This window comes from Eptesicus fuscus, chromosome 4, assembly GCF_027574615.1.
Source record: "Eptesicus fuscus isolate TK198812 chromosome 4, DD_ASM_mEF_20220401, whole genome shotgun sequence".
Lineage (NCBI taxonomy): Eukaryota > Metazoa > Chordata > Mammalia > Chiroptera > Vespertilionidae > Eptesicus > Eptesicus fuscus.
Genome location: NC_072476.1, coordinates 111,305,719 through 111,446,068, shown reverse-complemented (window position 1 = coordinate 111,446,068; position 140,350 = coordinate 111,305,719). Strand labels below are relative to the sequence as shown.

Sequence of the window (140,350 nt, the reverse complement as noted above, 5' to 3'; positions counted from 1 at the left end):
CTACCCCAGCCCAGCCCCCTGCCCCAGCCCAGCCCTGACTGCCCCAGCCCAGCCCCCTGCCCCAGCCCAGCCCTGACTGCCCCAGCCCAGCCCTGCCCCAGCCCAGCTCTGACTGCCCCAGCCCAGCCCTGACTGCCCCAGCCCAGCCCCCTGCCCCAGCCCAGCCCCCTGCCCCAGCCCAGCTCTGACTGCCCCAGCCCAGCCCCCGGCCCCAGCCCAGCCCCCTGCCCTAGCCCAGCCCTGACTGCCCCAGCCCAGCCCCCTGCCCCAGCCCAGCCCTGACTGCCCCAGCCCAGCCCTGACTGCCCCAGCCCAGCTCTGACTGCCCCAGCCCAGCCCTGACTGCCCCAGCCCAGCCCCCTGCCCCAGCCCAGCTCTGACTGCCCCAGCCCAGCCCTGACTGCCCCAGCCCAGCCCCCTGCCCTAGCCCAGCCCTGACTGCCACCCTAGGAGGTCTCAGGACTGTCCCATGTGATGCTTGTGAGACAAGGCACTGGAACCTCCTTCTCTCCAGGCCGCAGGCTGCCCTGATGTGCCCCTTCACCCCCAGCAGAGCCAGAGGAGTCCTGGTGCTCACCCCCTCCCCCACCACCCCTCCCAGCCAGCGCCCCGAATCCTGTCGCTGGAGCCACTCCCTGGTGCTGGGCTCTGCTCCCCAGGGAGGTCCCGCTGCCCTGGGTCTCCGGGGACAGGCTCTGCTCCAGTGGGTGCGGGCACAGGCTCAGTGCCCTGGGCCGAACCTCGCCGCGGCCAGGCTTGGCTCCATCTCAGGCTCCGGCCTGTGGGACGCACCGGGACAACCTCACTGCCTGGGGGTTAGGGCCCAGGAGACCACATCCCAGTGGTCCACATCCCTCTGTTACCGCCCCTCCCGGGAGGGCCTGCTAGAGACAGTGACCCGGGGACCCCAAGTGACCACGTCACCAGAGTCCTCTCACGGTGACGGTCAGCCCGCCGCCCGAAAGCCAGGTGAGCCCAGCCCCGGTCGCTCTCAGAGGCGGTGCCCCAGTAAAGCACAGTGGACAGTGAGGGGATGCGGGCATCCCGTGGCCTGAGTCATGTCCCCGCCGCTGCTGCGCGCTGCCTCACTCGGCTCACACCTCTGGGGGGACCTCCTGAGGACAGGAAACCAGGCAGGGGAGCCCCAAACTTGGCTCCTGGATAGATCAGATCAGGGATGTGCGTGCCACCTGCTCAGGTGTGCCCTCGAACGTCCACAGTAAAGGCGTCTTCACAACGGCAGAGCCTGGCCATCCCCTAATGCAGAGAGCGAAGCAGCGGAGGTCAGTCTGTGCTCAGGTGCCCGGCGTGCTGGCGGTGCCACATGGATGCCCGGCGTTCTGGCGGTGCCACATGGATGCCCGGCGTGCTGGCGGTGCCACATGGATGCCCGGCGTGCTGGCAGTGTTACATGGATGCCTGGTGTGCTGGCAGTGTTACATGGATGCCCGGGCATGCTGGCGGTGCCACATGGATGCGTGGGCGTGCTGGCAGTGCCACATGGATGCACGGGCGTGCTGGCAGTGCCACATGGATGCGTGGGCGTGCTGGCGGTGCCACATGGATGCACGGGAGTGCTGGCGGTGCCACATGGATGCCCGGCATGCTGGCGGTGCCACATGGATGCCCGGGCGTGCTGGCGGTGCCACATGGATGCACGGGCGTGCTGGCGGTGCCACATGGATGCCCGGCGTGCTGGCGGTGCCACATGGATGCCCGGGCGTGCTGGCGGTGCCACATGGATGCCCGGCGTGCTGGCAGTGTTACATGGATGCCTGGTGTGCTGGCAGTGTTACATGGATGCCCGGGCATGCTGGCGGTGCCACATGGATGCACGGGAGTGATGGCAGTGCCACATGGATGCACGGGAGTGATGGCGGTGCCACATGGATGCACGGGCGTGATGGCGGTGCCACATGGATGCCCGGGCGTGCTGGCAGTGCCACATGGATGCACGGGAGTGCTGGCAGTGCCACATGGATGCACGGGCGTGCTGGCGGTGCCACATGGATGCACAGGCGTGCTGGCAGTGCCACATGGATGCACGGGCGTGCTGGCGGTGCCACATGGATGCCCGGGCGTGCTGGCAGTGCCACATGGATGCACAGGCATGCTGGCAGTGCCACATGGATGCACGGGCGTGCTGGCAGTGCCACATGGATGCACGGGCGTGCTGGCGGTGCCACATGGATGCACGGGCGTGCTGGCAGTGCCACATGGATGCGTGGGCGTGCTGGCGGTGCCACATGGCTTGGCTCGGTCTTCGGGAACCCGGATATGAAAAAGGGTCCACTAGAGACCAGTGCACAGAAAGTGTGAATATCTTTGTACCTGACGTTTAACACCCACCAGAGAGCACCGCTCACAGAAGAGGCGCTGAACCGGAAAGTCATTGAAATGAGGCGGCAGGGGACATGACCAGACTCTGTCATTGGCCCCAACGCCGCCCAATGGTCGGGGTGGCGAGGCCACGCCGGCGGGGACGGGAGCTCTGCCTCGGCCGCACAGCGTGAGTTCCCAAGGCGGGGCCTCTGTTACCAGCCAACACCAGCGCCGAGTCCCGGGGGCTGTGGGAAGTGTGGGTCTGGGATCTGGGAAAGAGGGCAGGTCGTGTGGGGGTCACCCCAAGTCGTGCCTCCATGACATGCCGATGACTTTAAGCTAAAGGCAACCACAGCCGCGGCTCAGGAGAAACGTCTGCCCGCCCTCAGCTGCTTAGCAGGAGGCGAATTAGAGGCCTTGCCCCTGAGAGGTGCCAGGTGATGACCTTCCAGCCTTTGACCTCTAGGCAGGGCCAGCGCGCTCACTAACACCTGCTCTTCTGATCACCTGCCGTGGCCCTCGCCCCAGGCGCATTAGCTCAGCCCTGGGTCCCATGTCTGACGCGCCCATGTCCCCTTCTAGCTCTGGCCCTCTCCTGCCTGTGGGGCCTCTGACCCCCTCACGTGCAGGATGCAGGGCCCCTACACATACGTATGTATTCAGCCTGGCACTTCCTCTGGCTGATCTGCCTCGTGGTGTTTGACTAGCGGCAGACGCTGGAGGGTAGAGCACAGCGGTTCCTCTCCGGCGGGCTCACTGGCTCAGGGTTGGTGTGGATGGGCTGGGAGCAGAGACGGCGGTAAAGCTTAGGGAGTGGCAGTGGTTAAAGGACAGGCAAAGGCAGAAACACTTGAAAGGGAGGCTGAGAAGGAACAGTGAGAAGAAACATAAGTCACGTGCCACGGGAGGGGAGCTTCGTAAAGAAAGAGGTACAAGCAGATTAAGTAGCAAAGAGAGCGATTAAAACCTGTGGCTGGAGCAACTTTCGGGCAGATCAGAGCCGGGAGCAGAGTGTGGCTGGTGGAGAGGGGCACCGGGCGGTGGGTGAGTCTGCAGCATCCCTGGTTGGGGAGGAACAGGTCAAGTGGTACATCAAGGGGAACGTAGCCCAGCCGGCGTGGCTCCGTGGCTGAGCATCGACCTATGAACCAGCAGGTCAGGGTTCAATTCCCAGTCAAGGGCACATGCCCAGTTTGTGGGCTCCATCCCCAGTGTGGGGCGTGCAGGAGGCAGCCGATCAATGACTCTCTCTCATCATTGATGTTTCTGTGTCTCTCCTTCTCCCTTATTCTCTGAAATCAATAAAAATATTTTTTAAATGGTAAAATGTGTTTTAAAAAGAGGAAAATAGTCAAGATGTGAAATAGCTGTCATGGGAGATGCGAAGGAAGGGCAGCCACGGGGCTAAAGATCACGCAGCTGAGCTGCCGCCAGCGGAGGTTCACGGCCACACGTGTGCACGCAGCCATCCCTGAGGCACGCGCTCCCTCCCTCATGGAGCTGGGCTTCGGGCGGGTCCAGGACGCAGGTGGGCGTGGCCTGAGAGCTGGCGTGAGGCTGAAGGCCTTCCAGTGGGTGTTGGGGAGGAAAGGCTCCTGGCAGGTGAGATTGTGGTGTGATCCTCATGGCGGGAGGGAAAGAAGGGAAACCATGACCAGGGGATGGTGTAGGCGGAAGAGGAAGGCCTGGTGTCTGAGACCAGGCGTTCTGGAATCCAGGGAGGGTAAGAGATGGGGGGGGAGCGGCTGTGGGCAGGTGTTAAACCGAGTTGATGCTTCCATGGGCCATCATTGCAGGTGACGGGAATGTCCACCGTGAGGTCACCGGCCTGGGTAACCACTGGCTGAAGGGCAACACATTTTTAAAATATATATATTCTCATTGACTGCAGAGAGGAAGGGAGAGGGTGAGAGAGAAACATCCATGATGAGAGAGGATCGTTGACCGGCTGCCTCCTGCACGCCCCACACTGGGGATCGAGCCCACAACCCGGGCATGTGCCCTGACCGGGAATCGAACTGTGACCTCCTGGTTCATAGGTCGACGCCCAACCACTGAGCCACGTCGGCCGGGCAGGGCAACACATTTGAAAACACTCTGTCACTCTCACTGTCCCCGTCTAGCTGCCCCCCAGGAAGGAACAGACTGAGGGGGCTGTGTGCTGTAGGGCAAGGGGGCTGCCCCACCTCCAGTGACCGTGGCTGCTGTCCTCAGGGCAGCGGCAGGGGCGGCTGGGCTGCCACGACTTCCTCCTTTCGGGTCTGCAACAGAAGTGGCCGCAGCAATACTCGATGCGGTTTGCAGAGCGGCGGGTGCCCCTCTGGATCGCATGAATAACATGCAAAGGATGCTGGGAGGGAGAGGAAATATGCCCACTAGCCAAGTGCATCCAACTTTCCACTCGTGTCCCGATCAGATTCGCCCCAAACTAAACATTGCTACTTTTATTAACTTACGTAGCTGGTTCCTATTTGGCAAATTATGAAACAGTTTGTTATGCTTTGTAAAAAGTCAATAACACAGCATCTGATTCTTCTTAACACGAAGTTCCTTCCGCTGGATGCGCTCATTACTCCAGTCCGCGGGTTGCAGGCAGCTGTTTCCACTGAGTAACCAGCTCCTCTAGGTCCCGGCTCCCTAACTGGGGCCGGGGGTAGGGGGCTGCATTACATGTAAAGTGACGGAGTGGAGGAGTGAGACTTTGCCTGAGCCTGAAGCCGCGAGTTTAACTGCGACTCGATATGCGTTCGCTGCCGAGTCATCCACCCAGCGGGCTGCGCGCTCACCTTGGAGAGTTCTCTGTGTTCACGTGGAAGATCGTGGAAGTGGGGCCAGCAGAATACCCAGCGGAGCCTCCAATCATTAATTTTTGGATCCGGCCTCCACTTTGGCAGCATGTGCACAAATAAACAAGCATGATGAAATTAATTTATTGCATCAGGAGACATCTGTAGTCCTGCAGTTACTCGGCAAGAAAACATTAAACAATTGTAGCTTTGACCACTTTTATTTCTCTTGATTCCAGCTAAACAAACCTTGCCTCCTAAATCGCTCAGATCCTCTCTTCCAGCTGAGACTTTGTGCATTTATGAAGTTTAATACACATGAAAACACAGGGACGGCCTTCGAGTGCCAGGAGAGGCCCGCTTAGAGGGAAGGCAAGACCAGCAACGCGCTCACTCCCAGCGGCCGGCGCTCGCACCTGGGCGAGGACTCCCGCACACGCCCCTGGAGTGAGCAGGGCCGAGCTCACCTGCAGTTCTGAACCCTGAAGCCAGGGGTTTGCAAGTCCCCTCCGAATACCTCATGGGTCCTGGGAGTTACAGTCAACAGACATTATTTCATATTTTTTTCTGTTTTAATTTCCTTTTTTAAATGGGAAACTGTGACTGTGGGAGGAGAGAGAGGCAGCCTGTGAAACCGCCCTAGCGCCCCCTATCTCCTCAGGCGCTCGCCCGCCCGCTGCCAGGATGGGTGGCCTTTCCTGAACCAGGCGCGGGGACCAAAGGCCAGGGGGATCAGAAAGTCATCAGGACAAAGGCCGGTCCTGCTCTAACCCTGGACCAACTTCATGTTCAAGGGTATTGACTTGCTGTGGACTCAGAAAGAAGAGTCTTGAGATTTCTGCCAACGTCAGCAAACTCGTTCATCCCAGGTGACCAGTTGGGTACCAGTAGGTGCCTTGGAAGGCCTACAGGAAGGAGGGAGAGGCCAGGAGGAGATCCGGCCAGGTGGCAGGATGATGGAGGAGGAGGGGAGGGAGCCACCTAACAGTAACGATGGGAGGAAACAATTAACAAAGGAAAAAGGCAGCCTAGAAACGAGAGAAAAGATCTGCAAACCACATATCCAATAAGGGGTTAATGTCCAAAATATACAAGAAACTCACACAACCCTACAGCAAAAACAACAACAACAGATCCTAACCGGATAGCTATTATCAAAACATTGAAACATACGTGTTGGTGAGGATGTGGTTAAAAGGAGCCCCTATACACTGTTTGTGGGAATATAAATTAACACAGCCGTTATAGAAAATAGTATGGATGTTCCTCAAAAGAATTAAAAATAGAGCTACCATATTATCCAGCAGTCCTACTTTTGGGTATGTATCCCAAGGGAATTAAGTCAGTATCAGAGAGAGCTGAACGGTCATATTCATTGCAGCATTATTTACAGTAGCTAAGACATGGAAACAAGCTAACTTTGACAATGGATGAGCGGATAAAGAAAATATGGTTTCTAAATATGTAATGGAGTACTATTCCATCTTAAAAAGAAGGCAGTCCTGCTATTTGCAACCACATGGGTGAGCCTGGAGGACGTCACGCTAAGTGACACAGGAAGACATATGCTGAGGATCTCACACATGGAATCTAAAAAGGTCAGCTCGTAGTACGAGGAGCAGAATGGTGGTTACCAGGGGCTGGGGAAGATGCTGGCCAAAGGGTAAGAACTTTTAGGTATGAGATGAATACATTCTGGCGATTCGCTCTACAGCACGGGGACTATAGTTAATACACTGCGTACTTGAAATTTGCTAGTATATTAGCAAATTTACTAAATCTCAAGTATCCTTACCACAAATACACAAACATAGCTATGTGAGTGGTAGATATGCTAATTAGCTTGATCATGGTAATCATTTTACAGTGTACACACATATGAGAACACACTGTGCACCTTAACTGTATGCATTTTCTCCTTGTCAATCATACCTCAGTGAAGCTGGGGAGATGATGGTGTTGGAGATAGCCGGCGGCCTCAGGAGCCTCAGATTGCTGGGGGGCTGGGGATCTGGTGTGGTGTGCATGCTGGGGTATCACTCTCATTCCCTTACTGTGGCTGAGATGGAGTACAAAGATGGAAAGATATTTTACATGCATTTTTTTTTCTTTCTATACAGGAACCTTTTTGTCACGTGGTGTTGTTTTGAGAGTTCTGTAGAAGTAGACTGAGTGGAATAAGTTCCACTTATTGAATACCTACTATGTCCTTGTTCTGGATTTTATAGGTAAAGAGACAAACCCTCCAGGAGTTCAGAGATTTGCTCAAGGCCTATGTGTAATGGAGGAGAGCTTGGCTTGGACCTGGCCCAGCTTCAAAGTCTGCGTATCTTCTACTGCCCCCTGCAAAGTACCAGCTTCCTCAACAGCAGCTTAAAATGTCTGAATCAGCGTTTATTGTTCAAGGAGCTTATCTTTCTTCAGTAAGACTTAATGTTTGGTTACATGAAAACGTCACCTTCTGTATGTGGCTTCTCTCCATAGGAGGTTACCTTCTAGATCCATGTAGGACTTGGACGACAAGAGGACATAGAAGACAGACATGGACCTGAAGACAAACACTGACGTCTCTTTAGCATTGTTTGGACAATCTCTTGGGGCGTTATTTGTGCTTTTATTCCATTTTTAGCTCATAGAGTTAAAAACATGAAGTTATAGAGACTGACAGAGTTCAGAGTAACTTATAACTCATCTTGTTCTAGAAGGAATTTCAGGTGACTTGAATCACAGTTAGCTAGGGTGGTTCTTTCTTTTTTAAAGTTAAATGTATTGGGTGGCATTGGTTAATAAAATTATAGAGATTTCAGGTGGACAGTCCTATAATACATCGTCTGTATATTGTACTGTCTGTTTACCACCCAAAGTCAAATATCCTTCCGTCACCATACACTTGACCCCCTCTACCCTTCAGTACCCCCCTAACCCTTTCTTCTACCCTTCACCACCCCTTCACCCCCTTTTCTTCTGGCAACCACCACACTGTTGTCTGTGTCTATGAGTCTGGGTTCATTTGTCGCTTTCAGTTCTAGAGCCCACGTATGAGAGAAATCATATGGTTCTTGGCTTTTTCTGTCTGCCTTACTTTGCTAGCTAAGTATTTCTTGATCTTTCACCTCTCCTTACTCGATTGTCCACCCTGTGGGGCCAGAGACTGGCCTAGCCCCTTTCCTCTATCAGCAGTCCCCAGTGGTCCTCGATGTGGGAAGTGAGCAACATTTGCTGCGCTCATTCCTGTTGGGCCAGCGTGACAGATGGAGTGTGCGAATAAGAAGGGCTGCTGTAGCCTGGCCGCTGTGGCTCCGTTGGTTGGAGCATCTGGTCCTGTGGACTGGAAGGCTGTGGGTTCGATTTTCCCTCAGGGCACATTCCTGGGTTGTGGGTTCAGTCCCTGGTCGGGGAGCCTATGGGAGGCAACTGATCCATGTATCTCTCTCACATCAATGTCTCCCTCTCTCTCTCCCTTCCTCCCTCTCTAAAGTAATAATAATAATAATAATAATAATAATAATAATAATAATAGAAGGGCTTCTATAGAGAACTGTGTTGATTGTCTTCTGGAAGAAATAGAATAATTTAAAATCAAGGCTACATGCAATTATTCAAGCTTAATACTCTTTATGGATGAGTAGATTATCCTTCTAAGTCTTTAAATACCAATAATTATGTTGAATGAAGAACATTACTTTAGACATATCGCTTCATAAATATTTTCCTGGGCCAGCAACAGTCATCATTGTGCCCTTACATTGTAATAGGTATTACTCTGCCCTTTTGTAGAGAACGAAGGAGACAGGTGTGCTGGGCAGCCCCGGGCCCCGGGTCATCAGCAGTTCTGTGGCTGCCGTAGGTTGCCTTCTGCCTGCATTCTTCTTGCTTTTTACTTGTTGGCAGCTCTTGTTTCTACTTTGAGAAAAATTTTTAAAAGTTCTTGACAGACTTTGCTTTTACTTTATTCCTGTATTATTTTCTCCTTGCGCAGTATGAGTGCTATGATTAACATGGCAATTAGAAGTCAATACTACGTTATCTGTATTTAATACCAAAAAAGTATTGTGATGATGGATTAAGAGATTGATCTTCAGAATGGCCCTTGAAGCCCTCGTCCTGCAGCTCACTGGCGGTTGACCTTGGAGGAGTTTCATCAGCCTCCGGCATTCAGCTCCAGCATCTGAACCTTCAGATGAAGAGACCTAAGCAACTGGTCTACAAGGACCGTTGAAACTATAGCGTCTGCTGAGGGACTGCCTGGTATAGATGAGCTCAGTGCCTCTTTTTTCCACCAGGCGAGTCCACTTACTTGTATTTACAGGCTGTAGGTGAGCTTAGAATACAGCTTTACCCTCTCTGTTCCTCTTAACCAGAGGCCAAATCCAGAGTAAATGATCCTGAGATTTTTTTTTTTTTTTTGTAGTACCCTAAATGCTCTTCCTTCTCCAGCCACTTAGGGCAGGCCTGGGCAAGGAAGATAGACTCTTTCTGGCATATACCTTCCCTAACTAGTTACAAGCTTTCGGAAATATCACTACTCCCACTGATATTCAAGCTTCTCTGACCATTAAAAAATTGTAGCCTCTGAAAACTGCCCAATAAAGAGAAGAAATTCCCAGCACCAACCCCACTGTAGCTGAAGTCCTATACCAACCCAAACCCGAGGGAATGTGGAGGAAATGAAACTCCTTCACAGTGAACTTGTGCTGTAAGAGTTCGGGAGTCTGTCAGTTACTCTAAAAGGGTATCTACTGGTGACATTCTTGGTGTCACAGAACAGACTCCCAGCAGGAGAATGACCAGGGTTGCTAGCTGATATCCAAGCAACTCAGACATTTTAAAAATAGAGGAGAAACCCCACTGCAAGGACCGATAAAAGGCCACCTCCCTCTTCCTCTGAATAGGACACTTCAGCCGTGACGCCGTCTTCTCTCCCGGGCTTCATTCTTCTGACTCCGGCGTGCAATGTGCTCAAAATGGAGATGCACTCCAAGGCCAGACAGGAGTGTCTTTTAATAGCTTGGCCTACCCAGAGGACCAGGAAATACATCTTGGGTTTCTAGGGATTCTGGAATAAACGCGGATTCTGCTTCCCTTCCAGCCATGGGGACCTCGCCCTTTGCCTGCCCTACTCCTAGGCCCTGCTGTTTCGGTTGAGATACAGAAAGTCCTCCAGGTGGCCTCAGGCATCGGCCTGCTCTGGAACACTCCTTCCCCTTAATGAGCAGTAAAACAGTTGCCAGTCTTTGGTAAATGGCACTAATAAACGCTGCAAATAGGTTCTAAGTCCGTTTGAGTGTTATATGTAAATACATATGTCCCGAGATGCTCCCTTCCATTGAAAGTCTGCGTGCCCACGTTTGGATTAATGTTTAAGTATGTGCTTATGTATGCGTGTGTAGATTTTTAAAGAAAAAGCCACACCTAGTTTACATAAAAATGCCTCATGAATGGACGAATGAATGGCTGTTTATACCTCATAGAAAAAGCGGGGCAGGACTCTGACCATCTGCTCCCATATGTTGTTCCGCTGTCCAAAGAGAACCCCGAATACTCGCAGCGTCGGTCTCGGCCTTCCCCAGACAGCCCGCTGGGGGAGCTGTGTGCTCTCACGGGTGAGGTACAATTCTGACTTTATCCCACGAGAAGGGCACAGCCTTTGAGCCTCTAAGAACAGAGCAAGTGGAGGCTGCTTTCTAAACTGTGGTCAGAGAGATTGGCAGCCACTCAAGTCAGAAGGGTGGCTGGAATGGACGTGCCGGTGATGGGCAGGCGTCTGGGCTCTGACTCCAGCAGACGCCCATCTGACCTTGGCTCAAAGACCGGGGGTGCCTGCATTTACGTTAGAACGTGGATGCCAGAGAGTCACGTTAGTGTGCACAACCTGGGGACGTGCGGAGAAAGGAGAGGAAGATTGGCAGAGAGGCGTACCGCTGCGTGGAGGTCAACAGAAATCATTTTTGTCGTATTACATTCACCATAACGAGAAAGAAGTACTTTTTAAAAATGCCTCTTCTGACTGCTCGATATGGCTCAGGGGTTGAGCATCAACCTCTGAACCAGGAGGTCACGCTTCGATTCCCGGTCAGGGCACATGCCTGTGTTGTGGGCTCCATCCCCATAGGGGGCGTGCAGGAGGCAGCTGATCCATGATTCTCTCTCATCACTGATGCTTCCATCTCTCTCTCCCCCTCCCTTTCTCTCTGAAATCAATAAAAATATATTTTTAAAAAAACACCCTCTCCCTCCAGTCTTTAGTTTCTAAGCATTCATAGAAACAGCAGGTGCCTGGGACTCCCACGCCCGTACTGGGGAAATGCCAGGAGAGCTGTGCGCCTGAGTGGGTCGGGGCAGGTCTGACGGGAATGTCTGTCTCTCCAGACGACGGCGCGGGTTGGTCGTGCCTGTGAGGCCGCCATCCCGTTGCCCGGGGCTTTACGCGCTAGCCAGAGGCAGGCCTGGCTCCTGCCTTTGCGGTGACCGATTGCGGCCGTAGGAAACCAGGACGGAGGGCCCGCTGCGTGCATCTGCTGTGCAGAGGTGCTTACTTCCCTCGGGAAAGGTTCGCGTGTTGGTGAGACCTCTGGCTTTGACTCTCGCAGGCAGACAAAGGATGCGCCGGAACGTGGAGACAGTGGGAGGTGTTTGATGTCCAGGGAGTGAGAGCCGTTGGTCTGTTTGCAGGAGACGCGGCGTTATCGTTGAGGGCACACGGGTTTGCCTTCGCCCTGCTTTGAGCCAACGTGCTCGCCCGCATCACTCCGGTTCCTGGCGTTTCTCCACTCCGCCTTCTGCCCGACGCCTCCAGCCTCCTTCCCGAGCTCTGGTGAGCACGCGCCTCCCGGGAGGGACAGCGCCCCCCTTCGCCTTCCTGCGGAGCTGTGCTCTGTACAGCGAAGCTCACACGCCTACCTGCCGTCTGTCTCATCTTCCAAAGCGGGGCCTTCACCTAGATGGGACTCGGGGGTCATTCTTTCTCCTCGGGGGCGGGGGGTTGCACTCAGGTGTGCACTCCCCGAAAGGAGGAGAGGAAATGGACTCGGAGTGTCCGAGCACAGAGCAGGTTGGGAGTGGCAGAGCCGAGAGGTGCTGAGAGCAGGGGCTCCATCGATCGGGCGGGGGAGCAGGAATTCTCTCACCGTGCGGAGACCAGAAGCGCCACCCATCACAGGACACCCCGGCGAGGAGCTGGCCAACTGCGAGAAATGCAGGGACTCTTTGGTCTCAATCGCGTTTTGACTGCCGAGTGCTTTGTGACGTTTAATGAGAATTGGGCTCATAATTCTATATATTCTACAAGAAAAACTGGTCCCATAAAATATTCTAATTAAAAATTGTACCCTTCGTGGCTTTAGTCACATGTTTTCTTTGTATTACAACTTAATAGGCTTGCTTAGAAAAAAACACATTTCATTGTTTTTGAGTCACTTCCCCATCTTGAGTTTATTAAACTTGAATTAAAGTAAATTATTCTAAAGGCGAAGCTCTGTTTTCTACACTGGAACTTGAAAAATGTTTGAAACTAAATAGAGTTAAAATTCAAAACATCAAGCCAACACAAGCCTTCAGAACGCGAAGGGCTTGCCGTCCCAAATACAGAAATTTAGGGCTGCAACATGGGAGTCATTCCGGGCCCTCGGTCTTGTCCAGTTGAGGCCCTTTGATTAATGCGATGTTAGATGCCTGATACTCGGTGATGAAGTAAGTTCCTCATCCTGTGCCTCGCGCCTTCCCACCCACTTCCAGCAGCAAAGGGTGGCTGAGGCTAACCAACCCCGGGAGGGGAGTAAACTTACACATGTGTACAGACAGCCATACCCACGGCCTTCGAGACCGATCAAGAGGGAAAACAATCTTGGGGAGAAAATCTCCCCGTCACATGCCTCACATCTGCTCCCCTTTGTAAATATTCATCAGCAGAAGAGAGAAAGCCACGGCCACTCCCCGCGGGCGCCGTCCCCGCGGGGTCCCGATGACAGCTCGCTTTCTGAGAAATATATCTAAATCACGGGCTTAGAAAAAGTGAAGAAATCCAGGGAAGTCCTAGGTCCTGATTAGCGTCTGGCACGGTCTCGGCGACAGTTTTTAGACAGAATGTCCTCCTCTCGGTCGTCAACCCACACATGGGCCCGTCCCTGGCCAAGTTCAGAGCCAACTTCTTCATGCGAGCTGGAACCCTGTCGACTCCCTTCTGATCTTTCAACAGTTTTCAAGGAGTCGGCCTTCCTTCTTCCCAGAAAGCAAACACCCATTCTCTGAACTTCATGGCACCATTACTCATCACAGTGGAGGAATAGACCCTGGGAATCAACGTGTTTTGTGTGTGTGTTTTTTTAATTTTGGAAGTTTCTTTCACATAAGCTGTTCCTTAGTCTATGGCTGTCAGTTTTCTCGTGGGATTGGGAGTTTCCTTACTTTGTCCACTCCTTCATTCACTTCTTCATTCAACAGATATTTGTCAAGCACCTACTCCGTGCGGGGCACTGTTCTAGACTCTGGGGATACGTCAGTGGACAGAATTATAATGGAGTTTGCAGTCCACCAGGTAATGACCAGTGACACGAGAAAAATAAGCAGAGAGGGGAGAGGACATGGGGCGGGAGGCTGCTGTTGGTGCAGGGGGGTCAGTGACTCAGGCTGCTGTGATGGTGTCGTTGAGCAGGATGGGTGTGCACGACGCAGGGACCCGGGAGAAGAGCCTCAGGCGGAGGAGAGAAGACGTGCAAAGGTCCTGGGCCCATTCAGGGATAGCAGGGGGCTGGTGGCCGGAGCGGGACGGGCGGTGCGTGGGGCTGGTGGCCGGAGCCGGACGGGCGGTGCGTGGGGCTGGAGGGAATGACAGATAAGAGCGAGGGCCGGGTCAGGGCCTTGATGTCCATGGTAAAGCTTCTGGCGTTTACTGCAGACAAGGTGGGGAGCCATGGGGCCCTCTTCAGCAGAGGAGGGATGCAGTTGCATAGAAGCCTCCAAAGGGTCACGCTGGCTGCCGTGTTGAGAGCAGGCAGTAGGGGTCAAGGTCATAAGCAAGGAGGCCAGTTGGGAGGCTAGGACAATCACTCAGATGCTAGAGGAGTTCTTGTCGTGGACGTGTCTATCTCCAGCCCTATCTGGGTTACATGTTTCACCAAGATGTTCACCTCGTGGCCAGCTTCTGGGCGTAGCGTTTTCTCAGAACTGTTCCCAACCAACTCTGACCTCATCTCTGTCCGCGGACCAACATGTCCCCAATCCACCCGCCGGCCAGCCTCTGCGATCGGTTCGGAGGGAGGAAGGTTGGCCTCTCGGCTCTCCAAGGCTCTCCCTCTGGCTCCAGATGCGTTTGCAGGAACCTGTGCTTGGATCTTTCTTCTCCTCCAAGCGTCTCGCAGGCCTGTAGGCGGGAGGCGTTCTCCCATCCCTCGGTCTTAAAGGGTTTTTAAAAATCCTCTTGGTCTCACCTGCAGCCCATTCCGCTGTGTGCTCACCGAGGCGGGTCTGGCTTCAGCGGCCCTCGCGTCCACCCGCACCCACGGAAATGAGGCTCGCCGTCCCACGTGCCCCGGGGCAGGTGACGTCATCGCAGGGGCTGGTGCCTCCTTCTTCACCGTCAGCAGGACTCGTCCTTCCTGGAACCCTCAGACCTCGGACCGAGCTCCATTCCCAGCCTCAGGCAGGCGGGCCCAAGGACTCGTTTTAGCAGCAACAGTGACTGACAGCCCCTGCGCTTCACTCCGTGTCCAGTCCGACCACCTGCCCCGTCGCCTGTGCCCGAGGCTGCTGGCGGCCCCAGCCACGGCCGCTCGCCGCTGTTCCCTTTGGCCCACCCAGGGCTAGTGGAGAACCGTGAAAAATCGCCAACACGGAAAGCGATGCGGTTTATCTAAAAACCTGAAGGTCTCATTTCTCCTGAAACACTGGCGTCTTGGCTCGCCTGGGTGTGAGGGGACAGTGAGCTGAGGAAGGAGCAGCGGTGGGGGAGGGGGGGCGGGGGAGGGGGCGGAGGCCGGACTCTGTGCTCCGTGCGGCCTGCTGCTGCCCCTGCTGGCCGCTCCTGCCAGACATTTGAGCACAAGACCCACGATTTCCCTCCCCTTCTCCTTCCTCCCCAGGGGCCTCCCCAGCATTATCCTGGAGGTCCCCACTGCCCGGGATGAGAACAATCTTATTTACAATGAGACCTTAAGATAAGAACAACACCATCTCCCGCAGACAGGGAAAGGAGACACACTTCTCACCCGGGAAAGAAGGACTGGTCTCAGGTGGTTCCAAACGAAGAATCCACGTAGATGTGGGCTGGTTGTCCGGCTCTCTGCAGTCCAGGTGGCCGCTGGACACACGCCTGGCCCTCCCCTGGCCTGGCCCTCCCCCCGCGTCTGCTCCAGCGCAGCCTCTGCCACGGGACGTGTAGGAAGTCCAGCGGTTCCTACCCCTGCGACAGGGACGCTGGTGCTGGCGCCGTCGCCACGCCTGACCTGCAGCCGGAGTGCCTGTCCTCTGGGCCATTGTCAGAGGCCTGTGGGGAGGGGCACCCACGCCCAGGGCGCTGCCGGGCAGGGGCAAACCAGCGGCTGTAAAGATGGTTTCTGCCCGGCCAGAGTGGCTCAGTGGTTGAGCATCGACCTATGAACCAGGAGGTCACCTGCCTGGGCTGTGGGCTCGATCCCCAGTAGGGGGCGTGCAGGAGGCAGCCGGTCAATGATTCTCTCTCATCTCTGATGTTTCTATCTCTCTCTCTCCCTCTCACTTCGTTTCTGAAATAAAACAAACAAACAAACAAACAGAAAAAGCCAGGTACTTCCAAGTCTCAGTCTGAAGCCAAGTCCCTCCCCTGCGCTGGGATCATTCCTGTGGCCCTGAAGTACCCATCACTGCACTGCCCGGCCGGACACCCGCCTCCTGCCACCCCTTGCACCTTGCACTGTTCGCCCCTAATCCCCCTGCCACCCCCCCTCCCCCCCCACACACACACACACAGCTTCTTGTTACTGGGCCCCTGGCCAGGAGGTCGCTCCTGCGCAGGATGGACGCCCTGGGCTCTCTGTGGTCCCGCCGGGCTCCTCCGTGCCCCTGCCCGTGTGGAGGAGTCCGCCCCCCCCACCCCCTCCCCCACCCCCTCCCCCACCCCCTCCCCCACCCCCTCTCTCTTTAGGTGCTTCCTCTCCCTCCCACTGAGATGCGGTCTCACCCCCTCCCCCTGAGCCCCTCACTCTCGGAGCCTCCTCTTCTCTCGGGGAAAGGGCGTGGGTCATCTCTTACCATAACCTGCTTCCTGGGGACAGGAGTCCCGCACCCTGTCCTCTCCCGCCCTCTGCCTGGGAATGGAGGCGGACACTGTGGGGGCTCCGTGGGCCCGAAGCCTGAGGGAGGCGGCCCCAGCTCCGGCTGCTCCCTCGGGAGGACAGAGCATCAGGATGGCACCGGCACTGAGCCCGGGCCACGCCTGGCACAGGCCTGCCCAGTGTCCTGGGCGGGAGGGCAGCCCCAGGGACGCGCAGGGAGCGGGCAGAGGGCCGGGTGGGGACGAAGGACACTGACCCTCAGAACCCAGAGGCCGAGGCGCAGGTCCGGCTGCGGGCGGTGCTGACTCCGGTGCAGGGCGCCAGGTTCCTGGCTGTCCTCGGGGTCCCTGGGGTGGGGGTGGAGGTCTCGGGGTCCCCGCAGAGGCCACGGGGCTCGCGTCGTCACGCGCCCACAGGAGCGTCGCTTTCTGGGCCACAAGCCAGAACCGTGGCACGTGCGGGCGGTTGTCGGAGACAGTGTCGTGTGTGTGGGGGTCGGACCAACGGGATGAAGGTCGTATCCGAGCCGCCTCCCGCCCAGTGTGTCCGCGCGGGTGCCCGCCTGGAGCGGCTGAGACGCGGGGAGCCCCCTGCGCCTGCGGGTCACCCTCGCTGTCGGCTGCCGGCGGTCGCTGTCCGTGTTTGAAGCCGTGTCGCCGGGGCGTGCCGGTCGGGAGTGTCTGCCTTCTCTTGCCCAGACCCTCTCTGGGCGCGATGCCATCCTTTCTCCCCCGGCGCTTCTGGCCTCAGTCTGCCCGGTTCTTTCTCTGGGGTCTGGGCTCTCAGCGTCCTCCCGTCTGCCCCGTGGGCTCTGCGGGCTGCCCGTCGCAGGGCGTGGGAGAGCCCTCACAGGAGCCGCGGGAAGGCGAGCCCGCGGGTTTCCTCCGTCGGGGACGGCGTGCTCCCAGCGGCGCCTCTGGCGGCGGCGTGGCGCGTCCCAGCCCTGCCCGCGGCTGAGAGGAAGCCCGAAGCGGCAGCTCCGTGGCTCGGGGGATCGGAGGTCATCCCGACACCCAAATGTTCCAGGTTCGGTTCTAGGTCGGGGCACGCACACACCGAGGTTTCAGGTTCGGTCCCTGGCTGGGACCCATCTGGGAGGCAACCAATCAGTGTTTCCCTCTTTCCCTGCCTCCCCGCCCCTCTCTAAAGTCAACACCCATGGCCTAGGGCGGTGATGGGCAACCTTTTGAGCTTGGTGTGTCAGACTTCGCCAAAACACTGAGCATAACTCGGGTAGTGTGTCACTTCGAGGAAAAAACTAACTCCAAGACTCTAGTCACAAATGTTTCATCCTCAGGAGCAGCAAATGTTTCATCCTCGGCATGCGGCCGCATGTCATCAGAAATGGCTACGCGTGTCAGTGCTGACACGCGTGTCATAGGTTCGCCATCACTGTCCTAGGGTGAGGGAGAAAATTCCAGAACTGAAACAACCCAGCTAGTTTCTAGTTTCCAACATTTTCTTATCACGGTCTCTCCTATTTTCCTCATCCTGTGGGTGAGGCCTTTTTTCTCCTTGGATCATCACTTTTCAGAGAGAGAAGAGGCACTTACCTGCTCCAGCCGCCACATGAACCGGGTTCTCGTCCACACTCTGCCGGAGTTTCCCCGGCAATTGCCTGTCGAGTCCCCCACTTCCTACCCCAGGCTCCGTCCTCGCTCACGTTACATGACTCCTCACTTCAGGCTGTGCCTCCAGGGCCAGGTCTGAGATAGTGCACTGCACTGTGGTAATTATATCTTGAGTTGAAATGTGTTTATCCTATATCATAAAAGGCTAATATGCAAATCAACCAAACAGTGGAAGGACCGGTCGCTATGATGCGTACTGACCACGAGGGGGCAGACGCTCAACACAGGAGCTGCCCCCTGGTGGTCAGTGCGCTCCCACAGGGGGAGCGCTGCTCAGCCAGAAGCCGGGCTCACGGCTGGCGAGCTCAGCGGCGGTGGTGGGAGCCTCTCCCGCCTCCACAGCAGCGCTAAGGATGTCCGACTGCCAGCTTAGGCCCACTCCCCACAGCAGGCCTAAGCTGTCAGTCAGACATCCCCCGAGGGTTCCCGGACTGTGAGAGGACACAGGCCGGGCTGAGGGACCCCCCCCCTCCTCCAGTGCACAAATTTCGTGCACCGGGCCTCTAGTATTCCATAGGCATCGTTTTCATGATTATTTAAACTTGGTTATCTATTCAAATGGATGCAGTGTTTTCCACCAGTGTTTTTTACTCTGGCTTCTAAGTCATTTCCGGTTGACTGGATCTTATCATGTGGAAGGTTTTGTGATGTGGTGTGTGTGTGTGTGTGTGTGTGTGTGTGTGTGGACTGTACTTCCCAGATTCTTCCGTGTTTGCCCGTGGTCTTTCGACTGAATGACAGTAGGTCAGACTGAGAAGCATTTTCGGCTCAGTTTCTCCCCTCAGCCGTTCGTAGACATTGGTCCCTACCTTCCATGCTGAGTGCTACTCTGGAGAAATAAAGAGCTAGCTCAGTTTTTAAGTCACGTTTTTTTCCTCCTGGACACCTGAAGAAATGTCATCCGTGAAACTCAGTCGAGATAGGAACTATTTCCTGCCCGTGATGACGCTCCAGGACTTTATTGGGATACACTGTGTCCTTGGCCGCTGTGGTGCGCGCTGTGTTTGGGACAACTGCCTTCTACGGCGATTTAACAGTCGTGTCCTGGGCCACGTGTTTGGAATTCTGTTCGGGAACACCGAGTCCTTTGTGCTCCGTGGTCTCTACGCCTGTTCTCTGTCGGCTGTGTTCTCTGGCCCTGCTTACCCTCTCCGCGTGCCCCTGCGGTGCTGTAACTGTCCCCCGCGTTACCTCGAGACCCGCCGTTCAATGCATAGCTACTAGCAATGTGGCTGTTCAAGTCTCAGCTAATTCAAAAAAAATGCTCACGTTCCATTCAGTTCCCTGGCTGCACGCACCACAGGTGAAGTGTCCCCCCCGCCGGCACCGAGCCTGCTCCATGCGGTCGGTCACAGATCAGCCACCGCACAGACAGCCCGGCAGCGCTCTCCGCGGGAAGTCCCGCTTCCGGCGTGGCCTTCCTTCCTTACATATCGGTTGCTTCGCTCTGTTCATGTGTTAGTCCTCAGTATTTCCTTCCAAACACCATTTCCATTTTGGAGTTTTTTTAATATATTTTTATTGATTTCAGAGAGGAAGGGAGAAGGAGAGAGAGAGAAACATCATTGATGAGGGCAAATCATGGATCGGCTGCCTCCTGCACACCCCACACTGGGGATCCAGCCCGCAACCCGGGCCTGTGCCCCGACCAGGGATCCAACCATGATCTCCTGGTTCCTAGGTGGACGCTCAGGCCCTGAGCCAGCCGCCGGCCACTGTGTGGATTTGTGGCACATTGCAGTCCGACACAGGCGTGTGTGCTGACCGGTCCCCTCCCAGGGAAGCTCTGGGCGTTCCCCGTGGCGAGGGGGTTGGCTTCCTACAGTCACGTGTTTTCCTCTGACATTTCATATCACATTTTCTTCATATTAGTTTTATTTAATTTCTGCTGGAATAGATTTTCTGCTTGTTCCTCCTGTTACTGCTACTTAACGTGGAGAGGTTTCTCCAGGCCTCTTTGCGGCTGGTTAGACGTGGCTGAACTCTTCTGTGAGAACCCCCACCTTCTTTCCCTGCGTCATGGACCACGCGGCCAGGGCGAGCAGCGTGGCCGGGGACAGAGGCCCGGCTCCCGGCTCCATCACCGACTGTGCTGACGGCCACACACCCATTCACGTGCTGGCACCCGCCGCCACGCTGCGCGGGGAGCTGCGTGGCTGGGACGAGGTCGCGCGGCTGCGTGTCTGAATGCTGACGAACTGGCCTTTTCCAGAAGAGTCTGCCCACCCCGGGGCACAGAGGAGGAGGAATGGCTGTCCCCGGAGGGAGGGCACGGGGTGGGCGGGAACAGGGGGAGAGGTGTTCCTCAGCAGGTTTGTCTGCACCCTCCCCGGCCACGAGGCTCTGTTCTCGCTCCTTCGGTGTTTCCAAGGTGTCAGCCTTGGGCCTTCGTAAAGCCCAGCATCCTCTCCGCACCGGTGACCTTGGCCTCACAGCATCCTCTCCGTGCCGGTGACCTTGGCCTCACAGCATCCTCTCGGTGCCGGTGACCTTGGCCTCACAGCATCCTCTCCGCACCGGTGACCTTGGCCTCACAGCATCCTCTCCGCACCGGTGACCTTGGCCTCACAGCATCCTCTCCGCGCCGGTGACCTTGGCCTCACAGCATCCTCTCGGTGCCGGTGACCTTGGCCTCACAGCATCCTCTCCGCACCGGTGACCTTGGCCTCACAGCATCCTCTCCGTGCCGGTGACCTTGGCCTCACAGCATCCTCTCCGCACCGGTGACCTTGGCCTCACAGCATCCTCTCCGTGCCGGTGACCTTGGCCTCACAGCATCCTCTCCGCACCGGTGACCTTGGCCTCACAGCATCCTCTCGGTGCCGGTGACCTTGGCCTCACAGCATCCTCTCCGCACCGGTGACCTTGGCCTCACAGCATCCTCTCCGCACCGGTGACCTTGGCCTCACAGCATCCTCAACATCTCCTTAGGTTGGGGCGCCGGAACTTTTGCGGTTTTAAGGAGACGCAGCCGCTGTGGTCCCGTCTGTGCGCGGGCATCGGTCGGTCATTCCCCGCCCAGCTCCCCGCCAGGTGGGAAGGGGGGCCGCGCCTCAGAGACCAGGAGGCCTTTTCCTGGGAGACCAGCCGGGCTCTGGGCGCAGCCCCGCCCTCCCTGCACCTGCTCAGGCCAGCTGTGGGTTCCCGGGGGTGGGCTTCTGCTTCCCCGCGCCCTGGGGTGAGGTTTCCAGGGTTTGTTCTCGCAGTCCCTCTGTCCAGGAGCACCGGGCCGTCGGGTGTCAGGGCAGGAACGCAGGGCTCTGTGGAGCCACTCCAGGCTCCTGAAAAGAGCTTCATGTTCACTGGGCACCGACCCCTGGGGGTGCAGTTCTCTCTTTTGTAACCTGTCTGCTGCACGCCTCTTCGATTTTGCAGAAATAAAATCGGGACGTGGCGCTCCCCTCTGCCATCTGGTGGGACGGCCTGTTTTGGTTTCAGGAAAGAGCCCCTTTGCCAAAGCTCCAGTATTTCTCTCCCGGGACGACGGGATGCGAAGGGATTGCAATTAGAATCACCAGCCACCAGGGGGAGTGTTTCTCCTGACTTTCTTTGCATAAAGTAACAAGTATATGTAGTTTATGCGGGTTTGTTCGTTTGTTTTAATCAGAGACGACCAATGAATACAATTACACAAGAAGAATGGGATATTTTGTGATTTCACTCCATCATAAAACTGAATCCACAAATCCTGAGCTAAGTGTCTTCACAAGCCACCTGCGTAGAAAAGTGCTTACATTCCAGGTGAGCTCTTAGAATGAGTCGTTCCAGAGGGCGTATGTTGACCCGGTCTTTCAAAAAACAACCCCTGCATGTGGTTTTTAACGAGAAATGCAAACGCCACAAAAATACGTTAGATACGCCCTGACCGGTGTGGCTCAGTGGATAGAGCGTCGGCCTGCGGACTGAAAGGTCCCAGGTTCGATTCCGGTCAAGGGCATGTACCTTGGTTGCGGGCACATCCCCAGTAGGGGGTGTGCAGGAGGCAGCTGATCGATGTTTCTCTCTCATCGATGTTTCTAACTCTCTATCCCTCTCCCTTCCTCTCTGTAAAAAATCAATAAACTATATTTTTTTAAAAAGAAAGAAATACGTTGGACACGAGTCCGATGTCCACGGACCCGACACCACAGTGGGACTTCCTGAGCAGGTGTTCCCTCCAACCCGCGGTGCACGAAGGGGCTCGTGGGCTGAGACGTGAGGGTCCGTGTCCTCCACTTGGGCGCACGGCGTGCCCTTAGGCTGCAGCGTGTTCGAGGAGCCCTGAAGCAGTAGCATGGCATGAAGAGACCGTGGCCGTGGGCCGCCACGCGTGACCAGAGCCCGGGACGGGTCCTCTCGCACAGCTGCAGGCCACGGCAGAAGACACTTCTCTCCCGGAACTGAAACGTCCCGGCAAAGCTCGGCTCTCTCCCTGTTTGTGCTCAGGACCCTGAAAATGGCTCAGAGGCAGAATCACATTTTTGAAAGGTGTGTGTGTCTGTGTGTGTGTGTGTGTGTGTGTCTCTCTGTGTGTGTGTGTGTGTGTCTCTGTGTGTGTGTGTGTGTGTGTGTGTGTGTGTGTGTGTGTGTGGCTTCCCAATGAAAGAAGAAAAAAGTCCAAACTGGCTTTCAGGACCACCCCTGATCTGTACGCTCAGTTCCCTTTAATCTTAACCTCTTCCTTCTTCTTGATCTCAGCCGCACTGGCCTCTCTCCCCTTCTCCTCTTCGAACACTCAGGGTGCCGTCCACCCCACAGCCAGGCTGCGGTGTCCAGAACGCCCCGCCCCGTCCTGTGCCACACGTGACCACCTCTCGCCCCGCAGGTCTCGGCTCAGCCGGGCCGGCTCCTTCCTCGGACCCTGCCGAGCGAGCGGGCACCTGCTCCTCCCCGACGCCCTGCCTCTGGAGCACCGTCCCTGCTCCTCTTCTTCCAGCAGCTACGGACCTCTCTGTCTTCCTAACCAGAAAGCAAGCAACTCGGGGCGAGGGGCCTCATTTCTATGGTTCGCGGGTGTATCCCCGGTGCTCCCAGGGCAATCATCACTCAAAGGTGTTTGTAGAATAGATCAGTTACTTGTAAAAATCAAGCGGCACAGAAATCGACTAGGAGGAGAGCACATCGTTTTTCTGTCATCCGCAATCCACTGCCCACACGCAGTGCCCGCTATCACGTGGTGAGCGCCATTCCCCTCCCGCTGGGCATTAAAGCTGCGTGATGTCATTTTACAACGTGCAATGAAACTGCACATAATTTATTATTTGTGGCTTTTAACTAACTGTACTTGAGTGTAACAACAATGAAACGGGAGGAATTAGAAATCGCCACATTTTTATTAAGGCATCATTTCCTGTGGCTCCTGGTAGGTAGATCCTTCTAAAATGAAGAAACAAGATTATGAAAATATTGAGGCCTGAATCGATGTTTTGTAAACACAGGTCCCAATTTGGGGCCGTTTCCATTATGTTTTTAAAACATTCTGATATTATATTTCACCCCATAACCATAATCCCACAGTTGATGCGCTTGTTTTATACGTCAGGGGGTTAAAATCTCGCTTCCTTCCTTTATTGACTGCCATTCGCCTCTTTCCTGCTGGTGCTCAGGGGGCCTCCTCTCTGGAGGGCGGTGCTCTGCCCGGGAGGTCTCTGAGGGCTCCTGGCTGCTGGGCGTGTTGTTGCTGTTTGCAGGTTGAGGCTGTGAGGCTCGGCCTCCCTCAGCACCGGCCTGGCTGTCACCTTCTGGCTCATGCGTCTGTTCTCAGCCGTGTTGTAGACGGTGCTCACGCCGTGGGCTGGCCTTGGACGTCCCCGACCAGTCTAAGGTCATTGTCATCGTCCCGCGGTTCTGTCTGAATGTGAGTATGGTTCTTTATGCTTGATGCTCACCACGGCCCAGCACAGATGCAGGTGTTTCTCGGTCCTTGTCCATGTCTCTTGCCCTGGGTCACTCCCTGGTACCTCCAGCCTCACCTCCACTACCCCTGGCTGGGGGCACCCGCCTGGCCAACCGTCCTCCCGCTGTGGCCTCCCTAAGCTGCGGCTGGTACCCCTCTGGCGGGGCGGGGCCTGTGAAATGCCCTCCCTCCCTGCTGCTCGCCCGCCTCCCGGTGGGTGAGCTCTTCCTGGGGCCAGCCCTCAGCTGAGCAGCCTGCCCGCCCCCCCCCCCCCGGCACCCATGGATGTGGCCCGGGTCCCTGTATGACACCTGGTACCTGAACTACCATGAACGCTGAATGACACTGGACTGTGAGCGCCAAGGGGACGGACGCCCCCTTTCCATCCACGGAACCAACCGCAATGGGCACGGAGTCCTGGTCGGTACAGGCGGGGGTGGATGGTCCCCGTGGGCAGGGGGCATGGAGTCCTGGTCGGTACAGGCGGGGGCTGGTTGGACCCCGCGGGCAGGGGGCACGGAGTCCTGGTCGGTACAGGCGGGGCTGGATGGACCCCGAGGGCAGGGGGCACGGAGTCCTGGTCGGTACAGGCGGGGACTGGATGGACCCCGCGGGCAGGGGGCACAGAGTCCTGGTCGGTACAGGCGGGGGCTGGATGGACCCCGTGGGCAGGGGGCACGGAGTCCTGGTCGGTACAGGCGGGGGCTGGATGGACCCCGTGGGCAGGGGGCACGGAGTCCTGGTCGGTACAGGCGGGGGCTGGATGGAGACTGTGGGCAGGGGGCACGGAGTCCTGGTCGGTACAGGCGGGGGCTGGATGGACCCCGTGGGCAGCGGGCACGGAGTCCTGGTCGGTACAGTCGGGGGCTGGATGGAGACTGTGGGCAGGGGGCACGGAGTCCTGGTCGGTACAGGCGGGGGCTGGATGGACACTGTGGGCAGGGGGCACGGAGTCCTGGTCGGTACAGGCGGGGGCTGGATGGACCCCGTGGGCAGGGGGCACGGAGTCCTGGTCGGTACAGGCGGGGGCTGGATGGAGACTGTGGGCAGGGGGCACGGAGTCCTGGTCGGTACAGGCGGGGGCTGGATGGACCCCGTGGGCAGGGGGCACAGAGTCCTGGTCGGTACAGGCGGGGCTGGATGGACCCTGTGGGCAGGGGGCACGGAGTCCTGGTCGGTACAGGCGGGGGCTGGATGGTCCCCGTGGGCAGGGGGCACGGAGTCCTGGTCGGTACAGACGGGGGCTGGATGGTCCCCGTGGGCAGGGGGCACGGAGTCCTGGTCGGTACAGGCGGGGCTGGTTGGACCCCGTGGGCAGGGGGCACGGAGTCCTGGTCGGTACAGACGGGGGCTGGATGGTCCCCGTGGGCAGGGGGCACGGAGTCCTGGTCGGTACAGACGGGGGCTGGATGGTCCCCGAGGGCAGGGGGCACGGAGTCCTGGTCGGTACAGGCGGGGCTGGTTGGACCCCGTGGGCAGGGGGCACGGAGTCCTGGTCGGTACAGACGGGGGCTGGATGGTCCCCGTGGGCAGGGGGCACGGAGTCCTGGTCGGTACAGGCGGGGCTGGTTGGACCCCGTGGGCAGGGGGCACGGAGTCCTGGTCGGTACAGACGGGGGCTGGATGGTCCCCGTGGGCAGGGGGCACGGAGTCCTCGTCGGTACAGGCGGGGGCTGGATGGACACTGTGGGCAGGGGGCACGGAGTCCTGGTCGGTACAGGCGGGGCTGGATGGACCCCGCGGGCAGGGGGCACGGAGTCCTGGTCGGTACAGGCGGGGCTGGATGGTCCCCGTGGGCAGGGGGCACGGAGTCCTGGTCGGTACAGGCGGGGCTGGTTGGACCCTGTGGGCAGGAGGCACGGAGTCCTGGTCGGTACAGGCGGGGGCTGGGTGGACCCCGTGGGCAGGGGGCACGGAGTCCTGGTCGGTACAGGCGGGGGCTGGATGGTCCCCGAGGGCAGGGGGCACGGAGTCCTGGTCGGTACAGGCGGGGCTGGTTGGACCCCGCGGGCAGGGGGCACGGAGTCCTGGTCGGTACAGGCGGGGCTGGTTGGACCCTGTGGGCAGGAGGCACGGAGTCCTGGTCGGTACAGGCGGGGGCTGGATGGACCCCGCGGGCAGGGGGCACGGAGTCCTGGTCGGTACAGGCGGGGGCTGGTGGACCCCGCGGGCAGGGGGCACGGAGTCCTGGTCAGTAAAGAAGGGGGGCTGGATGGACCCCGTGGGCAGGGGGCACGGAACCTGGTCGGTACAGACGGGGGCTGGTTGGACCCTGTGGGCAGGGGCACGGAGTCCTGGTCGGTACAGGCGGGGCTGGTTGGACCCCGCGGGCAGGGGGCACGGAGTCCTGGTCGGTACAGGCGGGGCTGGTTGGACCCTGTGGGCAGGAGGCACGGAGTCCTGGTCGGTACAGGCGGGGGCTGGGTGGACCCCGTGGGCAGGGGGCACGGAGTCCTGGTCGGTACAGGCGGGGGCTGGATGGACCCCGCGGGCAGGGGGCACGGAGTCCTGGTCGGTACAGACGGGGGCTGGTTGGACCCTGTGGGCAGGGGCACGGAGTCCTGGTCGGTACAGGCGGGGGGGCTGGTGGACCCCGCGGCACTAACTGCTGGGCCACGAGCAGGAAAGGTCGCTTGGGTAGCGATGCTCCGCGCCTTAAGGAGCAGCGATGGCGCCCGGGCAGCAGAGCCAAGGGTTAGTCCGGAGCCGCCTGGACGCGGCTGCGACGTGGCTCCGGGCTGGGCCTCGACCTAGGAACCAGGAGGTCCCGGTCCGGTCCGGGTCGGGCACAGGCCCGGGCTGCGGGCTCCATCCCAGTGGGGGGCGTGCAGGAGGCAGCGGTCCAGGATTCCCTCACCATCGATGCTTCTCTCCCTCCCTTCCTCTGAAAGCAATACAAATACATTTAAAACCTTTTGCACTCGCATGTCGAGATTAAAATTACTCTTTGACTGTATCAATAATTTGAAATATAAAAAAATCCAAATAAATAAGTTTGTATGAAAAGAAACTCCAGTTTTTTATTCTACTGCCGCGCTTTGTAAAATCTGGGTGTTTACAAAATTAAATCCCGAGGAGATTAAAGGAATCGAGAAAAAAGCAAATGCAAAGAAGGAAAGATCCAGAAGCTGCAGGTGAGCGGTGGGAACGCCCAGCAGGTAGCGAGTGTCCAGGGGAGCCGGGTCAGCCGTCCCCCGCGCCTCTCTGCGCAGGCGCGTGCCCGGGTGGACCAGGCTCCGGGCCAGCGGGAGGGGCGGGCGGGCGGGGCGGGCGGGTGCGCGTGCGCCGTGCGGGCCGGCTGTCAGGTGCGCCTGCGCCCTGCGTGCACCGCGTCTCCGCCTCCGGGCCGGCACCGCGGACCCGCGCGCTCGGGATGGTGCGGCGCTGCCAGGTAAGGGGCCCCTCCGGGCGCGCGCCCCGCCCGCCCCTCCCCAGCCCGGCCCCCTCCCTGCGGGCCCCGCGCCCCGCGCCCTCCCGGCCTCGGAGGCCGTGCGCAGCCCAGGGCCCCTCCCTAGGGCGCCCGCACCCTCCCTCCCAAGGGGCACCCCCCTCCCGAGGGGCGCCCTGACCTTTGCCCCGTCCTAGGTCGTTCCTTCTCTCGGAGACCAGTTTCATTTTAGAAGATCCGCACCCCCTTCCCAGAGGCCCCCCCTCGTTCTAGCGTCAAGCGCAGCGCCCCCCGGGGCGTGTGTGGGTGTCGGGTGTGAGGGTGCTGGGTGGGCGCCCCGAAGGTCAGCATTGAGAACCCTCCTAAGGCGTCCTCCGTGCGTCCTCCGCGCGTGTGCAACCGCGGGTGGCGGGGCGGGCGCCGGGCAGGGGGGCGGTGCCGGTGCTGGTGCAGGTGCTGGTTCCGGTGCAGGTGCAAGTGCGGGAACCCGCTCGGCCTGCGCGGCTGACCCGCCCGCTCCCGCCCTGTGGCGGCGGTTGCACAACCCAGCCCCGTGCCAGGCGCGGTGCCAGGCCAGGGCCCCTCACTGCCAGCTGCACCCGGACCCGCGGTCACTGTTCACCTGTTCAAGCAGGTGCCACCCGGTCAGCTGGAGGCGCCTCGGGTCACCTGTCTGAGGAGCCAGCGTCGGGGTGCGGGCGGGGGCTCTCCTGGGTGCGGGGGGGGGGCGCTCTCCTGGGTGCGGGCGGGGGCTCTCCTGGGTGCTGACGGGCGCTCTCCTGGGTGCGGGCCGGGGCTCTCCTGGGTGCGGGCGGGGGGCTCTCCTGGGTGCGGGCGGGGGCTCTCCTGGGTGCGGGCGGGGGCTCTCCTGGGTGCGGGCCGGGGCTCTCCTGGGTGCTGGCGGGCGCTCTCCTGGGTGCGGGCCGGGGCTCTCCTGGGTGCTGGCGGGCGCTCTCCTGGGTGCTGGCGGGGGCTCTCCTGGGTGCTGGCGGGGGCTCTCCTGGGTGCGGGTGGGGGCTCTTCTGGGGTGCTGGCGGGGGCTCTCCTGGGTGCTGGCCGGGGCTCTCCTGGGTGCTGGCGGGGGCTCTCCTGGGTGCGGGCCGGGGCTCTCCAGGGTGCGGGCCGGGGCTCTCCTGGGTGCTGGCGGGGGCTCTCCTGGGTGCGGGCCGGGGCTCTCCTGGGTGCTGGCGGGGGCTCTCCTGGGTGCGGGCCGGGGCTCTCCTGGGTGCGGGCCGGGGCTCTCCTGGGTGCTGGCGGGGGCTCTCCTGGGTGCGGGCCGGGGCTCTCCTGGGTGCTGGCGGGGGCTCTCCTGGGTGCGGGCCGGGGCTCTCCTGGGTGCTGGCGGGGGCTCTCCTGGGTGCGGGCCGGGGCTCTCCTGGGTGCTGGCGGGGGCTCTCCTGGGTGCGGGCCGGGGCTCTCCTGGGTGCTGGCGGGGGCTCTCCTGGGTGCGGGCCGGGGCTCTCCTGGGTGCTGGCGGGGGCTCTCCTGGGTGCGGGCCGGGGCTCTCCTGGGTGCTGGCGGGGGCTCTCCTGGGTGCGGGCCGGGGCTCTCCTGGGTGCTGGCGGGGGCTCTCCTGGGTGCGGGCCGGGGCTCTCCTGGGTGCTGGCGGGGCTCTCCTGGGTGCGGGCCGGGGCTCTCCTGGGTGCGGGCCGGGGCTCTCCTGGGTGCTGGCGGGCGCTCTCCTGGGTGCGGGCCGGGGCTCTCCTGGGTGCGGGCGGGGGGCTCTCCTGGGTGCGGGCGGGGGCTCTCCTGGGTGCGGGCGGGGGCTCTCCTGGGTGCGGGTGGGGGCTCTCCTGGGTGCGGGCGGGGGCTCTCCCGGGTGCGGGCGGGGGCTCTCCCGGGTGCTGGCAGGGGCTCTCCCGGGTGCGGGCGGGGGCTCTCCTGGGTGCGGGCGGGGGCTCTCCTGGGGTGCGGGCCGGAGGCTCTCCTGGGTGCGGGCGGGGGCTCTCCTGGGTGCGGGGGGGGGGCGCTCTCCTGGGTGCGGGCGGGGGCTCTCCTGGGGTGCGGGCCGGGGCTCTCCTGGGTGCGGGGGGGGGGGGGGGGGCGCTCTCCTGGGTGCTGACGGGGGCTCTCCTGGGTGCGGGCGGGGGCTCTCCTGGGGTGCGGGCCGGGGCTCTCCTGGGTGCGGGGGGGGGGGGGCGCTCTCCTGGGTGCGGGCGGGGGCTCTCCTGGGGTGCGGGCCGGGGCTCTCCTGGGTGCGGGGGGGGGGCTCTCCTGGGTGCGGGCGGGGGGCTCTCCTGGGTGCAGGCGGGGGCTCTCCTGGGTGCGGGCGGGGCTCTCCTGGGTGCGGGCGGGGGCTCTCCTGGGTGCGGGCCGGGGCTCTCTGGCGTTTGTAGAGCTGAACAGTACCGGTAACTGAGCGCGAATGGGCTGGACACACAGCATTGTCGAAGTGTGGGCTTGCAGAGATGCTGGGTGATTTACCGTTCCCTCACTTTCCCAATGTGTCTTTGATAAAAAGGTAACACCTGTGTCAGAAAGGGACCAGGAGTCGTTATTAAGAGCATTTTCTCTCCTTTCAGGTCCAAGTGCTGTACTTTGCAAAGAGTGCTGAAATCACAGGGATCCGTTCGGAGACCATCTCTGTGCCCCAAGAAATAAAGGCGTCGCAGCTGTGGACTGAGATAGAAACGCGGCATCCGGGGTAAACACCTGTGTTCGAACGCATACGGCGAACATTTTCTAGCATTCTAGAAACTGTGTAAATGGGTACCCGGTCAGAGTGAAAACATTGCTGTGTTTTCCGTAACGGCGGGAAGGGTCATTCGCTCTGTTTTTCTGGAACCGCACTGGAGAGGTCAGCCCTCCTTCCTCCAGGCAGGTTCACCGAGCAACGCAGTGAGCTGGGGCGCCCAAACGGACATGCTCCTATTTGCTTTTGTAATTTCAAGATATCGAACATGCAGATTCTGCATTTTTATAGCATTAAGTGAAATTGTTACAAATGCTGTTAAAATGTGTGCTTGAAGCTTTTACGTCCTGCCACGTCTTCAGAGAAGTCAAAATAGAAATTTCTAAGATTAAGAGAAAAATGAGAGATAGCAAACCCCAGGGCGGCTGAGTTTGCGTTCTGCAAGAGCCGATGCAATGTTTCTGCAGTGTCCCTGCCTCAGGTTCTTATGGGGACACATTGTCAAAGTGGCTTCTTAGAAGGTGTTCAGGGATATTAACGGTGTCACTGAGTCCATAGAGATGTTCACCGTGTAACAGACGCTCCACAACGCGTGTTCAAAAAACGACTCCTTTTTTATTTTATATCTTTTAAATTTCTCATATAGTGCCCTGATAATCTGTGACCCACGCGGGGCCTCTGCCCCACCCTGCCTTTGACCTTTCACCTGCCGGGGACACGTGTCTTGTGAGGGCTTCTGAGGTACACTTAGTAGACTGTACCCCTAGAAGGCGCCTGGAATTAGGACATTTTTCTTTTTTTGACCTGGTCTGAATGTTACCTGCAGTCTTTTATCTTTTCAGTATTTCATTCTCTAAGACACACAGAGCCAATGAGAGCTGTTGGCAGTGGGCTGTGTTCTTGGTGGTGAATGAGTCTGCTCTTCAGTGGATGCGTCCTTTCTCTGCAGAATATAAGTTACTTTCATTAGTAACTCTGCAGGCGATGCTACGAAGTCATATTTATGTCATATATTTCTTTTGTTTTCTTAATCCTCACTGGAGGGTATTTTTCTGTTGATTTTTAGAGAGAGTGGGAGGGAAGGGGAGAGACAGAGAGAGAGAAACATCGATGTGAGAGAGACACATCGACTGGTTGCCTCCCACACGGGCCCCACCCAGGGCCAGGGATCAAGCCTGCAACCGAGGTACGTTCCCTTGACCGGAATCGAACCTGCGACCCTTCAGTCTGCTGGCCGACGCTCTGTCCACTGAGCCACACCGGCCAGGGCCTATGTCACCTTTTTCATTGAAGACCTGGAGGCCCAGCATAGCACTGACACGGCTCACCCTACTTGCTTCCCTTCAGGCTGGCTGATGTCAGGAACCAGGTGATCCTGGCTGTGCGTCAGGAATATGTCGAGCTTGGAGATCAGCTCCTTCTGCTTCGAGAAGGAGACGAAGTCGCCATCATCCCCCCCATTAGTGGAGGCTAGTGCTGGGGGGCCCCTGCAGGATGTGAGGTGAGTGTTCCTGTCCGTGCTGAAGGAGCACACAGGTGGAACCTGTGCGCAGACGGCCCGGACCGCACTCTCTGCGAGTCTGTCGGCGCGAGCTCGCTGTCACAGCGCAGCCCGTGTCGGCGCAGACGGCCCTGCGACACCTCCCTGCCGTCTCTGCACCAGATCTGCTGCCAGCGGCTGCATTTCATGCCGCTCGGAGGTGTTCGTCCTCTTCACTTAATACGGTTTATCGGGGTTTTCTCGTGCGTCACGCACAGTGTGGGATGCTGTTGTGCAGGAGGGAGAGCTGCTGTCCAGAGAAGGCACAAAGCCCGTCTGTGCTCACGTAGCTAGCGGGTGGCAGAGCCCAGATCCGAGGGCCGGCGGTTGGACTCTGTGCTTTCTCACCAACGCGCTGACTCGTGCTGGGTCCCAGCTCCCCGGCACAGAGGGACGCGGAAACAGTACGTGGCCAGGAAGCGAAGGGTCACCGCCTCCGAAGGGCGCTTTCCATTTCCCAGGGACGGGGAAACGCAGCTTCATTAATTAGCTGCCGCAGGCGGGCCTCGGACCCATACCATCCCTCGTCTTTCCAAACAACACAGCGTCCCCGAGTGGAGGGCGTAGGAGACGTTTCTCAGCGTGGTCTGGACACACAGACAGAAGGAGGCTTGGTTTATTGTCAGCTGGCGAGGAAATGACGCGGAGACGAGCAGTTGTGCCACTGCAACACTTCGGTAAAGTTAGGAATGAAAGAGAGCGTCTCAGCTTGCTGGCTTTCTCTCCAGACTCAGGGGTAAATCCTTGGTTTCATTACAGAAAGGAACAAGCCACGGAGGCCTGATTATTTTTCACCCCCTTTGCCCCCCGCGCTTCTGGAGGCCAGTGCCCCCAAAGTGAAGAGTAAAGATTGCAAAGCAGACTGCCCGCCATGGCCGCAGAGCTGGGCTCTTCGTCCTGCTATTTAGGGAAAAGAGAAGGGTTCCCTGTCAGACACGTATCTCTGTTTTATTTGGAAACGGTGGTCACCTCATCACCTCCATGATTTTAGAAAAGTGCTATTTTTTGGAGTTTGTAATTTATTCAGAAATAATGGGCTGCCCTTGAAGTTAGGGGTGTGTGTGTGCGCGCGCACGTGCATATGTGTATGCGTGCATGTGTGTGTACGTACATGTGTGTGTGTGTGTGTGTGTGTGCGTGATGATTAGAACTGCTCCTTGGAAAGATGCGGCAGTGGACTCAGCGGCATGGTGACTGGTTGGTGTGTTTGACAGGGTCTGAAGCATCTGTTTTGGGGCCTTACAGAACCAGTGTGGGGAGTGGCATGGTTGGAAGTTCAGAGACGGTTTGGCTGACCTGTATCTTACCGTGTGGGGGGCTCGGGCGTGTCTGGGAGGCGGAACATCCCGGAGTCAGTGGTCCAGGGCTCATTCCTTTCAGGGGAGGAGGAGACGGGCGGGGACACTGGGCTGAGGAAGGTCCTGGGTTGGAATCACCTTGAGTGGCTCCCTAACTCCTCATCTTTCATGCGGGTGAAGTCTACCTGCCCCACCCCGCCCCGCCCCGCCCCGCCCCCTGGCCCGCGTCTGGTGCGTGGTTAGTCCCCGCCGCAGGGAGCCGGCCCCGCATGTGCTCGGCGAGGACCCAGGCTGTGCACCGGCGGGCACTTCACCCTTTTATTTCCTCGGCGCCTGTGGGGTCGTGCCCGCGGAGAAACGAACCAGTCCCCGTGGCATCACCGTCTCTGCTCCCCTGAGCCTGTGTGGCTAAAGGAAGAGGCGGTTCTAGGCGTGGTTTGGTGACCGGGTACAGGGATGTGCGTGTGGATGACGTGTCGAGATCTGGGCCATCCCGGGATGGGAGAGCCGTCAGAGGAGCAGTTCCAGCGCGGGGACGACGTGGGCGTAAGGGGCGGTTTATGCTTTAAGTGATCCTGTTTACGGTAAACTCCTTTTGGTACCAAGCTCAGTCATTCGGGGTGTTTATAAAAAACACTGCGTTTTTTTCCAATTTCACACTCACTGGTATCATCCAGATCACATCCTCCTCCCAGCTCCTCTAATGTAGGAAAACGCGCCTGGACACGCAGCCTGTGGCTGGGTGCCTGCCTCTGCACCGCCGCTCAGGTCCGCTACTGTCTCACTTCCAGGGCAGCTGTGGGCGAAGAGGAAGAGGAACCTAAAGACATCATCAAGTTCACGGCCGAGAAGCTGTCCGTGGAGGAAGTCTCGCAGCTGGTGACGTCCCCGCTCTGCGGTGCCGTGTCCCTGTTTGTGGGTGAGTGTGTCCCCAGCTCCCACTGACGGCACGAGGACGTAAGGCACGTGTTTCCGTGTTCAGTGTTGGGCGGGATGGTAGACGCTGAGCCAAGGGGCCCGGTGGGGGAGGAGTCTCCGCTTTTGCTTGTGTTAGTAATCTTCAGATGAGCATGTGAAGCTTACAGACCGGGAGCAGGACAGCCGTCCTGAGCAGAGAGAACTCTGTGTTTTCCAAACATTCAGGGACACGGTGACGGTGGTGCCTCCATGACAGCCCGGGGACGAGATGCATTCCTTCTAAGTGGCAAATGCGCCAGAAAAGAATTCTGCTGGTTTCCCACGTGAGAGTCTCCGTCCGCCGGCCTAGTCAGCGCGTCTCACTGTCTTACGTTTGGGACACTCATCTTGTTTGTCTCGTCATGTTCATCTTTAGAGTATTCCACAGTAACCGTTAGACAGGTCTGTGGGCTACTGTCTGGTCCAAAATAGCCCTTTTTCCGCCCTCACTGGTGTGGCTCAGTCGGTTGGATGTCGTCCGTGCACCAAAGCGTTGCCGGTTCGGTTCCAGGTCAGGGCACACGCCAGGGTTGCGGGCTCGATCCCCAGTAGGGGGCGTGCAGGAGGCAGCCAAGTGATGTTTTACTCTCGCATCGGTTTTTCTCTTTCTCTCCCTCTCCCTTCCTCTCTAAAAAAAAAAATCAATAAAAATATATTTAAAAAATTAGAACCCTTTTTTCCTGTGCAGTTTCTATTATAAGGAGAAACCTTATTTTAACTGCCTTTTTTCCCCCTACTTCTTAGGGACCACAAGGAATAACTTTGAAGGGAAAAAAGTCATGAGCTTAGAGTACGAAGCGTACATTCCGATGGCGGAAAACGAAGTCCGGAGAATTTGTAGCGACGTGAGGCAGAAGTGGCCGGTCAGGCACATCGCCGTGTTCCACAGACTCGGGTACGGCTCCCTTTCCCCGTGCCCGCTCACCTCCGTGCTGACGCGGACCCTGCGGTGTCAGAGGGCCCTGGCTCACGGGGAGAGACATTAGCGTGTGTCCTGGCAGGCGGTGGGGGCGCCTCCCAGCGCTGCTAAGGCTGCTTGTTCCGTTGTAGCGTGTGGGCAGTGCCAGCGGCTGTGCCAGGGCCCAGGTGGGCAAGTAACGCCGGTGTGTTTCTCGGCATCTAGAAGGGCTCAGAAATCTGGAGAAGGCGCTGTGTGTAAATTAATCAAGATCCAGAGACGAAACATAATTTTGGAAGGCATTTTGGGGAGCCAGAGCAGACTTAGCTAAAGGAACCCAGTCCTCCTCTCTCTCTGGACCCCTTGCCTTTTATTAACACAAATTGTCCTAAAGCAAGGTGGATAGTCATATCAGAGGCCAAGGTTTGGTACACAGAGGCATTGTTGGATTGGGGGAACTGCCTTCGGCTGTTCAGGTGTTTGGCCAGCAGGAGGCAATAGCATGTAGATTGAAATGCCCTCAGCTGTCTGGCAGCAAGCAATCATCTATGCAGATGTTCAGGTGTGGGGAAATGCCCTCAGCCATTTCCAGCGGGCAGTCCTCAAGGTTCCATCAACCTTTTGATGAAACTTGTTCATTTATGACATGCTGGAATTAGCTTCCGGCAGGCAAGACCCTTGAGCCCGGCCGCACGGCTTGTGCGAATGGGGGGAAGTCCTGGAGGCCGTTGGAGAATGGTCCTCTCGTCTAGACTCTGTTTATATGAAGAGAAGAAACTGGTGCACATGCCTCTGAAGGACATCAGAGTCGTGTGCCTTTTGCGTCACTAAGAAGCGTGGGTCGCAGGCTTTGAACAGAACCCAGCAGCTGGGGCTGGGCCGTCACGGCGGCTCGTTGCTGCCAGTGGCTGCACGCGGACCGCGGCGCTGTCGGTCCCGTGCGCTGCACGTTGCTGTGTGAGATTTACGTTCTGCGCTGCTTCGCCCGCCGGTGCCTGCTCGTTTGGCTGAGGCGCTTGCTGACCTGGAGTCCACGGAGACAGAAGGCGGGGTTAGTGCTGGGAGCTTCTCTGGGATTTGTCTTCGCGGGTCGTGAGCCCTGGAGCAGCAGATTCAGAGAAGGTGTCACGTGTCCTCGTTCCGTTGCAGCCTGGTCCCCGTGTCCGAAGCCAGCGTTGTCATCGCCATGTCCTCCGCCCACAGGGCTGCGTCCCTCGGAGCCGTGAGCTACGCCATCGATGCCCTGAAGGCCAGGGTGCCCGTGTGGAAGAAGGTACCGGAGAGAGCGCCGACTCTGCCTGTGGCCGGGCTTCCCTCCGGAGTTTTAGGCATGAGAGCACGTGCGGCGTCTGTACTCACGGGTCTCCCCGACTTGCTCACTCCGGTTTCCTCGGTCTGTGAAACAGGGTGTTTGTGTAAAACCAGAGGCCGACGCACGAAATTCGTGCAAGGGGCTCGGCCCCCGCCCGCCGCAGTGGCCGCCACTGCCTCAGCCCTCGCAGCCCCGGCTTCGTCCGGAAGGTTGTCCGGAAGGACGTCTGGTCTAATTAGCATATTACCCTTTTATTATATAGGATCTTTTTTCCAGGGTTTGTTAACCATGAAAAATATACGCCCCCAGAATGCACGGCACGGAGCCGGCCTCCACAGTGTAAGACGGGGGATCCCCAGGCTGCGGAGCCCTGGGTTAGGGGTCCCTGAACAGGGGTCTCCTGTGCAGGGCGGGGGGGTGTGCGGCTGCGCGCAGGTGCCAGCCCAGAACTTCCTCAGGCATTGGACGTCCCAGGGCTCCCTCCTTTTAGAGACAGGAAAGGTGGAGCACCGCCTCCTGGGAGAGAGCGCGGGGAGTGGATTTAACGGTGTAAATGGGAGACGCACGGGCTCTGTCCGTTCGCCCAGCCCCTCGGTGAGAGCCAGCGGGCCTCTGGTCAGCAGAGCCTGCCCCCCACCAGCGGCAGCGGCAGCGGCAGCGGCTGGTCTGTGCTGTCGGCAGCCAGCAGCGAGGTGGCGCTGAGCAGAGCACAGAGCGTGAGCCGGGGGCAGGGGGGCAGCAGCGAGGGCCGGGGACCAGGGCGGGGCCCTCAGTGGACCTGACCCGCCGTGGGATGTCGCGACCAGGCTTTCCGAATGGAGACTGAAGCCCTGTTAGCGGGGACACGGGTGAGAGGAGGGATGTGTACAGGGGCCTCGGTGCAGCTCCCATGTCTGGTGGTTTGCTGAGCCAGGCCAGTGTCCACGGAGCGGGGAGGCTCCTGAGGAGGGAGTGAGGGTGCCCCACCGCGAGGACACCCCACGTGAGGGCCCCCGCCGTAAGGTCACCCCACGTGAGGGCCCCCGCCGTAAGGTCACCCCACAGCGAGGGCCCCCCACCCACCGCGAGGGCCCCCCACATGAGGGCCCCCCACCGCGAGGCCCCCCCATGTGAGGACCCCCCACTGCAAGGGTCCCCCACCGTGAGGGTCCCCCATAGCGAGGGCACCCCATCATGAGGGCACCCCACCGTGAGGGCACCCCATCGTGAGGGCACCCCACCGTGAGGGCACCCCACCGTGAGGGCACCCCACCGTGAGGGCCCCCCACCGCGAGGGCCCCCCACCGTGAGTCATGAGCCTGGGCAGGGGGAGGGGACAGCCCACCACTGCAGGTGAGAGGGCGGTGGGGGCGGGTCCAGGTGTCCGGAGGACAGTGAATTTGGGTTTCTGTTGGCTAGAGAGTAAGGAGGGAAGGTTCCAGAACGTGTGGGGACATGAGTCGCCCGCAGCCTGTGCTTCGAGGTCCTCCGTGACGAGGCAGCGGTGGGCAGGCAGGCGCTGTCCGTGCGCAGAGCTTCTGCGGGGTCTCTGTCCCGGGGGAGCCTCTGCCTGGGGCCGGCGGTGAGCAGTGTGGGAGCAGCAGGTGTGTTTGGAAAGGAACCTGCTAGAACTGAAGACCCGCCCGCCCTCCTCTGCCTGCCCAGGCTGTCCCGGTCCTGGGCCCGGGGAGTCCGTCCTTCGTTCTGCCCCGTCCCCTGGTTAAGGCTTCTGTCCGGGGCTTCCCTCTGGGTTGGCGTCCTACGTGCAGGGGACGTGTTCGTTCATGTCTCTGCTCTCCGTGCCGGATACAAACGTCCGTGGGATTGTTAAGAGAGGAGCAGGTTTAACTAGTTGTGACACTGAGTCCCCGTTATGGTTCTGTTTTTTAGGAAATCTATGAAGAATCGTCATCATCTTGGAAGAGAAACAAAGAATGCTTTTGGGCAACCGGCGATTAAATCGCTCAGATTGGTGAAGTGCTCACGCGTAGATGTGGCCGCCTGACCTTGGACCACATTTTGATTTTCCTTCTCCAGAACTCAGGAGCGTTTGGGGTGAGGTCTCACACTGGAGCTAGAGAGAGGGACAGCCTTTAGGGGAAAACAGAAGATAATTTACACGTGAGGAAAGATGTCCGCGGTAGACAAATGAACCCATGACTAATGATTGTAACTGGATTCACGACTCTGTCTCAGGAACCCCCACCTCCCCCCCCCCCACCCCCACAGCCAGGGCACCACTATGGTGCTGGCAGAACTGGAGGGCACATGAAGTCATTGCCGGACAGTTGTGATATATTCTCAGAATTTATATATTTAAAAAGTGAACCAAATAAACACATGATTAAAAAAGCCTATGAGCAGCATTTTTCTGTGTGTTAAAATTCAGTACTAAGACATAAAACATGTATTTCATACTATGGCGATGTCTAGGATTTCAGAATCTATCATCTTACCATTACGTATAGGTTTTATAAGTTCTTTGGATTGTATCCGTATACAAATCAGCATAAAGTTGCTGTAAAACCAGGCTAATTGACTAGCAACAAGGTTCCTTTGGGTTATACTGTTAGTTGATACTTAAAATTTGATCCACCGCCAGCCGGTGTGGCTCAGTGGTTGAGCATCGACCAGGAGGTCACAGTTCGATTTCCAGTCAGGGCACATGCCTGGGTTGTGGGCTCGATCCACAGTAGGGGGCGTGCAGGAGGCAGCCGATCCATGATTCTCTCTCATTGTTGATGTTTCTATCTCTGTCTCCCTCTCCCTTCCTCTCTGAAATCAATAAAATAAATAAAATTTGATCCACAGCCAATGAGAAAGGAGAATTACGTGGTTATTAAAGCACCTTCAGATAGGATCCTTTTTAGCTGCTTATGCAGCATCCCCATTGGTGAGGTCATTAATGAACAACTTCTCTGCAAGGTCTTTGCCCTAAGCAAAGGCCCAGTCTCCTCGTGGTCACCTGTGTACTATCTTCATGGACAGGAGTGTCTGACCTCCTTATAGGTCTTAAAGCAATAAACCATGGACATAATTTCAGGCGACTGACACCACAGAATTCGTATTATGCATGTTGGGAATGAAGACTATACTTGCAGACACTTAGATTGATGGCATTTGGGGTAATAGTATTTGTTCCATCTAGTGAAACATTTTAACATAAGGAATTCACTTTTCCAACCAACCTTGACTGCCTGCTAGGTGCCAGGCACCCAGCTGGTGGAGCCTGTCCCCGACCCTCACACGCAGGGAGGGTCTGCCTGCCGCCTCTTCCTGGAGGTCCCCGACCCTCACATGCAGGGAGGGTCTGCCTGCCGCCTCCTACAGGAGCCACGCCGACGTCGGGGATCCCCGGTAAGCCAGGCTCTTCCCTGCCTTCGATCCAGAGAAACTGGGCTGAAGGACTCCGGAGGCAGACACACCCTCCCCAACCGCTCCCTGATGGCCTGGTCTCGGCCTTGCCCTCTCTCGAGTCATGCTTCCTTCTTCCTTCCACTCAATGCCAGCCCCTTATGAGAAGAAGACAGTTCTATTCGTTCTGAAAGCACATTAGCATGGAGGTACGGGCCCACTGTAGATATTCCGAGGGCTTGTACCCCGATTGTTCCTGTGTTTATGTACTAGAGGCCCGATGCACAAAATTCGTGCAAGAGTAGGCCTGCCTTCCCCTGCTGCTGACACCAGCTTCCCTCGCAGCCCCAACTTCATCTGGAAGGTCGTCTGGAAGGATGTCTGGTCTAATTAGCATATTACGCTTTTATTATTATTGAAGATTTCCCTAATATGTGGAATCTAAAATACAGACTCGTAGATACAGAAAACAAACTAGTGTTTACCAGCGGGGAGAGGGGGCCGGGGGTGGATGAAATAAGTGGAGGGATTAAGATGTGCAGATTTCCAGTTATGAAATAAACCACAAAAGGTGCTTGGGCAGTAATGGTTTGTGTGCTGTCATTAGGCAGTTCCCCCAGCAGGGGGCAGTAGATCCTGGGCTATAGTCAAAGCAACTTGAGTGAGATTTTATTTGATTACTTTTATTTTGCACAGAACCCAAAAGTGCAATTTGGTTAGTAGCCTTTTATTCTTTTTTATTTTTTTTAAGTAAGTTAGGTTGGAGTGGGCCTTCGATGAAAATTAGTCCCTGGTTTTGAGTTAGATGGTTTTCCATCTTTAATTGGAATCTTAGTTTAGAATATTAAAGGGTTATGGTAGAATGAGGGAGTTTTTAAAAATGCTGTTTGTAGTAACATCCTCAGGTGAGGATTAACTAACTACATTTTAAAAAATCAATAAGAACATATCCTCAGGAGAGGATCAGAAATAGTAAAAACAAACAAAACCCATAAAGCCTGAATGGCCAATGACCATCGGAAAAAGTGCTCAGTCCCACCAGGACCCGGGGGGAAATCAGTTAAAACACAAGGTGTTACCACACACCCAGCAGACGGGCAGAAATCAACAACCTGACGTCGCCACATGCAGAGGCGGGCAGGCGACTCGCACAGCTGATGGGATGACAACTGGCGCAGCAGCTTCGAAACAAAGAAAGAAAAGAATGTTCTCTCTCCTGAGTCGTGTTAATGCACAGTGCTCAACAGACACACTTGGTGTGCGTGCGTGTGTGTGTGTGTGCGTGTGTGCAGGGAGCTGCCCTCTGACTCGGTTTCCCAGAACCGGGGGGGATGGGAAGGCGTGAGAGGTCACCTGATGCGGAGCACTGGGCGTCGCTGTAAGTGGCAGCACCTGGGAGGGAACATGGCGTCCGTCTGTCTGTCCGACGGCCAGTCCGTGAGCCTGAGGCGCCTCTTGGCTTACAATTTCAGCACATTCACGTCAGCATGTTTAGTCCTTGAAAATGAAAATACGCAAACCCTCCTGCTCGCGGCCGAGTTAGGAAACAGCTGCACAGACTGTGCGGGAGCCGCAGGTGCTGGCTCTCCGCCGCTTCATTCCGGGCACGGGCCGCCTTCAGCTCGGCTGTGCGTCCTGCCTGGCGCAGGGAGTGAGCGGCATCTCACAAGCTGCCGCCCCGGGCCCAAGCGGGCGGCACCTGCGGTCTGACCGTGGGGCGGCTCGGGGCCTGCGGGCCGAGGGCCCAAAGCGGGCGGCACCTGCGGTCTGACTGTGGGGCGGCTCGGGGCCTGCGGGCCGAGGGCCCAAAGCGGGCGGCACCTGCGGTCTGACCGTGGGGCGGCTCGGGGCCTGCGGGCCGAGGGCCCAAAGCGGGCGGCACCTGCGGTCTGACCGTGGGGCGGCTCGGGGCCTGCGGGCCCCAAGCGGGCGGCACCTGCGGTCTGACTGTGGGGCGGGCTCGGGGCCTGCGGGCCCCAAGCGGGCGGCACCTGCGGTCTGACTGTGGGGCGGGCTCGGGGCCTGCGGGCCCCAAGCGGGCGGCACCCGCGGTCTGACTGTGGGGCGGCTCGGGGCCTGCGGGCCGAGGGCCCCAGCGGGCGGCACCTGCGGTCTGACTGTGGGGCGGGCTCGGGGCCTGCGGGCCCCAAGCGGGCGGCACCCGCGGTCTGACTGTGGGGCGGCTCGGGGCCTGCGGGCCGAGGGCCCCAAGCGGGCGGCACCTGCGGTCTGACTGTGGGGCGGCTCGGGGCCTGCGGGCCGAGGGCCCCAAGTGGGCGGCACCTGCGGTCTGACTGTGGGGCGGCTCGGGGCCTGCGGCCTGAGGGCGGAGTGGCCAGTCCCCGCTGTGGAGGATTTTGAGGCCCCGGGACGCTGCTCACCGGCAGTGGCGGGAGACGGGGGACGGCCCTCCTGCCGAGTCGGGAGTGAGTGCGTCAGACCCACGGTGACACAGGAGCGTAAAACCCAGAGTCCCCGGCAGGAGCACTGCGGTCCGGAGGACTGCCATTCATTCGGTCACGCGGGTGCAGGGGCTGCGGTTCCATGACCCTTGTCTGCTTCGCACTTTGGCAGGAGCAGGCCCGAGGCGGCTCCGCGGACCCCTCGCTCCTCAGCGGGACCGGTCTCTCGGACCCCGGGGGAGCTCCACAGCTTCACGTACAGACACACGCACACGCGTCCATCGTTTTGGTCGAGAGGAAAGACGAAAATGAGTTAATCAAAAGCAGGAAACGTATTACATCGCAGTGCGGATTTGTGCCTTACATATGAAAGTATCCACGACAACTTGCCTTTAAAAAATATACAATTCTGACATAACTGTGCAACATATACATTTATAGTTCGACTTTATCTGCCAAAATACATGTGGTGCAGATGGAACCATCCCTTTACATTCACACCATGGCTACCTTTTTATTCTCCAAGGTTCAAAGTTTTTATTTCAAAATTTACCCCGTGTCTGTCACCTTCGCTCTAGGCGTCGGTCTGACGTGGGTACGAATGGGCGTTGCTCTGCGGGAAGGCGGCCACAAGGCTGTGCGCGCACTGATTCCCGTGAAACTGGGATGCGAGAGACGACGGGGCGTGTGGGCTGAGGCGTTCCGGTTCTGTTGGACGATACCTTCCGAGACTTTCCTACATGAAGGTGTAGCTGTAGGTTAGAACAACTACACCATAAAAGAACGTCTGTAGTCACTTTCAGTATAATCACCTGTGTGATATGGCAAGTTGGTTCACGTTTTCTTTGCTCTTCCCGCTAATGGAGACCTATTACTGTTTCATAAAAATGACTCCGCCAGCTCTGCAGCGCCAAGTCCTCGCTTTGCTGCTCACAGCTCAGGCCCAAGTTCGCGTCTGCAGTTTCCTCACAAACGGTCCCACTCGGTTCCTACAGCAGCTGTGTCTACACCAGCCCTGCCTACAGCAGCGTGTCTCGGTTGCACGTGGCAAACCTTGTCTGGGCACCATGTATGAAATGGACACTTTAACGTGGCATCTTCTAAGCCCTACACCATATTTCGTCTCAAAAAAAAAGTGTGGCTGAACAGGAATACAAAACTTCTTCTTAAACAAGGTTTTTTCCTTTTATAAAAATGTATTTTATTGATTTCAGAGAGGGAGGAGAGATAGAAACATCAATGATGAGAGAGAATTCTGACTGGCTGTCTCCTGCACGTGCCACACTGGAGATGGAGCCCGCAACCCGGGCGTGTGCTCTGACCGGGAATGGAACCGTGACCTCCTGGTTCTGTGGTCGGCAAACTGTGGCTCGCGAGCCACATGCGGCTCTTTGGCCCCTTGAGTGTGGCTCTTCCACAAAACACCACGGCCTGGGCGAGTCTATTTTGAAGAAGTGGCGTTAGAAGAAGTTTAAGTTTAAAAAATGTGGCTCTCAAAAGAAATTTCAATCGTGGTACTGTTGATATTTGGCTCTGTGGACTAATGAGTTTGCCGACCACTGTCCTGGTTCATAGGTTGACGCTCACACCGGCCGGGTGCTTTTCATTTCTCTGATGAATAGTCACCTTGGCTAAAAGTGCGTGGGGAGTCCTCCTCTCCGGTACACACAGCCGCTGTCTGCCTCAGGCCTCTGACCTGATCGCAGCAGCTGTGTCTTCAGGCCGGTGGGCGGGTGCGGCGGTTCTCCGTCAGGGCGCCGTGGGCCCCGGAGGCCGCATAGGGGCTGCAGACAGTCCGATGATCACCCCTAGGAGCGTGCTCCCCGCCGCCGCAGCTGGCGGCCCAGGAAGCTGCGGCCCAGCCCCCCGCACAGGACGGCCCCCCGAGACCACCGGGCCCCAAGCTCCCGGCGCCCAGGCCGACACCCGCCTGTGACACACGGAGCGCAGGCCGGCGGCTGTGTTCCTGTCTCCGGGAGCCCAGCGCTTCGCGGGAAGGACGCGGGAAGGGAAGGCCGCTCCCCGGGCTCCCCAGCTCCCGCCCTGCGTGCTGACGGCAGCTCCGTGCGTGTCAGGAGGCGGGCGAGGCCGGGCACAGCACCCTTCACACAGCACCTCAAGGAACTGGTGCGGCTACATGCAGTCACGTGTCCATCACGTCCTTCATCGCCTCGGGGCCAGTCTCCTCCACGCTGTTTCTCAATAAAACTTTATTGGGCTCTGGCACGTCTCACTGGAGAACACCAGCCATTTTTGCTGTAAACCCGACACCTTATGGTTGTTTTTTCTTCTTCATTTGGTCAAATACAAAGTAAATCACTGACCTGCGTGCCCGGCCCTGGCTGCCACGGCCGGGGCCAGGCCAGGCGGCAGCCAGACGCACACGGGCGGATCCCTGTCCTCCCCGACTTCTTCTCAAAGTCAGAGCCTTGGAGGACTATTTGTTATAAAAACCCAGGCCCCAGCCTTTTAGTTATTATTATTGTTTTTATATATACATATATATTTTTTATTGATTTCAGAGATGAAGAGAGAGGGAGAGAGTGAAACATCAGTGATGGAAAGAATCATGGATCGGCCGCCTCCTGCACGCCCCCTACAGGGGATCGAGCCCGCAACCCCGGCCTGTGTCCTGACCGGGAATTGAACGGTGACCTCTTGGTTCCCAGGTCGCTGCTCACCCACTGGCCACTGGCTGGGCAGGTCCTGGACTTTTAAAGCCCAGAGCGTCACAGCTGAGCTCCAGCCCCTGCCGTCGGCGGCCGAGTGGCTCATCAGCAGCTCCCTCGCCCTCTGCCCAGCCCCGCCCTTCGAGGTCCTGTGGGCTCAGAGAGAAGAGGGTGCAGAAGGAAAGGGGGTAGGTCTTCCAGGGGGTCCGTTGCAGCACAGTGACCAGGCGCTTGTGAAAACGGGGTACGGGGCCTCAGCCCATCCGACAGGTGGCGGTCTCAGGAGCTGGGACCTGAGACTCCAGCTTGGGAGGCAGCCTCCAGGTGAGTCATTCGGGGGTCGGTCCCGGGACGGACCAGCCCCGAGGACGCCTGCTGCCTGGGGACGCCCAGGATCCCGTGCCTGCTCCCAGGTTCCTGAGACGGCGGCCTGCTTCGCCTTGTCTAACGCCCTGCAGCTCCAAGGATTAGAGATCCACTCGGCGCGGGCTCCTGCCTCCTCCCGTGGAGAGCAGGGGCTGGGACGTGGCTCATCTTTAAAAAGTCACCCACTGGCCACTGGCTGGGCAGGTTCAATTCCCGGTCAGGACACAGGCCGGGGTTGCGGGCTCGATCCCCTGTAGGGGGCGTGCAGAAGGCGGCCGATCCATGATTCTTTCCATCACAGCGGGTGACTGCGGCCACGCGGGGACGAGGCTCCGGGGCTCCAGAAGGGGGGCTCGGCTCCCTGGGGCTGGACAGGGCTCCGTGTGGTGGCGGGAAGGTGCCCAGGACGTGGCTCATCTTTAAAAAGTCACAAGGTCCCTGCCAGCAGCCAGGCGGCCCGCTGTGGCCCTAAGGGAGCGGGAACTCCCCGTCCCCGACGCGGCGGCCCGGCAGGCAGGTCGCCCCAGCAGTGCGGCCGCAGTGTCTGTGCTTCGGCCTCTAAACGCGCTCACCCACAGGACGGAACGGCTGGCAGGAGGCGCACCAGCCACTCGGCGGGTCTCCGTCGGGTCAGCGCAGGAGAGGGCGAGGGGGCTGCCGGGACAGCAGCCGGGGGCCCCTCGTCTGTAAACTCGATTCTCACAGAGAACTGGCAACTTCTGACGAGAGGGGAAGACCCGCTGTTTTTCCCGAGTCAACACCCAAGCTCGTCCTATGTCTTCACCAAACGCGTCACTTCTTTCAAATACCATCATTTCACACAATCGGATCCCCTCCCATAAGACACCCAAGGAAGGCTGTTTTGTTGAAGACACGCCATGTCTGTGAGCAGGTCCCCTCTGACACGGCACACGTCACAGCGTGCGCTGGGACCAGCCAGCGTAGACACTGTCCGTATCAAATCCGTCTTTTCCATAAACCTTTACACCCCCCCCCCCGTCCCCATTTCATTTTTCCAAACTGCCCTGCAGTTTTCTTGAAATAAAATATCAGACTAGTGCACCTAAGACACTGTAAACACGGGATCTAAAACCACATCCTCGGCCACGGCAGCCGCCGGCGGGAGGCGGCCCGGCCCACGGGTCCGGCCGGGCTCAGCTGTTGAGCTCCATGGTCTCGTCAGCCTCGTCTGGATTCTTGATCATTTTCTCGTATTTCCTCTTGAAGAAGCCGAGCTGTGGGGTGACGGTGTGAAACGTTACGTCGATGGCTTGGTTTGCGTGGGGCCTCGGACCCCCTGGGAACCGCGTCTGGGAGCCACGGGCGCGGGGAGGGGTGTGTGGACTGGGACTGACGGGTATCGGCCCGTCGGGGGTCGCTGGGGCCCAGGACGCTGGGCTCCGTTTGTTCGCAGCCGACCAGGACACGCGGGGTCGGATGAGGGGAGGTGGGGAGGGCAGGCTAGGGACAAGGCCAGGGGATAAGGTCCTTGGGCTGTTTGCCAGAACCCGACTTTGCAACGGCCTCGCAGGCCCTTTCTCGGGGAGGGGGGAGGGGCCGCCGGGTCGGAAGGCGGATGTGGGACCGGGACGTTCGCGAAGGGGCCGCGAGGCTTACCTTCCAGAGCACCGCCACCAGCGCCAGGAGCAGGAGGGCGCCGGCGATGACGCTCCCCACGATCACGCCGGTGGGCACTTCAGCTTTCTCGTGCGGCTTCGTGATGGTGACGGGAATCTGCCAACGGGAACACACGAGGGCGTGACCCCCCCTGAGCAGCCACCAGAGGACGGTCTGTCAGCCACGCTCTCTAACCCACGCGTGGCGTCCAGGGCGGGCCGGCTGGCCCAGGGCCGCGGCCTCCAGGACACGCCGGGCGGTGCCATCTCCAGAGGAGACGCTCCCGCCACGTCCACAAGGGACCCGGTGCCAGTTCCCTCCCCGCAGCCGCGTCGGCACCTAGCGGTCACCGCTGGCACCCCAGCCGCCTGGTCACCCGGACACGGCCGGTCAGTGTCCTGCTCTGTGTCCTCGCCCGGCGGACGCGTGCGGAGCTGCCCGGGAGGGGCGTCAAAGGCCAGGCCCGCAGCCCCAACCGCTTGCGATTAAACAGCAGAGACGCTGGGAAGCGGGCTCCTGAGCTGCCGGCCACGGCGCTCCCGCCGGGGCACCTGATGCGGTGGTTAAAGCAGACCCCTACCTCAGGCTCGGGTCGTCCCTCAGCAATAAAATCGTCCTGGAGGCTAACAATGGTTCTCTCTTTTTTAATTGATTTTTTTTTTTCCCCCGAGAGAGAAGCATCGATCGGTTGCCTCCTGGACATGCCCCAACCTGGGATGGAACCCGCAGCCAAAATATGTGCCCTGACTGGGAATCGAACCCGCAACCTCTAGGTGTATGGGACGATGCTTCGAGCAATAGAGCCACCGCCAGGGCCCCCTGGGGTCAGTGCGTCCACCTCCTCTGTGACCTCGGTGTTAACAGTAAGACGTCGTCACGACCGTGTCCGCCACGAGCATGTTCTCCCAGAGCCGAGGGACGAGGCCCGTTCAGCTCCGGCTGCGTGTGAGCCTGGGGCACAGCTGCTCTTCAGCCGGAACTCGCGAGCGAGCGGGGTCACCTGGGGTCTGACCTCTGGGCGACCATTTCCTTCCATTTGCACCTTCAGCGCTAGCACAGGCTCTGGACGTGCAGGGCTGCGGGGACTGTGCGCCCATCCAGTCCACGCCAGGCGGCGTCTCGGCTCCCTCGGGGCCCGAGCCTCCAATCCGGGGCCCACGGAGCGACAGGGATCAGGGTCCGACTGTCACATGGGCCCGGAACTCACATACATTCCAGGTCCCCTACTTACCTACAGGGGGACGTCCATTCATTATTTGGATTCCAAATGTTATGCAAAAAAATTACCTTATTTTTATTCGGATTCAAAAACTATTTCCATAGACACGATAGAGGGATAGCTGGCCTCTGTTCTTATCGGTATTGCTCAGAGCAAAGCAAGGGGAAAAGTCTCCTAAAGGGATCCCTGAAGCTGTTCATTTCAATTTCAATTAATGCATTCATTTCATACGGCTTTATAAACACACACACACACACACACACACTCACACACACACTCACACACACACACACACACACACACTCTCACTCACACTCACACACTCACACACACACTCACACACTCACACACACTCACACACACACTCACACACACACACACACACACACACTCACACACTCACACACACACTCACACACACACACACTCACACACACACTCACACACTCACACACACTCACACACTCACACACACTCACACACTCACATACACACACACTCACACACACACACTCTCACACACACTCACACACACTCACACACACACACACACACACACTCACACACTCACACACATTCACACACACTCTCACACACACACACACACTCACACACACACTCACACACACACACTCACATACACACACACTCACACACTCACACACACACACACACACACACACACACACACACACACACAACCAAAACTTCTGCAAAGGGCCAGGCACTGGCTGAACACTCCATGTTTCTAAAATGAACTTTAAAAACCACCTCCAATGCCCTCCACATCTTCCCCCCTCCCCACCCCCCGCACTGCCCCAACCTAGGTCCCAGCCTAGGCCCCAGGACTGTGAGGCTGAGAGGACTTTCCTGGGTTCTACTTTGGATTTCCCACGCCCTGCCTCGCAGGAGGGCACAGTCGCTGGGGGAGGGCACGGTCCCTGGGGGAGGGCACAGTCCCTGGGGGAGGGAACAGTCCCTGGGGGAGGGCACAGTCCCTGGGGGAGGGAACAGTCCCTGGGGGAGGGCACGGTCCCTGGGGGAGGGCACAGTCGCTGGGGGAGGGCACGGTCCCTGGGGGAGGGCACAGTCCCTGGGGGAGGGCACGGTCCCTGGGGGAGGGCACAGTCGCTGGGGGAGGACATGGTCCCTGGGGGAGGGCACAGTCGCTGGGGGAGGGCACAGTTGCTGGGGGAGGGAGTGGTCCCTGGGGGAGGGCACGGTCCCTGGGGGAGGGCACGGTCCCTGGGGGAGGGCACGGTCCCTGGGGGAGGACACGGTCGCTGGGGGAGGGCACGGTCCCTGGGAGAGGGCACGGTCCCTGGGGGAGGGCACGGTCCCTGGGGGAGGGCACGGTCCCTGGGGAGGGCGTGGTCCCTGGGGAGGGCGTGGTCCCTGGGGGAGGGCGTGGTTCCTGGGGGAGGGCACGGTCCCTGGGGGAGGGCACGGTCCCTGGGGGAGGGAGTGGTCCCTGGGGAAGGGCACGGTCCCTGGGGGAGGGCACGGTCCCTGGGGGAGGGAGTGGTCCCTGGGGGAGGGAGTGGTCCCTGGGGGAGGGCACAGTCCCTGGGGGAGGGCACAGTCCCTGGGGGAGGGCACGGTCCCTGGGGGAGGGCACAGTCCCTGGGGGAGGGCACAGTCCCAGGGGGAGGGCACGGTCCCTGGGGGAGGGCACGGTCCCTGGGGGAGGACACGGTCCCTGGGGGAGGACACGGTCGCTGGGGGAGGGCACGGTCCCTGGGGGAGGACACGGTCCCTGGGGGAGGGCACAGTCCCTGGGGGAGGGCGTGGTCCCTGGGGGAGGGCGTGGTCCCTGGGGGAGGGCACGATCGCTGGGGGAGGGAGTGGTCCCTGGGGGAGGGAGTGGTCCCTGGGGGAGGACACCGTCGCTGGGGGAGGGCACGGTCCCTGGGGGAGGGAGTGGTCCCTGGGGGAGGGCGTGGTCCCTGGGGGAGGGCGTGGTTCCTGGGGGAGGGCGTGGTTCCTGGGGGAGGGCACGGTCCCTGGGGGAGGGCGTGGTCCCTGGGGGAGGGCGTGGTCCCTGGGGGAGGGCGTGGTCCCTGGGGGAGGGCGTGGTTCCTGGGGGAGGGCGTGGTTCCTGGGGGAGGGCGTGGTCCCTGGGGGAGGGCATGGTCGCTGGGGGAGGGCGTGGTCCCTGGGGGAGGGCATGGTCGCTGGGGGAGGGCGTGGTTCCTGGGGGAGGGCACGGTCCCTGGGGGAGGGCACGGTCCCTGGGGAGGGCACGGTCGCTGGGGGATGGCACCATCCCTGGGGGAGGGCATGGTCCCTGGGGGAGGGCGTGGTCCCTGGGGGAGGGCGTGGTTCCTGGCTGAGGGCACAGTCGCTGGGGGAGGGCGTGGTCCCTGGGGGAGGGCGTGGTCCCTGGGGGAGGGCACGGTCCCTGGGGGAGGGCGTGGTCCCTGGGGGAGGGCACGGTCCCTGGGGGAGGGCGTGGTCCCTGGGGGAGGGCGTGGTTCCTGGGGGAGGGCACGGTCCCTGGGGGAGGGCACGGTCCCTGGGGGAGGGCGTGGTCCCTGGGGGAGGGCACAGTCGCTGGGGGAGGGTGCACAGATAGGCCAGCGTCCTGTCTGTGGACACACTTTCCCGGGACAAGCGAGGGCCGCGGGCTCTCCTCTGCGCAGTGAGAGGCCCAGAGGTCACGGCCGCAGCGCTGCCGCCCGGGCACAGGTGCAGTGAGTCTGAGGCCACGCCGGCCGTGGGGGAGAGTCTTGAACCGCCTTCTGATTTCCAACAAGAGCTTTGGGAGGAGGAAGCCCAGGGCTCCCCACCCCCCGCCCCACCTCCCCGCAGGTGGTGGGCCTGGGGTGTGCGCAGTGAGTGGGCACCTTCTCCCAGAGCTGCGCCAGGGAAGCGCCTGCCGCTCCGCCAGCGACCTGGGCTTCTCCCAAAGCAGCTGCCCTGCGGAACCCTTTCCTCCCACGGGCGCGTCTGAGTGTCTGAGCCGTGCGGCCTGAGGAACGGACGTGCACAGAGGGGCGGTGTCCGGCCATGAGGGACACCATAGAGAGGGGCAGCCCTCGGATACACGCCTGCTTCCTGCGCACGCGGCCCTTCTCTTCAAAATGCTCAAGTGGCTGAGCCAGAGAGCCTGGCGGGGTGTCCGGCTGACCCTCACTGCCCGGGCCAGCATGAGGAGGAAGGAGCTGGGCGCTGGCCTGGCCCCGAGATGGCTGAGCAGGGGGCGCCCTGGGCTGCACCCCTCGTGGGGTCACGGCCTCTGACCCCGCTTTGCCAACACCCGGGAAAGCTCACCGTACGAGACACCGGGTTTTCGGAGTCCAGTGAGCTCCTCCCGCCCCTGCTCTCCGGGCTCCGAGGGGACGCCTGCCCCACCCCGGGCCCGGGGCCGGGGGATGCTCACCGTGACCGTGTTCTCCTGGATCACGTAGACCTGCGGGTTGTAGGTGTCGATCTCCGCGGAGGCCGTGAGCTGCACCGTCTGGAAGGTCGCCTGTGAGGTGAGAAGAGGGAGATTTGCATCCCGGCAGGAGGACATGCATGGAACGCGGCGCGTGGTCATTCATCAGCTTCCGTGTGGAAAGCAACAGAGCACAGGACAGTCTGAAGACCCCAGAAACACGGTGTCCCGAACCGGGGACACGCGACTGGCCCCACATGGCACGTGCCCGGAACTCCCACGTGGGGGTGGCGGCCCTGCGGCAGCAATCCAGCATCTCTCCAGGTGACTCTCCGCAAAACAAGGTTGCAAAGCAAGGTTCAGAAGTGACGTTTGTCATCAGGAAAGGCCACAGTGCAGATTTCAAAAAACTTAAGTTTGCGGCCTGAGGGAAAATTGTAAACTCCCATTTTTAGATACCCAGGTACATAGGTTTCCAGAGGAGAGGGGGTGGAGGGGTTGGGTGAGAAGGTGAAGGGACTGAGAAGCGGATGGTAGTTGTAGAACAGTCCCAGGGTGGAACGCACAGCGTGGAGACTAGTCAGTGATACTGTGATAACTATGTTCGGGGCCAGGTGGGCACAGGTTGTAAAGTATATGATTGTCTAACCACCGTGCAGTATGCCTGAAACCAACACCAAATAACACCGAACGCAGACTGTAACAGAAAGATAAAGAAGCAAACTTGATACTTGTTATTTATTTGCCTAAGTCAGTGGTCGGCAAACTCATCAGTCCACAGAGCCAAATATCAACAGGACAACGATTGAAATTTCTTTGGAGAGCCAAATTTTTTAAACTTAAACTTCTTCTAACGCCACTTCTTCAAAATAGACTCGCCCAGGCCGGGGTATTTTGTGGAAGAGCCACACTCAAGGGGCCAAAGAGCCACATGTGGCTCGCGAGCCGCAGTTTGCCGACCACGGGCCTAAGTGCTAAATGGAATGGGAGAGCAGGTTGGAAAGGGAAGAGAATGTTTCTTTTGGGGTACACGGTAAAAGAACACTGCTTAGCGTGCACTCGAGCTCGACCATACGTGTCCACAGCGGATGCCCCGATCCTTTCCTCACGCTGTGTCACAAGACTAATCATTTCAGGTTTGCTAACGTAGGCGTTTCTATAAAAAACACTGGATTTGGGGCAGGCCCACGGAAGGCACGTGTAGTGTATGCTGGTGTTCCTAGGAACCTACATGGAATAACTTCACGTGCCTTCCTGGATCTGCCATAAAAATAAACCCATTTCCACGGACACATCAGTGATGTGCAGAGTCTGTTCTCTGTGATGCGAGCGCTGGGCCCGATGCTCACTTTGAACTAGAACACAATGCCCGGATCTGAGAGCTGCCCACAACCCCAGGCTGCCAGGACTCGGTTTTGGGGGGCCTGGGGCACAGGGATTGAGGGACCCCATGAGGGCATTCGCTGGGCTGTGTCTGGGACCCAGAAGGGGAGCAGTGAGTCTCCTGTCCGTGGCCTCCTTCCTCACTCTCTCAACGTGGATACTGCATCCGAAACTAACCCTGACCCTGGTCTCTGAAACATGCCTTCCTGGGGAAGCCCGGCTGGCGTGGCTCAGAGACTGAGCGTTGGTCTATGAACCAGGAGGTCCTGGTTTGATTCCTGGCCAGGGCACAGGCCTGTGTTATGGGCTTGATCCCGAGTAGGGGGCGTGCAGGAGGCAGCCGATAGATGATACTCTCTCATCATGGATGCTTCTATCTCTCCCTCTCCCTCTCCCTTCCTCTCTGAAATCAGTAAAAATATATTTAAAAAATAAAAAGTGGTGTGTGCACTGGGCTCTCACCAGAGAAAGGGGGGAACCGGAGGTGGAGTGGGTACCGGCTCCAGGCAGAGGAACCCTGTTAGATCCACCTGCTGGCAGGTGTGAGATCAGTGGTCAGCGGGGAGTTCCAGGAGGGGATGAGGCACGGGCATTTGGGTGTGGGCACACTGGGTGTGGGCTCGTTGGGTGTGGGCGCGCTGGGTGTGGGCGCGCTGGGTGTGGGCGCACTGGGTGTGGGCGCACTGGGTGAGGGCGCACTGGGTGAGGGCGCACTGGGTGAGGGCGCACTGGGTGTGGGCGCACTGGGTGTGGGCGTGTTGGGTGTGGGCGCACTGGGTGTGGGCGCGCTGGGTGTGGGCGCGCTGGGTGTGGGCGTGTTGGGTGTGGGCGTGTTGGGTGTGGGCGCACTGGGTGTGGGCGCGCTGGGTGTGGGCGTGTTGGGTGTGGGCGTGTTGGGTGTGGGCGCACTGGGTGTGGGCGCACTGGGTGTGGGCGTGTTGGGTGTGGGCGCACTGGGTGTGGGCGCACTGGGTGTGGGCGCACTGGGTGTGGGCGCACTGGGTGTGGGCGCGTTGGGTGTGGGCGCGCTGGGTGTGGGCGTGTTGGGTGTGGGCGCGTTGGGTGTGGGCGCACTGGGTGTGGGCGCACTGGGTGTGGGCGCACTGGGTGAGGGCGCACTGGGTGTGGGCGTGTTGGGTGTGGGCGTGTTGGGTGTGGGCGCACTGGGTGTGGGCGCGCTGGGTGTGGGCGCACTGGGTGTGGGCGCACTGGGTGTGGGCGCACTGGGTGTGGGCGCACTGGGTGTGGGCGCGCTGGGTGAGGGCGTGCTGGGTGAGGGCGCGTTGGGTGTGGGCGCGCCGGGTGTGGGCGCACTGGGTGTGGGCGCGCTGGGGGTGGGCGCACTGGGTGAGGGCGCACTGGGTGTGGGCGCGCTGGGTGTGGGCTCATTGGGTGTGGGCGCGCTGGGTGTGGGCGCACTGGGTGTGGGCGCGCTGGGTGTGGGCGCGCTGGGTGTGGGCGCGCTGGGTGTGGGCGCGTTGGGTGTGGGCGCGCTGGGTGTGGGCGCGCTGGGTGTGGGCGCGCTGGGTGTGGGCGCGCTGGGTGTGGGCGCACTGGGTGAGGGCGCGCTGGGTGTGGGCGCGCTGGGTGTGGGCGCACTGGGTGTGGGCGCACTGGGTGAGGGCGCGCTGGGTGTGGGCGTATTGGGTGTGGGCGCGCCGGGTGTGGGCGCACTGGGTGTGGGCGCGCTGGGGGTGGGCGCACTGGGTGTGGGCGCGCCGGGTGTGGGCGCACTGGGTGTGGGCGCACTGGGTGAGGGCGCACTGGGTGTGGGCGCATTGGGTGTGGGCGCGCTGGGTGAGGGCGTATTGGGTGTGGGCGCGCCGGGTGTGGGCGCACTGGGTGTGGGCGCACTGGGTGTGGGCGCACTGGGTGTGGGCGCATTGGGTGTGGGCGCGCTGGGTGAGGGCGTATTGGGTGTGGGCGCGCTGGGTGTGGGCGCGTTGGGTGAGGGCGTGCTGGGTGTGGGCGCACTGGGTGTGGGCGCACTGGGGGTGGGCGCGCTGGGTGTGGGCGCACTGGGGGGTGGGCGCGCTGGGTGTGGGCGCACTGGGTGAGGGCGCGCTGGGTGAGGGCGCGCTGGGTGTGGGCGCGCTGGGTGAGGGCGCACTGGGTGTGGGCGCACTGGGTGTGGGCGCACTGGGTGTGGGCGCGCCGGGTGTGGGCGCACTGGGGGTGGGCGCACTGGGTGTGGGCGCACTGGGTGTGGGCGCACTGGGGGTGGGCGCGCTGGGTGTGGGCGCACTGGGTGAGGGCGCGCTGGGTGTGGGCGCGCTGGGTGTGGGCGCGCTGGGTGAGGGCGCGCTGGGTGTGGGCGCACTGGGTGTGGGCGCACTGGGTGAGGGCGCGCTGGGTGTGGGCGCACTGGGTGAGGGCGCACTGGGTGTGGGCGCACTGGGTGTGGGCGCGCTGGGTGTGGGCGCACTGGGTGTGGGCGCACTGGGTGTGGGCGCACTGGGGGTGGGCGCACTGGGGGTGGGCGCATTGGGTGTGAGCCAGACAGTCAGGAGGAGGCAGAGGGTGACAGAGCAGAGGCCACCCCCAGGGCAGCAATGGGCACCGGCCCTGTGCCGACTGGGGGGTGTGGCCAGACAGGCGAGCGCTGGGAGGGGGGAGCACAGGCCCCCGGGCGACACCACTGTGACCGCCCGGCCTGACCCCTGGCAATGGCGGCTCACGACCTGGCGCTGATGGGCCCATCAGGAGCGCGATACTCACGGCTGCGAAGGTGCCGTTCCAGATGCGCGTGGACACGTTCAGGAAGTACTCGGCCCGCACCTGCGGGTCTCGCAGCCAGCAGGTGATGTTCCCGCAGCGGGTGGTCCTGCAGTTCTTCACGCCACGGGAAAGGGGAGAGGGTGAGTGCGGGCTTCCGGGGGAACGGCCCCATGCACCAGCCACAGACGTCACAGCCACAGACGTCACAGCCACAGACGTCACGGCCACAGACGTCACAGCCACAGACGTCACAGCCACAGACGTCACAGCCACAGACGTCACAGCCACAGACACTACAGCCACAGACGTCACAGCCACAGACGTCACGGCCACAGACGTCACAGCCACAGACGTCACAGCCACAGACGTCACAGCCACAGACACTACAGCCACAGACGTCACAGCCACAGACGTCACGGCCACAGACGTCACGGCCACAGACGTCACAGCCACAGACGTCACGGCCACAGACGTCACAGCCACAGATGGGAGGGGAAGGCTGAAGGGAACTGGCGGTAGTTCTAGCTCTGCACTGCGCCCCACATAGAAGGCATGCACCCTCCACCCGCTAGTGCCCACTGGGGGGGCGGGGCCCAGGGTGAAGGTGGGAAGGAGAGTACCCCACGCTGTCTAGTCACCGTTTCTGATTGTAAAACGCCAAAAACAAATCCGTGTTTATCAACCACGTACTGGCTGAGCAAGTCATTGAGTACACACACAGGAGGCATACGCCTTAGTCACTCATAAACGCAAACTGACAGAGAATTCCTTCCACTAAAGGGAAGCTGAGTAGAGCTCAGGAGCTGCCGAGGACTGGGGGGGTGGGGGAAGGGACGGGGGAGCCCTGGGGTCGGGGCAGCGGGACACAGGTCGCCGTGCACTTTCCAAACTAGTGGAGTCTGCAGCCCCGAGGGAGCCTGACGCACTGAGGGCTCCGACCGGTGTCTCAGATGCAGGCCCATCCCGCGACCAACGCAACCACTCCGATGGGGGAGGGGGAGTCGGGGGAGCTGTGCTGATGTGGGAGCCAGGGGTGCACGGGAGATTCTGCACTTTCCACGCAATTTTGCTGGGAACTTAAAGCTGCTCCAAAACATGGTCTATTTTAAGAAGCCTATGACAGTCACATGGACTATGACATGTATGTAGCAGCGTACACACATGTCCATGTGGATGAACGCTGAGGGGCGTGGAGGAGGCTGTTGGTTACACGAGTGCTCAGCTGCTCTATTTCCGAGAACTTCTGTCTCTCTGTCGTTTTTTATTTATGTTGTTCCTATGTAGCAATCGTCATTTTTACACAATCAAACCATTTTCGCGAAAGGAGGGACATGCCGAGAGGGCTCCGTGTTGGCACAGCCTGAGACGGGCTCCCGCTGGGATGTTTAGCCCTTAGACTTCACCCACATGTCGCTGTGATTGCACCGAATCACTTACACAGGGAATGACTGCACCCTCCCGCTCACCAGCTCACCACCCCATCACCCCATCGCCCCATCGCCCCATCGCCCCATCGCCCCATCGTCCCGTCACCCCATCGCCCCGTCACCCCATCGCCCCGTCACCGACCTCATCTTGGCTGGAGTGCGCCTTTCTACCCCTTGCTCCATCCCGGCTGCCAAAGGCACAGGGGAATCTATGACATTCGAGTGCCGGGCGCGGGGCGGAGGGGAGTGCTTCATTTCCGGGCGACCCTAACAGGAAATCCCCGAGGGCACTGCCCGCGAGCCTTCCTCACCAGGTCTTTGAGGTGCCGGAAGTCTTCGCTCTTGAAAGACACGGAAGCCGGCGTCTGTCCTATCTTCAGCGGGTCCACGTCGGCGTGGCAGCTGATGTCGCCGGCCTGCAGAGGGGCCGCACGTCAGGCCAGGAAGCCAAGCGGTTTGTGCTGGTCCTGCAGCCTCTTAGGCACCCTGCTGTCACATGTCGGGGCTGGGTGGGGGGCAGGCTGGCCGCACTGCCCCCCTGGGCCCACTTCTCAGCCGCACTAACGTCACCCCGAGCGCAAATGGGCCTGCGTGACTCGGCGGGGCTGCTGGGTCCCAGAGCCCACTTGCGAGGAGACAAATTCGCAACAACAACAGACTGAGTTGCCTGGCCGGTGTGGCTCAGTGGTTGAGCACCGACCCATGAACCAGGAGGTCACGGTTCGATTCCTGGTCAGGGCACATGTCCGGGTTGCGGGCTCGATCCCCAGTAGGGGGCGTGCAGGAGGCAGCTGGTCAATGATTCTGTCTCATCATTGATGTTTCTATCTCTCTCTCCCTCTCCTTCCTCTCTGAAATCAATAAAAATATATTTTAAAAAAACAAGGAATAGACTGAGTGATTTAACGCAGGGTCCTCTGCTGTGGAGCATTTTAGGGTTTTGATTTCCTGTCGTCACCTGCGCACCCCGAGTGACATCAGTGCAGCTAAGAGCTAACCGGCGCTGGCCGTGTCCGTCTGAGTCGCGCTCTCAGCCCGGCTGTGAGGACCACTGCGCCTTAAAGACCAGCAGGTGCTGCCGCCGGAGCCACAGACACTCCACTCAAGTGCCCGGGCCTGGGCATCGCCTCACTCAGGACGTGAAGCAGGGACGGCCCTGAGCAGCCCGGGCTGAGCAGGGCGGGGCCAGGAGGACAGGGTGCAGGGCAGCGGCTCACAGCGGCCTGCAGGCAACTTGTCTCCTGGGGGGGGGCTCGACCTCCCACCCCCGGCCAGCTGACCTCTGTGGACAGGGCGCTGCGGTGGGACCTCCTTCTGCCCAGGAGGGGCCTCAGGCAGAGCCTCTGCCGTCTACACTGACACTCGCTTTCTTACCACAGCACCCGCTGCTGATACGCGATGGGCTACCTTCCGCCCACACCTGTCAGACGGGGCCGCCCTCACCTGGTCCGTGTGCACGCCCGTCAGGTACAGGAGCGGGTTCTGGTCCTTGGTGAGCTGGGGGAGGCGGATGCTGACGGAGGCCATGCTCACGGGGATGCTCCCTGTGGTCACCTACGGCGGACGGAGGACACGGTTCCGCTCTGGCCTCACAGGTGCGGAGCCGGTCACGTTGCCAGTGCGCATGCCCCCGCCCCCCCAGCCCCCCCCAGAGTTAAACACGGTGAGTAAGACCCACAGGAATAACAGCCTCGATACTGCTCTGGGATTGAATGGATCAACGTGGCCCAGGCACGTGGCACGCAGGCCGACACTGACTACGCCCCCCAGGCATGTTCTTCTGTGTTACTACTACGGACTACACGTCTCATTAAGGAGGTCGTGGCCGATGCCACGCATCCTGCCTGCATTCCGGTACCTGCAGCACAAACCAAGGCTCTTAAAAACCAAGGCTCTTGGTTTTTAGGAATCACCAAGTTGCAGGGCTGCAACCATGCATTGGGCTAGGACAGTGGTCGGCAAACTCATTCGTCAGCAGAGCCAAATACCAACAGCACAACGACTGAAATTTCTTTTGAGAGCCGAAAACTGACTTCTGCGCATGGGCCATGAAGTTTCAATCGCACTGTACGTGCGTGCCCACACATGGTATTTTGTGGAAGAGCCAATCTCAAGGGGCCAAAGAGCCGCATGTGGCTCGCGAGCCGCAGTTTGCCGACCACTGGGTTAGGAAGAAATGAACCAAAGAAAACTGCATAGACGCAGGGTGGAGGGAGAGCGTTCTCACTGTCCACCGTGTCTGCACGGTCACAGCACAAACAGCTGCTTCAGCGAGTTACTTCTCTGTGTAACTGATAACAACCTGTAGTTAGTAACTGCTCGTACCAGCTGGCGACAGAACTGGACTTAATCATATCTCTAGATACTTACTGCCCAGCACGACTACAAAACATGGCTGCACACAGAGGGCGAGCTCCTCAGAGAGAAGGCCCGCGGATGCCGTCCCAGAGACTCTGCCTGCACCCATGCCCTCATCTCAACATTCTGTTGACTGATGTTGAAAACTTTCTTCCGAAATACGCCCCTTGGCCCTCACCCAGGACACGCCACCGTGCACAGTGCCCGCTGTTTACCGCCCCGTGGTCAGCTCAGTGACTCTCCGGTGTGGCGACTGGACCAGCAGCATTCCGTGACCTGGGAGGGAACTTGCTAGAAATGCAGTTTCAGACCCACCCTAGACCGGAAGCTCTGAGGACGGAGCCCGGTGACCACATTGGAACAAGTCCCCCGGGCGACCTGATGTCCACTCCAGTGTGAGAGCCCCTAGTACATCTCCACTTCTTTCCCTCCTCCTCCCCCGACTGCCCGCCTCCCGGGCAGGCTCACCGACCTTCACGGAGAAGGCGAACTTGGGGCCGATGTCATCCAGGCTGCGCACCGTGGACGGAGCACGCCCCTCCGAGACTTCGTAGAAGTGGATGCTGGTCGATCTGCCGGGTGACGTGGGCAAAGCAGGGCGGTTAGGGTTGCTGTTCTTCTCGAAGCTCCGTGCTCGAAGCTCCGTGGGGGGAGGGGGCAGGGAGGGCGTAGGAGGGAACAGAGGCGGGTCCTGGCTCGTGGGCGCCGGGGACTGAATGTGCGGGACTGGGAAGCAATATTCATTCCCACCAGGTCATCTACCCTAATTATAGGGTGCTGATTATACGTCCTAAAGAATTACAGCGGACGTTTTCTGCAATTGTTTTTGTATTTCTGTACTGAAAATACTCCTTTTCTCCTTTTTCTCATGCCTCCTTTAGAAAAACATTTTTTTTCCAAATTCTCAAAAGGAAAGTCCGTCAGAGGGAGTCTTAAATAGACGTGGCGAGTGTCCGGGTTCTGTCTGGGAGGGAGCCGGCCCTGTGGCCGCGGGGGGACAGGAGCCCGGCGCTGAGCGCGGGAACCTCCCCTGCCTCCAGGCCTGGGGAGCCGGGGCAGCAGCGTCTAAGCTGGTTAGTGCGTCCTGCTTGTGCGCTTAGAGAGCTCCAACGCTCCGTCTGTGACCGAGGTGTCCCTTAGGTCACTTAAGTGTTGGTCAGTATATGTATAATAGCAGTCAGCTGTCCCGGGGAATCTGTTTTAGAAATAATTCTACTATCATCTACTTCCACCCATCACATCTGCACAATGTGGGTGCGCATTTATACAGCATCAAAGCGGTGGCCAGGGGTCACACTCAGTAATTGGAAAGGACTTTTGCTCAAAAAGGTGTTTGTTTAGACATATTTTTCCCCCGGCATTGCTTGTGATGATTAAATAAACCAGCAAAAAAAAAAAAAAAAAAAAAGCAAAACGACCCAATATCTCATTGCTATTAAATTGGCTACGTAAGTTACAACCCAGCCAGGAACAGGACAAGTTAGAGTGTCTGTCCTAATAGGAATTTTCTAGGCTCACATAACAAGCAAGGCACCGCCAAGTGTTATCATTGCGTTTGGATAAATAGCGTGTGTGTGTGTCTCTGCGTGTGCGTGTGCGTGTGCGTATGCGTGTGCGTGTGTGTGATGCTGACATCCTGGTAGGAAAACACAGCCTGTGTCTGGAAGGGATTCTAAAACAGTCCCTCCGTCGCCGTCTATGGGATGAGTAGGGGAGGTGGGGAGGGGGGATCTCATTTTCCGTTGTGTATCTCTCTCAAACGTGTGCGTTCCTCTCCAGGTGCATTTAATGTCCTGATTTTAAGGAACAAAGCCACCCAGAGGATCTACGGGGTGGTAGGATGGAGAGCCACTCTAGCTTTACTCTTCATAATTCTTCATGTGAATTTTTTAAACCGTATGCTATTTCTTAAAGGACATCAGAATATCTTAGAGTCCATCTTCCCATCACAAAAATACAGCTAAGATGTTAGTGAAGTGCCACTCAATCTTATATTCATTTCATGGTAAAATGTCTGAAAACACTGGCCGTGGTGGGCGGGTGGAGTCATAAAAAGGCTGTATTAAGAAAAAGCATTTAGCCCTGGCCGGTTTGGCTCAGTGGATAGAGCGTCTGTCTTCGGACTGAAGGGTCCCAGGTTCAATTCCAGGCAAGGGCATGTACCTTGGCTGCAGGCACATACCCAGTGGGGAGTGTGCAGGAGGCAGCTGATCGATGTTTCTCTCTCATCGATGTTTCTAACTCTCTATCCCTCTCCCTTCCTCTCTGTAAAAAATCAATAAAATATATTTTTTTTTGAAAAAAAGAAAAGCATTTAGCTTGGCTGGCGTGGCTCAGTGTTTGAACATTCACCTATGAACCAGGAGGTCATGGTTCAACTCCCGGTCAGGGTACATGCCCGGGTTGCGGGCTCGATCCCCAGTGGGGGGCGTGCAGGAGGCAGCCGATCCACGATTCTCTCATCATTGATGTTTCTCTCTCTCTCCCTCTCCCTTCCGCTCTGGAATCAGTAAAAACATATTTTTTAAAAAGAAAAGCATCTGGGATGAGAGGAATCACTTGGGCAGGAAGGGAAACTTCAGGTGGCATGGTCCCCTCGCCAATCCCCCGGCGGCATTTGTCTTGGTGACTCAGGCGGCCGTGGCCTCTGCTCCGAAGCCCCGGTTAGTTTCAGGGACGGAGCTGGGCGGGCTCTGCTCCTGCCTTTGCTGGGTGCAGCGCGGGACAGAGCACCCTTCTCCTGCTCGCTCCTGTGCCTCGGGCGCCAGACGGACTCTCCTTTGGTTTCTGCTCCGTGACCTGTTGGGTGAGCTCCACGCCCCTGCGTCCAGGGCGGGCGCGGCGGTGGGAGCTGGAGAATGCGTTGTCCCTGGACCCTGGCCGCCTGGCTCCCTGGGGACACTCTGCTGCGTGTCGTCTAAGGGTCACTGGCCTGTGCGGGGAGGCAGCGGGCCAGGGAGAGGAGCTGGTTCCCGGCGGGAGGTGGGTGTCGCCTGTGGCCGTGTCCCTGCAGAGCTGTGCCCGTGTGTCTGTGTCCATGAAACCACTCGCTTTCGGTGGGAGCGAAGGGGTGTCAACCTGTCAGCCCTGTGGCCTATAAGGTCTCTCCTGTCTGAGACCCCTGCCTCTGAACAATGCCGGGGCACTCGGGTCCCCTGGAGCTCATGGCCACACTCTCAGGGTCGCTGCCGTGGGCCGGCAGGAGAGGGGGACAGGGCGCCTCCTCGTGCGGGGCCTGCTCTGAAAGATGCGGCATTTCCTCGGGGTCGGAAGGAACCCGCCATCTGTCGTGGCAGGACTTTTCCGCCAGAAGGGAACTTTGTGACCAGACTGAGTGCTGTGTTGGACCTGCTGTGGTGAGCACTGTGCTTGGGGCTGCAGGGTCCGGGAACGGGACATCGCCGGGATCTCGGGGGGACAGGGGAAGAGGGGCCTGGAGGAGAACGTGGGGGTGACTCTCAGGTCCCCCAGCTCTACTGTGACACCCCGGCTGGCTCGCTGCTCGTCTGAGGGCCTGCGGGACGTTCTGCTCCTCTGCCCGCGGCGGGGATTCTGTCACCACCTGAGGCGCCCAGGGCTCCCCGGGGACCAGTGTGTCCGGACCGCGTTTCAGTTGACAAGGGGAAGTGTTTGACTTCACATTCCACAGGAAAGAATGCGCAGCCGGCCCAGCAGCGTGGCTCAGGGGTTGAGCACTGACCCATGAACCAGGAGGTCATGGATTCCCCGTCAGGGCACATGCCCAGATTGGGGGATGGATCCTCAGTGTGGGGCGTGCAGGAGGCAGCCGATAGATGATTCTCTCTCATCATTGATGTGTCTATCTCTCCCTCTTCCTTCCTCTCTGAAATCAGTAAAAATATTCACACAAAAAAAGGATGAGCATTGGAGGATTTTGGAGTCAAACGTGCTATAAACCAGAATGCCGGACCTCGCCCCGGCGGCCACGGCCCCCCTACCTGGTGATGTGGATTTCCGCGTCGTACAGCAGTCGGATGGTGAAGTTGGCCGCATTATCTGCCTCGTTTGCTTCCTCGCTTTCGCTATGGAACAAGCATTAGGAAATTACTGGAAGAGAAATATTAGAAAAGCTATCCATGTGTGACTTCCATTATGTTTTACCTTGAGGCTTGGAAACTGAAAGATGCCTGATTCTGAAGGTTTTGAAGATTGAAGTCGAAGTTAATAGTAAACGTCACCTATGTACAAAATTGAAATTCATCAGTGTACGAGGCTCCGTCCTCGGGGCCAACGTGAAAAGGAAGTTCCCCAAGAGAGCGACCTCCCTCCAGTCGGATTCTGAACTGCACGGACCGTGAGCTCCCACCCGTGTAGGACGTGTGGGTCCCGGTCCGCCGAGCGCAGGACGCCCGGCCTTTGGAATCAGAAGGCCCAACTCCCAGCGGCGCAGGCCAGCCCTCCCTCCAGCACACGCCTGTCCGGGTTGGAAGCTCTGTGCTGATGGCAAACGTGCTCATCGGGCTAACAAGTGGCCACCGGGGCCCTGGAGAGCGCGCTTAGACCGACCGTTGGTCAACAAAGAACTTTCCAGGCCGTGTGTGCTGTTTGGGATGCACTGCATGGGGGAAATCATACTTTTTAAAATATATATATTTCTTGATTTCTGAGAGGAAGGGAGAGGGGGAGAGAGAGAGAGAGAGAGAGAGAGAGAGAAACATCAGCGATGAGAGGGACACATCAATTGGTTGCCTCCTGCAGGTGCCCCGACAAGGGCCAAGGATGGAGCCTGCAACCGAGGTACGTGCTTGACCGGAACCAAACCTGGGACCCTTCAGCATGGACACTGTCCCCTGAGCCAAACCAGCGAGGGCTCACTTTCATTAGTAAGTTAAGGAGGACGGCCGGACTTTAAGCACGTCCTCTATTAGTAACCAGGCAGGCGGCGGTCTGTGATGCCTGTGAAAGGTGACACCTGAGGAGGGCGGCATGTGGGTGGCTTAGACTAGCGCTGGGGGCGCTGGCGTGGGTTTCAGCTGAAACGCAGCTTGTACCTGCTGTTCTGGCTTCAGAGCGGGGTACCCCACATCGCAGGCCACGGACGTCTGAGAGGCGGCCACCTGGCACGTCACTTCCGTCCCGTCCACCTGAACGAGACCAAGGAAACATGAGCAATTAGTATGCGCCGTGTGTGTGCAGGCACGCCCGTGCTGAATGACGCACAAGCGCACGGGCACTTTAGTGCTAAGGCTGGTGCACACTAACGTGACCTCCCGTCCCCAGGACTTCACATCCCGTCTTCTCCAGGCCAACGCGCTATTTTCGTTGCTAAGCAGGACACGCAACCGCCACAGCAGTGGCCAGATACTCGAATTTCCCCCCAAAACTGATTTATTAGCTCTTATATTTCATAAGCACAAAGTAATTGCAATCCCATATGGAAATGCTGTCCTAAATACATATCTTTCTCTTGATATAGTTGAAGTTTGTAGTTTCACGAGAAGAAAACAAAATTGTATGTTGGTGTTTATTAATATTCTTAAAATAATCTCAAGACTGATTTTTTTAGTTTTCCTTTTTAGAATAAGCTGTCCTTTTGCACAGGAAAGTTAAACACCAGTCACAACGGTTTAGGACGCTACGTCTGTCAAGTTCGCATCGCCCCGAGCTGGGTGGGACCGGTTCACATTCTCTCATCACGGGCAGCTGGCCTGGAGAATCTCAGCTTTTCCCTCTCCGGTTCCCTGCGCGGTGGCCGAGGGGACGGGGGCATTCGCGGTCAAGTGCGCTCCTGGGATAGTCATCAAGTCGGCGCGATGAACTGACCTCGCCGGAATGCGTCCCCTGGCAGCCGCCCGCCCGGCCCAGCTGCGGGACTGATTTCTCCGAGCAAGTGCAGCTCGGAGCATCTGAGCTCCCGGTGGCCGAGGATCTGGCCCCGGTGGCAGGTCTCAGGGCGAAGGAAAAACTGACCCGCCCGTGAGGCCGGCCCGGCCCGGACGCAGAGCCAGGCAACGAGCTCACGGCGTTTAACTAGCTGGGAGCCACGCAGGCAGGCCGGACGGTGCCCATCATGGTTAGAGACCGTCCCTCACAACGCGGAGGACAGACAGCGGGATGGAGCCGAGGGCCGGCGTGACGGGGGGGTGAGCCCGGGGAGCCAGCACCGCTTACCGGCGTGGACCAGGAAGCAAAGAACACGTTTTCCGAGAAACCCACTCGGAGCCCAGTGTTGTACGCGCTCTCCCTTCGGTTTCTCAGAGTCACCACGAACGTTAGCCTTCTGTTTTGGTTGCTGACGATAAAGGGTTGCTCTCTGTTAAAAAAGGAGAAAAAGGGGAAAAAAAGTCATGAAGGGGGAAAGGGGGCCAGGATCTAAATCCTTCACTCATTTAAAAAAGAAACGCTTCAGATTTACTTCGAATACGGAGGAAATTGCTCAATGAGAAACTATCCTCATCGCAAAGGGATAAGTTCGTGCTACCGGGCTTTCTTCTCTGCTGCCTTTAGCACAAGTGGCTGTAGTGTGCTTACTGTCTGACCCTGTACGGACGGCAGAAAGTGAAATTTAGGTTTTAACCTTTTGCACTCGCATGTCGAGTGTGACTCGACACGGTTAGCATCGGTAGCAGCTCATAGGTCGAGCCACACTCGACACGTAGTTTCACCGCGGGGGGAAGGGAGATTTTTGTCTATTTTTCCAGTATCTTTTCTTGTTTTCATTAGCATGAAAGGACAAGTAAAATGTAAATGCCGTCTCAACTGATGCCAAAAAAGAAAAAATGAAAAACCGGTAACGCATGTGAAATTTATTAGGAAACTAGTACATGATCTTGTTGGAGAATTCAGAGATGGTACAGTAACTTCCAGGGGTAGATTATTATCCACTAACTTAGAGCGACGTTTAGATGGAAAGCTCCGTATAATCACACCTCACCCTAACAAAACACACAAAGATTGTGCTGTTTGTTCTAACAGAAAAATCAAAGGAGGAAGAAGAGAGACGATTTATATTTGCGAAACATGTGAATGTAAACCAGGTCTTCGTGTGGGTGAATGTTTCAAAAACTATCACACCATGAAAAATTACAGAGATTAAAATTACTCTTTGAATGTATCAATAATTTGAAATATAAAAAAATCCAAATAAATAAGTTTGTATGAAAAGAAACTCCAGTTTTTTTATTCTACTGCCGCGCTTTGTAAAATCTGGGGTGTTTAAAAAATTAAATCCCGAGTAGAATAAAGGAATCGAGAAAAAAGCAAGCGAGTGCAAAGGGTTAAAGGTCTTTATTCGTTACAGATATTTCTTTTGTAGACAACATCTCCACAAGCCTTCACTTGAATAACACAATTTAAGGTGTCTTTTATTTCTACATTTTACACTAGTCTTTACCTTTTTTTTTTTTAGTTTTAGAAAGAGGAAGGTAGAGCGAGAGAGAGGGTGAGAGAGAAACATCGATTGGTTGCCTCCTCTAAGTGCCCAGATCAGGGATGGAGCCCTCAGCCTAGGCGTGTGCCTGACCGGGAACCGAACCCGCCACCTTTGGGTGCACAGCACGAGGCCCCGCCCACGGAGCCACACGGAGCTTTAAAGGGACACTTACTGAGCGGCCGGCAGCTGCCGGACCTCCAGCACCAGGTCGGAGACGCACACGCTGTCGTCGCCACAGTCCTTGTGGAACGGGATCTACAGAAGGAAAGCAAGCCCAGACCCTGCACTTCGGAGCGCCCAGGCGGAAGGACACCCCAGCGTCATCCTGTCTACGATGCTCAGAACCAGACCACGCGAAGCCGCGCTCCGGGCGATATACGCGCTTAGCAACATCGGGAAGGGAAGCGGTGGAAATGCAAAGTTCAAGGGGGTGACTGGCGGGGGGGGGGGAAGGAGTGTGGGGTGGGAGTGTGCAGGGGACGTCACAGGTTTGGGTCACATTCTATTAAGTGGGCAGGAGCACACGGAGTTTGCTGTGTTGTTACTCATTTCCTCCACAAACACCCGTGGGCCCTGCGGGGGGCGGCACCGCTCACGGGCCCGGCGGGCCCAGCGCAGCGAACGGGGAAGACGAAATCTCGGGCTGCGTGGCTCTTACATGCTAGTGACCCGGGCACAGTCACTGTACTTCATTTAGAGGATGAACAGCTAAAGGCCACGTCTTAGGTGTCGTTCCCACAGCAGCCACTGTGACCCTGCTAGCCGGTCTGGATTCCAGGAGGGGAGCCCCACTTACACTGAAGACCTTGGCCGTCTCAGAGTAGGCCTCCAGGGCGGGGCTGGTGCCGGGGTGCGCCAGGCTGATGTTCACGAGGAGACTCAGGGCACTGACAACATCCGAGGGCTCCTACACACACACACACACACACACACACAGAGAGAGAGAGAGAGAGAGAGAGAGAGAGAGAGAGAGAGTCCGTGTATTAGCACGGGGAAGCGTTAAAGCAGAAACAGGCCACAGTGCTGTCTAGATTACGACTCTGGCATCTTCTCTTCTGCTCTAATCTGCTCTTTGCCTCTCCGCTGAGAAACTGAAGTCAGGGGCTCAGTAAAAACCAGAAGCAGCAATTCTTGGTTAAGCTCCCAGGAACCTCATTGTGTGTATATAAGAAATGGTAAATATTTAGGTGATATGCCCAGTTTTTTAAAAAATATATACTTTTATTGATTTCAGAGAGGAAGGGAGATGGACCCATCAATGATGAGAGAGAATCATGGATCGGCTGCCTCCTGCACACCCCCCACTGGGGATCGAGCCCTGGCCTCCTGGTTCGTAGGTCGGTGCTCAGCCACTGAATCCCCCGCTGGGCAATGTGCCCAGTGTTACTGCTCTAATGGCCCTGCGTCAGTCCCCGGCCCTGGTTGCTGGCTGTCTTTTCAGTTCCTACAGCTGAGACCTGGGAGGCACCTGGAAGGGACACTGTGACCTGGAAGGGAAGGGGCAGGCTGGCTGTCAGGTGACAGACAAGAGGTTCCTTAGTCAGAGCTTCACTCTGCTCTGGGAAGCCAGACAAAGGCACTGCCCACGTCCACATCGAAACCCAGCCTCTGACTTCCCGCTGGCCCGACTTCTGGCCTACCCCCGACTTCCAGGCCTAGCCCCGACTTCTGGCTCAGGCCCAACTTCTGACCCAGCCCCCGACTTCTGGGAGAGCCCCAACTTCCGGGCCAGCCCCGACTTCTGGGACAGCCCCGACTTCCGGGACAGCCCCCATGGACTTCCGACTTCCGGCCCAGCCCACAGCAGGAGCCGCTCCCTCCTGGCCCAGGTGAGATGACCCGCGTCTCGCTGTCAGGAGGCACCCACCACCCACCACCCTCTCCACTGGCGTGCAGGGGGAGGGGGCTGGCGGTGCCCCACATGCCACTTGGTGCTGAGACGCCCCGTCTAGTGGAAACTACCAATGCCAAGACAGGGTGCGAGTGCCACCTAGCGGTCCTCGCGCGGACGCCTCCCGGCTCTTGTCCGGAAAGAACGGGGTACAGACGGCGAGCGCTGGAAACGGGCTGTGCCTCCTCCCGAGAGGCGACTGTTACCACTTAGTCCATCCCAGGCCGGAGTCCGAACTCGCGAGTCCTTTGGGGCCTGGCTGCGGGGCGGGCCCCCGGTGGGACCCGTGAGCAGTTAACTGGACAGCGTCTCCCGGCCCCTGCGGACCCCACAGGTGCACCGCAGCACCAGCGACTTCTGTCCCATCGCAGCCTGGCTGCTCACCCCCTCGATGGACGGCTGTTCAGTCTGACCTGCCCTTTGGCTCAGGGACAGGAGAGGAGGGAAACCAGCGTTCATTCCTCAAACGGTCCGTACAGTTGCCCTTCACAACAAAAGGCCAGGCTTGGCAAACAAGTAACCTTCAACTTGAACAAACACCGATGTGCGTGCATCTGAGCATCAGTTTTATGCCTTTTCAGCTTCTACACCGAGCCTTTCCCGAGGTGGTCTCTCCACCGCCAGCTGCACCAGGAGCACCTGGGCCCCTCACCCTGCGTGTCCCCTGACCTTCAACCCCCGAGTCTGGTGGCGAGGACCCAGGAGACACATTCTGTGAAAGCTCCCTTGGCAACTCCGACGCCTCTTAAAGCCTGAGAACCACCTTTCTAGAAAAGTCCTTAGCAGCTTCCTGAGGAAAGGACGCTTTCGAATTCCATCATGTGGTTTCTACAGGGACATGGTCACATGATTAATAAAGTAAAGTTCCTGGTGGGCGTGTTCTCCGAGAAGCTCATGTCCTACTGGGGAGCCTTTCAAACGCCATCTGAACCAGTAATTGCGGCCTCAGGTTAGAGCTCATCATTTCGACCCGATGCCCGACCACCCTTCACCTCCGCGCACTTGACCCAGCCGCGAAGAGCACAGGTGAGGTGGTTCTCTCCAGTTCCTCCTAGAGGAACACACTTTCCCGGGAGGAAAACGTCCACGTGAAATCCCCTGTCCACGTCGCGTTCTCCCTGGTGACCATCGTCTCAAGCACGCTGTCCCCGGCGTCTTTAAGGGTTTTATATTTAGCCCCAATAACAGCAACCCCAAATAAACGGTAGCGCCCCTCACTGGATAACGGCCCCCGTGACCATAGCATTAGCGAGGGAGATAGGCTTCCTGTTCCCAGAAAAGGGAAGCGTTCGTTCGCGAGGCGAGCGTTTTCTGGCTCCTCATTCTCCCTTTGGATTTTCACCACTTACTAGACCTCAGGGCGGGATGGGAAGAGGGGACCCCCACCTGGATGAGGATGGCGAACGCAGAGCAGGTCTGTCCGGGACCGACGATGGCATTCTTCTGCAGGCACCGGTCACCGTTCTCCTTAAACAGCCCCCTGGAGGTCACGCGGGACGAATACAGGTCTGCGTCCATGGTGATGTTATAGGTAATGGCTGTGATGAAAATCATAGAAATGTTACGACAAAAACCTCTAAAGGACAAAGCATCCCTGTCTTACTGTGTCTTACTGGGTGAGGTCTCTGACTCTGAGAAAATGGAAAAGCGGCTTTTAAGTTGATGGGCTGTGAGCCGTGGCCGGCCCAGGGCAGTCGTGACTCTAGGTCTGGTAGGATGTGTGTGACTGTGGCCACAGAGATGCCATTCAAAGACACGTGGCTGGACGCGGGGGAAGGAAAGTGGGCGTGTCCCGGGAAATCTCTGAGTGGGATTGGCCAACTGACTCCCTCACACTTTGGTTTCCACGCATCATTCGTAACATGATGATGCAACAAGGAAAGGCACAGTTATTGAGTGCCCACAGCTGAGCATGGCTGTTCCTTTGCATTCTCTTTACCGCTTCTTTTTAGTTCATTAGATTCTCTTATATTTCATCCATCTTTGTTAACCTCCTGAAGTCACTGGAGCAAGAAAAGTTACACAATATTTCTAATAGATATTTTAAAGGTAAGCTGTATAATTGATGGCTTTGAAAGTCAACTCAACCTTTAAAATACTGAAAGTAACACGCTAAGAAGGAGTAACCCCAAATAAGGCAGTTGGTGCTATGAATAGTATCATCTCTCGATTTTGGCCAGGCGGCCAGCAGACTTGGTTGAAGGTTCCGACCTTAGCTTAGACACTGGCTCTTGGCATCAGTTTTGGCCACACTGGGTTTTCATTTCGTTTTCCCCGGGTTGGTGTTATCTGCTCTATATATGAGGAAATGGAGGTTCTAAGAGATTGAACAAGTTGCCTAAAGTCATGCCGCTATGAACAGCGGACTTCGGATTCAAACCACGCTGTCTGAGTACGTTAGTCTATTGGTTTCCACTGAACGGAACACCCACAGGAACGACCAGTTTCTAACGTCTAGGGCCAAACACTGACCCAGCAGCACAGGAAAGAAGTCACCTAACCGCGGGCGAAGCCAGCTGCTGAGCCGCTGCGGCCGGGGAGGGAGGGGAGGCGTGGTGGGTAGAAAACACGAGCGAGAGGACGTGGACCTTGGCCAGGCCCTGGAAGGCGACCCGGCCCGTCCAGGAGAGAGACGGTGACAGTTCCTGCTGGCATGTGCCCAGGGTGTAAGCCACCGTCTCCTGCTGGTAGAACACATCTCAGACGCGTACCCCTTCTCTGCATTCACTTTGCAGATTGAAAACACTGGGCACAAATGATACATTCGTGTGTCTCTCCTCATGATTCCATGCTTATTAATGCCTCGAGAGCAGGAAGCATCTTGGTTCTCGTACTGAACAGCTCTGCGTGGATCGTGGCCTGGCCGGCGTGCCGAGCCCTCAGTTCCTGCGGGAGGGCCCAGGGTGACTGCGAGCCGAGGTGATGGGGGACTCGGGCGGCACACACTCGGAGGACAGATTGGGGAGGGCCTGTGACCGTGTCGTAGAGATTACAGCCCGGTCACCTCCCGGAGATGCTGAAGGAAGCCCTACGCCACGCCTCCCGCCTCGGCACATCCCCGGCCCCTCAGCGCGTGGCAGGTGAAACGTGTGCGAGTGAAACCCCATTTCTGTGGGTCCACAAACTCGAAGCCCGAGTTACACTCAGGACTGGCACCCCGGAAGCACACCGCTCCGTCCACATGACCCCACTCCACTCACCCACGCGGCTGCTGGGCGTGGCGGGCCTGAACTTCGCCCTCAGGCAGAGTTTGAGGCGGATCTCCGCATTCTTGTTGAACAGGATGATTTTTTCTGGTGTGAACGCAGCGTCTACAGACACATCAGCAATGCTCTGCGACCTGAAAGACACAGTGAGGACAGACAGATGGACAGACCGCCAAGTACCGGAGTGCTAACTTCACAGGGGACCAGTGCCTGCAGGGTCCAATCCCCCCGCCCCCCCACATCCCGCTCCATCTGAGCACCCGGCAGCACTCAGGTGGGACGCTCTGAGCTGGCGCAGGGACGCTGTTTCCTGTTTGGGACCGTGGCCCCAGCACCGTCCCCTTTAACGGTGTGGTTTAATGAGTGCACGCGTGGGCACGGGCCGAGTCTGCGGGCTCTCCGCAGAGGGGCCGGCGGTCCTGGTCCAGCTGGACGCGGTGCCATGCATTTTTCTCGTAAAGACAGGGGAGACAGGGCGGCAGGGGGGGTGGCGGGGCTGAGGCGTGTGCTTGTGGCGGCTTCCTGCTGCCTCGGTGACTGGCGGCGGTTCCGTACAGCATGGCATGTGACCACGATGCTGGCAATTAGCCTGATGCCGGGAACTGGGGAGGAGGCCGCCCAGGCAGGGGCTGCAGACTCGGCCTGCCTCCGCCCTTTGGGCACCTGAGGGCCTTTCCCACACGCACCGCCTCGTTGCTCCTACGCCACTCCCGTGAAGGGGGTGGGACACAGGCCATGTCCGCTTATCATGAGGACGTCTGAGACACGAGGATGCCGGTAACGGGCCAGTGTGCCGAGTCACAGTTAGGAGAAACCACAGCAGGTGAGCAGTTAGAGCCCCTGGTCTCCTCGGCCCCTGGGCAGTGGGATTTGCACGCCATCATGTGACCCCCTCGGGCACACCCTGCCTACTGACAAAGCAGCCAGAAGAAATCCATAGTCTCCCTGTCCCTCAAAGCACCACGAGAAGATCCAGAAAACATTTCCTTCCCATGTCAGGACTGGAGTCCATTGAGAAGGTGTGTCAGTAACGAGTCATGCCTCTCCCCGGCCCCTGACGGGCAGTCACAGAAGCCCCGTCGCAGAGGCAGCGTGGCCACAACCCTCAGCGCCGGGCAGCCCAGGCGGAGGCTTTCGGTGAGTCCGCCTCTTGGAGAAGCTGAGCATTTCTCCCAGGAGACAGGGCACTGATTTCAGCGGTTTGGGAAACGTGTTTTTTGAAACTTATTCTCAGGAAGTCGCCCAGAAAAGCCAGTCTCAGCACTAAGGGAAAGTGGCACCAGCCTACTCTGGCCGAGTGTCAGTAATGGACTTCAGGTGTCCGGACGGCTTTGAAGAATCGATTCATCTTCCGAGGAAAAGGTCTGGCCATCACTGACCGCACTGCAGAGCGTGTCCTCGCAGAGCAGGGATATGGCCCTCCGGGGAGGCTGCCCGCCAAGACGGGCACGGTCAAGTTCACTGAGGTGTAATTGCTGACTGTTTAAAAACCAGTCATATAGTCCTAGCTGGTGTGGCTCCGTGGATAGAGTGTCAGCCTGCAGACTGAAGGGTCCTTGGTTCGATTCCGGTCAAGGACACATGCCTGGGTTGCGGGCTCCATCCCCAGTAGGGGGTGTGCAGTAATTCTCGTCATTGATGTTTCTCTCTCTCTCTCTCCCTCCCTTCCTCTCTGAAATCCATAAAAAAAATATATTGGGGGAAAAAATCAGTCCTGTAGCCCAGCCAGTGTGGCTCAGTGGTTGGGTGTTGACCTATGAACAAGGAGGTCATGGTTCAATTTCCGGTCTGGGTACATGCCCGGGTTGCAGGATCAGTCCCCAGTGGGGGGTGTGCAGGAGGCAGCCAATCGATGATTCTCTATCATCATTGATGTTTCTATCTCTCTCTCTCCCTCTCCCTTCCTCTCTGAAATCAATAAAAATATATTTTTAAAAATTAGTCATATAATTATGTTATCACCCCTTGTATTTTTCCAATGGTATGTTACTCTTAACTGGTTTTAACTGATTTTATTCAGTCGATATGTTTTCTTATTTTTAACATCTTAAATATGATCCTTCAGTCTTATTTTTCCACATAAAGATTTCATTAAGACAATTCATCTTGTTTTTCGAAAGCACGAGTGAGATACTGTACATGGTGCCATTAAACTCAGAAACAGCACAACATCAATGTGTAGCTTTTCTGTTCCTGACGTATTTGGACATTTAAAGCCAATTTCCAACAGAAACAAGTGAATGAATGGTTGAACTGTATCTTCTTGGGAACTCTTGATGAAATTCTCAATTTCTTTCTGGTTCCATTCCCTCACCAGCCCCATACATTTATTTTTGTCCTTGAACCGCATGGCGCTTGAATCTCTTATTGTCCCTGCTCTTCAGCTCCCACTGGTTCAACGAGGGGCCACTAAACAGACACAATGGCTTCCTGTTCATGACTAATACTTCTAAAAGGTGCCTCTTAACCACACGCAGAGCTGCCCTGCGGTCTGAGCGCTCAGTATGCTTAGGGCATCTCATGAAGCTTCCTCCCTGGGAGCCAGCGAGGGCTCTTTGGAGACAATCTTTCAAAGCACCCTGGAGACCATTTCCATGCCCTTCTGCTCACCACAGAGAAGAGACGCTGGATTCTAATGGGAAGCAAATGTTTTTCTCTCCCACCAGGGAAGGCAGTCCTTCTTTTACAAAACCAGGGCCCTAGATTCTTAGATAATGGACGTGGCCCCTCCGAGGACCACCAGGGAGATCTAGGTCAGCACGCGGCCCTTCTGCAGGCCCCGCGGAGCAATCTGCCCAATCTGCTGTACGCGCCAGCCCTGCTTCATTGGCTGCTCTGTGTCTGCCTCGCTCACTCACCAGAGCTGGACAACTTGTCCAAAGGCGCCAATGGACACATCGGTGATGGAATCCCCATTCAGGTCTCCAAAGCCGTCCAAGGACCTCCCGAAGTACTGGAGCCGGCTCCGGAAGGCTCCGTCGGATCCCAGGATTTTCTGAAAGGGTACGTTTGACATGCAATTATAGGGCACGGCAACTGGAATAGAAAAAGGCATCTTGTACACGGCACTGTGATAGTCTTCACACAGCCTCTTCACAGGTGGCCTTCTTCTCCCTAAAACACCATCAATTTTCAATCTCATCTTATCTGATTGCTTTTTCATTCTTGCAGCCACACTTTCATCAGAGAAACAGCATGAATCTCTTCCCATAAAACCACAAACCAGCACCAAGCAGGGAAGGATCGGTGGCCGAGGCAGGAGCTGACGCAAGTTCAGGTCCCAATTCCCACCCTCCCTCACATCCCAGCTCTCTACTCCAAGCTGCCTTCCCAGCGAGGCCTCCTGGGTCACCCTCATCCCTGAAAATTCATTCCCTATTTCATTAAAAAAATTCCTTATCATTTACTACTACCTGGAACACTTCATCGCATTATTCTTATATTCCCCTGTCCCCTCCACGAAGAGCAGAATTTTGTCTGTCCTTTCTTTGCGACATCTCGCAGTCAGGACAGCCCTGGCAGGCTGTGGCAGCTCACTCAACATTCACTGAGGGAGTGAACAGTTCCAAGAGGAGAGGGTGGCATGGATGGTCCCCAGGCTACGCTCCAGCCGGGCACGATGATGCCCTGTGAACACATCACCGTGGACGCCAGGTTACCTGGGAGAACTTGGTGCGGACGGTGCCCCCGTGGCCGTTGTAGATGTACACGGCCCCCGCGTTCTGATGCTCCAGAGGCGACCCCACGATCACGTCATTGAAGCCGTCCATGTTGACGTCCGAGAGGGCGGCGATCGCGGAGCCGAACCGCGCGTTTTCCACGCCCTCGGGGCCTTCCAGAAACTGGTGCCAGTTCAAAATGCCCTTGAGAAGGGAAGAGGGGTGAGTAACGCAGACCTTGCAGCCTCACAATTACAATTCACAGCCAGCGATGGCCACACCCACTTGCAAGCTGGTAAGTGGAGAGGGTTGGAAACCCAGAATTCAAAATCCTCCAGTTATGGTGAGAATTATAAATAAGAATTTTCATAAGCAAGGTCATAGGAATCTGCTCATAAGGCAAGGTGCGAGGAGACGATTCTCTCCAGCAACAGCCTGCATAAAGGCACCCACTCCTCCGTCTCCTCTTTTCCTTCATGTTGGTATCTTCACCTGCTTCTATACCTTTGATTTAAAAATTTTTGGTGAAAACATATTGATATTTTGAATAAAATTAAAGTGGAGACAAAATAAAATGCAAGATCTTAATTTAGACCGTTACGGAAAGATTACTGAACCGTGGCATAATTTTCATGGTACAGAAAGTGAAAAGCGAGATCATTCATATCCCAGTAAAAGAAACACTAAACAGTTCCGCCCAAAGAAAAGACCTTTCCTTGTAAAAGACGCGGTCGTTTCTTCAGATTTTGAAATCAAGAATGGGGATGTTCCATGACCTCACAAGAGAGCCACGCTCCTCACCGGAAACCAGGCCGTGCTACTTCCCCCTCGTCACACTCGTCTAGAAATCTGCATGTCACCAACTCTGCATGTCACCAACTCGTCTCCCCTGCAGCCATGCAGAAAAGCTGGCCAGCAAGAAACAGTTACGAATCTGGGATCTGCAAACCTTCAACCACGTGGCTCTGCCCTTTCCTGATTGAATGCTCAATTATGCATTTTCGTGTGCTTTAGAATTGTCTTACTTGCTCTGTTGAAGGGCTAATTTTTGCATTAATTTAAATAAATAAGGGAGGACAAAATATCACAACAGCTAAACGTAATACTATGCTAATGTCAGCGTCCCTTGCCCACCCCTCCCCCTCTGTGGTCATCTGAGTTTCTATGGCCCTGTACTTATGTACATAGCTTTAGAGAGTTCAGCCCACCAGCTGGAAAGACGGATTTTCCATGTTGGCGCGCGCTACGTTTGATGTGCAAAGACTGGAAAGTCCCAGAGTTGGACGTATACCTAAACGTTACACTAAGCAATGGAATTTCCTGACGGCTGATGTGCAAAGCATCCAGGGTTACCCGGAGGTTTCCAGGGGCCTGGGACCATTTGCCTATTTCACTGTAAAACGTCCACAAGACAGTGTTGAGCAGTTATTGTGATCTGTTTACAGCAGAGAAGAATAACTGGGTAAGACACGGTAAATACACAGGTGTTTGTGTGTGTTTAAGAACAATGTGCATTTACCACTCCCTGCGTAAGAGAACATCCATGCAAAGATCTCATGGAAAATGTCAGTGCACAGTAAGCTCTAGGTGAGGTTCTAGGTTAATGTGATTTTAAAAATGATAACTGAACGGTGACAACCTCCAAATAATGAAACAGAAACATATGTACATGAAAATCATCTACACTAATAAAAGATAAATATGCAAACTGACTGTCACTTCACAACACCCACCAGCCAATCAGGAGTGGGTATGCAAATTAACCCAACAAAGATGGCAGCGGCCCCGCCCCCCCAGCCGCTCCCGGCCTCTGGGCAGTACGCATGCAGGTGCAGAGTGGCCGGGCGGGGCAGGATGCCTGCTATGAGGGGGAGGGCGGGGGGCGGAGGGAGCTACAGAAGCAGCGCTCTGGCTGGAGCGAAGACTGAAGGCTCTGGCGGGAGCGATGGCCTGGGTCCCAGGTGCCGGAGGAAAACCAGTGCCGGCAGCCAGGGGAAGGAAGGCCTATTGCACAAATCTTCGTGCAATGGGCCTCTAGTCATTCAATAATAGACTTTCTTTCATCAAATGCAAAAAGGCAGGCTACCGTTTACTAACCAGTACTAATCCACATTAAACTAAGTCTGCGTCGCCATGTGTGTACATGTACGTCATGTGTGTACCTTCGTGATGGTGAACAGGTAGACTTTCCCCTCCTCTTTCTTCAGGTCGTTCATGAACATGGGCGCACCCACCAGGAGCACGTCTGTCACGCCGTCCTTGTCCACATCCACGGAGCAGAGCACGCTTCCAAAATAGGAGCCAATCTGGAGCAATGAAGCAGATCACCTTAGGATTCCTGGGACTCCACATGCCTCGTGTGACGCTGGACTTTTATTTACTCATTCGACAACTAAGAGTGAGTGCTTACTACCTGTGAAGTGCCAGGGACATAAAGATGGATGACACAGCCCCTTCTCTCAGCCTGTGTTATCAACTAAAGTGCAAGGTGCCCCCAAATCACCAAGAAAACACCTTTAAAAATACAGATTCCTGAGGCCCATTTCCAGAGATGCTGAGGCCATGCCTAGGAAGTGGCCCAGAAGACAGCATTTTTATAAACACGCCAGGTGTGTCTGCTGCTAGGGGTCAAAGACCACACTTAGAAGGTATAAGGGTGTGTTACGGAGAAAGGGGGAGGAGAGGAGAGAGGTGGAACAAATGCTGTGCTTCCATGGAAAATATGTTATAACGCAGGAGAGTGCCAAATATTGTGAGTGAGTGCTGGGAGCCAGGGCAGCTTAGAAAGATGAGTGTTGTATGAATTGCATCTTAGGAGCCGCCAAGGAGTTTCCAAGTGGAGAGGAGGGGAGGCCTGGGTGGTGGACGGGCCCGCGGCCTGGTCTGGGACAGAGGAGGGATGGCTGGAGAGATGGGGCCCGGAGGGTGAGGGCGAGAGAATGTGAAGTGAGAGCGGCTGGGATTTGAATGTTCATTTCATCCAACCATTGCTCAACACATGTCGCTGTGTATACCTCGGAAGGATTTGGAAATAAAAAGGAACGATTCCTTTCATTGCACTTTCATTGTTTTGTTTTTCTCAAAATAAAAGCACCTTTTAAAAAGAAGCAGAGAGGAGGGAAAGGAAGTGACCTTGGCTGGTTTGGGTCAAGGAGGTGGAAGACCCGGGGAAGCTTCTCCTGGGAAGCCGACAGTGGGATCAGACCGAGCCCTGAGAAGGGGAGTCTGTGGGGAGTCGTTTCTCCGCCTCGGGGGACTGTCGGAGCGCCGTGATCTCATCTCAACTACGTGCCTCCCCCGAGGTCAGAGATGCCCAGTGAGGACACGGGATCTCCCGGCTGACCTGGGCCCTGTGGGCACCACTGGGGCAGTCATGCCCGTTTCTGACCCGGGACTGTCCCCCGTCAGCGGAGAGCGGGAAGGAGAGCTGCTCTCCTCCCAGCGAGTCGCAGCCACAGCAGCCACTCCTTGTCACTATCTCTCCGAATCCTCGGCTCCCAGCAGGGTCGCCTCCTAGCGGCGGTTAGGTGCTGTTATCACGGCCTTACCAACCTGGGAGTCAAAAATATGGAGTGGGGTCCAGCTGGCGTGGCTCAGTGCTTGAGCATCGACCTGTGAACCAGGAGGTCCCAGTTCAATTCCGGTCAAGGGCACATGCCCAGGTGGTGGGCTCAATCCCAGTGTGGGGCGTGCAGGAGACAGCTGGTCAATGATTCTCTCTCATCACCGATGTATCTATCTCTCTCTCCCTCTCCCTTCCTCTCTGAAATCAATAAAAAATATATTTTAAAAAAATATGGAAAAAAAAATGGAGTGGGAAGAAGCCAAACAGCATGGCTCTGCAGCACCCCCAGGACTGGGTCTGAATGACAGCTCAACCCCATGAAAGCTGTGACCTAGAGAGAGAGTCAATCTCTCAGGAACCTGTCCAAGGACCGGCCAGTCTCAGGATTGTTGTGAAGATTTCAGGAATATTCAAGTAAAGGCCGATGCCAGAGCCAGCCTGGGGGTAGGCAGTCAATAAATGGTCATTTCCACTCCTCCCACCCCCCACTCCCTCCCGCCCCAGCTGTCCCTGAAATTAATTTCACCTGCTGAGCGATGGACTTTACCTGGTCGCCTCTGTGAGCCTGAATCACCGTGACGTTGCCATTCTCATTAACACTGTACAGCACTATCTGGCCCGTGTAATTCGCCCGAGGGGCGCCCGCGACGAAGTGGACTCCTTTTCCGGTAGAGATGGCGGCCACCGAGTAACCTGGGAGAGAAGGAGACGGTGGGAACCAGGGACCGGCCGGGCCCCACAGGCTTGCGGAGCTGGGGGCGTGGCGGAGCCCTGTCTCCGTCCTGAGCCTGTCCCTCAGGCCTCATCTTCCTGTTTCCACGGTGACCTGCTCCTGCCCTCCGACCAGCAGCACTGCCCTGCGTAGTGGACATCTACCCGTGAAGCTGCCCCGAGATTCCGGCTGTCCCCACCAGCCACCCATGAACCTGGCCCTCAACAACTTCCTTCAGGGGGCCACTGGATGGATTTCCACGGTACGGCTGCCGCCCCGCCGGCTGGGCTCGGTGGTAGAGCATTGGCCTGTGCACTGAAGGGTGCTGGGTGCAGGCTCAATGCCCCGCGGGGTGTGCAGGAGGCAGCCGGCCAATGCTTCTCTCTCTCCATGGATGTCTCTATCGCTTCCGCTCTGAAATCAGTAAAAACACGTGGTTTTTTTAAAGGAAATGCTGCAGAGTGGGAGGAACACGGCCTTTGGAGTCAGTCCCCACTTCGAATCCTGGATCTGCCTCTCCCTGTGCTGTTCACCTGCAGGCAAGCCATGCCCCTCACTGGCTCTAAAGGCACAGGGGGCCCTAAGCCTCGCTCGGGGGTTGTTGGAAGGGCTTCACTGTTCGCGTCGATACGGAGTCGGCAGCTCAGGGACTAGCCCGTAGTGAGTGCTCAACATCCACGGCTGTGTATTCCAGGAAAAACAGGCTAAGAGCTCCCAATTTATCAGACTCCCACTTGCTGCCCTGGCTCCTGGGAACTATTTCCACTTTGGAGAAATAACTGTCACAGGAGGAACAACCCCTGGACAGCCGGGAGACCGGCGTCCTCAGCAGGTATGGCGAAGGCCTGGTTGGCAGGAAGGGGGCATGCACCCTGTGAGGCAGACATAGCGAGTAGGCGAGAGGCCCAGGCCTGAACGGTCCCGATTCCACACGGGCCAGGGCAGGGGCAGGTCCTCCGCGTGCAGCCCCCGCGGGCGTGCCTGCCTCACCTAGGTAGGAGCTGTGGTTTCTGTCTTGCAGGATCTGGTCGAAGGCCTGTTTGGAGAAGGTCAGGTGTCCGCTGGCCGTCTGCTGAACAACGGTCCCGCTCCAGTCGTAAGCCCCGACTGCACCCAGCATGAGGACGTCCTAAACCGGGGGAACGGCGGGGTCAACGCACGTCACCTCTAACACGGGAGGGCTCAGCGTAGGCCCAGCGTGGAGAGAAGCTGTCCAGGTTTAGGGGGGACTCAGCACGGTGAAGTCAGATTGTACACACAGGTTGACATAGCTCGGAGTCGTTTGAACATACTTGTGCTGGGGGACAAGCCTCCATGGGCTAAGCTACCTCGGGCTCTCCTGAGTATGACATGATATGGATCAATCTCTCTAAGGAGCTAGAATCAGGGAGCGCGTAGCCATATTCAAATTTCCACTCAAAGGCCCCATCTGCAAACGCCGAACAGTTAGCGGGAACCTCTCACCTCAGGGTTCATGAGAGAAGCTCACGGTTGGGTATGAGGAGCTGAGAGGTGGGGGATGATGCTGACAGAGGAAGGAAGTCGGGGCCACTGGGTGCTGCTAACATCCCCCCCCCCCAACCCCATCGTGGGAGGCCCTATCCAGACCCTTCTATTTTCAGCTTTCCTCTTGACGCCTTCTCAAACGTCCCTCCATCATGTCTCTCCTGTCCCATCTACTTGGAAATAGCACAGGCACAAAAGCTGCCGTAGCTGTGACAGTGGATCCCACATAGGTTGCCACAGGTCAGCACCGGTGGGGGGAGGGCAGAGGAGACAAGCGACTCTGTAAACTGAAGGGTCCCAGGTTCGATTCCGGTCAAGGGCACGTACCTCAGTTGCAGGCTCCTCCCCGGCCCGGGCCCTGGTCCGGGCTCGTGCAGGAGGCAACCCATCCATGTGTCTCTCTCACATCGATGTCTCTCTCTGTCTTCCCCTCTCTCTCCCACTCTCTCTGAAATCAATGGGAACATGTCCGCGGGTGAGGATGGATAACAACAGCAACAAAAAACCCGGGAAGCAGGGAGGGGAGGCATGATGAGCCGGCGTGTTTAGGTGGCCAGTCAGCGACGCCAAGAAACTCAGCGCTGTGACCCGGAACAGGACCTGCTGACGCACAAGGCGCCGTGCGCGTGGGGTAAGCGCAGGGGCCGCGTGGCTGGCATCTGATATACGCACGTGTTCAGGAGAGTAATCCGCGCTGAACCCCACTTGGGACATCTGCATCTGGAAGTTATCTCCGCCTTGCACGGTGCCTGGGAAAGGACAGTGTCAGGGATTATATCACCGTCAATCATTTTCAATGAAATTTTCAATCATACATGTACACGCGTGCGCATGCGCGCGCACACACACACACACACACTCACACAATGTTCTAATGTTCAATCAAAAATATAGGGCTGGCAGAGTGGCGAAATCACTAAAAAAAGTATTCCAACAGACATGGGAATCCACACTAAATTTTTCTAATTTTAAAAGTATACATGTTTTAGTAAACACATTCAAGAATTTCAGAAACTATAACAGTGTAAAAAAGTAAAACTCTTACAATTACGAAAACTATTTACCGTGCAAAAAGGTAAAACTATTTACAATTTTATAGCTATCACTGAATTGCCCTGGAAATGTTATCCGTGTTATCAATAAGCTGAGCGTCTCCGCCTTTCCATAATCGCTCCAGGATTAAAAGTGACTAGTCTGTTATCTCCTGAACATAAAGTAACAGGGCTGCAATTCAGATTTTTAAATATTACTGACATTGGGACTATTTTCTTATGTTTACTGGCCATGTGTATTTTATCTTTTAGAAATGACTTAGTCATGTCCTTTGCGTCTTTTTCTCACTGATTTGTCAGAGTTCTCTTCCCACAAGGCATGCGCGTCCACCTTGCAGCATGCGTGGATGCGGTGATGGGATGAAGAATCAGCGAGGGCTGGGAGGAGGCTGGGGTGATGGGATGGAGAATCGGAGAGGGCTGGGAGGAGGCTGGGGTGATGGGATGGAGAATCGGAGAGGGCTGGGAGGAGGCTGGGGTGATGGGATGGAGAATCAGCGAGGGCTGGGAGGAGGCTGGGGTGATGGGATGGAGAATCAGTGAGGGCTGGGAGGAGGCTGGGGTGATGGGAAGGAGAATCGGAGAGGGCTGGGAGGAGGCTGGGGTGATGGGATGGAGAATCGGAGAGGGCTGGGAGGAGGCTGGGGTGATGGGAAGGAGAATTGGAGAGGGCTGGGAAGAGGCTGGGGTGATGGGATGGAGAATTGGAGAGGGCTGGGAAGAGGCTGGGGTGATGGATGGAGAATCGGAGAGGGCTGGGAGGAGGCTGGGGTGATGGAAGGAGAATCGGAGAGGGCTGGGAGGAGGCTGGGGTGATGGGATGGAGAATCGGAGAGGGCTGGGAGGAGGCTGGGGTGATGGATGGAGAATCGGAGAGGGCTGGGAGGAGGCTGGGGTGATGGATGGAGAATCGGAGAGGGCTGGAGGAGGCTGGGGTGATGGGAAGGAGAATCGGAGAGGGCTGGGAGGAGGCTGGGGTGATGGGATGGAGAATCGGAGAGGGCTGGGAGGAGGCTGGGGTGATGGATGGAGAATCGGAGAGGGCTGGAGGAGGCTGGGGTGATGGATGGAGAATCGGAGAGGGCTGGGAGGAGGCTGGGGTGATGGATGGAGAATCGGAGAGGGCGGGGAGGAGGCTGGGGTGATGGGATGGAGAATCGGAGAGGGCTGGGAGGAGGCTGGGGTGATGGGATGGAGAATCGGAGAGGGCTGGGAGGAGGCTGGGGTGATGGGAAGGAGAATCTGAGAGGGCTGGGAGAGGCTGGGGTGATGGATGGAGAATCGGAGAGGGCTGGAGGAGGCTGGGGTGATGGATGGAGAATCGGAGAGGGCTGGGAGGAGGCTGGGGTGATGGATGGAGAATCGGAGAGGGCTGGAGGAGGCTGGGGTGATGGATGGAGAATCGGAGAGGGCTGGAGGAGGCTGGGGTGATGGATGGAGAATCGGAGAGGGCTGGGAGGAGGCTGGGGAGGGGCGCTACCTTCGATGCTGAAGATGTGCTCTCCGATGGTGCCCGCCTTCTCCAGCAGCGCGGCTTCGTCGGACACGTTGAAGAAGTACCTCTCGGTGGGGGCACTGGCGATCGCTTTGATTTCTTTTATTAGGTTTTTCGTGTCGAGGGCATTTCTGTTTAAGTACCCGAGGACCTTGGGAGCAGAGGGAGAGGGGCAAAAGGTCGGAACTGAGGTGCTTCTGTCTCCCTATTTGCACCCCCAGGGCCAGGCGACTTCTGGCAGAGCAGGCCCCCCGGAGGAGTAACCCACACCCCACACCCACAGGACCCACAGCGGGAGCAGAAACGTGCTCAGCGGCGTGGCTCAGTGGGCGAGCATCGACCTAGGAACCAGGAGGACCCGGCTGCATTCCTGGTCAGGGCACAGGCCCGGGTTGCAGGTTCGATCCCCAGTGGGGGGGGGGGGGGGGGGCGGGAGGGGCGTGTGCAGGAGGCAGCCAATCCATGATTTTCTCATCATTGATGTTTCTCTCCCTCTCTCTTGGTCTCTGACATCAATAAAAAAATATTTTTTAAAAAAAAGCAAAAACGGTAAACATCTCTTTTTGTGTAAAGCGTCAGGAGCCATGAGGAGGTGGTCTTGGGAGGTGACGATGTAGAGGAGTATTACCCCCCTCCCCGCCCCCCGACAGGGCAGGGATGCCTCACCGCGATGCCGAACCGCAGGATGTTGTCCTCGTTACACTGCGCGATCACGTCGCTCAGCATGGAGCCGTCGTGCGACTCGCCGTCGGTGACAACCACCATGACCTTGGTGGCGCCTGGCCGTCCCCCAGCAGCCGCCGTGTAAGCTCGGTCTCTGAGGCAGAGCAAACGGAAGGCTCACTATCTGTGAGGGCGTTCCAACGGGCCCTGTCCTTAGACTTGCAACCCGTGAGCAGGACCCGGGGACTCGGCACGTCTCTCCCGTCGGGCGGACACCGGTCAGGGCGCGCGGCCCGTAGCTGGAGGGGACCCTGACCGCGGAACCCTGGCCGGGCACGGGCAGGCCTTTCCTCCGGCTTCTCCACGCGGTACGTGACGGAGCACGTCAACTGTCCCTCCCGGTGACCCCTGAGCGGCGTGGGAGAGCCGGTCACCGCCTCTGTCTTTCCTCCCTCACAGGCACGATGGGCGGCGGCTCACCTCGCGTACTGAATGGCTTTGAACGTGTTGGTGAGGTCCCCGCCCTTCTGGACCGTCCTGGATGTCGCCGCGGTCATCTCAGCTCTGGTTTTAAAGGTGGTCAGGTTGAACACAACTCTGGGGGCGTTGGCATACTGAATGAGCCCCACCTGCAGGAGGGCAGACGTTCGCAACGCGTGTCATTAAGTTAGAAGTCATTCTATGAGGCCAACAGGATAAAAAGCCAACGTGCCTTTAGATGTGGGCGGATAGCTTAACGGAGTCATTTTCATCTTTGTTTGTGAGACCGGTTATTTTTCTTCCAGTGAAATGACTCCTCAGTTGGAGGCTGTACGTCAAGCGTGTCAAACTCACGGCCGCATGCGGCCCACAACAAATATGTTTGCGGCCCAGCCAATATAATGGTATATAAGAAACATTTTAATAAAAATTTTGTAACTTAATTTTTACACTATCCTGTTATACATAATTATTAATAACGAACTACAATGTTCAATCAGTAAAGACTGATTCTATAATCGTGTTGCATTCATTTCTCGCACGTGCCTTACGTGCAGGCGCACCATTTCTCTCCACTGACACCAGCGGCAAATATTTTAGCAGCCGATGGCCACGGCATTAGTCTTGGACTGACTTGGTTGGTGTGCGCAACAGGAAATATTTCTCTTTCAGACAACAAGAAAAATAGGTTTGTTTGCGTTACTCAGTGTCTGGTAAGTTAATGTTTAAGAAAAAATATTAATTCTTATTAAAATGTTCTATTATTTTATGTTAACAATGACTCATTTATTTCAGCCCGTTGTCTTCAGCATGTCTCTATCGCAATAAACCTACGTTTCTATGGAAATGGAAGCTTTTGTGTTTTTTGCGGCCACATACACTTAAACCTTGCTTATTTGGCCCGTGGTAGCCTGTGAGTTTGACACGCTTGCTGTGCGCGTAGAGCAACAGCACTGATCGACAAGCAAGACGATGTGCTATTGTGTACAATTTGGTCCTCAGGAGGAATAGCTGTCAATGTTTAAGCACTGCCCTATAGTATTTTAATGTGGATACGTATTATAATAAAAGTTCATACCAGGAAGATATAAGTGATATAAACACTTTAATTCATGATGGACGCCAACATGTAAATAACTGTGAGCAGCGTGGGTGGGAGAGGACATCGCATCAACTCAGGATAAGTATATAATGAGCAAAGAAGAAGCGTTCGAGCCCTGGCTGGTTTGGCTCTGCGGATAGAGCGTCGGACTGCGGACTAAAGGGTCCCAGGTTCGATTCCAGTCAAGGGCACATTGAGCCTGGGTTGTGGGCTAGATCCCCAGTGGGGGGCATGTAGAAGGCAGCCAATCAATGATTCTCTCTCATCATTGATGTTTCTATCTCTCCCTCCCTCCCCCTTCCTCTCTGAAATCAATAAAAAAATACATTTAATAATAATAAGAAGAAGAAGTGTTCGAGACAAGTGGTCACTGCTCATAGTCGATGCAGTCACCCCGGGAGTGTTACTGTGCGGGGTTTCCTCTCACGGCACTTCGGGTCTGAGACCTCACCTGTGGGTGTGGCCTGGGGTCTCTGGGCTTCAGAGAAACGCCCTTGGAGAGTCTGACCTGAGAGCTGAGACAGGACAACTTCTCAGCAGACGCCACCCTCACCCTTTAGCTCCGGGGTGGGGAACGTCCGGCCCACATGCCTGCATTTGGTCTGGCCCAGCCAAGGCCTTAGGGGCGAGTTAATTAAATGTTTGACCAAATACAGCAGGCTGATTTTTAAGTTGATAATGTTGTATGGCCCCAGAACGATGTTATAAACACCCAAATGGCCCTTGGCAGAAAAAAGGTTCCCCACGCTTGCTTTAGGTCAAGAGGCTCAAACACTGCTTTTCACTTCTTTTACTGTCCTTGTTCTCAGCACCGCAATCACCCTGGATGCCTGGGGCTCCCGGGGCAGGAAGTGGGGTGAGAGGCCGCTGGCCCAGGGGCTCTGAGACACTGTCCTGTGTCAGGAAGGTGAAGGGGCGGGGCCTGGATGGCTCCGTTCCATCAGCACTTTCACGAGGTGGAGAAAATACATCACCGGCCACTGGTTTTAGGTTTTGTAAGACCTGAGAGAGCGGGAAGGACCCAGAATAACGGGGAGTCCAATCTGAGAAGACAGGACACGGCCCTGAACTTCCGGGTGAGAATGGGGAGAGCTGAAGAGGAGATGTAAGGAGATGTGGGATAACAAGACTTCCAGTTGACAGCGGTCCATGGGCTGCTACAACCAGAACGACCCCCGAGGGGCAGAGCTAACAGGGAAGGAAGAAAGAAAAATCCCCAGGACTTTAAAAGTAAATCTATTCCCTTTTACAGAGGCAGGAAGCTTTGCTCCCGAGTCCGGCTGCCTGTCCCCAGAAGATGGAAAAGCAAATCGAAGACCCTCACAGCAGCGGTCGCCAGCATTTCGGAACTCACGGCCACAAGGGTCCACAGACCTCCGGCTGGCGACCAGGGTCCGCAGACCTCCAGCTGGTGACCAGGGTCCGCAGACCACCAGCTGGCGACCGCTGCCTTAAAGCACGGAGAACTACGCCACGCTAGCGCAGAGGCCCGTCCTGTGTAGGAAGGAGGGGATACTAGATAAAAGACTAGATGAAGCATAATAAAAGACTACAAAATAATATAAAGTGGAATTATGCTGTCTACAGACTTATTTATAAAAATCCCAGAATTCAAAAATAACTGTTTAGCAACAAGGAGTAAAAAAAAAAAAAGAAAGTCATTATCAGTCCAAGTAGGTGTAAAGAAAATATACATATCTGATTTTAAAATCCTATCTAATAATAGAGTAATATGCAAATTAGGCATCACTCCATGACAAAATGGCGGCCCCCATACCCACAAGATGGCGGCGCCCAGTCCCCTCAGCCCCGCTGCTAGAGTGTCTGGCCTGTCCCACCAGCAAACAGAGCACTGAGAGCAGGGCATGGTTGCTTCCTTAGTGCTGCGGCAGCGGGAAGACGCCAGGCCCTGCACACATGGAGCCGGCGGAGGAGCAGGGCATGGAGTCTTCCTGATGGTCGCCGCGGCGATCGGGAAGACGCCAAGCTCTGCGCACACGGAGCCGGCGGAGGAGCAGGGCATGGCGTCTTCCCAATGGTCGCCGAGGCGATCGGGAAGACTCCAGTGCCAGCAGAGCAGGGCATGGCGGCTTCCTGATCTCGACAGCCAGGAAGCCGCCAGGCCCTGCAAAGCCGGGCATGGTGGCTTCCTTAGTGGGGCAGTGGCAGGGAAGTCCCCAGACGTGGCAGACAGAGCCCAGACAGCAGGGCTTGGGGGCTTCCTTAGTGGGCAGTGGCGGTGGCAACACCCCCAGGCCCCGCAGACAGAGCCTGGACAACAGGGCATGGGGGCTTCCTTAGTGGGCAGTGGCGGTGACAACACCCCCAGGCCCCGCAGACAGAGCCTGGACAACAGGGCATGGGGGCTTCCTTAGTGTGTCCGTGTCTGGGAAGCCCCCAGGCCCGGCAGACAGAGCACACTGCAGGGCACTGGGGCTTCCTTCACATGGCACATGGCGGCAGCAGGCAGAGAGTGACAGCAGGGCATGGGGGCTTCATCTCCATGGCTGCAGGGAAACCTCCAGGCCCCACAGAGAGCAGAGAACCATGGGGAGTGGGCCTAAGCCATCAGTAGGACACCCCCTGAGAGCTCCTGGATTGTAGAGGGTGCAGGTTGGGCTGAGAGACCCCCGTGCACGAATTTCGTGCACCAGGCCTCTAGTATATGAATAAATTTATGAGTTAGAGGATGGAAAAAGTAAGCAACTAAAGAGGATTAAAATGCTAGACCAGTGGTCGGCAAACTCATTCATCAACAGAGCCAAATATCAACAGTACAACAATTGAAATTTCTTTTGAGAACCACATTTTTTAAACTTAAACTTCTTCTAATGCCACTTCTTCAAAATAGACTCGCCCAGGCCGTGGCATTTTATGGAAGAGCCACACTCAAGGGGCCAAAGAGCCGCATGTGGCTTGCGAGCCGCAGTTTGCCGACCACGGTGCTAGACCCATGCCTGACGCTATGTCAGAAACAGAATCCCAGCTCCAAGACCAGCAGTGGGCGAAGTGATGCGCAGAACAACTCAACGCAGCACAAGCTGCATTTCACTCTCCAGGTCAGCACTGAATGCAGTCACCTGGGGATCTGGCAAAGGCACAGAGGAAGACTTCACACCTAACACTGTTTTCTCAAGAAGAAAGCTGTGGGTGAATGTATGTGTTATTGACGTCCATACCTGTGTCTTCGAGGGGCCTATATCCAGGCCTTGCACAAATTTTTCCAGAAAGTTCTTTACCGCCACCCAGGGGTAGATACTGTTCGATTCATCGCACACAACCACCACGTCTATGAAGGAAGTGCAGGCTACACAGGGGAAGAGGAGAAACAGATTTCTAAAGTCACTAAAAATGAGGCGGTGACCTAGAGCCGAGGGGTTGGGGTGCTGACACGTTTCCCTGCCTTTAATGGACAGCACCGCCCAGACCCGCCGCCACACTTCACTCACTCTGCACCGCCGGCGAGAAGCTGGCCAGGAGCTGAAAGTCGGGGCTGACGTCGGAACAAACCCCAGTCGTGTAATACTGACTTCCGCACTGCTGAGCCCACAGCGGGCCGCATGTCTAAAAAAAACGAGAACAGTGACAGAACATGGAACCCATCAGACCTCCACCTCTCCATCCGTGAGACCCAAGACCGTCTCTGTTCCTCTGCAAGTCCTAGGGATGCCAAGGCGTGGAATTAACAAGTCCAAATGCCTTTGATTGTCTGTGGAACCTAATGAACAAAATGAATTGACCAACAAAGTAAGACCCGATGCATGGAACAGATGGACACACCTTGAGGTGGGGTTGGGGGGATGAGAAGATATACCCCAAAGAACGTATATATAGGCACAGCCCATAGACACAGGCAATCAGATGGTGGAGACCTGGGGTTGGGGGTAGGAACTGGAAGGAGGGAGAGAAAATGGGCGATATCTGTGATACTATCAACAATAAAGAACATATTTTAGAAAATGCCTGAGTACAGGGCGAAGGGCAGACAGGAGGGAGGGAGCGGCAGGGAGGAGCTGTGCCCAAGGGCAGGCTTCGGGAGGAGGGGCGCTGGCACCCATCAAGGTCACCCACCAAACTAGAGGAAAGGGGTGCTTCCATCCCAGGGGACACCCGGGAGGAACGTGAGCGCAAAGCTTCACATGCAAAGTGAAGATGAACATGGCGCCTGTTTGAAGGTCGTTGTGAAGGTTACATGGGTCTGTAGGAATGAAACACCCAGAACAGCGCTGGGCCAGCAGCAAGGGGGGGAGCTGTCAGCAGCATCCTATCCTGGTCTTTCCCGAACGCGGGCTCCTCCTGTCCCCTCCATGTGGAGTATCAGCAGAAACCACAAACGCACGTCCCCAGGGCCCCGCAGGGAACTAGAGGAGAGCTCGGGCCAGGGGCAGAGGCCAAGGTGTGTGAGGAGGTCACCCCGCACGCAGGGGCAGGACACCCCGGCTCCGCCCAGGGACAGCCAGGCCACCCACATTCTCAAGGAGAGTCAGAGAGGACGGATTTCATGTGAAAATCCAGTTTCAAAAACCACTCTGCTAAACAACCGCAGATGAGGTTCATGGGCTGCCTCTGTTCAGTTCTCTGAGGACGTCGGGGCCCATGTCCACTCCCCCAAACCTGCAGTCACCAGGCTGGCCGGGCCTTCAGGCCCACACCCCGGGCTCCACCCTGAGTCCCCCCATCAGCCCAACCCCCAACTTCCCGCCAGCCAGCCCTGAGTGCCAGGCCCTCCCGAGTCAGTCACACGGGAAATGCTTGCTCAGACATTATGGAAATCATTAGATGGAAAACAGCGGGGAAGGGACATCCAGTCAAGATCTTAATAAAGAGGCTACAAAGCTCACCATTAAGCTGTGGACCAATCATTAAAACTGAACCGAAAAGTGTGGTCTTGCAAAAAGCCATCCTATATAATAAAGAGGTAATATGCAAATTGACCACCACTCCAACACACAAGATGGCCGCCCCATGTGGTCAAAGATGGCCGCCCCCATGTGGACACAAGATGGCCACCACAAGATGGCTGGCAGGCAGGAGAGGGCAGTTGTGGGCAATCAGGCCAGCAGGGGAGGGCAGTTGGGAGGGACCAGGCCTGTAATGGAGGGCAGTTGGGGGCAATCAGGCCTTCAGGGGAGGGCAGTTAGGGATGACCAGGCTGGCAGGGGAGGGCAGTTGGGGGTGACCAGGCATGCAGGGGAGGGCAGTTGGGGGCGACCAGGCCTGCAGGGGAGGGCAGTTGGGGGCAACCAGGCTGGCAGGGGAGGGCAGTTAGAGGCAATCGGGCTGGCAGGGGAGCAATTAGGCATCGATCAGACTGGCAGGGGAGTGGTTAGGGGGTGATTAGTTCTGGATTGTGAGAGGGATCCCAGATTGGAGAGGGTGCAGGCTCGGCTGAGGGACACACACACACACACACACACACACACACACACACATCCTCCCCTGTGCATGAATTTCATGCACCGGGCCTCTAGTTGGAAGAATAAAAGGAAATTCATTTGACCCAGTTTAATTGTTGAGAGCAGGCAGCAGCTGTGGTCATTTTTCATGCTCAGAGAACAAGGTTGATTTTCCTTATAAAACGAGTTCATTTTGCCAATTACAGGAAAAATCATAATGGATACCTTAGGTAATTTACTAAATAATAGATACCAACCATTAATTCCTAGATCCCCATCCCCAAGTTGGATTTTTCTAATCATCTTGAAAAATAATAACTCATGAAGTATCCAAAAAAAAATTTAAAGCAAAGGAAAACAGCACTAAGAAGTTGAAATTCAAATGTGCCAATTGTCAATGCCAGAACTATTCCTGCTTTAAGCCCAGAATTTAAGAAGGCTCAAAAAAAATGTGATGATTGTCTGTCTTTTCCACAGAAGTCCTGAGAGTATCTTAAATTTTTGATCTCTTAGGTATGTAAAGAAAACTGGCTTTTTTTCCTTCTTCTTTTTTTCTCTCTCCCACAGCTCTCTCTCTCTTCTTCCCTCCCTGCCTCCCTCCCTCCCTGCCTCCCTCCCTCCCTTGACACATGGCTAAATTAATCTCTCAAATTCTCTTGAAACTTCATTTTCCTCCATCTGAAGTTACAGGTTAAAAACTTTTGAAGCACATTCCATAATCCCCATGTCTCAGTATATTTCTCTTTCTGAATTTATTCAACTTTAAAAACAAAGAAGCAAAAAAAAAAAAGTGAAGGTGATCGATTATAAGGACTTTAAAATATCAGAAAGCATGGCGATCCATTGCAACATTCATCCACGCATTGATGCAACACATATAATAAGCAAAACCTGATTCCCTTAGGGCAGTGGTCGGCAAACTCATTAGTCCACAGAGCCAAATATCAACAGTACAACGATTGAAATTTCTTTTGAGAGCCAAATTTTTTAAACTTAAACTTATATAGGTAGGTACATTGTTATTAACTTAATTAGGGTCCTCCTTCAATCGCACTGTACGTGCGCACCCGCACGTGGTATTTTGTGGAACAGCTACACTCAAGGGGCCAAAGAGCCACATGTGGCTCTCGAGCCACAGTTTGCCGACCACTGCCTTAGGGGTACAAAGTCTGTCTGAATACTAACGTCTACTGGTGAAAGTAGAATGACATTGCTCAAATCGGTTCAATTTTCAGAAGAAGCCAGTTGTACACGTAGGCTTGTCGGTTAGCAGGTCACAGGTAAAACTAAGGTAAAGGTAAGCTTTCTAAGACTCTTCTAACAGGACAACACAAGGCGGATACACCTGTAAGGGCTGGTGCGAATGTGAAATACAGCTGCGTTTTTATTTGCCTTTCATCTCTTTCTGTGGTGCAATGGTTTTCACCTTTTATAGAGCCCAATCGTTTCAACCATTCCCCATGTTATTTCTTGGCTTAGTTCTGAGCTGAGAAATTCTTCCCTCTCTCAGAAAGTCCCCGCGTTCTTTACGTGTCTCCGGCACCCCCTCACGTCACGCAGTGCGCGTGGATGTGCACGGCAGGAACAGCCCCGGGCCCAGCGCCTTGTCAGCAAGGCCTCCTCTCTGGCTTCGTTCCAGGAAGTAACGCGAGGAAACACCGACGGGAAATGAGAAGCGAGACCGGGCCGGCCTGCACGGCACCAGCTCTGCGAGGTCAGAGGAAATGACACGCAGAAGTGCCTTCCAGCTGAGACCTACTTTCACAATCCGCAGCACCTGCCTGGGGTCCCGCAGGGGGGAGCCCCGGCTTCTGCTGTTATCAACAGAGACCAGGCTCCTCTACTCCCCCTTTCCAGAACATTCTGGGCAATGGTTGTGCCGAGGATCTTAAGAAGCCTGCGCACCAACAGGAAGCTCCTTGGGGGGACAGCCACACAGCGTGACTCGGCAGAAAGCACGCGCCCACAGTGAACCCCCAGGTCTGCTTCCCGGAGGGGTGGTGAGGGCTGACCGCACGCGCCCGGGGAAGGATGGGGGTTGAGGATGGGGGGTGAGGAGGGAACACTCACGAGAAACCCTCCGGTGCCCGCGTTCCTGCTGAGCGTCAGGCCGAGGCTCATGTTGCTTTTTATCTCCGTCACGTTGGGGATGCTCACGGAGGCTGCAAAGGGAAGGGGAGCGCGCGGTTACGTTGCTGCGTTTCTGTAACTGGAGGAGCTCGGCTGTTAGACGGCCCGCGGCGCCCGCTTCTCTGTAGCGTTGGGCTCAGTGTCACTGTCGTGTGCCATCTGGAGGTGGTGAACCTGAGAGCCTTCCCATTGAACAGTCTGAAAGCAGCGCTGGCCACGCAAAGCACAGCTTTGGTCTCCAGTTTGCCAGCCCTGCTCTTCCCAAGGCCACGGACACTCCACCTCATGCTTCTTCCGCACCAGAAAGACAATATCCTAGAGCATCGTGAAGAATGACCATATGGCCCGGCCGGCGTGGCTCAGGGGTTGAGCATCGCCCTAGGAACCAGGAGGTCATGGTTCGATTCCCGGTCAGGGCACATGCCCGGGTTGCAGGCTCAATCCCCAGTGTGGGGCGTGCAAGAGGCAGCCGATCAATTCTCTCTCTCTCTCTCTCTCTCTCTTCTCTTCCTCTCTGAAATCATTAAAAATATATATTTTTAAAAAGAATGCCATGTAGTTGAATCTGGCTTTAAGCAACAGTGAGCTGACTTCAGAAGGAGAGCCGAGACTAGCCGGTCACATAACACATCTCTGCAGACGTCAGGCCTGAAGTGCAGCGCAGCCTCTCGGGGCTCCTGGAGGCCCTGCAGGAACTCCTGTCCTTGTTTCTTGGAGGAGGGAGTCAGTGCCCAGGGACCAGGGAGGGTTCCACCCGCTCCACTCTGCCCTTGACTGACAGTCCCCGCCTCTGACCGCCTCCCTCCACTCTCCCTACGAACAGCACTGTCTCCTCCGGGCCAGAAAGTCTGTTTCCCTAATCCTGCTCGCCACGCACCTCTGGAAATGGCGTGCCCTTCCTCTCCCTGACCCTGCTCACCTCCACGTGCTCCTGAGCCCGGGTAACCTGCGCCCTCCCTTCCGCACGGCTGGGTTGTGCTCCCGCCGGGGAGTCTCACGGCCTCCGCAGAGACAAACAGCGGAGCTCCGGTGCGCGTGGCTTTTTTTTTTTTTTATTTAGGAAGACGATACGTCAGTACATATATATAATTTTTTAAAAATAAAATGTATACCTTAGAGGTGAGTGTTTGAAAGCTAGAGGGAATATGAAACCTTGGGCTGCTAGAATAAAACTTCTGAGCACTCACCCCAGGATATGTTTTATTTTTAGAAATTTTACATTTACACGTATCTGCGTGGGGGGGGGGGGGGGGGTTATGCAGATGTCTGGAGAGCACGGATCTAGATGGCCCTCCACCCCAGCCAAGGGCCCTATGGGCACTCACCCCATGTCACTGAAAACAGGGTCACTGAGCGCCCGCTAGGTCCAGAAAGGGTGAGGGAGACGGAGATGGGTCAGAAACGGCCGCCCTCGTCTCTAGCCTTCACCACTGGTTTGAATCGCTCCCTTCCCTCGGTTTCCACAGCACGTGCTTCCCTAATCCACGGCTTCTTTTTTAAAAATGTGCTTTTATTGATGTCAGAGAGGAAGGGAGAGGGAGCGAGAGACAGAAACATCCATGACGAGAGGGAATCATGGATCGGCTGCCTCCTGCACGCCCCGCACTGGGGATCGGGCCCGCAGCCGGAGCCTGTGCCCTGAGCGGGAACCAAATCAGGGACCTCCTGGTCCTGGGTAGATGCTCAGGTACTGAGCCCCGCCGGCCGCGCCACGCCTCGGTTCCTGGGGGCTCCGTGACCCCTGGGTGCTGGCTCTTTGGACTGATGACGATGAAGGGAGTGAGCAACGTGTGACTTGCCTCGGGAAGAGCTGGGCGGAAGCATGACTCATTCAGGCTTCCAGTAACTGTCAGTGACTCCGTGCATTAATAGAAAGCATCTGAGATGTGGGTACTTAAAACAGCCATCCCAGCCAGTCCAGGCCACCCCACGTCGTGAATGTTTCTATCAGAATGGAGTCATTCAGACACAGCACCCCTGAATCAGCCTTAGGACTGACATCTCTGTACTTCATGGGGTGTATTTTGGGGAGAGAGAGGGGACTTTGGGCAGCCTTAGATTTCTGTAAATTATCAGGAAAATGCTCCTGAACGCGGGTGGGATCCGGCTCCCGTCTGGGGGCGGCTGGTCCAGGGGGCAGCCCATTCCCACGCGTCTCAGGAAACCAGGTCTCACTCTGTCGGAAGTCTGGCTACCAGTGGGCCAATACAACCGAGAAGAGAAAGGCGAGGGAAGCTGTTGGCAGTCCTTTAAGACAGAGCCGTGACCGGTTTTGTCCTTTTCCATCGTGTGTGTGACAGCAGCTCTGCTCGCCGTGAAAACCGCGTTGCCACCCACAGCTCACCTTGCAGATTGAGCTTCTCGCACGCGGCCGTGGGCAGGTGGAGAGGACATCGGTACACGTCTCCCATGCGGTTGTCCGGGAAGCCACTCCACGGCGAGCCGACCAGCAGCCTGCAAACGGGAATTCTTTCCGTTAGCTATGAGACGGCAGCCAACGCTTCTGACAGAACACTGACCGCAACGCCGTGGAGAGACACCCTCCATGTCCATTTCTCACGAGTGACTCGTCCTATTTGTTCAGCCATCAACTGGTCTTCTTCCCTCCGCTCTGCCCCTCAGGGTGCCCGGTGGGACCTGTAAGGCGCTGTCTGGCCCCGCCCCCTGGGAGCCTCTGAGCAGAGCTGAGCAGTGGGCACATAACACAAGCCCCAGTGTCAGCCAGGTGTTTCATTTTCTAGCGGCCACATGAATAAAACAGAGAGCCACACGTGAAATTACTTCAGCATATTTACTTAGCTCCATGCATCAAAACTAGCACGCAATCGGAATGAGCATCACCCATGAGCATCACCCATGAGCTACCTGACATTCTAGTTTTCCCACAGCAAGTCTTTGACATTCACCGTGTACCTCCTCCTTGGAGCACATGTCAATACGGACACAGAACATTCCCAGTGCTGGTAGCCACGGGCGGCGTGGCCATCCCCTTGGTCAGCCCAACTCTAAAGAAGGAAGTGGTGCCCGGCCGGTGTGGCTCAGTGGTTGAGCATCGACCAGTGAACCAGGAGGTCAAGGTTCGATTCCTGGTCAGGGCACATGCCTGGGTTGCAGGCTCGATCCCCAGTGTGGGGCGTGTGGAAGGCAGCCGATCAATGATTCTTTCTCATCATTGATGTCTCTCTCCCTTTCCCTTCCTCTCTGAAATCAATAAAAAAGTATTTTTTTAAAAAAGAAGGAAGTGGTATTAAAACCAGAGCAAAAACTCACATTTGTTGAGCACCTTCTATGCCCTAACAACTTCCATGCTATGCGGGGAGCAGAGGCAGATCTCAATGGCGTTACGTGTATTGTTTGTACACGGGGGTCTTTGGCAAAGACTACAGAGCAGCCCTGCTCACAGCCGGAAGCAGGATGTGGAGGTCAGCGGCTGGGCTCACCTTCCCCGGGTTAGTTTCACTTCCCGTGCAGCTTCTCCTCTAGAGACTAGATTTCCCTGCAGAGCCCTCACCTCACCCAACATTTCTCACCACGCAGAACGGACCGAAGAGTCTATGCGATAGTCTAATTAACAATATATATCCTTTATTGATTTCAGAGAGGAAGGGAGAGGGAGAGAGATAGAAACATCAATGATGAGAGAGAATCACTGACCGGCTGCCTCCTGCACGCCCCCTCCTGGGGATCAAGTCCACAACCCGGGCACGTGCCCTGACTGAATAGAAGTGTCACCTCCTGGTTAATAGGTCCACGCTCCACCACTGAGCCACACCAGCCGGGCTCAACAGTCTAAGTTTTAGAAACCAGAGCAGCAGCTTAATTACTCAGCAACATCCTGCTACGAAAGAGGAGTATTTTTGAGTCCACGTGTTTTCTTTGTCTAAGTTGGAAAGGATTAGAGTATCTGTCTAGGAAACAAATCCTTTCATAAGCTATTTGTATAAACATTTATCATTATCAATTAAACAGCAGGTGCCCCCGGCTAAGTGTTACAGTGGCTTAAAAACAGCCCAAGGCACACTTCTGTTCACTTAATCTAGTAAAGCTGTGTAAAATACGTGACAGCTAAACCAATAATACAAATGCACGACAAGATGTGGGCGAGTTCCCTCTGGAACAAATACTAGGCTGGCCGGAGCGTGGAGGGGCAGCCGGCATTCTTAGCGGAGGGAACCAGGGCATCCTGGGAACAGGAAGAACGGAGCATGTGAGAGACCCTTAATGGGTCAGTGGTAAGTCTCCCCGCTTACTGGGCTGACAGAATTATCCTGGAGGGAATCACGACATTCCTCAGTCCACGGACAGGAAGAGGAGGGAGGCTGGTGTAGTTACCCCCAGGATTTCAGGTGACAACTGGAGAGGAGGAGGCAGGCTAGGAGAGGGTGGGACGGCATCGGGACAGGATAAGCGGGTGGGGGGACCCTGCGGGGGTGGCCGAGCCTCTGCCAGGCGTGGACTGCACCCCAGCGCAGGCAGAACAACGGCAGCGGAGGCCCGGCCTGGGAGCGCCTCTGCAGGGAGCTGGCACCCCTCCAGGCCTGCCCAAAATAGCACTCACCGGCCAATTACCTCGTGGCAAAATAGTGATTATGGAGAGTTCCAGAACAGAGCGGTTCGCCCACCCCCCTGGATGCTGAAATCCCTTGTCAGGTCGGTAAACAGTGTTTAAGTTTAAGGTGGTCGAGGTTGTTTCATACCCAGCCTGCCCTTGGTCTGCGAGTCTCTACACTCCCCAGGGTCCCCTTCGTGCTAGCGAGTTCCCAGGGAGGATGACAGAGGTCCTTAGGCCAGAGCGTGTCTGCTTAGATTCGGCAAATGCTGATTGCGATCCCGGGGGCTGACACAGTCCACAGCTCCGGGGGTACTGCTCCCACATGGACGGTGTGCCCTGGCGTGTCCACCCGGGAGGGTGCACATGGGGCCAACCCTACTGTGGCCAGACTTGATTCAGCCACTGGGAGACCTCGGTGAATACGTCAGACAACACCTCCTGGCCACGCCCGGCTGGTGCTGCTCAGTGGTTGAGCACAGTCCCATGAATCAGGTCAGGGCACCTGCCCGGGTTGCGGGCTCGATCCCCAGTGTGGGGCCTACGGGAGGCAGCCAATTAATGATTCTCTCTCATCATTGATTTTTCTATCTCTCTCTCCCTCTCCCTTCCTCTCTTAAATCAATAAAAATATATTTTTAAAAATACAGGTGCATTTAAAACATTTTATCTCTATTTACACTCATCTACCCCAGATTTGTTCTTTATAGGCAGTCCTCAGGTTACGTGGACTTGATGTACGTCATTTCGTGTTTACGTCGCCATCTCCCATCCTATCTAATAAAGAGGGAATATGCTAATTGACTGCCCCGCCCTCAAAGATGGCAGTGCCCACAGCCAATAAGGAGGGAATATGCTAATTGCTGCCCTGCCCTCAAAGATGGCAGTGCCCACAGCCAATAAGGAGGGAATATGCTAATTGCTGCCCTGCCCTCAAATATGGCAATGCCCACAGCCAATAAGGAGGGAATATGCTAATTGACTGCCACGCCCTCAAAGATGGCAGTGTCCAAAGCCACAAGATGGTGGCACTCAGTCCCCTCAGCCTCCCAGCCACCCAGGGCCGCCCGAGGCTCAGGTAACCAGGGCTGGCCAAGGCTTGCGCTGCCGGCAGTGGCAGCAGCAGAGGTATGATGGGGCGTCGCCTTCCCCTGATCACTGGGTCGCCTTCCACCCCTAAGGGCTCCCAGACTGTGAGAGGGGGCAGGCCAGGCTGAGAGACCCCCATCCAGTGCATGAATTTTCATGCACCAGGCCTCTAGTTTATTTATAAAAAAAAAAAAGTTCTGTCATTTCAACATATGTACATATGTGCTTTATGTTTTTTATTATTTATTTACCACAAGTAAAGGTCAGGAATTGTTATCTTTCTTTTAACTTTTTTTTACTGTTTCACTTCATTACTGCTGTGTATGTGCTCCCTGTGAGTGTTTATGTAGGTGGGTTCCAGCTTACGGCGAAAATCGCTACGTCACCCGTAGGAACGGATCTCCGACGTAACCCGAGGACCTACTGTATTAGCTCTGTCCGCTTAGCGAAACTCCTGAGCCTGTGTCTGCGTCCCCTCGTTTGTAAAGGGGGCAATGGCTGCACAAAGCTCTCAGAGGCATCAGGAGTATTCTGCGTCTGGAGAAGAAAGAATACCCGATGAACACCGGGCATTGTTATGCCAACATCCTATATGCCAGTCTGCGGTCTGCTCTAGAGCTGAATGCCTCCTCCTTAGTATTTATCTAAAATCTGCTGCAGACAGTCCATTATATTTACAACACACAGGAAGCGTAGTTACCTGTCTCCTTAATTCTAAGTTAAAACCGTGATGTAAGCTCACACAGAGATGGGTGTTTGGGGCCGGGACACAAGTTCATTCTCGTCGCCTTTTCCGCAGGAGCGTCTCGGGAACAAGGGACTATTCCTGCAGCGGGAAATACCCGGCTGGCCAGGCAGGCCCCGTCCAGAGCGGCTGCCCCGGGCTCACGTCGCTGAGGCATAGCATGAGCTCAGCCTGTTCTGGGGGAGGCCTTGGGGAAGACAAACAGCCCAGTGTGTCTCCCCGAGCTCCCAGGAAGCGACCTGACCACCCCCCGCCCCCGCCCCCGCCCCGTGCATTGTGTGCGATAAGGATCGCGTCACTGCGCTTGAACTCCCATGGGGGACGAGCCGAGTGAGCACGCAGGCCACAGGTTCACAGGGGACGGGCGCTCAGGGCTCTGCTCGGGGGCACCTGCCCTGGCAGTGCCGACTGGACTCCTGTTTGAAAAGTTCCCTCTGGCTCCAGGGAGGAGAGGGAGGAGGTGCTGAGAGGCTGCTGGGCAGCACCCGAGAGGCCCTGGGGAGAAGCGGGCTGCGGGCACGGTGTCTGGGGGGAGGGCCGACAGGACTGGCCCTGAGGAGACATGGGGAGGGGAGAGGGGAGAGGGGTTGGGACTTGGAGCCTCGGCTGCTGGGCGGCTGGTGCAGGAATCAGCTGCTCCTCACAGCCCAGCGCACTCTGTGTGTCTGTCCATCAGGCACTAGAGAGAGGCGTGACAGGCGTCTGCAGTCAGGGCAGAGCAGGGATGGAGCTGTAACATCGGCGCCAGCAAGTGTCTCTCTACATTCCAAGGTCAAACTACTCCAACCACAACGTCTGTGTGTCTTTGTAGCTTCCTACGGTTTATGGTTCTCAAAGCATAAGTAGATACTTGTTAGAGGTATTCTCTCTCCTCTCTCTCCCCCGCCCCCCGCCCCAATGATGACAGTAATTGCTCTCATTGGCTCTGGTGTCCAACCAGACTGTTCTGACCCTTCAGGCTGGCAGACTCTCTGCCACCGCATTCCTTCCCGAGGCTCCTGGCATCAGGGACTGCTCTTCCGCAGCCTCTTCACCGCCACCCCAGAGACTAGCTCACGATTCGCCTCCTCCACGGCCTTCAGAGACCCACTACCCTCCCCAGTGACCGCTTCATCTCGTCCCCGTCACAGACAGCCCTGCTCCAAAATGTGAACACTGGATGCTAAACGTTCCTTTGAATTCTCTTCTAGAGCACCCACCGGAAGCTCACCCAGGAAAGGAGGGGGTGGATTGTAGCTGTTATGCGACAGCCCACAGCGGCCCCTTTAATCACTGCAAAGACCCTGGCTGGGAAGCTCCAGGGAGTCCTGTGCGGCCCCAGCGGGTGAGGCTCCGTGCAGGACTCCTGCCCACCAGGGGGCAGCAGCTCCGGCCGGAGTGCACCCACAGCTCTTCTGCCCAAAGACAACCTTCAGAATCATCTGAGTCTATTTTCATAATTACCAGGGGAAGCGGAAACCAGCAGGGGGCGTAGATTTCCATGTCCATGAAGGCGGCTGGATATAAATGGCCCATGGTTGGCAAAGGTAATCATTGCCCAGCACTACAAGCACACAGGGCCGTTCTGGGAAAATGAAAGATGCCAAGTGCACTAGAGCAAGCGCCTTGGTAACTGGGCGGATGGACTCTTCTCCCACCAGCAGGGGAGGCTGATGTAGAAGGAAACCAGGAGACAGAGCCTTGACGAAGGAGACAATTTAGGGAACTAGTCTAGCCCCTGGCAATGCCCTGCGGCCGCATTGGCTACTGAACGGTTACAAACTCAACAAGACCAGCTTACAGACAAAGAAATGGACATAAATCTACCTATTATCTATCTATCATCTATCATCTATCTATCATCTATCTATCTATCTATCTATCATCTATCTTCTATCTATCGATCTATCATCCCTCTATCATCTATCATCTATCTATCTATCTATCTATCCATCTATCTATCATCTATCTATCTATCTATCGATCTATCATCCCTCTATCTATCATCTATCTATCTACCCATCTATATATCTATACCTATCATCTATCTATCATCTATCTTCTATCTATCTTCTATCATCTATCTATCTATCTATCATCATCTATCTATCTTCTATCATCTATCTATCTATCTATCTATCTATCTCTATCTATCTATCTATCATCTGTCTAACCTATCTATCTATCATCTTCTATTAAGTGCCAAGACTGGTATTATGAATTTGCTATGGCATATGTAGAGAAAATGAATAGCACTATCAATTCCATCAATTAGCAATCTGAGAGTTATCAACTCTCAGAGAAAACTCCTTCATTTAAAGATGGTTGAGGCCTCCTCATCAGTAAATAGTCATGATCCCACTGGAACAAGCAATTGCCGTCCAGTATTAAATGTATTTCGTGTTTTTTATTGAAATAACGAAGAAGAGAGTGTTCTTACCAGTTGCCTTTTGGGTGGATGAGCTGCTGCACCGAGTAGCCAAACTGGGCATCGGAAGGACCGGAGAATATCCTCGCTTCTGGGAGGCCCACGTTGTATGCCACACAGCAACGCAAGATGCCTAGCGAGGAGAACAAAGACGTGGCCCGTGTGCCACCTGTGAATATAATCTGTAACAGAATTCCCCACGGCCACTCTAAAAACAACTTGCTCGACATAATGCTTCTCCTCATCAGTTTGCCAAGAAACAGCAGCTACTGCTTTTAGCCATTTACTTGGGGCCCTGAGAGTTATCAGCTCTCGAAGAATATAAAGTAGTGGCATCATGCTTAGTACTTTATATTCATGATTCATTATCTCATACATCTTCACAAGCAGCCCTGAGAGATGGCTGCTGAGAGCACCTCTGTTTTCCAGAGATCTCGGACGCTCCCGGAGATAAGCGAGTCTCACAGGTGGAAGGTGAGGAGAGTGAGGAGAGGGTTTGAGCACAGGACTCTGCCACAGGAGGCTGGCCTCTAACCCAGTCCCCTCCAGGGATTTCTGTGACCCAGTCCTCATTGTCCTCTAACAGAAAGAGACGAAGCCTCCCGCCCCCTGCAGGGCTGGCCTGTCTCCTATCTGCTCAATCTCCCTGGAGATCTTGACATGGCGTCTATGAAACGTCTACTGAAAACGCGCTGACACATCGAAGAAGGTAGAAAAACCACAGCTCCTGGAAAACCGTGCCATGCCTTCCAAGAAGAGATCCTCATTGAGGAGGAAAATGCAGAGGGAATCATCACAGGTGGTTTTGCTTTTGGAGACTTCTTTCTGACACTCAAGGAACGATCATCACTTTCAAAAACGACAAAGACCAGGAAGGATGAAGCAGATTTGAAAAACCCTGCTTTCTAATGGAAAGGGAATGAGGGGAGAGAGTCTGGTAGATTCTGCACCAAGAGCATTAATGTCAGCTGCCCTCCATCCTGTTCTCCATCCTGTTCCTCACCCTGCCCCTCACCCTGTCCCTCACCCTGTCCTCCATCCTGTCTTCCACCCTTTCCCTCACCCTGTCCCTCACCCTGTCCCTCACCCTGCCCTCCACCCTGCCCCTCACCCTGTCCTCCATCCTGTCTTCCACCCTTCCCCTCACCCTGCCCCTCACCCTATCCCTCACCCTCTCCCTCACCCTGCCCTTCACCCTGTCCTTCACCCTGTCCTCCATCCTGCCCTTCACCCTGTCCCTCACCCTGTCCTTCACCCTGTCCTCTACCCTGTCCTCCACCCTGTCCTTCACCCTGTCCTCTACCCTGTCCTTCACCCTGTCCTCCATCCTGCCCTTCACCCTGTCCCTCACCCTGTCCCTCACCCTGTCCTCCACCCTGTCCTCCACCCTGTCCTTCACCCTGTCCCTCACCCTGCCCCTCACCCTGTCCTTCACCCTGTCCTCCACCCTGTCCTCCAACCTTCCCCTCACCCTGTCCTCTACCCTTTCCTCCACCCTGCCCCTCACCCTGTCCTCCACCCTGTCCTTCACCGAAGGCAGACTGAACTCCTTAACACCGACATCGAAGTTCCATTAAGAGGTGTTGTCACAAAGGAATACCCCCTTTCCGGGCACACTGGAAGTGCATGGCATTTCATGTCTGGTGTTTCAGGTACAAACATCACGGAGGGAAGCCTGGCCCCACTGCGCCTGCGCACTTCTGGGAGCAGCCTCCAAAGGAGTAAGGCAGTCAGTCACCCACAATGCCCTGGGACGGAGAGCAGTACCTCTCCCAGTTCCGTGGACCTGTTCACTCTAGAGTGCAGCTCATGGGTTTGCAGAAATGCGTGCTTCCAGGGAGAGAAGAGCAGAGAATACTCCAGAAATGCTCTGCAGCAACCCCACACAGGTCTGCCCTGGCCATTTGTACTTTGGAGGAAATAAATTGCAAAAGAAAACGAAGTCACGAGTTAATCAAAGAACCCGGAACGGACATTCAGAAACCTGGTGTTCCAATAGCCCGTTCACCGTCACCCCAAGGTGCAAACTCGGAAATGCTGCTGGAACGTGTCTCCGATGCTCTGACGTACCAGAGAAAGCTCGGGGTGATGTCGAACCGCTCCCCCCTTTTAAAATATCTGGTGCTGGAAAGACCACACAGGACTGTGTATGTAACGACCTCATTCTCCCTGTTAATTAGACCCTGGCAGAGCGGGCAGTGACATGGAATCACGATGGAGCTCATTTTATCACCTAGCAGCTACATTTCATTATATCTGTGTGTGTATAATGTGTGTGTGTGTGCGTGCGTGCGTGTGCATTCGTGTGTGTGTGTGGGTGCGTGTGTGTGTGTGTGTGCATGTGTGGGTGTTTGTGCATGTGTGTGTGGGTGGGTGTGTATGTGTGTGTGTATGTGCATGTGTGCGTGTGTGTGTCCCCGTGTGTGTGTGTGTGCGTGCGCGTGTGCATGTGGGTGTTTGTGCATGTGTGGGTGGGTGGGTGTGTATGTGTGCGTGTATGTGCATGTGTGCGTGTGGGTGTGTCCGTGTGTGTGTGTGTGTGTATGTGTGTGTGTGTGCACACACACTCTCTAAGGAGGACTCTCTGGGTCAGCGCGGGCACAGGTGTCACTGCCTGAAGGAGATGGAGCGCCTTCCCCGGTGCCCGGTGGGAACTGGGCCTCAGACGCTTCAGGGGCGTTGGCGGGAGCAGCGAGCTGGGCACCACAGGGCAGCAGGAAGGGGCAGCGGTAACCAGACACAGGGGGCCGCTCTCAGGGGACAGTGAGGTTCCCAGGAGACAGGCTCTCACCAACCAGGTCCTGGAGAGGCCAGCTGGGACCTGTCCTGGGAAAGTTTCCCTCCCCCCCCCCCCCCCCCCCCCCGCCGCTCATGGGTCTGGGAACCTAGGAAACAAGTTACCTGTTTCCAAATACGACGGTGCAACAGGCACAGCACAGCCATTTCTGGCCAAAGGGAGAAATTAAAGGAGCAAAGGGACACATACATACGTGTACACAAACGTACACACTTTACTGTCTGTTTAGAACTCTAGTGAACATTGAACTTGTTTTCATCCAACGCAGAAGAGCCCTGAAAGGAAGACACTGTATTTGGGGCGATGGGGTGGCAGGAGCTGCCTCAAGTACAAGCATTTCTTTCTTTGTTCATCCTCCCCAAGGGTATTTTCCCATTGATTCTTAGAGAGAGTGGAAGGGAGGGGGGAGAGAGAGAGAGAGAGAAGCATGAATGTGAGAGAGACACATCCATTGGTTGCCTGTGCCCTGACCAGGGCAAGAGCCTGCAACCCAGGTACGTGCCCTTGACCAGAATCGAATCCGGGACCCTACAGTCCACAGGCCGACGCTCTGTCCACTGAGCCACACCACCGAGGGCAGCGTTTCTTTAAACTGAAAAAAATCCTTGTACTGGGCAAGACCCACAGTGGATCACCGTGCGAAGAATCGCCTGCCCCGGGCACGTCCCCCCCGTAGGAGCCTCTGCTCTCTCACCCGCGGGTAGACTGTGCAGGCGCCCACCTCACTGTGCTCGGACCACGCTCAGAACACTCTCAACCCCGTGCCCCGCGAAGGATGGGCAGGAGGAAGACCTCTCTCTGTTTTACTATCAGCATCACCGTGCGCTCCTGAGGGCCGCAGACGTCTCCCTGAGAAATGTTAAAAGGCGCAGCACCTTCCCCTCTAACGCCCCACTATCCCGGGTCAGTTTCCACGGAAGCTCCCGAGACCGAGGGATGGACCAGAGGATGCGGCCTCGCGGCCTTTTGCTGAGTCATCCCCGGTGCGCACACCACAAAAGCCAGGGAACATTATCAAACCGCGGACCCCCCGGGAAGCCACAGCAGCAGGAAGTGGGGTTACTCAGACCCTGAAACTGAGAAAACAGCCTGCAAACTCTGCATGGCAGCTCATCCTCCCCCAGAACACGGGGCAGCGGGACGCGGTCACGGTCCGTTAGATCACTCGCACACAGACCGCAGGAACCCATCGTCAGTGGCACTGTTTCCACGGAGAGGACGACAGAGCAGATAAAGCAGAAGTCGTGTGGAAGGCCCCTCCCTCCTCTCAAAATAGAGCAACTACACTTAGGACAGTGATGGCGAACCTATGACACGCGTGTCAGCACTGACACGCGTAGCCATTTCTGATGACACGTGGCCACTGAGGCGGCCGCATGCTGAGGATGAAACATTTGCTGCTCCTGAGGATGAAACATTTGCGAAATAAAGTGACACACTACCCGAGTTATGCTCAGTTTTTTGGCGAAGTTTGACACACCAAGCTCAAAAGGTTGCCCATCACTGACTTAGGAAGTGCAGGCTACTGGGGAGACCACACGATGAGAAGGGTCTGGGCCCGATGCCTGGGTTACGGCTTCAGGGCTTTAAGGAAGGGCAGAACCACTCACACAGAGCAGTCCTCACGGCCGCTTCTGGACCAGAGGTGGGGCATTCCCCGTGTTCCATCCTATCCTATACTAGTGGCCCGGTGCACAAAATTCATGCACATTAAAAGGGGATTCATTAGAGGAAATAATTTAATATTGCTATTTGCCCTCTCTCTATAATAGAAGTGTCAGAGATGAAAGAAAATTAGTAAAATGTATATGAAAACCTTCCTCCTGTCAGAGTCTGGGGCTCACCACGGGACCCAGAGTCAAGTCCCCGCCACCCACATGTGCCTCAAAATCGCGCGAAACCCAGACCTGGCTGGGACCCGCCCCCCATTGGGCTAGATGCAGACCTGGCCAGTCCCACCCTTGTCAAGCCCTGCTGGGTGGGGGGGGGGGGGCGCAGCCTCAGGTCCCCTGCCCCACCGGGCGGCACAGCCCGAGGTCCCCCAGCCTGGCGCCGGGGTGGGGAGCATGGCCTGAGGTCCCCTGAGGCTCAGGTAACCAGGGCCGGGCAAGGCTTGCGCTGCTGGCAGTGGCAGTAACAGAGGTGTGATGGGGGCGTCGCCTTCCCCTGATCGCTGGGTTGCCTCCCGCCCCTGAGGGCTCCCGGACTGTGAGGGGGGCAGGCTTGGCAAGGGACCCCCCTCCAGTGCATGAATTTTCATTCACCAGGCCTCTAGTTATTATACAGGATAATAAAAGGCTAATATGCAAATTGTCCCCTCGACCGGGAGTTCGATCAGGGGGCGGGGCCGGCTGGCCAACTGCAACCACAGCCCCTCCCTCCAGCTGGCCTATATATATATATATATATATATAGAGAGAGAGAGAGAGAGAGAGAGAGAGAGAGGTGATATGCAAATTAGCCGGGACGACGTAACAGTCACAACTGGCTCAGGAGGAGGCTGTGCGCGCAGATGGGCATGGAGTGGAGACGCGACACACTGGGGGGCCCGGGCCTGGAGCAGAGACACAACGCACAGGGGGACCCGCCCCTGCTGGGAGACAGCGCACCAGCAGTCCCACTTCTGCGTGTGAGCTGCAGAGGAAACACCTTTCCTGACCGCTCATTGGCTAAGCTCCTGGTATGCCACTGGCAGTGTTCTTGGTAACTTGGGTAATAAGAATCCAAGAAGGTGATCTAGGGTTTTTCCACATCACTCCTGGAGGAAAAAATGAAGGTCTGAGGCTGGAGGGGCTAAGAAACGTCATATCCTGCCTTAGCCAGTTTGGCTCAGTGGATAGATCCTCAGTCTGCAGACTGTAGGGTCCAGGTTTGATTCTGATCAAGGGCATGTACCTAGGTTGCAGGCTCCTCCCTGGCCAGGACTCACGCAGGAGGCAACCAATCAAAGTGTCCCTCTCACATTGATGTTTCTCTCTGTCTTTCCCTCTCTCTTCCACGCTCTCTAAATATCAATGGGAAAATATACTCAGGTGAGGATAATAAAAAAAGAAAGAAAGAAATGTCATATCCTATGGAAGACACATCTTGAAAATGCCTAAAGAAAGTTGTCATTTTTTCGTGGTGAAGGGACTGGAGTCTGTGTTGATGAAAACACCTTGGTGGCTGCGGCGGCCGGCAGTGGCTGCAGCAGTGGGGTGACGGGGTTGCGTCTTCCCCTGATCAGCTGGTCGCCTCCCGCAGAGTGTCAGTGGGACATCCCCTGAGGGCTCCTGGACTGTGAGAGGGGGCAGGTTGGGCTGTGGGTCCTCCCCGTGCATGAATTTCATGCACTGGACCTCTAGTTAAGAAATAAAGAACAATGTGATTCTTTTTTAAAAGTCTTTGTTTTGCGTGTCATTTTTTTTTAATTTTAATTTTTTAAATATATTTTATTGATTTTTTTTCAATAATACTTTTATTGATTTCAGAGAGATAAGGAGAGGGAGAGATAGAAACATCAATGATGGGAGAGATCAGCTACCTCCGGCACGCCCCACGTGGAGACCAAGCCTGCAACCCGGGCATGTGCCCTAACCGGGAATTGAATCATGACCTCCTGGTTCATAGGTCAACACTCAACCACTGGGGGGAAAAGGTAGACATTTTTAAATGGTAACATAAATAATGTACGCTGAGCAATAGAAAGAATAAGAACTAAATTAAATACGAAGCACCATTTTACATCCATCAAACCACAAAGAGTAAAAAAATAAAATAACCACAAAAAGTGAATTAAAATCTCCCATTGATGAGCGAGGTACACACACCGCTGATGAGACGCCGAGCACCCTGCAACCAGGGCTGGGAGGCGCTGCGTCTCGGGCCAGGGGTGCCTCTCCGGGAGAGGGAAGAAGGAAGAGGCTCCCGTGGAGGATATTTATAGCCTGATGGACAGCAGGGACAAAACCCACAGGAAACAGCCTACATATCCCGCCAGCAGACAATGGCTAAGCCAGGCAGGATGCAGCAACGCAAAGTTCAGGCCTGAGGCCTGAGGCCGCAGGAAACGCACACGAAAGATAGCGAGTGAGGGCAAGTGCGCCACGGACTTTCCTGTCCACGGGGAGTCTGTCCGTGAAACAGCAGGTACACTCACAGATAACAGAGGGAAGAGACGGAAACGTTTCCTATTAAGATGAATATGTGGCATGTGTCATTTTTTTCTAGAAAAATATTAAAAGTTCCTGCTTTATAAAGAAAAGTGAAATTATTATCAACTGAAATTATTAATCAAGTTTAGTGTTTCAATTTACCTCCCAGTTATCTGAATTCTAGTTTATTTTTATGCCAACTTTTTTTTTTTGCCGATTATTTTCTGGGCGCTCACTCTATCCTGGGTCCTGGGAATACGGTGACAGGCGGGGGGCGGTGATCTTAGGGAGCACTCGGTGGGGGTCACGCTGAAGGTAAGTGATGGGGCTACATTATGAGGACAGAAGAGGGATCGGAAGAGGGAGGGTAGATACCTCTGCACTGCCCCGATCCTTCTCGTCACCTTGTCCCCTGTCTACCGAGCTGCCCTGGCTAGACCCTTCTAGACAAAGGAGGAACTTGACAAAAGCACACACACCCTCTCAAGTGGGGAGGAATCAACTGGAAGAATAGTTTAGCGCCTTCACACTGCCTGGCTGGTAGAGGGCTTTTGCACGTCCTATTTGGAAAGGAGTTCTCGGCTTGGCATCCCCGCAGCAGATGGGCCTCTGACCTGTGTCCCTGCAGCTGTCCCCATGCCCCACAGCGCAAGCAAGGAAGGCGCGGCCCTGCCTCCTCGGCATCACAGTCTACAGGAGTGTGGGCCCCTGACGTGACGGAGGGGGCCATCACCACACAAGGGTCCTCGTGAGCACGTCACCTCAGTGGGGCCAGGGGTGGGAAGGCTTCCGGGCGCACGAGCCTCTGGGAAACTGAGGCTTGAGTAATGTGCAGACGGGGGGCTGGGGGCTCGCCTGCACCTCACGGAGACAGAACCCGGACCCAGGGGAGAGACCAGGCCCTGTGCTCCTTTTTTTTTTTTTTTTAATTTATTTCCAAGAGGAAGGGACAGGGAGAGAGAGATAGAAACATCCGTGATGAGAGAGAATCATGGATCGGCTGCCTCCTGCACGCCCCACACTGGGGATCGAGCCTGCAACCGGGCATGTGCCCTGATGGGAATCGAACCGTGACCTCCTGGTTCCTAGGCTGACACTCAACCACGGAGCCAGCCGGCCGGCTGTGCTGTGCTCTTAACAGGGCGAAGGCTGGATCTCCTGAACCACAACAAAACAAGAATGGTAAAAGGGCTCGCATACAGGAAAGCCTGATTATTTGGGGCAAAAAGTAAATGCTGTCGCAACACAGGGTTTCTGCATTCCGACGTGCGACGGTCTGAATGCGTGTCCCCGGCTTCCTGTGCTGAGATGCTCACCCGGCAGACGGTGGGTGACATTAGGACGAGGCCTTTGGGTAAGGCTTCGCCCAGGAAAGGGACCAGTGCCTTACAGTGGAGGGTCCCAAGGGACCCCAACCCGTCCCACAGAGGAGGCCACGGCAACAGGCACGTGGCCTGGGAGGAGGGCTCTCACTGGAAGGGACCATGCTGGCACACACGGGGCCCTCTCAGCGCCCAGCACTGTGAGCATAAGGGCTGTGTGTCTACGCCACCCAGGCTATGCTGTCTGTCACAGCAGCCCCGACGGACTAAACACTACGGCGTTTACGTACGTGACTTCTTTAATCACCTTTCAATTTGCATTAAGACTTTTTATTCGAACTATTGATTACATTTTTGCACTGAAAGGAAACCCACAAAGATCACATACAGGTCTCCCAATTCCCAGGGCTCAGCTTGCCTTTCTTTTCCTCCCAGGGAACAATGTTACGTACACAGACAACGATGCCGATTATTATTCTACTAGAGGCCCGGTGCACGAATTCGTGCACGGGTGGGGTCCCTTGGTCTGGCCGGCAATCAGGGCCAATCGGGCCCATCTTGCCCAGTCCTGATCGGGCTAATCGGGGGCCAGCTAGGTGGGGGGAGGGACTGTGGGAGGTTGGCCGGCCGTGGGAGGTTGGCTGTGGGAGCACACTGACCACCAGGGGGAAAGCCCCTGGTGGTCAGTGTGCATCATAGCAATAGGTTGACCAGTTGTTCGGTCGCTTAGCTTTTATATATATAGATGTGCTGGCTCTCGGAATATGGCTCTGCCAAGGTTACACAGTCCGGAGGTTCAGTGTCCTATTCCAACAGGCGTCCAAGAAGCCATGTGGATGGAGGGCCTGCGGGGACTGGGGAGCAGTTTGGAATAGAGTTATCCCAGTGGACCACCCACGCCAGCCTCCGCATGTCCCCCGGGTTCCCGGGAAAATGGGCTCAGGCCCCACAAAGGCAGACAGAGGCCACCGCCCAGTGCATGGGGGAATGACAACTGCCAATGGCCAAAGCATCGCGGGCCAGTAGCTTTGCTTGTGCTTTTAAAAGGCAGTGAAATAACCTGCACGCGGACGGCACAGCGCCCATCACTCTCTCTCGGGGCTCCGGGGAACAGGAGGCTCCCTGTCACACATGGCTTCTGCGGGAAAACCGTCCCTCGTCACTAACGACATGGAATTGTCCCGACAGAACCGCAGTTCCTGTGAACAGCTGGGCAATAGAACTTCTGGACAACTCTCTTAAAAGAAGAAAGGAAGAAAAATACATCTGAGAAGTATTAGCAGCCCCAATATTCTGCAGACATATAGTATTAGTCAACTGTGCAGCTCAATTTCTCCCTGGTTAGTAAACATTTGCACACATCAGAACTGCAGGCAGAGGCTGGGTACAACGCCGGAATATAAGCACTTTAAACTGATTAGAACTTTAACAAAGTTAGGAATAGACATTAGTTTGTTTTCTGATTTATAAGATTAATGAAAATGTTTTAAAATGCCTCGAAACACCAGAGTTACACAGAATAAAAGGCTTTCCTGTTTTACTACCAGAACCTCTCAAAGCCAACACCAACTCTCCATGCCACCAGGACTACGGTTTCTGAGGGTCCTTATTATACTGGATAGAAATAAGGAGCTAAACACGGAACCTGAGAACATATCTACAGCTGAGAGAGCTTCCTGTTTCAGGAAAATGTGATTAAAGCAGTGACATTAACTTACCACCAGAAGTGGACTGTGTTAGAGATTTGCAGCCCCAAAACTGCACCGAGCTCATTCATCACAACTACCTTAGCAAGGTATGTTCCCAAACAACGCGTACAGCAGCTTCCCCGTCAACCAAGCAGCCACCTGGAGAGTGGGAGGTGCCTAGTCCCATAGCTCTGCCTTCCTCTCCCCTGCACCTGCTCCCCTTGAACCTGCTCCCCCAGCACCTGCTCCCCCTGCACCTGCTCCCCCAGCACCTGCTCCCCCAGAACCTGCTCCCCCAGCACCTGCTCCCCCTGCACCTGCTCCCCAGCATCTGGTCTCCCCAGTATCTGTTCTCACAGCACCTGCTCCCCCCACCCAGCCCCTGAGCTGCTTCCTGAGTTCTGATCACGGCCTCTTTTGGCCTCTGTGCTGGACTCATCAACTCCATTCTTCAGTTCCTCCCTGGACGCCTACATTCCAGCCGTGTCGGTCCCTCGCCCCTGCATATGTAACTGCCCACTAACCAGAGGCGTCCCCCTGATGTCTCACATTCACCTGTCAAGCTCACCTGGCCATCTCTTCCCCTCACCTGCCCTCCTCAGCACTCCTGTCTCAGTAAGCCGCAGCCCACGGAGCGTCCACGTGGGAAACCTGGGCTTCGCTCAGTCATACTCCTCCCTCGCTCGCTGCCACCCTGGTAACTCCATCACCAAGTCCGCCCGTTCCTCCTTAATGTCTTTCCACTCTGCCCCCTGCAGTCTTCCCATGGCCACTCTCCGTGCTGACCACCATCTCTCTGTGGGTGCACTAAGCCAAAACTAAACCCAGAGCCCGTTCTTCTCTCCATGGTCTGTGCCCGCCGCTCAGCCTCTCCCTTCCACCCGCCATCTTCCCTGCCGCCAGGGCGATCTGCCCAAGGAGCCATCGGGTCACGTCACTCGCCTGCGTAAGTCACGTCACTCACAGCCTCCCACCATCCTCAGGATGAAAACCCAGGTCCTTGCTGTGGTTCACAAGGCCCTTCATAGCCAGGCGCCCGCTAACCTCTCAGCCCTCACTCTCCGTGGTCCAGGCGCAAGGACCTGATCCTTCCTCGGCGAGCATCTGGAACATCCGGCCCTGGAACCGGACACGTGGGTCCCACCCGTGGCCGCGGAGCTCTGCACCTTGGGTATCCCATCGTCACTCAGCTCCCGGGGCAGGGGAGGCCTGGGCCCTTGGCCTGAGCCCTTGGCAGAGGATGGGAGTCCTGATGGCTCCTTCCCTCCCAGGAAGCCTCTTCCCCGCTTCCTACCTCAGCGTGTCCCCGCGGTTGTCTCCATCCCGAGGTCAATGCTTCGTTTTGTACCATTTGTTAGCAATTGGACATCTATGTGATAGGACATCTATTACATTACAGAGACTTAGGTTGCCTCTGCAGGTTATAAGCATAGGCAATACAGCCACATAACGAAAACACAACTACCTTTTAAATTAGATGGAAGGTTTTTAAGACACCCAGAGGTCCAAAGTCCAAAACTCAAGGACACTCTCAAGGACCACATTCTTCCCGTCTTTGCCCGAGGGCAGGTCTGCGCTTCACCCTCATGATGTCACATTGCGGTTGCAATAGAGTGGCAGCCATCCCAGCCCCCGACCTACACCTGGTGATGTGCCTCCTAACCAGATCTCTCTCAGGAAGGAAAGCTTCCTTCCCCAGCGCCTCTGAGCAGACTCCCTCCCATCTCATCGGCCGAACTGTAACCCACGCCCCAGATCTACCCCAGACCCCGAGAGAGGGACGGGACCACGAGGACCCACCCCAGTCCAGTCACCGGTCAAGGTCCCTCACAGAGGGGCTTCACCCAGGAGCTGCACGTCTGTCAGGAGGAGGCGGGCGCCCACGCGGGTCAGGAACCCTCGGGGCTGGGACGATGTCCCTCCCTCCTGTGTGGCCTTGTTTCCCGGGAACTGGAACCTCTTGGACCGTGCTTCCAGCTTCCATGTTCCACCTGGGCTGCGCTCGCTGCCTGGGATGGGCCAGTGGCTGCCTCGAAACCTGATCGGAGCCTCGTTCTGTGGCATTGGCTGCGGCCAATCAGCGACACCTGGGTCCCCTGGAGGACGCGCTTTCAAAGGCACCCGGCGCCCAGGGTCCAGATCTGGGCATCAGATTCTTCTCTTCCCCAGCCCTTCTAGATTCTTCTCTCCACCAGCCCTTCCTCTAGATTCTTCTCTCACCCAGCCCTTCTCCTGAGCGTTACTGTCGGCTAAATCATTAGTCACCATAACAAATGAAATCAACAAACCAGCCACAAACCCCACGTCTTTGCTGTGATGATAAGGAGCTGCTTCCTCTCGGAAGTGGAATCTCTCAGCGACACGAGCGTCCAGGCACAGCTTGACTTGAGCGGGGCATTTACCGATGTCAGGATGACACTTTGGTCCCCATTTTCCCCGAAATTCCTTGTCTTTGACGCGCTGACTGTGTCTTTACTTTGCGGAACGCCTGCAACCCCATCAGCAGCTCCTGTCTGCAGTAACCGGCTTGGCCCTTGGATCCGCCCCAGGCCCTTCACACAGGGAGACAGCACCCACTCCGGAGGGAATTCCCCCACCTGGCGCCTTCCCCGCCCGCCGCGGGGTGTTGACATCTACCTGCCTTGGTGGGCACCTCCCAACAAGGTGACCGGGCAACACGGGAATTTTAATTTGTTGGGAGAGCGGAGGCTCGGTGCGAGCCTTTCAGCAGTGACTCCCGACCTGGCTGAACATCAGAAACAGATGAGTAATGGTTTTTAAATACGAAATCCTGAGCCCAATCCACTCAGTTACATCACACAGAGGCTCCTGAGCCAGGTTCTGGAGCACAGCCGCCTGGGGGTTGGGCAGTGGTAGCTGGGAGCCATGGGAGCGGGAGTTACTTTATCAGAGGGGGGCTGGGGTTTGGGGTGGGTCCCTGAAATCAGAGATTGCCTCAAACTTTCCTTTTTGTTATAAAAGAAAAACTTTCCCACTTCATTGATTTTTATTTATTTATTTAATTAATAAAAATATATCTTTTATTAATAAAACATATTTTTATTGATTTCAGAAAGGAAGGGAAAGAGACAGAAACATAATGATGAGATTGAATCATCAACCGGCTGCCTCCTGCACATGCCCCCCCCCCGCCCCCCCAGGATTAAGCCTGCAACCCAGGTATGTGCCCTTGACCAGAATCGAACCAGGGACCTTTCAATCTGCAGGCTGGCTGAAGCTCCATCCACTGAGCCAAACAGGCTAGGGCGATTTTTATTGATTTTTAGAGAAAGAGGAAGGGAGAGGGAGAGAGAGAAACGTTGATGTGAGAGTGAAACATAGGTCGGCTGCCTCCTGCACACCCCCTCTACCAGGGATCGAGCCCACAACCTGGGCATGTGCCCTGACTGGGAATCGAACCCGCAGCCTTTTGGTGCACAGGATGATGCCCAACCAACTAAGCCACGCCGGCCAGGGCTCCTGCTTTTTCATCTTGCTGGGGGTTGTCTCTCCCGGCACAGGAGACTGGAGAGTTACAAAGGAACGAGAGAGAGAGGGCAAAGCATCAAGGCAGCGAATGCAGAGAAGGGTGTAGACAGCGTGCTAACACCAAACACGCCAGAACCAGGAGCCGTTGGAGCGCAGAAGGTGCGTGTGGGGTGCATACATGGCTTTCCGGGGCGTGTGCTGTGTGCACAGGGTGGCGGGAGTGCCTGTGTGTGTGAGCAGGCCGGGTATGGCAGAGGAAAGGCTGCACACGTGGCTGGGGCCAGATGGCACGGGCCTTCCTGGCTGCCAAGAAACGCGTCCTTTCCCCTACGGACGGGAGCCTCCACGTGTCCGAGCTGGGGGAGGACTCGATACCGGTCAGAGCTTGGGAAGACAGCCTTGGTGACGACGAGGGGACTGGACGGCAGGGAGAAGAGACGAAACCAGCAAACAGTGTCAACACCACAGGAGCCCAGACACGAAGGAACCGGGGCCCCGTGTGGCTGGAAGCACGGGTGGGCGCGGGGGGAAGGGACAGGACTTGGAGTTGGGAGGTTGGCCGTGAGGCTGAGGACAAGGAAGAGGTGCCATGGAGAGTCTGCAGGGACGCTGCCCTCGAACACCCACAGAGGCGAGGAGAGCAGGGTGCAGAGGACGGGGCGACTTCCACTGAGGACAATGTGTGTGGCATGTGCCCTGCTCCGGCAGTCAGGAGGAGGCCGGGGTGGGGGGGTGCTGCCGGGAGCAGGGACTGTGCCAGGGGCTGCGGAAGGGAGCGGGGATCGCGGACGGAACCGCCAGGGAGGCAGGGGAAGGAGGGAGGACAGGAGCCAGAGGTGCAGGGTGTCTCAGGAGGAAGGCGCTGCCAGACCGCAGAGGGATAGGACGTGCTGACTAAGAGAGAAATGGCAATATTCACAGCCTGCAGGGAGAGGCCTTGCACATGCCCACTAGGAGGGGAAGACTGTGGGGAGCAGCGGCAGTGAGGGAAGGAGGCTGGAACTCGGGGGGACTGCCCGGCCTGGCCTGGCCTGGAGGCAGGAGAGAAGGTTAAGGGTCGTATGCATTGGACATGGCATGTCCCTGGCCGCTCCGGGCCTGTCAGCTATTAGGGACTACCTGGCCTCTTAGGGTCTCTCTTTTCCACCCTCAAACCTGCCCACGGCCACCTCGATGGCCAGCACTTAAGCAGAGGAGTGACCACTGAAAGGTGACGGACAGGGAACTGAACTGTGAGCGCGGCTTTTTCCTAAACACCCGTGGGCGGGGGGGGGGGGGCGGTGTCTGCGGAGCTTGGATCTAAGTGTTAAAATGAGATCGGAGGGTCGCCTGTTTCCACAGTGGTTGGCTGGCATGTCTGCTAGAGAGAATGCAAGATGTATGAACCCGTACACACACACACCCCTTTACCATTTTAACGGGGGGGATGTGTTTACATGACACAACTGTACACGTCTGTAACTTACAAACAACTATGTGTGTGCGTAGAGTAATGACGGGTCCTCGACCATTTGACACAACCAGGGCAAAGCCATCTGAAATGCCACCTGTCACGGACCCAGAGCCTGCCATTATTCACGCTCACCCTGGATATTCCTGGAACCCCGAAAGGAGGCTGCTCCCCTCGGAACCCCGGTGATATCCCAGAGGGCAAAGCTCCATACGGTCACCCTGGATCGGGGGAACCTGTCCCCTGAGTATGCACACACTGGGCAGGAGGAAGGATAACCACACGGACACTTCCCCGGGCACCGCACCCCCGCCTGCCTGCGCGGAGCTGTGCCCTGCACACGCTCCAGGTCGGTCCCCGCGCCCGCTGCCCGCCCGCAGCCACGCATTCCTCCGGCAGCTCTCCCTGCTCGCCAGACAAGCCCTGACACCTCGCGCAGGGAAGGATGTTATGTTTCCATAGCGTCTGCTCATCATGGCAATTAAAGGGGTGAAAAGCCTGGAACTCAGTGTTTATTAGCTCAGGGAGGCTGTGTTCCAGGGCCGCGTGTTCCACCTGAGTCCAGCTGTACCTGAAAGCCCAGTTAGGGTGATGGCCCTGGGGGTGGGGTGGGGGGGGGCGGACAGGAGAGAGGGAGAGAGTACCTGTGAGCACCAGACACAGGTTAGAGGGAAACTCCGCTCCCACCTGGAGAGAGGCCCAGGGGCCTATGGTTAGCTTCTTCCTCAATAAAGACTGCGACTGGCTAAGTGCCTGGGGGGTGGGGGTGGGGGCAGTTTCGGAAACACTTATCTCTGTGAAAACCCTTGAACAGCAGAGGCCCTGTTGGGGTTCTGAAGGCTGAAAGCACCACAAAATGCACAAGTGACTCCCGGCCCCGCCCCCCAGGAAAGGAAAGTTCCCAAAGCCAGTCCCTGCGGCTGTGCAGGGGGTCTGGGTGCAGGGGGTCTGGGTGCAGGGGGTCTGGGTGCGGGAGGTCTGGGTGCGGGGGTCTGGGTGCGGGAGGTCTGGGTGCAGGGGGTCTGGGTGCAGGGGGTCTGGGTGCAGGGGGTCTGGGTGCAGGGGGTCTGGGTGCAGGGGTTCTGGGTGCGGGAGGTCTGGATGCAGGGGGTCTGGGTGCGGGAGGTCTGGGTGCGGGAGGTCTGGGTGCGGGAGGTCTGGGTGCAGGGGGTCTGGGTGCGGGAGGTCTGAGTGCAGGGGGTCTGGGTGCAGGGGGTCTGGGTGCAGGGGGTCTGGGTGCAGGGGTTCTGGGTGCGGGAGGTCTGGATGCAGGGGGTCTGGGTGCAGGGGGTCTGGGTGCGGGAGGTCTGGGTGCGGGGGGTCTGGGTGCAGGGGGTCTGGGTGCAGGGGGTCTGGGTGCAGGGGGTCTGGGTGCGGGAGGTCTGGGTGCAGGGGGTCTGGGTGCAGGGGGTCTGGGTGCGGGAGGTCTGGGTGCAGGGGGTCTGGGTGCAGGGGGTCTGGGTGCGGGAGGTCTGGGTGCGGGAGGTCTGGGTGCGGGGGGTCTGGGTGCAGGGGGTCTGGGTGCAGGGGGTCTGGGTGCGGGAGGTCTGGGTGCAGGGGGTCTGGGTGCGGGAGGTCTGGGTGCGGGAGGTCTGGGTGCAGGGGGTCTGGGTGCAGGGGGTCTGGGTGCGGGAGGTCTGGGTGCGGGAGGTCTGGGTGCAGGGGGTCTGGGTGCGGGAGGTCTGGGTGCGGGAGGTCTGGGTGCAGGGGGTCTGGGTGCAGGGGGTCTGGGTGCGGGAGGTCTGGGTGCGGGAGGTCTGGGTGCGGGGGGTCTGGGTGCAGGGGGTCTGGGTGCGGGAGGTCTGGGTGCAGGGGGTCTGGGTGCAGGAGGTCTGGGTGCAGGGGGTCTGGGTGCGGGAGGTCTGGGTGCAGGGGGTCTGGGTGCAGGAGGGTCGCGCTGCGGCCGGCCCCCCAGCCTCAGGTCCCCACTTGTAGCAAAAGAAGTCAGGCGCAGGGTGGCCCCACCCCCGCAGCTGGAGCGGCCGCCCCGTCAGTTCTCCGGCTGCGGCGCCAGGACCAAGAAAGGGGGAAGAAGTTTCCTGGCCGCGTTCGCAGGCGGTGAACAATGGGAGGAAGGCGGGGGGCAGGAGGAGCCCTCCTTGGCCAGGCGCTCAGAGGCGCTGGCTTTCCTCCGTCCCCCACGGCAGGGGCACCAGGGCGCGCGGAGAAACGGGCATGGCACACCCCCGGGTGCAAACAGAGCTTTTGGGGACCCAGGTCCCGCACCACCACCAGCTCGGCGCTGAGAAGGAGCAGGCGCGCCCAGGACGCAGTCCCGGGACCCACAGACCTCCCCCCTCCACCCCACCCCCCACCCCCGGCCCGGGTCCGCATTCCCGGGACCCACAGATACCCGGCCGGGTCGGCGCGCAGGCACCTGTCCGAGCCGGGCTGCGGGACCCGCCCTCCGGTTCCCACGCGTGTCCAGGTCTGCGTGCAGGTGCGCCCTGCGCGCGTGCCAAAACCAGAACCTGCACCGCCTGGACTTCCAGGGCGCTGGGCAGAGGGCGAGCCCGCCCTCCCGGGGCACCCGGCGGGGCAGCGCGCGAAGGGGCGGTCTCTCCATCCGCCCGACGGCTGGGAGCCGGTCCCGTGGGTCGGAGCCGGGACGCGCGCTGCCTGCCCGGGTCCCCCCGCCCCGTCCCCCGCCCCGTCCCCCGCCCGGGAGCGCAGTCCCCGCCTCGCTCACCTGGAAGGAGCAGCAGCACCGGCCGCAGCGGCGCGGGCCCCGCGCGCCCCGCCCGCATCCTGCGCCTGCCCGGGGCTGAGCTGCTGGAGACTGGAGACGGCGAGGGACCCGGAACCCCGACTCTTCGCCAGGGACCGAGCGGACGGCTGGTCTCGCTGCCCAGCGAGAGCGAGGAAAGTCTGCGCTGGCTCTCCGGGCGCCAGGGCCCGCCCCGCCCCGGCCCGCCCTCCGCCCTCCGCCCCGGGGAACACGGATGTGCCCTCCCCGCCCCGCCCCGCCCCGCCGCGGGCCGCACCTGGGCCCACGCCCCCGGAAACCGCACCTTCGCTCCGCCTGGACGTCCCTGCCCGGGGCCCTGAAACCGTGGGGAGGCGGAGGGGGGCGGGCGGCGAAGGGTCTGCTCTCCTGCGCGGGACGGGACCGCCCTGCACATCCAGGGCGAGGCCAGCGGTCACCGCCCGCCCCGGCAGCCCCGCGCCCGCCCGCGAGACCCCGGGTCCCCGGGGCGACCCTGGCCCTTCAGCGGCCCCGGACGGCTCCCCGCGCGACCCGGAGTCGGTGAGGGGGGCCGAGCCCAGAGCGCCCCTCTTAGGGCTCCGCGGGCCGGGAGGGCCCTGCCTTTCCCAAGTGGGCGGAGAAAGGGACCAAAATAAGCGCAGAAGGACCAGGTTAGAAACTAACAGGAAAGAATTCCGCCCCAAGCTATGATTATCCAGGTGACAGCTAAGGAGGCCTGCGCTGCTGCAGGAGCGTGTGTGAGTGTGTGTGTGTGTCTTCATTCACTGAGTGTGTGTGTGCATGAGTGTGTGAGTGTGTGTGTGTTCATTCACTGAGTGTGCATGAGTGTGTGAGTGTGTCTTCATTCACTGTGTGTGTGCATGAGGTTGTGAGTGTGTCTTCATTCACTGAGTGTGTGTGTGCATGAGTGAGTGTGTGTGTGTTCATTCACTGAGTGTGTGAGTGTGAGTGTGTGTGCATAAGTGTGTATTTGTGTGAGTGTGTGTTCATTCACTGAGTGTGCATGAGGTTGTGAGTGTGTGTCTTCATTCACTGAGTGTGTGAGTGTGTGTGCATGTGTGTGTGTGTGAGTGTGTGTGTGTGTGCGTGTGTGTATGAGTGTATGTGTGCATGAGTGTGAGTATGTGCGCGTGAGTGTGTGTGTGTGGGTTCATTCACGCCTCTCCTCCAAGGTAATGAGCTGGTTTTATTACTAAGTTGAAGCCGAGAGGAGAGCCGAGTGTGAACTGGCACCCCTCCTCCTGTCTGGGGGCCACCCTGACCATTTTCTCCCATCATGCCAGGCTCCCATCGGGAAAGAGAACATTCTATAACCACAGGTCACATTTTCACTCACCAACCTAAGGAATAGGGCAGCATTCATTTCCTTAGATCTGAGTTTTCCTCCAGAGGTTCCGCACAAATCCCCGCACGCTGCCAAGACTAGAATTCTTCCAGTGACTGCTTTTGTGAAGCAGCCCCGTTTTTTAATGAATAACCCTAAGGAGGTACGAGTCTGATCATGATCAGTATCACCACTCCAAACCTCGGGGAGCCGGCGGGGAGCGGTGCTAGGAGCAGGAAGGCAAAGTCATTCAAGGTCGAAAGAAGTTGAAATTCAATGCGCCCTGTTCCTGTAGCTGGGGCAGGAGGCTCGGGGGTTTACAGTATTGCACTGCTACTCATCAAATGCAGTGAGTGTAATCATGGCCATAAACGTAATACCTTTGAACCCAAAATACACAGCCCCCAGTTCTTTCCTGCTTTCTTATCTGCCACTGACTAACTCCACTTGCTAATCCTGACAAACACTCCAGGTCTTTCCCTGACCTGTCTGTGGTGCTTACTAAGACCCCAGGTATGACCTGTGAGCTCTTAGGTGGCCACTCGCTCACCCCAACACCCCTCCTAGACTCCTCAGGAAGTCAGCCAGGCGTGGGGGAATGAGTGTCTGTCTGTTTCCTTTTGACTCACTGAAATGTGAGTAAGTGTTCGGGAGGCAGGAGAGTTCCTCCTTGTGGGACAGGAATTTCTGCTTTGTATTGGGGTGCTGGACGGGAAAGGTCCCCCTTTTTTTGCTTTTGTGCTTAGAATTGGACAAATTAACAGGCTGGCGTGCAGTACAAAAGAAATCCGAAGTTATATTTTTCCAGAACAGGCAAAATTTTCAAATTTCAAGAAAGAAAGAGCCGACTCCTGCTCCACATTAATGTTAAGAGTGTGAAGGGTTCCTGAGACAAAACAGTTTGAGAACACCTGCACTAAAATTCTTAGGAACTGCCCTGCCTTGGCCTAATTGTGCTGGACCCCGCGTTCTGAGCAGGAAATAGCAAGATTAAGAGGGATTCCCAAAGTCTTTATATATCTGATATAATAAGAGTGTCCAGTTGTCCGGTCGTCCGTTCAACCAATTAATGCATAATATGCTAATGATATGCTAAGGCCGCTCAACCACTTGCCATGACATGCACTGACCACCAGGGGGGCAGACACTCTGACCAGTAGGTTAGCTTGGACTGAGTGAGACAGGCAGGGCATGCCCTGGAGCTCTCCTGTGGGCCCTCTCCAGCTGGCCAACCTCCTGCATCCCTCCCCAGCCCCAATCGTGCACCAATGGGGTCCCTCAGCCTGGCCTGCACCCTCTCGCAATCCAGGACCCCTTGGGGGATGTCGGAGAGCTGTTTTCGACCTGATCCCGCAGGCCAGGCCGAGGGACCCCACTGGTACATGAATTCATGCACCAGGCCTCTAGTGTGTGTGTGTGTGTGTGTGTGTGTGTGTGTGTGTGTGTATGATGGAATGTTATTCAGCTATAAAAAGAAGAAAATCCTGACATTTGCGATGACATGAATGAACTCGGAGGACATTATGCCTGGTAAAATAAGCTAGATAGAAAAAGACAAGTACTGTATGATCTCACATGTGGAATCTTAAAACGTCTACTCATGGTCCAGGTAATAGAATGGTGGCTACCAGGGGCTGGGGGTGGGGGAAACAGGGGAGATGTTGGTCTTAGGGTACGAACTTCCAGCTCTAAGATGAGTAAGTTCTGGGATCTAATGTGCAGCATCGTGACTATAGTTAATGACGCTGCACCATGTACTTAAACTTTGCTAACAGAGGCCCAGCTGGTGTGGTTGAGTGTCTACCTATGAACCAAGAGGTCACGGTTCGATTCCTGGTCAGGCCACGTGCCTGGGTTTCGGGTTCAATCCTCAGTAGGGGGCATATAGGAGGCAGCTGATCGATAATGTTTCTCTCTCATTGATGTTTCTATCTCTCTATCCCTCTCCCTCTCTCTCTAAAAATCTATAAAAACATATTTTTAAAAGATTGTTTACAGAGTAATTCTTAAATCTTCTCACCACACACACACACACACACACACACAGAGTAACTATGTGAGATGGTAGATGTGTTAATGAGCTTGTTTGTGGTAATCATTCCACATGTATATGGGTATCATAACATAACTTTATACATTTTAAGAATATAAACTTCTAAGTTGTCAATTACACCTCAATACCGCTGTGAAAAAAATATTGAGGGTCCCAAAGAACTTTTGTGTGTGTGGATCATTTCTGCCAATGTTTACCAAATAAAAAATTGAAACAGATACATTTTCCAACATTTATGCGTTAATTCCATAGAATAACAATAAGGACATTAGATGTTAACATAAACACATATTTTATGTAACATAATTTTATTTCCCAAAATAAAATTATTCATGAGAATTGCGTTGTTTCAGATTTTTGCCAATCTTTTTAAAATTTATTTGTTTATTTTAGAGAGAGGGAAAAACACACATTCATTTGTTGAACCAGTTATTTAGGCACTCATTGGTTGCTTCCCATACGTATCCTGACTGGAGATTGAACCCCAAACCTTGACATATCTGGATGACACTGTAACCAATGAGCTACCCAGCCAGGGCCCGCCACCCTTTGTAATGTAAATACTTAGATTTTCATGTCTGCTTCTGCACTCAGTCTGTTGTGATATGTAGTTTCAGTGAAATTATATGAATTAATCTGGTAAGACACAGATTTGCAGTTGGAGAAATAGGGCATAACTGGATCTCTGCACCCCCCCGCCAGTCTTCAGAATTTGCAATGGAGTTCTCAATGGGGCTCAATCACGAATCCCGTCCTGTGGTCTCAATAACGCATTCCTCACTCAAGGCGGAGTCCTTGACGTGGCCCCGAGCATGGGGACGTGGGCAGAGGGACATGTCACAGACAGGAGACCCCTGGCCGGCTGCCTGGGTCGCCCAGTGGGTCAGTCTCCCGGATGACCCCCAGCATCTGGTGCATTCCAACCCATTGGCCCGTTGAGCACTGTGACTGGCTCCTGGACCCACGAGACTTTGTCCCTTCACGTGGTGGTCATTTGGAAATATTGGTTTACTGAGTGACATAGATCTTCCGATGGCTGACACACTTCATGACACAATATTAAAACACCACACCACGACCTATCTCACCAGGAAATCTTTCCATCGAGGGAAACTGTCAAACTCATGCTGGTGCACACACATTTTCCAAATTCTAATTTTCATCAGAAACCTTGAATGTTAGCATTGGCAACACGCAGGGTCAGTTGTTTTGCTTTAAAGGAAAATCCTGCTTTGTTCGTTTTTGAGAAAAGCCTGTCAAATACATCACCGTTCTCTTTCTAGCACGCAGAACTGACCGGCTGCAGATCTTTCCACGTCTACAGAATACAGCCCAAGGACCCGAGGCTTACACTCCCGAATGAGCCCTGACCTGACTCCGCAGTCTCTCTCCCCATTCATGCTTCCGGTCGCTACACTCAGGCCAAATCCCACCCCCCCCCCTCCTCCATCTCCCGCTCTTCTGTGCTAATCCCTTACCTATTTCTGTGCCCAGACAGGCTTTCTCCTTTTCTCCATCTCTCGGAAGTCCACCTCCAGGCTCCCATGGGGTTTTATATCAGCTGCTGGACTTTCCTATCCCCTTTCTCAGCACCGGCTTTTCTTCTTCCTTAGCTCCGGGCTCCCCTCGTTCAATAAAAACCTTTCTTTTGTCTGCATCAGGGTGTGGCTTGCATTTCATTATATGTATACTAGAGGCCTGGTGCCCAAAATTCGTGCACTCGGGTGGGCAGGGGGTCCCCCAGCCTGGCCTGTGCCCTGTCACAGTGTGGGAGCCCTGCAATTGATTACCCCAAAAAGGTAGGCCCCACCCACCCATCCATCTGGGGCTCCTCGATGGATTGCCCCAAAGAGGAAGGCCAGAGCTGGGGGTCCCGCCTCCACACCGCGTGGAGCTGGGAGGTGAGACCCCCCAGAACCCCCAGGCAGGCCTCGCTGCTCAGAGCCAGAGGAGGTGGGACTCCCAGGCAGGCTCCCTGCACAGAGGCGGGACCCCCAGGACTCCCAGGCAGGCTTCCTGCCACGCACCCAGGGTCAAGCCCAGCCCCGCCCACCTGCGCGTGCCCGCTGTGCGCGCAGCCATCTTGTGACGGCGTGAGGGCATCACGGCCTGACGACCACTTAGGCTTTTATTAGTAAGGATACTTCGCTCCTCACTCAAATGCCAGATCTGAAATCTTAGATGTTTGTGCCACGAGAGTTCATCCTGCACCTGGCAAGCTCATGCCTACAAATCGTTCCTAACTGAAATGAGCTGTGTCCTGGGTCCGCAGCCTCTGCCCAGACCTGAGAGGTAGGGCCTGCGAACTTCCATATAAGTCCTGGAGATGTGGAGACGCAGTAACCGGTGACTCCCCCGCCGTTACCCCGTCAATCACCGACAAGGCTGAGTGCCTCTCGGCACCCACTGTGCCTGACTCACCACGCGTCTCCGGGCACCGGCAGAGTTGCATCATGTCCAACAATAAGAGAGGAACTCGCGACTTAAAAACCAACAAAACAAATAAAGGCAAGATCTGTTCCCCAGGTCCCTGCGCTCACCAAGGCACCCACACGTCACTCATACTTGCTGGCACCGCCAGGGGTGGCTGTCCTGTTGGTGCTGCTGTCCTCAGTGTGTATGTGGCAGACACACACACCGGCTGCCCATCGGCCACAGGCCACGCGGGGCTCCGGCTCCCGCCACCGGGCCCTGACGCGTAGCCAGCCTCCTGGTCATGTGGAGACACCCCCAAGCCGGGCCCTCAGGTCTTCTCCCGGGGGTTTGCATTCAAGGTCTAGCGAGCGTGGCGTCCTTGCTGACCACAGGGACTAGGAGTCCACGTCACGTGGGCCACTTTCTGTAATGAGCATAGAAAATGCCGATCGGCAGCCGTTCAGACAAAACAGAGACCAGGAAACCGAGGCAGGCGTGTGGGAGGGAGGGAGGGAGGTGGGAGAGAGGGGGAGGGAGGGAGCTCCCACTTTTCTTTCTCTATGTTCTGTTTCCAGCCGTTTGTGGATCTGCTACCTTCCCCACCTTGCCTTCCAGACACGAGATGGCCCGTCTCCTCCTAATATTTTCTCTTCTTCTTTCCATCTAACGCAGGTTTTCATTCCTCGCACGAGCTTGCCTTTCAGACAGGTGTGTTCCTCCTGCGGGAAATCCTTGGGGACAGCGAGCATATCTCATTAAGGTTTTACTCACAGTCCCTGAAACAGGGCCTGACACGGAGTCGAGGCTCAGGGTGTTGGCTGCACGGATGAATGAACCCGCTGATTCAGCTAGCGGCTGACATCTTAACTTCATAGGATGAGCCAGAGAGAAGTTTGCCTCTTACAAAGCTCACGGAGGGCGAGCATTGTTCACATGGATTTTTAAAAATATATATTTTATTGATTTTTTACAGAGAGGAAGGGAGAGGGAGAGAGAGTTAGAAACATCGATGAGAGAGAAACATCGATCAGCTGCCTCCTGCACACCTCCTACTGGGGATGTGCCCGCAACCAAGGTACATGCCCTTGACCGGAATCGAACCTGGGACCCTTGAGTCCGCAGGCCGACGCTCTAGCCACTGAGCCACACTGGTTAGGGCTCACCTGGGCTTTAGATGTTACTTCTGTAAGAAACGTGTCATGTGATGGATCAGCCAGCCGTGAGGCTCTCTCTGCTTTCCTCCTCGGGAAAGCGTTTATGGTTCTACTAGAGACCAGCTCTGCTTACGCACGGCCCTGACACAGCTGAAGCCCAAGAGAGTTCACCGCAGGCTGCGAGGACGCACCCAAAGGCGTGAGCCTCCCGGGCCCAGGGACCTAAGCGGAGGCGGGAGGCGGGTCCCTCTGCGCGGGGAGGAGACATGGCAGGAGCTTGGCTCTGCTTCCTGGGCGCACCTGCTCCATCTCCCCGCTGCAGACCGACCTCCTCTCCAACCCCCCCCCCCCCCCCCCCCCCCCCCCCCCCCCCCCCCCCCCCCCCCCCGCTGCCCGAGAACCGCACCTCGCAGGAGCCGTTGGTTCCAGGGCCTGCCTGTGGCGGGCAGGTAGACAGCCAGGCACAGAGCAGGGCGATGGGCCGGCTACAGAAGGTCACCGGCGGGAGCCCCCGGGTGCTGAGCAGCTGGCAAAACTGGAAAAACCGGGACTCGCCCCCAGGATGCTTTCCTCCCCCGCACATCCTGGGTCATGCGCTTAGACCCCCGCCCCCACCTTTCCTGTATCAGTCATGGGGGTGGACCCTCCCCTGACCTTTCCGCCCCTGGCATGTTGCTAGGCCTGTGGGTTAGGCCTCCTTAGAGGAGAGCGAACAGTGGGGGGGGGGGAGGGGCGCATGGAGATAATAACCCGGAAGCATTGAGCCCCCAGAATAGTGAGGCTCTGACCTGCATGGAGTACCTCCTCAGTCCAGGCCGCCAGGGCTGCCTCAGGACCAGCCGCATTGACTGATGAGCCCCTGGCGCCGGCCAATCCGCGGAGACCACATCCTGAGAGGACACACCTGGGAGCTGAGGAAGCTTCGAGGAGGCCCTCCCCTGGGGCCCCCCCAAGACCCCATCCTCAGGCCCCAGGACAGAGGCCTGCAGGCCCAGGCTTCCTTCCCCCCAGGCCCACCACCTCCCCCTCTCTCTCCTGAGCCCCAGGGCCCTCTTTGCCGCTGAAACAGGTCCGGTGGGCCATTTCCCCCCGCTGCTCCCTTCTGCCTCTGGGACGTCCATCTTTCAGAGCCAGAACGCAAGCCGCAAGGTCACCGAGCCAGGCCTGACCCCGGGAGCCGTTGGCACCGCGCACCGTGGTCCCGCTTTTCTGAGACCGAGCTGAACTCGGGGCCGCATCCTCTTCTGCTGGACACACTCACACGTCGGTTTGTTCTTCAAGCCCCTGCCGAGGATTAGAAGCCTGGACTCTCCCAGGGGCGCCCCTTCCTTCCCGCAGCCGTGACCCTGCCTCCCTGCCTCCCTGCCTCCCTCCCCCCAACTCTGCAGTCTGATGGCCACGCTTCCTGCGAGCCACACGGCTCCTGCCTCCCGTGGAGGCATTTCCGCGGCGCCGTCTCCAGGGGCGCCTGTCCGCTGGATGGAACTGCATTCACGTGTGTAACATGGAAAGGCCAGACGGAGCCAATCGCGCCATTAGGCCTCTGACGGGCAGGCCGGGGAGCTGGGGGGACACATCAAAGGGTGAGCCGGGAAGACGGCGGAGCCGCAAAGATCCTGAACTTGAGCTTGGCCAGGACCCCCAGCCTGCCCTGCCCTGGGTCTTGTCTGCGGACACCTGCCATCATGCCCCAGGGGAAAGCAGAGCTGCCCCTCGGGGCCGCCGACGTCAGTCAGTTCACGGTCTCCGAGCTTCCTCTCTCCGTTCCCGGCACAACCTCTCCCAGGCTGCCTCCCCCTCTCCCAGGGGCTTCTCCTGGGGAACACGGCCCCGCCGTGGCTTCAGCTGAGAGTCTCGCAGTCACCTCACGCTTGTCACCCACTCACTGACACATGTCTGTTTAGCACCTACTGTGTGCGAGCAGCGGGCTAGGCGCTGGGCGGGACCGGCGGGCTCCCTGGCTGTGCTCATGCCGTGCAGTCGTCAGCACGCGGGCCGTGGGGCCTGGCAGGGGGCACGGACCTCAGGAGGCGCTGCGCCGAGAATAGGACCAGTCTAAGTGCGCATCCAGTGACATGAAAGGTCATTTAGGCACATTTCCTTTTTTAATTTTTTTTTATTGATTTGAGAGGAAGGGTGAGGGAGAGAGAGATAGAAACATCAGTGATGAGAGAGAATCATTGACTGGCTGCCTCCTGCACGCCCCCCGACTGGGGATGGAGCCTGCAACCTGGGCACGTGCCCTTGACCGGAATTGAACCTGGACCTTTCAGTCTGCAGGCCGGTGCTCTATCCACTGAGCCACACCGGCCAGGGCGAGACACGCGTTCTTTAGATTCGGAGCAAACCTTTCTACAACCGCGGCCACAAGGAAGGCAGCGTATCCGATCGGAACCCTCTAGGCCCGAAGGTGAACCCAGAGGTCTCCAGGCGGACGTCTGAGGGGCCCGAACGTTTGTCAGCCCCTAAACAGCGCGTTGCCATAAGACAGGCGGCAGTCTTCCGTCCGCTTTCTGCTCGGAGTGCGGCCCAGGGCAGTGGCCCTCCCGCATTTGTGAACAGAAACTCGCCGCCCCGCCAGTGTCCGGCCCAGAGGGGAGCCCTCATGCCCACGCCCCGCGCTGTCCTCCGCTGCGCCCACGGGACACGCGGCCTCCGCCTGAATGCTTTCTGCGTCCCTGGGCGGCGGCCTGCACACAGGAGCTCAGAGGTCAGTCCCGGCGGCGCTGGAGGCCCGGCTCTGCACCCCACAGCTCGAGGACTCAGACTTCAGGCTGCTGGGACCCCGGGAGTCTCCCCGCCACGAGGCCGCCCTCCCCTCAGAGCGAGAGGGATCGCTTGCTGGCGCCCACGGCCCAAGGCGTTCTCTGAGCCATGAGATTTGCCTGCGGCTGCCGCCTCCCCAAGGGTGACTTCCGCCTCCAGGGAAGCGGGAGGCCACGGAGCTCACCGGAGTCACCACCTGACACCCCGCAACCCTGTCTCCTCCTGACCCCGGCTCTGTGACCAAGTCTGGCTCAGAGTTTCCCCACATTTCGTCTGCGTTTGGCTCCTGGTTTTTTCCATTCTCCGCCTCCTCCTTCCCCAGCTGCCTGATTCCACGTGACATGCGTGGCTGACTCTCGGCTCCGGCCCAGCTCGAGCCCTGCCAGAGTCACAGGCCTTTTGAGTGTAAGATTGTAATCATGATCCCATGTGTTCTGTCTTAGGAGCTGCTTCAAGGTGCACCTGGCATATAATAAAGTGCACATATCTAAGTTGTACAATTTGATGTCTTGACATTTCATATTTATACTTTGGAAAACTTTAAAATAATATGAAAAGATTTTTTAAAAATCTTTATTGTTGCCCGGCTGACGCGGCTCAGTGGTTGAGTGTCGACCTATGAACCAGGAGGTCATGGTTTGATTCCCGGTCAAGGGCACATGCCCACATGCCCAGGCTATGGGCTCGATCCCCAGTGCGGGGCGTGCAGGAGGCAGCCGATCAATGATTCTCTCTCATCTTTGATGTTTCCATCACTCCCTCCCCCTTCCTTTCTGAAACCAATTCTATAATAATAAAAGCGTAATATGCTAATTAGATTGGATGTTCTTCCGGAAAACCTTCCGGATGAAGCTGGGGCTGTGAGGGAAGCCTGGGTCGCGGGTGCCAGAGGGAAGCCGGTGCCGGCAGCCGGGGGAAGGAAGGCCTGCTCTTGCATGAATTTCGTGCATCGGGCCTCTAGTAAAGATATATTTAATAAAAGAAATAGAAACCTTTATTGTCGAAAGTATTACAGATGTCCCCCTTTGCCCCATTGACCTCTTCTAGCCTGCTCCGCTCCCCCCAGCCCCCCCCCCCCCCATGGTCTGTGTCCATGGCTTATGCATATGTGCGCACATGGTCTCGGCTGGGAGCACGGGGCAGAGAGAAGCGGCGGGGAGGGTGGCAGAGGCAGGGGTGCTGCCCCCCGGTCTCTGGGAGGAACGCATCCCAGGACCCGCAGAGGGGCAGGAGGAAGGAGCCGGCTGGGGCTCCGGCGTCTCTGGGTCAGGGAGGCCTCACTGTAGCGCTCGTGCAACCCCACAGGCCGCCGTGGGCCGGCAGCCCGCCTGGGAACCCCAGGCTCACGCACAGCTGCGTGGGATGGGGTGTGTCATTGCCTGTGAGCTGCCATTTATTCGGGGGTGGAGTCTATTTCCACCCCCACCCAGCCCCCCACCTGAGGGTTTCCTGAGACGCCTTTCTCGTTGCCTCTCGGTGTCCGCGAAGCAGCAGCACTTCCTGTGTGTTATCTCGGCCTGCAGGCCACAGAGATGGACATGGAGATGGAGAGACAGATAGGTGACCGGCATCCGTGCTGACCAGAAAGGGTGAGTCCGCCAGCGCTGTCACTTTCCACACGCGGATCTCCACAGCGCACCGCTCTGCTCCCACGGCGTGGAAATACACACGCGTGTTCTATAAAGTGTGGCCGAAAGGGTGTTCCTATTTTTTCACTTTAAACTTTATCCTACTTGTTAAGGTTCATTGCATAGGCGTTACACTTTCAACAACAAAGGTAAACGTAAACCTATAAGAAAATAAACGTGTTTAGGTACGTTGTTTGGAATCTAAAGGAAAAACAACCTTCTCCTTGTCCTAAACTCTTACAGAAATGAAAATCCGCGTACCCCCGAGAGACTGCTGGGATGGGGAGCCGCCCAGGGCAGAGAGAGCATCCTCCACTGTCTGCCGCGTGGACCCGCGTCTCTCCAACCGAGTCCACGCTCTTTCCACTGGATTATAGGGCCAGGTCACGCTCTGAGATACAAAATCCCAGGCCACACTCTTCCGGCTGTTTTACAGGGAAAGGAATCACGCACGTGTACGAGGTGGTTTCTGCAGGATGTCGGTCTGCGTGCATTTCAGCCTGGTCCATACGAGGCGTGTGAATGCCGGGCCAGCTTCTCTGAGGGCCTCCGGGCCCTGCTAATGCCAACAGCTGCCGTGAGTGAATATTCAAAGAATCTTCCTCATCAGCATCATCCTTCAAACACACCAAGAATCAACCACGAAGGAAAGCTTAGAGGAACTATTTCCCAGGAATCAAAAGGTGTCCTGCTTCCAGACGCCAGCCGGGCGTTCTTTCTGTTGTAGGCGGCACCCCTAAACACCAGGTGGTTTAAAGTCCTCCCCACCCCCAACCCCGCCCTTCTCTTTTAGCTTTACCAAGCCGAGCTTCCATAGAGGCAGTGAAGTTTTGTTCACATGACTCTCCAAAGGCCCATGTTCTTTAAAAATATTGATCAAGACTGCTCATTGGAGTAACGCGTGTTGACACTCATATTTATGCCGCTGTCGCGGAGCCCCCTGGGAAGACTGCGTCTGTACGACCGATGAGCTGTTTCCCAACTGTCCTCACGGGAGTGTCCAGAGAATTAAGAGTCAGCTGCTTGTAAACGCCTGTGTGTCTTGGTTGAGAGATGTTGCCAGTATTATTACACTACGACCAAGTCACAAGGACTGAAGATGTCAGAGCGATAGCCTCCAGCGGGACAGAAGGCACGCCGTGTTTTAACACTGAGAGGGATTTCATGGCCCAGGGGCCCGGGAAAGAAGGTTTCTCACGATAGAGTTCTTGTCTTTGGGTAAGTTAAGCCCGTATTTAGGTCTCAAGAAGATTCCTTTTTTTTTTTTTTTTTTTTTTTGTTTCCCAGCAAGCAGTAACCTGTTCCACAGCACTCATTAATTACAGAAAAAAGAAAAAGCTGTAAAAAGACTTCACTGAAGAAAAAGTCAGTGGCTCGGCAGTGGAGTTAGGCCATGGGGAGTCCCTGGCTGTAACGGTGTGGCCCTGCCCTTCCCACAAGAACAAAGTCTGTTGACCTTGCGTGGAAATTCCACGAGCTGACCAGCGCCCACGTGCGAGGCTCCGTGATGGGATGAGGACGTGTCCGTGTTTCGTGTGGACTCCTGAAATTCGCTGCCCTGAAGATACGAATGGGAATTAGTCTCCTGGGCTCCCCGGAGGCGGGGCACGTGGAGACAGGGATGCTGTTTTCCGGAAATGCCCTTTGGGATGGGATGAGCCGCAGCTCACCGATTATTAGACTAGTCCGTGAAACAGGCACACGGTCAGGTGTGGGCTAGTGAGACAGAACTCCGTCCTGCGGTGAGGCGTCTGTTCAGAGGCCTGCTTTCATCTTCCCTTCAGCGCCAAGGACGTGGGTCAGGGGACAACGCACCAGCTCGCAGACAGCCTTCGACGTTATTTTGCCATGAACGCCGTGCCAGACGCTCGGACCTTCTTCGTGTTCTCACCCAGGGACCAGCTGTTCACGCGAGGCTCCCACGCTCACTCAGGGCTTGACATCCTGTTAATTAAAATGTTTCTTCTTCTTAACAAATAATACAAAGCATGTAAATATGTTCAATTCTTGGCATGATTCTCTCTCATCTCAGCTGATAGGAAATACAGAAGAACAACTATCATATAAACACAGCTCCCTCCAGCTTGCCACAAACACCCATTTCAAAGAGAGGAGAGACAAGGTAATAACGACTCAGGGTCAACCCCCGCCCCCCCCCCCCCCTGCCTTGCCCCCGCCTGGCCCCGGAGTCACACTCAGCGCGGAAAGGAAGGAACAGTGGCCCAGGGGGCGCGGGGGGCCGGGGGGGGGCGGGGGGAGCGCGGGGAGGCAGGGGGGGCGGGCGGGGAACTCTGCTGCCAGCACATCATGCGAAAAGAGAAGAAGCAGGTTCAAAAGGCCACACACTTTACGAACCCATTGACGTGATCTTCTGGAAAATGCACACGGGGAGGGACAGAGAGCAGCTCAGGGCGAAGGCTGGGTGAGGGAGGGAGGGAGGGAGCCACAGGGCGGAGGAGACACGAAGGGCGAGGAAACCCTTTAGGCCGCGACCCTGGGGGTTCTAGGACGCTGCCTGCTTCTCAGGACCCACGTAACTGCATCTGAAAAGGATAAACTCGGCTGTGTGTAAACTACGCCTCGGTCATCATGACCTTAAACAACATTAAATACAGCCCGGCTGGTGTGGTCGAACGTGGACCTATGAGCCAGGAGGTCACGGTTCAATTCCTGGGCAGGGCACATGCCTGGGTTGTGGGCTCCATCCCCAGTGGGGGGCGTGCAGGAGGCAGCCGATCAATGATTCTCTCTCATCATTGATGTTTCCATCTCTCTCCCTCTCCCTTCCTGTCTGAGATCAATAAAAACATATTAAAAATAAATAAATAAATAGCTAGCCCTGATCGGTGTGGCTCAGTGGATAGAGCTGAAAGGTCCTGGTCCCCACTCACCAGGGGGGCACCCATTCCTGCCTTTGGAATACCGCGGGAGTGGCGTCTGAGGACGCCTGCCACTCACGTTCCGCCGCCGAGAGAGGAACAGAGCCGCTGAGCGAGGGGAGCAGGAGGCCGGGCGTCTCAGTGCGCTTCCATCCATTAGGCCAGGCCTAGCCGGGCGGCACCTGCTGGGGCTCTGGCCGCGGCCAGGCTGCCTCCATCCGGACCTGATGCCTCCCCCGCTCCCGCCGTGGCGAGGCCCGGGCCCTGGCTCCGGAAGGTGTGCGGTCAGGCACCCCGACGCCGATGGAAGAGTCACATCTCAGCGAGGACGGCCCTGCTCTGCTGCCCACACAGAGGTCCGGTCTCAGGAGCGGGGAGTCCGTGGGAGGCGGCGGGCACCCCGTGAGCTCCGTGTAACCCGGGGTTCCTAGCGCTCTGGGGGCGGTGGGGGCGGGGTCCGGGCACCTTTTCCCCGGCTGCCCGTGAGCACCTCACTCTGAGTGAACAGAGGCCCGCGAGGAGGAGGTAGGGCTGTGTGTGCTCTAGGGCAGCGGTTCCCAGCGGGCGCACGCCCCACGGGGGGCGGGGGGGGCAGTTTGATGTTTAAGGGGGCAATTCGCGAATGAGTTATTCACAGTGAATCCTTTGCATTTCTATGGTCCCAGGGGCCTCATGTACAGTCTATAAACATAGATTGGGACATGTTTATGCTTTCAGTTCTCGATGACGTGTGTTGGAACGTTATGTGCTATTTTTCATCTCCCTTCACATTATTCTTGTTTTAACAATTTCTTAGTGATTTCTCCCTCAGGACTTCCACGGTCCTTTCGCTCTTATATTTTTCTCTTCCGCGGATGCCATGCTCTCTGGAAGCTGGTTTAGACCAAGTCCACGGCCGTTTAGGCTTCCTCCACGTGGACAGGAGTTCTCCTTTGGAATAATAAGAATTCTATGTCACCGGGGGCGGGGGGCGGCGGGGGGCAATCAGGATGTTAGCCATGCTTAGGTGGGGCGTGGCCACAACAAGGTGGGGACCCCTGCTCCAGACTCAGACCTCCCGCGTGTGCCGCTTCCTTCCCAGCGAGTATGGCCAGGTCCCCCGGTGCCCCTGCTCTCCGCCTGGCCACGGGGCGAAGCGGAAGCGACCTCCGTGTCTCACGGAGAAAGAAGAGACGGCCCGGGACGGCCCGCCACAGCCGCCTCAGGATGGCACAGGCACCTGGCGGGCACGGGGGCGGGCGGGCGCGGGCACGGGGGGGGGAGGGGCCTATGCAATACTTTCGACAATAAAGATTACAAACATAAAAATCCTCTCCCCTCCTAAGCAAACAACAACAAAATAAATCCCCTCTCCTAACGGGTGTGCTTCTGCAGTAAGAACCCCTCCACCCGCGGCGGCTGCAGAGTTTGGGGACGAATCTTTCACAGGCAAACCCCTGCTATTCCCTCCCCCCTCTCCCCCCCACAGCCCCTGCTCTCCCCCCCCCCCCCCCCCCGCACAGCCCCTGCTCTCCTCCCCCCCCCCCCCCCCCCCCCCCCCCCCCCCCCCCCCCCCCCCCCCCCCCCCCCCCCCGCACAGCCCCTGCTCTCCCCCCGCACAGCCTTCCGTGCTTCCTGCCGGCCCTTCTGTACGAAATGCCTTCACGTCCTTCACCTACAGCCTGGACACCGCGCGGGGCTCCCTCCTCCTCTGTGTTCCTGCGTTCCGCACTGTGGGCCGGGTGGCTCCATGGCGGAGGGCCATTGTGAAAAGCTCTCCTTGGGGGGGGATGTGCGGGAAGATGGGTCCTGTGGTTTTTGTCTCAAGTTTGCAAAAGGCTACCCTGTGCTGTGCCCAGGAAACGCCAGAGACAGACTACCCCCCCCCCCCACAAGCACCTAAGGAGCTAAAATAAAAAGATAAATAGATAAATAAATAAGAAGAAGCTGCGGATTTGAAGGAAATACGCGTCCCGGGTAGAACCCTCGGACTCAGAGCCCCAGAGAGCACGCCTTCTCTGAGGCCGGGCTCACCGAACGTGGGAGGCAGGAGGCTCATTCATGGACGGAAAGCACCGCCGATGCGCAGGGCCCTCCGGCCCGGACCGCGCACAGGACGCGGCACGCAGCGTATTCGCAAAGCGCCTGCTCGCTCAGCTCGCTCTAATGTTACCCGTTTAACTCACTGTTACCCCGGAACCGACTTCCTAAAGCCGGGGTGTGAATGAGCTGCCTACTGAGTGCTAGTCACCGCGGATGCCCTTCTTTGTTCCTGAATGCGGTCGAAACACCTTTAACACCTTCTAATGGATCTGTCCCATGAAAAGGCGTAGAAATGCGCGGTTTATTCCGAGGCACAGAGCACACGGAGCACTGACCCAGGAACCAAGAAGTCGCTGGTTCGATTCCCGGCCGGGGCACATGTCCGGGTTGCGGGCTCGATCCCCCGTAGGGGGCGTGCAGGAGGCAGCCCATGGGTGATGCTCCACTTCCATTGATGCTCCTCTGTCCACCCCCTTCCCGTCCTCTCGCTCCAAAGATGGATACACACACATTTAAAAACCAGCAGCGCGCTCTGGGTAGGCCATGCAGGGCGTTTATTGCTGTGACCACGACGTGCCGGGCAGTAGTTACCCACACATGCTTTCCCTGTGATAGAGGGGTACAGCCTACACCGTCCGTGAACAGTGTGCACCCCACAGTAGTCACACACGTACAGCATTCTCCTCCACACGACGCTCCCGACAAGGCCGGGCGGCTGTGGCCTCCGAGCAGGGCAGGTCTCCGGAACAAGCGCTGAGTGCTGGGCGGCGTGGGAACCGGTCCCCGCGTGGGGCAGGCTGAGCTGTGGCTGCTGCCAACGCGGGTTTTCACTGGAGCCCCAGTGTGAGGCCCCCGGGGAGGGGGGAGGGCGCCGGGCGGTGACCTCCTCAGCCACGTGCTGTGGAAGCGCCGTGTCCGCTGCGGGCGGGGACCAGGTGCTGTCGGGGCGTTGAGTCTTCAGAGGGAGGCTGTCCACATGAGAGATACAGAGCGTCCTCTCCTCCCGCCTCCTGTATCCTCTCCGGGCAGGATGCTCGGGGAGGGCAGCGCCGGCACCTGACTGCCCCACGGTGCTGAGACCCTCCCCTCGGGAAGCCCAGGTCCCTGGGGGGGGGGGGGCTCCCCTCTGCTTGGCTGGCCGTGGAGGGAAGGAGAGGTCCCCTCCTTCCCCTCCCCTCTCCCTCCGCCCTGAAAGACGGGGAGGACAGGGGACGTCAGCAGGGGCTGTTCGGAGGACCCCGCCTTTGGCTGTGTCACTGGGACGCTTGCCTTTAGCACCCAGTCCCCAGCGTCCGTGCGGGGCCAGCTGACGTGGAACAGGACAGTCCCCGTCCGCCGAGGCTCCTGCAGTTCCCGCCGCCGAGTCTTTTTTCACGCAGATGTGACCTGGACGAGGGTGGGGTCAAACGCAGCCACGGTTCTGAGTGTCACTGGTCCCCCCGTTTCTGCCTTGATTTCCACGGAGGCTCAGATAATGAAGGGATTCGGGGCTCAGCAGGGGCACGCCACCACTCAAGGCCTGCAGGGGCCCTGGGCTGGAGTGGCCTCGGCGAGGAGCCCGAGTCACCCCCCCCCCCCAGGGGGCAGCGGGGAGAGGGGCATGGACAGCAGCAGCGGGGAGAGGGGGGCATGGACAGGGACAGCGGGGAGAGGGGCATGGACAGCAGCAGCGGGGAGAGGGGGGCATGGACAGGGACAGCGGGGAGAGGGGCATGGACAGCAGCAGCGGGGAGAGGGGGGCATGGACAGGGACAGCGGGGAGAGGGGCATGGACAGCAGCAGCGGGGAGAGGGGGGCATGGACGGGGGCAGCGGGGAGAGGGGCATGGACAGGGGGCAGCAGGGAGAGGGGCATGGACGGGGGCAGCGGGGAGAGGGGCGTGGACGGGGGCAGCGGGGAGAGGGGGGCGTGGACGGGGGCAGTGGGGAGAGGGGCGTGGACGGGGGCAGCGGGGAGAGGGGCATGGACAGCAGCAGCGGGGAGAGGGGGGCATGGACGGGGGCAGCGGGGAGAGGGGCATGGACAGGGACAGCGGGGAGAGGGGCATGGACAGCAGCAGCGGGGAGAGGGGGGCATGGACGGGGGCAGCAGCGGGGAGAGGGCCATGGACAGGGGGCGCGGTCCTGTGCCCGGGGCTCAGGGACGGAAAATCTCCAGCCGCGTGGGAGGAAACGGCAGTGGAGCCTCGAGTAAGGCTCCAGACTCACTGGTGATGGGGAAAGGCCGTCACGGTCTTATTTGCAGAATGGTTAGAGTTCAGCCAGGTACGCATGTGTGATGTGTATGTGTGATGTGTGTGCATGTGTGATGTGCATGTGTGTGTGTGCGTGTGCGCGCGTGTGACGTGCGGACTGGCCAGGCACCGAGCGCGTCCAGGAGGGAGCTGGGGCCTCCGTAGGGGCAGAGGGTCCCTTCTCTTCAGTGGCCCTGACCCCCGGGCCAGGTGTGGGGGGGCAGTGGGCTGCCCGAGGGCCTACGCCCGCTCCTCTGCCTTCCTCACGGCTGACCTTGAAGGCTCTTCCTTGCAATTTCTAAACTCGAGGGTCCATGCTGATGGCGGCTCAGCGATGCCGCCTGGTCATCGGGTTCCAAGGCTGGACGGCGGCCCCACGCCTCCTCGCGGAGCGGCTTCCCGGCGGAGCGGGTGGGGGACACGCCTCCTCCCGGGGCCTCGGAGCCTCCGGGGAGACCAGGGAGGGGCCTCGGAGCGTTCCAAGTGCACGGAGGTGCGCAGGGGGCTCAGTTTTAAACGTGGATTTGCCTGAAGCCCCTTGTCCCGACCAAGAGCGGGACAGCCCTGGCCCGTGCTCCGGCCGCTGCCCGCTCCCGCCGCGTGTCTGCGGAGGCCGGAGGGCAGGCAGGCAGGTGTCCTTCCCACGGGACCGGTGCGGAGCAGGGCGGGACCTGGGGCCTCGCTCTCTGCAGGCGGCGGCCCGTGGGGGGGGGAGGGTGCTGAGAGAGAGGGGGCAGCGCTGCCCACGGCCTCGGCGCCCACCGCTGTCTCCCGGGCCCGGGCAGCGGCCTGGCTCTGGGTGCGAATCTGTGCTTTCCAGGGGAGCCTGACACGCTGGCTTCGTGAGAGAGAGAGGGTCTGCACCAACGTCACACAGGCACGATCCCCAGGGTGCAGTGAGCGTCACATTTCGTAAAATATCCTCCGCCCACACTGCATTTCCAGAACAATTACACGGACAGCATTCAGAGACGGCATGTCCAGGAGCCACTGCTCGGGGAGGCGCCGAGCACACGGGCCAGCGGCTCCCTGGGCCACGCTGCGGGAGGACGGGACATGCTGGCGAGGAGGACCGGGCCGCCGCTCCCGCTCTGCGTCCCAGCGGAGGCAGGAGAGCTTCGCTGTGGGCGTGGAGCTGGCTCAGTCCACCTCACCCACCCGGCTTCCAGCCGCTCCCCTCCCCCTCCCCCCAGCTCAGAGCCGTCTGTTAGCATTTTAGACACCGAAATGGAACACGGGGAACGGTGAGCGCGGCGTCTGCGGGGCCTGAGACCAGCAGGTGAAGCATCATTGGAACTGTGACTGTGCTTGCATGTGTGTCTATGTACAACATGTTAAATCTCCACATCTGTCTGCCCGTCTATCCGTCATCGTCATGGAACCTCCATCACGGGCCGACAGCGACATTGCCAGGAACTCTGCACGCCGGTGAGCGTTCTGTGGGGACCTGGAACATGGCCACGGCGGGACTATTCAGAGCCCGGAAATGGACAATAACGCAAACCTTTTCCCTTGGGAGAGGGAGCTGATAAATGATTCACCAAGATGCCATGGCTTGGCCAAGAAAGGGACTTCACAGCTCATTTCACAGGGTGAGCAATAACCAACTCAGAAAAGGAAGTATGCGGCAATGTGACATAGCTGGTAAGTTAATAAATAGGGTTACCTTTCACCTGCTTTTCCTATTAAACAGCTTAAAATGAAACGATGAAGCTTAGTCTATGTCTGAGTCACGGGCTGCGCTAGGATGTTCGTAGCAGGGACTGTGGGACCCCGTGGCCTTGTTTTGGGGGCAGCACTGGACGCTCAAGGTGAACGCCGATGGGAAGGAGTCAGACCTTCCTTTGTGGGTGGCTCTTCTGCGTTTATCTCCTGCAAACCCCCCCCTTGGTGCTCTGGGGCATTTTGTATGAAATCTGTGCCTGTGTGCCTGTGCGTGTGCATTCATACACACACACACGCATACACACGGAGACACACATACACCTCAACAAATGATCATATTCGGGAAATGGGGCATCAGGTTCATTAAAAATTCTACTTAAAACCCAGAAGCGACACGTGTCTGATCGGCCCAGCCGCCCTTCCTCTCCCTCCGAGAAGGCCCCGCGCCGTCCTCTCCACGCGCCCTTCGCGTGCAGAGCGTGTGGCCTGAGGGCGCGCACTCCCGGCGCGGGGGCCGCTTTCCTGGCGTCTCAGGCGCCGCGTGTGACTGTCACCTTCCCCGCCGGTCTATCTGAGGATGCGTGAGCCCAGGACACGGAGCTGCGGGCCACTGTGCACGGGACTGGCACCGGCGACTCTGAGTCAGAGGCCGAGCTTTGCTCAGCAAAGGACGTCGTGTTGGGTGGGAGGGTGGTTTCGGCACCGGAGGGGAGCGTGGGGTGGAGGAAACTCCTAGGTGGACAGCTCTGCAGCCACAGGCGGCGGGGGGAGGCCAGCTCTCCGGAGGGACCTGCCTTTCTCCCCGCTGTGATGACCTGGGCCCTCCCTG

The 140,350-nt window shown here is 57.1% G+C and overlaps 2 protein-coding genes and 1 long non-coding RNA gene across 3 annotated transcripts; 2 read left to right on the top strand and 1 right to left on the bottom strand.

Moving 5' to 3' along the window:
* Positions 1-27,166: 27,166 nt before the first annotated feature.
* LOC129148749 (uncharacterized) lies at positions 27,167-29,836 on the top strand. The gene is made up of 3 exons (XR_008555729.1): positions 27,167-27,251; positions 27,883-27,940; positions 29,771-29,836. It is a non-coding gene; the product is annotated as an uncharacterized LOC129148749 (long non-coding RNA).
* MOCS2 (molybdenum cofactor synthesis 2) lies at positions 29,828-38,219 on the top strand. The gene is made up of 6 exons (XM_008154804.3): positions 29,828-29,892; positions 31,228-31,381; positions 33,510-33,637; positions 34,420-34,570; positions 35,723-35,846; positions 37,755-38,219. The coding sequence occupies exons 2-6, from the start codon at positions 31,275-31,277 to the stop codon at positions 37,821-37,823; spliced, it is 579 nt and encodes a 192-aa protein (XP_008153026.2). The 5' UTR covers positions 29,828-29,892; positions 31,228-31,274; the 3' UTR covers positions 37,824-38,219.
* A 7,523-nt stretch (positions 38,220-45,742) lies between these two features.
* Positions 45,743-119,559, bottom strand: ITGA2 (integrin subunit alpha 2). The gene is made up of 30 exons (XM_054714328.1): positions 119,365-119,559; positions 101,809-101,929; positions 95,351-95,460; positions 92,947-93,038; positions 88,930-89,044; positions 88,660-88,787; positions 84,379-84,527; positions 83,902-84,052; positions 83,221-83,386; positions 81,361-81,437; positions 80,173-80,311; positions 79,018-79,163; positions 77,068-77,211; positions 74,906-75,109; positions 74,105-74,241; positions 71,241-71,380; positions 69,427-69,578; positions 66,946-67,056; positions 66,322-66,404; positions 64,889-65,030; positions 63,769-63,861; positions 62,879-62,955; positions 62,716-62,799; positions 59,229-59,328; positions 57,842-57,952; positions 56,710-56,814; positions 54,972-55,085; positions 50,874-50,963; positions 46,273-46,389; positions 45,743-45,890 (listed from the first exon to the last, which is right to left on the bottom strand). The coding sequence occupies exons 1-30, from the start codon at positions 119,420-119,422 to the stop codon at positions 45,810-45,812; spliced, it is 3,537 nt and encodes a 1,178-aa protein (XP_054570303.1). The 5' UTR covers positions 119,423-119,559; the 3' UTR covers positions 45,743-45,809.
* Positions 119,560-140,350: the final 20,791 nt, after the last annotated feature.

Coding starts and splice junctions, on each gene's coding strand:
- MOCS2 (XM_008154804.3), top strand. CDS start 31,275: ATGTCGAGCTTGGAGATCAGCTCCTTCTGCTTCGAGAAGGAGACGAAG. Junction 33,638..34,419: donor TGCCGTGTCCCTGTTTGTGG/GTGAGTGTGTCC, acceptor CCTACTTCTTAG/GGACCACAAGGAATAACTTT. Junction 34,571..35,722: donor GCCGTGTTCCACAGACTCGG/GTACGGCTCCCT, acceptor GTTCCGTTGCAG/CCTGGTCCCCGTGTCCGAAG.
- ITGA2 (XM_054714328.1), bottom strand. CDS start 119,422: ATGCGGGCGGGGCGCGCGGGGCCCGCGCCGCTGCGGCCGGTGCTGCTG. Junction 69,579..71,240: donor CACGCCCAGCAGCCGCGTGG/GTGAGTGGAGTG, acceptor TTTTCATCACAG/CCATTACCTATAACATCACC. Junction 56,815..57,841: donor CGGGCGTGCACACGGACCAG/GTGAGGGCGGCC, acceptor GCCCCTCTGCAG/GCCGGCGACATCAGCTGCCA.